The sequence below is a fragment of the Artibeus jamaicensis genome, unplaced genomic scaffold (genome assembly GCF_021234435.1).
Source record: "Artibeus jamaicensis isolate MK-2021 breed Jamaican fruit bat unplaced genomic scaffold, CSHL_Jam_final contig_519, whole genome shotgun sequence".
Taxonomy (NCBI): domain Eukaryota; kingdom Metazoa; phylum Chordata; class Mammalia; order Chiroptera; family Phyllostomidae; genus Artibeus; species Artibeus jamaicensis.
The window spans coordinates 53355583-53461150 of NW_026521871.1; the positions used below are offsets into that span (position 1 = coordinate 53355583).

The window sequence follows — 105568 nt, forward strand, 5'->3', positions numbered from 1 at the left end:
GGACACATGCCCCCTAGCTCCCTGGAATGTTGGAAGCATCTGCTCTTGCGAAGAGTTTATGTGGAGCATGACCTCCTGAGCACCATTCTGGCTTATTCCTGTGGCATCGCCCACACAGGTGATTACTTTCCAGTTTGTGCCAGAACTGACCAAAGAGGCCTACGTGACAAATGAGCTAGAGTCAAAAGTGACCAACAGCCACTGCGAGCAGGCCTCAGGACTGGCTGTCCAGGAATCTTATGGAGGGATGTCCAGCGTGCCAGGTGTCATTCCATCCAGGGTCAGGGAATGAAGGGAAGAGGTATTAGTAAAGCCACAGATGGCCGCCTCCTGTGGCCCCAACAAGGTGACAAATCCTGCTTGCTGTGTCCTGTTTCCTGAGCTGCTCCCAAAGACCTGGGCCCAAACAAGGCTTGGTAAGGGCCTGGGCAGTAAGGAAGGGCAAGAATCAGAACTCTCTGCCCAAGGCCTCAAATAGCTGGGAGGGTGGGCCACAACTGCCCCTTTGGCTACAATCAAGAGAAGCATAAGAACTGACCAACAGGACTGTGTCCACACCATTAGTGTTGGTCAGTGACGTGTGTATCACCTAGGGGAAGCCTTGGCATAGTAGGAATCTTAAAAGTTGTTTCAAGACCATTATGTATCAGTCAGCTAAAGGGAAGGAGGCCGGTACACCTGAAACGAATACAAAATAATATTGCCCTGACCAATGTGGCTGAGTGAGTTGGGCATCGTCCCACAGAATGAAGCGTTGCCGGTTTGATTCCCTGTCAGAGCACATGCCTGGGTTGCAGGTTCAGTCCCTGGTTGGGGTGCATATGAGAGGTAACCAGTCAGTGTTTGTCTCCCTCTCTTTCTCCCTCCCCCTCTAAAAATAAATGAATAAAATCTTTTAGAAAATAATATTGACTGTAAAATGTAATTGACAAATAAAAAGTGTTTTCAAAGAGAGAGGAAAGAGCTGTACAGGAGAGGGGGGAGAGACCTCAGGGAAAGCTCTGCTTCGTCTTTTCAACACGACTCCCGTCCACCTGCTCATTGCTGGCTCGAAGAACAGAATCATGGGGTCTTTGGACGGACGCCATATAGTTCAGACTTTCATCCGGTTCAGGTTCTGCATGCTCCTTGCCAGACGGTCTCCCAGTGTGGGGGTCTTGCTGCCAACTTCATGGTAGAACTACTCTCATTTTAAGGCTCCTCTTGTTTTGAGATAAAAATCTGCCTTTCAGCCATTTTTCCTAGACCCAGTCCTATCTGACTGATGATGAAGGAGGCTCTCCTGCCTTCACTGGCTCAGGAGTACACAGAGGATGCTCTGAAAACCTAGTCTGAGGGAGCTGTGAGAACCAGGGCTCCTGAGACCCCACTCACCCCCAGGTTGTCCATGCAGGAAAGGAAATACGCTGACCAGGGGGACAAAGGCTTGCTGGGAGAAGCCTGGCTGAGCTACGTTTCTACCTTCTTACTGAAGATTCCGTTTTGACCTCACCTGTACATAGGAAAGACATCCTCCCACACAGAGAATAAAATAAGTACTTGGACAAGCACTTAAAGTCTACAAAGTTATTTTATATAAGACAGTGAATTCAAACCAAAAGTGTTCTGTGAAGATACACAAGGGTGCCCTAGGAAGGATGTTCCTCCTGGCAGGCAGGCAGGCCACTGTCTTCTCTGAACTGGGCCCCAGCCTTGGGGCAGACTGGTTGGAACTCGGGGCAGGTGGTTCGGCAGCTCCACCAGAGCAGGCAGCAGTTGCTAGGGCTCTTGTCCTTCAAGGCACTGGCGATGAGTCCTTATTTTCTATGTGCCTGCTGGAGGCCCATCATGGTTTTCAAGTAATTGTGCTGGATACAGAAAGGGGGAGAAAACAGAAACCGATTAGGAGGTGCAGACTCAACAAGGGCTCAGGGGCCATGCCACTTAGCATCCACCCCCTCATTCTTCCTGCAAATATCGGTTTGGGGCCAAGGATTCCCTCCGACTAGACCCAGTTCTGTGAGATAAAATTCCATTTTTAATCCTAAAGAAAGTATGTAAAACTTCTTAAATGGTGTGTCAGGCATGTTTCAAAGGAGACATGCAAGTTTCAGGGGCCCACTTGCAAGTTTCTGACGAGAATTAAGTTCAAAAAGAAAAGTGGTGGGGGTCCATGTACTCTGAAGGGCCCTTCCTCTGTAAATCAACTAGATGTTCACGAGTCCTACCCTTTTAACGCACTGCTAGGCTCCCAGAAAGTGGGTGGGAAAGTGAGCTGAAACAGAAACAGTGGGCAGTGAGCAAGCAAATGCTAAAACCAATCTGGAACATGTAGATGAATCCTAGATTCCCCACAAGGTTGGGGAACTGAAGCTGAAGCTCCCACATTAACTGGAGTTCTCTCCTCTGCCCCACAATTTTTTATTGTAGCAAAATACACCTTCTTAACAATCTTGAAGTATACAGTTCAGTGGGACGGAATACATTTATAGTGTTGTGCAACCATTTCCACTGTCCATCCCTATAATTCTTTTCATCTTGTAAATATAAAACTGTCCCATTAAACGACGTGATGGTACAGTAGCCCCCCCTTATCTGCAGATGATACATTTTAAGACCCCAGTAGATGCCTAAAATTGAGGATTTTACACACACACACACACACACACACACACACACACACACACTCTTTACAGCTTTTCTTTGGGCGTATCCATATTGCTAACATCGCAACTGGTTCTTTGGGGCCATCATGAAGTAAAATAAGGATGACGTGCACACGAGCACTGCAATACCATGACAGTTGATGTGACAACTGGGATGGCTACTAAGTGACTAATGGGTGGGTAGCCTCTACAGTGTAGATAAAATGGACAAAGGGATGATTCACATGGGCCGCCTTAGCACTCATCAGCCACATCCAGGCCTGGCACGGTCCCCTGGACTCTGGGGCTGGCAGCAGATGCCCACTGACTCTAGGTGACTGGATCTGCCTGAGCTGGCGCATTCCTCCTCTTCCTCTCTAACGGGAGGAGTGTGGTCCTGGGTGTCCTGGGAATGAGGTCCCTGAGGCCCTCCTTCCTAGAGATGTGCACTTCCCCAGTTACCTTTTGCTCTGTCTTGACTTTGGCATTGTAGAAGGAGATGGAATCAGGGCCATCAGGCAGCATCATCTGCTGCAGCTGGCTGAACTTGTCCTGGTCATCTTCTCCCTAGGGGAGGCCCAACTCAGGATAGTCCCTTACACCTGGCCTTGTTGAGGATTCACCCTGACAAGGCCTGTGGTGGACATCAGGACAGTCCCTCACTGGGTTTGCAAATCCCCACCCATGGTAGCTCACAATCTGTCAGGCCTGTGTTTCCCAGTGTCATCACAGTCACCCTGTAACTGGCACCTGGACAGATGAGCCATCCAAAATGTTGACGACTATAAGCGGTGTTATCTGTGACCCCATCCTTGACAACTAGGTAGAGACCTGTAGCTTCTCACCTTCCTGGGCAGCCATGGGAGAGCATCCCATACACTGCCATGTTTGTGGGGAGAACAGAAGACAAGGGGCACTGCCCACTGACCCCTGTTCTCCCATCATCCCCACCCTGACCTTGTGGCACTCACCAGAGACACAATCCTGCTGGCAGGCACCATGCCTGGCCGGATGCTGCTACCCGTTTTCAGTGCCACCTGCATGTCCTCGGGGATGAAGAAGGACTCGTTGTACCAGATATCAAATTCTGCAAGGAGGAGGGGAGACAGCACTGTGAGGTGTGGGGGAATCCCTGAGGAAGCAGGTAAAGGCTCTGTGCTTGTCACAGGTTCACCCTCTGTCACTTCCTGCTCTAGGGTCTCACCCTTTCCCATCTCTGTCTACTGTCCAAAGTCCTGGAAACAAACATCTGAAGCTCCTGCCCAGTCCCTGCCCCTGCCCCTGCCCCTGCCCCTGCCAGAGAGAAGCTCTGAAGCTGCTTCTAGACCCCACAAGGTGGCCCTGCCCTGTGCATCCCAGCACCTCCGATGGTCAGCCAACCTTCCCAAACGGTGCACCTGTGAGCAGGCGGTGGCGACACTGGTCCACAAGGTGCTCGCAGTACTGGATCTCAGCCCTGAGGTCACGCAGGGCCTGATACTCAGAACGGTACTGCTTCTTGAGGTCTTTGAGCTTCAAGATCAGCAGGAACTCCTCCTCATCGATGATAATCAGCCCCTTGTTTTCATACTCACCTGTAGGAGGATGGGAATCAGGGAATGAAGTGCCCGCCTGCGGTGAGGGGAGGAAGGCAGTCCAGAAAGAGGAGCGTGCTGGCAACGCACAACACAGGAGACAAGAGGACAGGCAAGGGCGCTGCGTGGGGTGGGCAAAGCTGATGCAGGCCAGGCTACCAGGACAGGTCTCACCGGGAGAGGGAGCTCAGATCAGAGGGCCACGTTGGCATTTCTAGGACAAATAGGAGGGGTGGGCAGGGAGAGGATAGAGATGGCCCATGCTTCACACTTATTTTGACCTTAAACCCCATCAGTCAAATCTATTCAGTAGGCATTTCTATCATACAAATGTTTGCCTTTTTTGTAAATTATATACATGTACTACCATCACTGGCTAGTTCCACAAGGCACTTGGGCAAGGTTCCTTATTATTATTTTTTTAAGATTTTAATTTATTTTTAGAGCATAAAGGAGGGAGAAAGAGAGGGACAGAAACATCGATGTGTGGTTGCCTCTCATGTGCCCCACAATCCACACATGTGTCCTGACAGGGAATCAAACCAGCAAACCTTTGGTTCAAAGGCGCTCAATCCACTGAGTCACACCAGCCAGGACAGGTTCCTTATTATTAACAGTACATGCAAACCCACATTTCAAACTGTCTTTTTTTTTTAATTTATTGATTTGAGAGAGTGAGAGAAACATCAATTTTGTTGTCCCACTTACTTATGCATTCCTCGGTTGATTCTTACATGTGCCCTGACTAGAATCAAACCTGCAACCTTGGCGTGTGGGGATGATGCTGTAACCAACTGAGCTACCCAGCCAGGGCCAGACTGTCTTCTTCATGATTTGAATGTTCATCAGCTACCTTCTTGTTAGAGACAATTAGATGTCTGAATCATACTGAGTAGCTATCAGAGGCTCAAGGAGGACAGGAGTGGATTGCGCTATTCATCATATGCTCTACTCATGGCCTCTTTGTATGGACCTTTTTTAAGGTCACTTCATTGAGGATTGTTGGGTTAAGACAAAATAACATGGTCTGTGCAGCCATTCACCCAGCTGTCCACTGCCCATAGCACCTTGAAAGCTCAGCAAACGTGTCATGTCAGCCACCCTGGGGTGTGGGACTTCCACCCAGGACCCCTGGAAAGTGAGTCTGGTATGTGTGGCTAGGGTGTATGCGGCAGTCCCCAGATGTTGCAGGAAAATACTAGCACTTCGAATGAACTTTGGGAGGGAAAAGTAGGACATGTTAAGTGTCACTGACACTATTAATGGAGAGGTAAAGGTGCCCATTCAAGGTACCTGGAGTGGGGCAGTAGTCCAGATTCACCTCATCAGGTCCCTTGTCTTCAGTGCAGAGCGACTGTGTGCTGTAGGGTGCCCCTGATTGGGTCTCTTTGACAGACACAAATCCTTTATAGAGTAGTCTTTACAGGGCTCCGAGATGGGGGTGTCTCTGAACACTGTTACTACCCAGGGTTCTCTGGGTATCGTCAAGGAAAAAAAAAGATTTGAACTTCTCATTTTTTCATTTTTCTTTCACAAAAGACTAATTATTAATGTTCTAAATTCCCAACCTTTCTGGGCTGATAAGTAGCTGCCAATCAAGGTGCCCAGCAGGTAGTTTTTAAAATGAATTTATTTGATCTTTTAAGATAAAGGTATTTTATTTGATATTTTAACAACCAATGGGAGCCCTGGCTGGTGTGGCTCAGTGGATTGAGTACCAGCTGCGCCCTAAAAGGTCGCCAGTTCGATTTCTAGTTAGGGCATAAGCCTGCGTTGTTGGCTGGGTCCCCAGTTGGGGGTGTGCAAGAGGCAACAAATTGATGTTTCTCTTGCACAATGATGTGTCTCTCCCTCCTTTCCCCTCTCTCTAAAAATAAATTCAATTAAATTTAAGAAAAAAAGAAAAGAAAAAAACCATTGGGAAAATAACTACTTTGGAGGGGAAAGAAGCAAAAATGTTTTTCGATGCTGACAGATAAAATTTTAAGTATTTAAAAATATTTCTTCTTCAGCCCTGGCTGGTATGGCTCAACAGATTGAGCACCACGCTGCACACCAAAGTGTCACTGGTGCTATACCTGGTCAGGGCACAGGCCTGGGTTGCGGGCCAGGTCCCCAGTGGGGGGGTGCTTGAGAGTCGACCACACACTGATGGTGGGTACCTCTATTTCTCTCTCCCTCCCCCTCTCTAAAAATAAGTAAATAAAATATTTTTAAAATCAATAAAGTATTATTTCTTCTTCACCTCATCCTTTAAAAATATCCATTTTCAGCCCTGGCCAGGTGGTGGCTCAGTTGGTTAAAGCATTGTCCCAATAATAAGTAAAAAAAAAAAAAATTAAATATCCATTTTCAGGTATGATTGGGAATGAAAGTTATATCAGCATATCATTCATATACATTATTTGAAACAAGTAAATATGTAATAAGGGGTGGCATATTCAAAGAAAATGTGGGCAGAAGGGACAAAGAAATGTTTGCTGGCCCAGACATGCCCCTAGATGTTCTGGGTCAGGGCATGTCTGGTGCCACCATCACACCCACCTTCCCGTTTCCCAGACCCAAGAAGGTCTGTGCCGTCTGGAATAGTATGTCATGGTTGGTCAGTAGGGTATGAGCACAGTGGCACCAAGAACTTGGAAATAAAGTTGCTGAGAAGAAAATGAATAAAATGTAACCCCCTGTGAGTCAGATGATCCACCTGACCTGACAAATAAACCAAGTGACATCTGGAGATGTCCCAGGTCATCAGTGAGATCATTCATAAAGACCATCTGGAATGCCATTGTGATTTAGCAAGGGAAAGCCCAGTGCCCTGTGGTGTGCCCTGTCTGGAACAAGACAAGCAGAACAAGCCAGGGATGTGAGTAAGAGTGTGGCCTCTAAACCACCAGCCTCAGAGTTGGAATGGTCACTCATTAAAATGCAGGTTCTGGGCCCTGCTCCAGATCTACAGAGTCAGAACCAGTGGCTGAGGCCTGGGAATCTGCACTTGACCAGCCCTTCCAGGTGAGTCCTCTGCACACTCAAGCTTGAGGGTTCTTGGTCCACAGTACAGGTGTGGGCAGTGTCTGCCATTGGGACAAAAGCACCAGGTTGGGGTCACCAGGTGAGCGTCCTCCCCATGTGTGGGTCCCAGCTCTCTGAGCCTGATGGTTCCCACACCACCTGCCTTAGGAGGTGAGTCTTTGCCAGGCCAGCATGGGTGCTGGGGGTTTGGCATGAGGAATGGTCCTAGTGACAGTGAATCCCTTGGCCCTCTGGTATGTACATTCTCATTGCTCTCCTGGGTTCTCATGTCTTGACCAGCATTCCCACCCCAGCCAGATCACTATGAGCAGTGAAAAGACCACACCAGGACCCAGGGACCTTGTGGGGGTCACCAGCCAACCCTCTACCTGGGGAAGCCCTTATAAGACCAGAAGCCTATTTCTCCATAGGGAAGCAGCAGCACATGTAGAGGGAAGGCCTAGCACCTGGATCTGAGATAAAGTAATAATGGGGCACCCACAGGAAGAGGCGGGCTGAGAGGGAAGGACCCTGTGGCTCCCCAGGGCTGACTACAGCCAAGTGATGACCCAGGGATGAAGGCTGCACCCTAATTCCCCCAGATGGCCCCTCCCATCTCTGTCCTCCAGTGCCCAGGATGGTCGCATTCTAAGCAGGATGACTTTGATCCCACAGGCCCCAGCCACCTTCCCATCACATTTACCTTGCTTCTCCCGCAGTGACTTCTGGAAATCTAATGCTGCCTTGGTCACGTCAATCTCGTGCTTGATGGCATTGATGCGCTGCGTGGTCTCACTGGCCCTTTTCCTCCGCTCATTCAAGATGGATTTGTTTTCTTTGAAGATGCGGTTGATCTCACTCCCTCGCTCGTTCTTAAAATCCTCAAAGGCCACAGGCTTGGAGGGTGGGGTGCTAGGCCTGAAGATGGAGTGGGGTTGGGGGAGAAAGGGGACAGCTATCTTAGAGGCACCGGGCTCCTCACTGTTCTTCCCTGGGGCTTTGTGAGCAGGAGGCCAGCATTCCTGGGCACCACCTCCCCCTGACGGCAGCTGAACTGTAGGAATCATTCTCTCAACTCTGTGTTACTCAGCACACAAGGGCACATGAGCCCTGCAGAAAGTGAGGACAGCCAGGGAATCAGTGTGTAACACACAGAAAGCAAAACAACCACTCACTACCTACTGACAACCACACTTTGGTGTGTCTCCTTCAGGGATTTCTTTCGTAAGTTTTTAAATGTTTGGGATCATGTGGTACATAAAATGTTACATCTTTCTCCTCAGAAGCATTCTTTCATGCTATTACAATTTCTTTGAGAAGTCTAGTTCAGGAGATGTAAGGTGGAGTGCTGGGGCTGGGGAAGGGACTTATCTGCACTTACCGTGAAATGGATGGATGGAGGAAAGGAGAGAAAGATGGACACACAATGAAATAAGTATGGTAACATGTTAATTGCAAAATCAAGGGGCTGTTCACTGTATAGTTTTCAGTTTCTCTGAATGTTTAGCAATGTTCACAGGCTAGAGGAAAAAAATTCTTCATGCACATCCATGTACATTTCAAGAGAGGAGATAATGATTACTTAGAGACCTTTCCCTAATGTTGGCTATTAAGGTGTTTTTTAAAAATGGCTTGTTTGCTTTTTAAATTAATGATGCAATGAATTTTTTTTGCATGAATCTCTTTCCACATCTCTCTTAATTATTTCCTCAGGATAGATTCCTAAAAACATAATTACTCACTCACCAGAGTAACTGTAGCTGGAGGAAAAGGATCTAATATCCTGAAAAAATTTAAGTATATTACTTATTCAAAAATGTGTAAGTTCAATTATTAAAATAATGGCTATTCGGAGGGTCTAAATGACTCGGTTTATAATTGTGTATCCTTCCCTGATGGGTGTGGCTCAGCTGGTTGGGAGTCAATCTGCAAAGCAAAGGGTGGCCAGTTCGGTCCTCAGTCAGGGTGCATACAAGAGGCAACAAACAGATCGAAGCTTCTCTTATCGATATTTCTCTCCCTCTTTCTCCCTCCCTTCGCCCCGCTCTAAAATTAATTAATTAATTAATTAATGATTGTATATTCTAGATGACTCCTGATGTTGGACCATTTTGCATGCATATAGCCACCACGTTTCTTGTTTTTGAACCTTGTTCCCAGTCTTTGCCTATTTTATCTGCAGGTGCTCTTTACATGTTGTGGATCACACTCTGGTTCTGGATGATTTGGTGCAGGAGCTAGTGTTAGAAGCTCACCTGGGTGGGCGTGGCTCCTCCTTTGGGGACTCTGAGGGAAGGGTTTCGAAGTTGGAGGTCTCCCGGTCCCGAGAAAGCATGTCTTTCACATCTCCGTCTTTGGAGGATACGGTCAGCTGGGTCTTGGAGGTGGAAATATCCACATCCTTGCTACTCACAGGGCTGCCTGCACCTTCCTTTCTTGCTGAGGAGCTGGAAGGAGAAGGCAGGGAGACCCCAGGGCTCAGTCAAGCACAGGGAGGCATCACCCTCGCTGACAGAGTGGCCTTTCTCAGCCCTCACACACCAGAAACACTATCCTGCACAGCTCCTGTTCTAATCAAGTACCTAAGCCAAAGGACAAAGAGTATGCCCCTGAGCCACGCAGCTGAAGAGAAAGAGGAGAGCCTTTTTCTCCTTTTTATGAGAATAAGGAACTGTCCCTTCAGCAGTCTCAGCAGGGGACACCTGGGAAGAGTAGGACATCTCCAGGTTTGAAAGCACAGGAACCTGGGGGGTGGGCTGCAAGCTGATCACAGGAGCATCACTGCTGCTGAGGTCTTGGTCACACAGGAATCTTTGGGAAAGAGCTGCAGAGCCTCCATCTAGGGTGGGACTGACTATGTGTGGACCAATGGGAAAGCGGGATAAGTCTGCTCTGACAGTCCAGGACCTGCTCTCCAGGCCTACAACAGTGACCACGCCAGCCCCCAGGAAAGTGGCCATCTGCCCTCTCCAAGTGATGGCGCACGGGTCCTCCCTCCCAGAGAGGCGCATCTGAGCAGGCCTGAACTGACAGGAGGGTTCCCCCAGCTCTTTCTGCAGTTTCCTCCTCTTTTCATTTTCTTAAAACAGATATGCTTTGGTGGGGGTGTGGGCAAGCATTGATCCACCTATTATTGTACCGATTACCTGGCAGCTGAATAGAGAGTGCTAGGGTGTAACTGCCCTTCCTGGAGAGCAGGAAGCAGCCAGGGGCATCAGCAATCCCTGCTACCCAACTCTGCACCCAGTGTGGTCCACACTCTTTCATAGTGATAACAGCAGCAACAGACTCCCATTTACTTTCCAGGTACAGGGACTGCATTTACTCACTTACCCCCAGAACAACCCCAGTGACTTTGATGCTGTTATTATTCCCATTTTATGTTTTAAATTTTAACTTATTGATTTCAGAGAGAGAAAGAGGAAGGGAGGGACAGTGAGAGAGAAACATCAATTTGTTGTTCCATTTATTTATGCATTCAGTGGTTGATTCTTGTGCCCTAGTCAGGTGTGTGCCCTGACTAGGGATCGAACCCAAAATCTTGGGGTATCAGGACAATGCTCTGACCAACTGAGCTATTCCACCAGGCTTATTATTCCCATTTTAGAGGTGAGAAACCAAGGTATGGAGAGGCTCTCACGCCTTAAACAAGGTGACCCCATGGATGAAGAAAGTACAGAGCAAGGAGGTGAACACAGGCATCACCTCCAGAACCTGTGCTCTTGTCCACCACTACACAGCACAAGCATAAGCCATGCTTACGCTTAATAAGAGTGGTTCATTAAGTGAACCTTGACCCTCTTCTTACCTTACATACATGAAGAGTCTTGCCTGAAAGGTAAATTGGAGTTTTGGAGTGGTGTGAGTGCCAGTCAGCTAGGCCCCAGAAGGACCCTGATGGGAGATGAGGTTTCCACATGAGATGCTAGAGAATAAATGCTGGCCTAGCTCTCACTTCAACTCCACTACCAGCTGCAGTGTGACCTTGGAAGTGACTTCCCCTTTCCGAGCCTCAATTTCCTCATCAGTAAAATTAACTCCCAACTCATGGGGTTGCTGTGCAGATGAGAAGTGACCAGACTCAGCCTGCGCCCTGCAGATGTTACTAATATCTGCCACCAGGCAGTGACATGCACTGTGACCATACAGTTGCTAAGACATCAGGGGGGAAAGGATGATAGTTTGTCCTCCCTTTCACCAGCCAAGGAGGGCCAGGTACTAAACAAGCAGAGCAGCAGGAAGGTCACTTACCCGAGTTGCTCTTTCAGTGCCTTCTTGGACTTGGTTTTCTTCCCGGCTTTGGCAGAAAAAGGGGCAACCCCAACTCCGAAGCCTTGTCCATCAGCCTCACCAACTAGGTGACCATCAGCATCCATGAGCCCTGCCTGGATAGAGGCCAGCCACAGGGCCAAGGGTAAGATGAAAAGCATGGGCCCCTGGGGCACCCAAGTGTGTATGGGCCCAAGGCTTAGGTGGGCATGTTTAGCCCACACCAAGATGTGGTGGCTGCTACTGCTGTTAGCTTCAGGCTGTCCCCAACAAATCTGTCTCTGACCACCCCATCAAAAGTCCACTTTCCACATTAACTCCTCTCACTGATCTGGTGTTTCATTCCATACCCTGAGGATCCTAAGGGCTGTTCCCATCCAAATTCAGGAACTGGTCCTGTTTGTTACTAGCCTTGTCTCCAGTTTTGGAGATCATTTTGAATCATATGTGATTTACTCTTGCACAGGTCACCCCCACTCATCCTGGTGTTACCTTTATCTATTCCTAGACTGGCTTTAATGCAGGACACTTGCTGCCTCTGGAAGGGACTGGGGATAGGAAAATCTGACATGAATGCTGTCAGCAAAAGGCAACTGTGCTTACCTTCTGGACAGCAGAAATGGCTGCAAAGTCATTCTTGTCTATGAGTGTGTACTTCCGGCGCAGAGCAGACTCTATTTCCTGTTCTTGTTGGCTTGGGAGAGAGAGTGAAAGAAAACTTCATACTTGGGCTATCCTGAGCCATGTACTAGAGTTAGAAGTCATTTGGGTATGGCCCCTTGCAAAGGAACCAGGCCTTCACTACAAACCAGAATAGACAAAAGCAGCTCATTCTATACCCCTGAATCCCCACTGTACATAATACGCATTGTCAAACCCATAAATCTGCAGGGCCCACCATATGTGCCCGGCACAACTGCTCCAAGATGACTTGAACAGGACTGTAAGCCTGCATTGAGACCAGACTTCCCCACCTGGGTTCTGTCTCTAGCAGGCCCTTTGGAATCACGTGATCAGCTTCTGTGCTACTACCCAACATAAGCCATTCAGGCTACAGGGATATATGTACTCAAAGAAACCACAAAGACCTCCTGAGGTGAGGCTCAGGGAGCAGGGAGTAATCATGATGCCCTGCTCTCGTCACACTCAGCGCATCCTGTTAAATTGAGGACCTCAGGAAACATCCACTAGGTACTGCCTCCTCTCTGAGTAGCCCTTGAATGGAGGGCTGTCATCCAGGCTTCCCCCAGGGAAGGGAAGGGTGGGAGGATCTGAGCATGCAGGGGCAGAGCCTTTCGGGGACACCAGGGGCCTGGGCACAACCCAAGGACTCTGATCCGGCTCCTTACACATGACAGAGAGGCGGTGTGCTTGGAGAACACATTCAAACCACAGGAAATGAAAACGGCAGTCTGATGGAGGAGTTGGATGGGTCGGGAAGGTCCCTTACCTCAGAACGACCCGGAACTGGTTGAACACCTCCCGGATCTGTCTGAGGTTAATTATCTGCAAAGAAGAGAGCTAGGTGGACGTTAGATCTTAGCACCATGGGGCCAAGGCTCTGTCTGCATTAGTAGAGAAGCCAGGACCCCTGGGCTAAGCATTGACCATCTGTCTCAAGAACAGGACATCTGCAGTCTTTCAACGAAAGTGGCAGTACAAGCCTTCTCAAGAACAGAGGAACAACTGATTAGTAGTTTTCAACCTAAGTATTTACTAGGGCTACAAAAACCACCTTTTCTAAATGAAGATCACTGTAAAATAAAAATGATTCTAGTTCTTGAAAATACTAAGGCAAATTTTAATACTCCCCACCCAGCTCTCTCTGGCTTTCACAAGGTTCCATTACGAACCTTTCTATGTAGGTACAGACACATACACACTTGTGGCTGGAGGATGGCCATCAGTCTCCCTCTTGGCCCCATAACCCATAAGCATTACCCCTGACCCAGGGTCAGTCTGGGGTAGCTCTTGCAGGGCAGGCAAGAAGAGCCCATCCCTCAGTTGTCCCAGCTGCCCACAGTAACAGGATGGGGGGTCTGCCCATGCAGCTCCCTGATGAAGAGTTTGCTGGCCTGCACTGTAAAAACACAATGTATCTTTCCCCCTCAGGGCCCTTTCCCACGTAGCTGTCTCCCTCCTTGGCCCACTCCAACGTGGGTCTTAGGGGTCTTCCTTATAGACAGCCAGCGTAGCGTGATCATCATCCTTTAATGGCTTTATTCCACCTGCTACAGCCAGCACCGGAGGTGCTACAGCTCACCTCATCCCAGCTCGGTTACATTCCCCACTATATAAGCAAGGCTCCCAAAATACACAGGGTGGAGCCTTTTGCCAAAGTCACTCAGCAAGGAGACAGCTTAGGTGGTATTTGGTCCAGGGCAGCCTGGCGCCAGGGCCCACTTGTATCCCAGTGATGGACTGCCTCCTGTCTGTACAAGGCTGTTCAGGCTGCTAGCCACTCCGCGGGGTACCCTCAGCCTCATAACTGTACATGTGGAAGCTGAGACCTCAGTGGGCTGAAGGGATTCTGAGGCCAGGGGTCCACCACCACCCACTCTACACCCATTGCGTCCACTCAAGTGTAAGGTTCCATGGCCAGCACAGCACACGCTGGGGTGTGCCCAGGACAGGGACGCCCTGGCTGGTTGGACATGGGGGTCCCAAGGAGGAGCTCCTTACGTCAATCTCATCCAGCGTCCCCTCCAGGTACCTCCGCACCTGGGAGTTGATCTCGGCAATCTGGATTTCATCCAGGGCATCATAGTTCACCAGGGGGCGGTTGGCCTTGGAGTAGAATGAAATATATGTCCGTGAACAGGAAGCACCTCAGCCCAAATAGGGGCAGCAGGGGACATTCTGAGAACCATGGTGGGGAGGATGGGCACAGGCCCTAGCCACCGAGCCAGCTCCATTCCCTTCACCATCAGGTCCTGGTGGCAGGGCCTGACTCACAGGCCAGGTGCACCAGTCAGCAAGGGACAAAGGAATCAGTGAGGGAAGCAAAGGCTGGGCCTGCTTCCCTCAGGAAACAGGGGGGCCTGTTTCTCCAAGCCAAGGGGGTTCTGCTGGCAGATTCTAAGATGAGGACCATGGGAGAGAGGCAGCTGCATCTGCCTCGAGGCCCCTCTGGGCCATGAGCAGCAACCCAGGCAGGCTGCTGGAGAACTCCAACCCCAACCCCTGCACTCATGGCTCCTTGCTACTACCCCTCCACTGCCCCAACCTGCCCCACCTCCCCTGATCTTGACCCATCATGTTGTCTCTCCCTGTACCCTAACCTGACAGGCCTCTAGCCCCCTTCCGCTTTTCCTCCTGCCTACTGCCTGCGTTCCCTGACCATGACACCTCTGTCCACCAGGTAGCATTGGTCCCCTAGCCTCTACCCCAGTCTTTGTCCCTCCAGTCTCCCTGCCTATCTGGCCCCCAGTCCACCCAGTCCTTCTGCCCATCCAGCATCCCTGCCCTGACCCTCTCGCCCCCTCCCCACCTAGTACTTCTGCCCCCCTGACCTCAGTCCCTCTAACATTCTGGTCACCCCAGCCCCACCTCCAGCCCCTTACCAGGCTGTCATGGATGGCTAACTCCTGCTTGAGCAGTGCCAGTTCCTTCTCCAGGTTCTTGACCATTCGCTGCCAGGGAAGCATAGTTGGTGGGGGCAGGGAAGACAGTCAGAGGAGCCACCCTGCGTCTTCCACTTCAAGCCCACAGTTCCCTACCCTCTGCTCAGATACTCTAGCCCTTCCTGGTGGTCCATGGACTGTGATCTCAGCATCTGGATGACTCCCTCCCCACTGGTGACTTTTCACAACTAGGGTAAGTTTAGGGTCTGAAGGGCCTCAGCAGTCCCTGGCCTCTGCCTCTTACAGTGGAGGAGACTAAGAAAAGTGAGCACAGCCACCCCTAGGGCCACGTCAAAACCCAACTCCCAGGAGCTCCCGGGATATTCCCAGTGCATGCGGGCAGTGGCCCTCTTAGGGCAGCCCAGGCCTCCAGGATGCCTTCCGTGCATGCCCCTTTCACCCTCATCCTGCCCAATCACTGTGTAAAGGCATCCTCATTCCCACTGATAATTGTGTCACCTCCAATTTTTGTTGCTACAAACAGTGCTGTACGAACCTTTCTGTCCTCTTATCTCTGGGTCCATATAGGTGTCTGTATGATAACAGCAATGTCTATGGCTCTACATGACCTGCCCCCCATTACATCTTTTGGGCTGCCCTCCCCACTCCCACTACATTAGCACACGACTGCCTCTGCCCTGCCAGGCCTCTGTGCCTGGGACGCCCTCCTCCCAGGCATTTCATGGCTCATTTCTTCGCCTCCATCTAGGTTTTGTTCAAAAGCTTCTAAATTAGGCACACCTCAATTACCCTCACTGCCCCCAAACCCTACACCACTCTTTTTAAAACTCTTGCTCTAATTTTTTCAAGGCACATGTCTATCAGCAACATACCCTAGAGCACTGCTGTCTAATAGAACTTTCTGTAATGATGGAAATGTTCTGTATCTGTGCCACAAGCCACTTATGGCTGTTAAATACATGGAATGTGATGAGTGTGACTAATGAAGTAAATTCTAATATTTTTAAAATTTTAACTACTTTAAGTAGCCACATGTGTATACTGGCCACTGTATTGAACAAGTGAAGCCCTAAAATTTACCCAATTTGGTGTTTAAATGTTTGCAAACTGACAGGTTGCCAGCTTGATTCCCTGTCAAGGCGCATGCCCGGGTTGCAGGCCAGGTCGCCGGTTGGGGGTGTGCAAGAAACGGCCGCTCAATGTTTCTCTCCCTGTCTTTCTCCATCTCTTCCCCTCTCTCTAAAAACAAATAAAATCTTTTTTTTAAAGATTTTATTTATTTATCTTTAGAGGGGAAGGGAAGGAGAGAGGGGGAGAAACATTAATGTATGGTTGCCTTTCGTGCGTCCCCTGCTGGGAACTGGCCTGCAGGGAACCTGCCTGCAACCCTGGCATGTGCCCTGACTGGGAATCAAACCGCGATTGTCTGGTTCGCAGGCCCGCGCTCAATCCACTGAGCTACACCAGCCAGGGCCAAATAAAATCTTTTAAAAAATAAATTGTATGTATTTCAGGTGTGCAACATGTTTTGATAATACCATATTTTGCCATGTATAATGTGCACTTTTTTGTCCAAATTTTTGTGGGAAAAATAAGGATGAACATTATACATGGTTATAATGATTACATTCCATGGGTATTCTAATCCCATGTATAATGCACACAAAAACATGGGTGCGCATTATACACGGCAAACTACAGTGTATATATAGTGAAATTATCACTACAGCCAATCTAATTAGCATAACCATCTCCTTACCATTTCTGTGTGTGTGAAGAGTATCTGAGATCCACTTTCTTAGCAAGTTTCCAGTATATGACACAGCATTATTAACTATAATCACTATGCTGAACATAAGATCCTCAAAACTTATCAACTAAGAAATTGTACCCTGGGACCAACATCCCCCATCCCTCTACCTCAGCCAGCACTTCTGGGAACCACCACTCTACTTTCTCCTCTATGAATTTCACTTTTTTTAGGTCCTGCATGTAAGTTGGATCATGCAGTATTTTTCTTACTGTGTCTGGCTTACTTTACTTAGCATCATGTCCTCTGGGTTCATCCACGTTGTCGCAGACAACTTAGCAGGATCTAGAACTGACCTGTTTCTTATGTTTATTGTATCTGTTTCTCTCCCGGAGCCAGCAGACTGTCAGTTCTTCAAGGACAGAGATTCATGTTTTTATTTGTACGCTAATGTATCCCAAGTGCTTTACAAAGTGCCTGGCACATAGTAAGCGCTCCATAAACTCTAGGTGAATAGGTAAATGATACAGTTCCAGAAACAGAAGTCCTAAGTCATTTTACATTTGATATATACTGTCTGATTGCCTTTCATGGAAGAGATGAAAGGGACTTCATGCTGAGAACCTTCACTATAAAAAACAGGTCTTCCTTTAGTTGTCAAAAAATGTCCACTAGAGGGAGTCCCTGACAGCAGGACCCTGGGACCAAAGCTGTGACCAGTTCACAGCAAGGGGTGGCAAAACCCTGGAGTCCTGGTGGCTCGGTAGCAATTCAGGGCACAAAGCCTGGTAGTTGAGGCACAGGACCGGTGTCCATCCTGGCTCTGCCCCTCTGGGCAGCACCAAGACTGTCTCCTTCAGATGGGCTTCCTATGGGGTGAACAGGAGAGGCTTGTGGGCCATGCCCGACTCATCCCCATCCCCCCTCCAGGCTGAGGGGTCTCAGCTCTAGAAAATGCCTCATGCCATAGCTGAGCAAAGTGTGGCTGAACTGTCGGGGGTCTCCAGCTGGATGACTCTGTCCAGTGTGGCGCAGGGAGTGACGCTTAGCTCTCTGGGCCAATCAGGCGATGTGAGGAAATGGGCCATCTGCTCCCATGGGTCACCAGCCTCCATGTCACATCCTGAGAGCATGTAAGCCACTTCTCCTGATGCCTGGCATGTTCAGTGGCCTCCTCCTGCCTCTTTTACTAACCAGAGAGAAAGTGCTCAGAAACACAGGGCTAGAGCAGCAGACCCCACGGGACATGGTCTGGTAGCACCTCCTGGCTGACCAAGCCCCTTATAAAAATCAGGAGTATTTTCTGGATGGAATTAGTGCCTTGGAAACAACACAGTCTCATACAAGTTCCCTGATGGTCAGGTGCTTTCATCATAAACATAATGGAAAATTCAGAGTTCTGCTTAAGTGCAGCCCCAAGCTAGGAGCAGCTCTCAGCCTGCAGTTTCCCCGCTGCACCCCCACTGCACCCCCACTGCAGCCTGCAGGAGCATTTCCTCTTGGCAGAGTAGGGTACCCCGAGTCTCTCTCTGCTGTCTGCTCATGCCCAGGCTCACAGCCTTTGTACCACCTCACAGAGTCAGCCCGTGGAGCAGCAGGCTCATCGGAGGTCATCAGTCCATCCTCCCTAGTTCACAGATGAATACTCTGAAGCTCAGAAGCTGAGCAGCTCACACACAGAGCTGGTAACAGAAGTGAATCAAGAACCCGGTCCCCTGCCTTACGACCAGGCCCACCAGACACGGAAATTCTGCAGAAGCCAATCCATCCCCTTGAAAACAGGTGCCAGCACTGAAGATGGTCCTGGGAACAACCTGGGAGTACCAGCTGCTCCAGGCCAGGAAAGGCAGCGACCCAAATAATTTTTTATGTCTCTCTCAAGAACTCATGCATATAGAGGAAAATGCTCATCATACGGATTATAAGCACATTCACATCTGAGGACATGGAAATTTGGCTGTCCAGGACCAACAGTGCAGACTTCAGAGCAGAAATTACAGTAAAGAGCAGGCAAGCCCTCCCTGGCGGGCACAGCACCCACCCAGCCAGGCTCACCGGCTGTAATGCGAGTGTCCTGAGCTAAGAGAACACCAAGTGAGAAAACAAGAAAAATAAATAAGCAAATCAACTTCAAGCTACAGAAAAGGATAGAAAATAATACCATGAAAATTAGACCACCCCAAAATATGAATTTAACAACATGCTGCCAATTGGCTTTTTCTTCTTCTTCTTTTTTTTTAAGAAATAAAATATTTCAACCCTGGCTGGTGTAGCTCAGTAGATTGAGCCCGGGCCTGTGAAGCAAAGGATCGCGGTTCGATTCCCAGTCAGGGCACATGCCTTGCAGGCCAGTTCCCAGTGCGGGACACATGAGAGGCAACCACACATTGATGTTTCTCTCCCTCTCTCCTTCCCTTCCCCTCTCTCTGAAAATAAATAAATAAAATATTTTTTAAAAAGAAATAAAATATTTCAGCCCTGCCTGGTGTGGCTCAGTGGGTTGGCCATCGTTCAGCAAAGCAAAAGTTTACTAGTGTGATCCCCAGTCAGGGCACATGCCTGGGTTGTGGGTTCAGTCTTTGGTCAGGGCACATAGGAGAGGCAACCGACTGATATTTCTCTCTCACATTGATGTTTCTCTCCCTCCCTTCCCTTCTCTCTAAAAATAAGTAAATAAAATCCTTTTTACAAAAAGAAATAAAACATTGCAGATAAACATGAAGTTCCTGTGTACCCCAGTTCAAGTCCATTTCCCCGGACCTCCCAGAGGGAGCCTCCAGCCTCATTTCCATGTTTTCACCTCCATGTGCTTTTACCCCACACACATGTGTATACGGATGGTACCCTGTCCGACTTAAGCCTTTGACTTTATAACGGTGCAAAAGTGATATGTGTTCAGTAGAAACCAGCTAGGCTAAATGATATTTGGCAGGTTAAATGCATTTCAACTTACGATATTTTCAACTTAGGATGGGTTTATCAGGCACAACCCCATCACCAGCTGAGGAGCATGTGTATCCATAAATAATCATCAGTGTTGCTTTGCATGTTTTTATACTTGGTGCAGATGTGAGTTGCTACTGTTCAGGCCACTTCAGTCCCCACTTGAGATCCTCCATGCTCACAGCCCTCGCTCTAGCTCCCTCCCTCCACAACTCCTTGAACTGCTCTCCCATTAAAGGCTAGTAGTGGTCATGTCCCTAACTTTTCACCGTTACCGTAGGCTGTGTGAGCACTGTCTGCTGTAAATCCTTTACACACATACCTGGGAATGTCTGTAGATTATACAGGCAGAACTGACAGGCAGATCTATAGACATGTGGACAGTACTAGGTGACATTTACTGAGCATTTACAACTCGACAGCACTGTGCTAAGGTTTCCACCCATTATCTTATTCTTCCTAACATCTTTTGAGAGTGTGTTCCATTACTGCCCAAGTTCACAAAGGAAGAAATTGAGGCTTAGAAAGAGTATCTTGCTGATGAAGAGGCCAAGGCTCTTAACGACTGAGCCAGTGGTTCTCCAAGTGTGGCCTCAGAGCAGCCACAGCAGCAGCACTGGGGGACTTCTAGAAATGAGAACCCTCAGGCTCCATCCCAGACTGATGCAGGCAGGAACCATGGGGATGGGTCCAGGGACCTGTGGTTCAACAAGCCCACAGGGTGAGTGATCCTCACTCCTGCCCCAGTCAGAGAACCGGCTCCAGGCTGTGCTCCCTCCTCAACCATGAAACCATGTGTTAGTCCCGCAGAGCCACTGGGACTGCCATTTCCCTCCAGGACTTAGAGTCTGGGGAGTTTAACTGGTTTGTCAGAAGCTTAAGGCATGCAGAGGCTCCTATCTGTAGGAAATATGACGCTATGAGTTTTAAAGGAAAGTCAAATGATCAGTAAATGTGTTCTTACTTTACTAAAAATGGCCAGAAATGCTCTCCAAAGTGGTTGTAACCATTCTACTCTGACCAGAAACAGAGGCGTTCCTGTTTCAGAATGTCTCACCATCACTTTGCACTATCAGAAAACCTCTAATTTTGGCTAGTCTGGGGCTGAAATTCCACTGAGGTTTTAATTTATTTCCCCAATCAGTGCTAGTGCTGAACATGCCCTCTGGTCAGATCTGCTTGCTGGAAAGGATCCTCAGGCTGGGAGCAAAAAGCTTCTGTAGTGACACACCCAGAGGAGTGTGAGAGACGTCCACGCTGGTTTACCTCTGAGACAGCTTTAAGGAACTTCCATACAGAAGCCCATAGTACTCAGTGGCCCTGAAGTCCTACATGTAACCTGGATGGAGGCCCGGACCTAGCCCTTTCACCTTGGTGGCAGCTCCCAAGGAGGTGTCCAGGGACTCGGAAGACTCTGGCCTATTCCAGAATGGAAAGGGACTGACCTAGGGTTGCATCTTTGGTTGAGGCAGAAAGGGCTACCAGGCTCTTGTGACCCAGGCAGCAAACCCACACACCTTCTGCACAGTGAGAAGCTGGCCCATAAGTCCCCCTTAGTACCTCAGCATCATACTTTTCATTGATGACAGGCTCAGTGGTGACCAATTTCATCCTGCTTGCGAACCGCAGTGAGGACAGCTGAAAATAGATGCCAATTACTGATGAGTGGAGACATTTGCAAGACAGGTAAAAGGAGCCCACTAGCAATAACAAATCTCTGCTTAGAGACACATTCCAAATGGGACTGCAGTGTCCCCTGGGCCCATGAAATGATGTCAGGGAGGTCTTGCCTGAGTCCCTCTGCAGAGGCAGCAAGCCAGGGTTAATTATGGTGGGGGCCCACGAGGCAGCCACACAAGCAGGTGCTAGGGAAAGAGCCCTGACACAGCCCCACTGCACTGATGTTACCTGAGGGGAGGAAGGGTGCCTCCCTGGCAGTGGGAGCAGCCACAGGTAGCATAAGACCGGCCTGAGATCCCGACCTCATACCACACTGGGCTGACTCAGAGCCCTGAAATAGGGAAGCGGACTGGGTCGCAGGGCAGATGGGTTACTCAGAAGTGACCCAAAGGAAGGACAGAAAGGGCTCTTCCTTTGGCAGTCCAGCTGGGTCAGAGTTCTGTCACTGACCAACCATGCAACCTCAGACAGGCCTTGCAACTTCTCTGTAGAGTCGGGGAGACCTGCCTCGCAAGGTCACAGGAGACGTAGTGCGGAGGTGTGTGCTATGCTCTGGGCAGAACTGGCCCCCAGGGAGCCCGCAGGAAGACCCTGCGTCGACAAAGTTGGAGCTGCTTCAGTTTGGGGTGGAATCGGACTCCCGCTCCAAGCACAGCGGCGAGTGTGGCTACTTCTCCCTCACTGGGGTTCTTCCCCCTCACAGACATGGAGCATCAACACATAAGGCAGTATGACCCATGAGGAACTGTTTTAAAGTTTTAAAACTGTTGGAGAAGAGGATCACTAGCTTCCACACCCTCAGTATGTCTTTGTCCCAAACCCTGAGACCTCCCACTGCTCCTCGGGACTCTGTGGGCTCAGTTCTGGGTGCAGACCTTGAGCAGTGTGGGTACAAGCTTCTGGGTGTAGCAGGTACCAGGAGAGTTGCTCCCTGGGCAGCAACTATCTCTGGAGTAGGGATAAAGGGACAAAGGCCTTCCACTGTCTCCAAGGGCATATTTCTCAACCAGGCAGCCAGGAGGCCCAGTGTTCACATGGCTTCCCTTGGGGTACAGCCATGCTTTGCGATGCCATGATACAGCAGGTTCCTGAAACCTCCCTCTGGGGGTGCTGCCTGCACAGCAGAGGGAGCTCCCATCCCTGGCCTCCCTGGTCCCAGGACACTTAGCAGGAAAGCTTCCCCTAGAAGCTGGGAGGCCCTGCAGGAATGCACTGCTCTGCAGTGTCCCTGGAAATGACCTCAGTGGATTATCAGATGACTGAAGCTTGTCCTAAACATCCATGTTTGAAAAGCAAAATGTCTAAGGAGAGCTTTCCAAACCTTATTATGATGGGTGGCCCTTCAGAGGAAAAAGGGAACCCCAGGCTGTGTATGCAGCTGTGTGGGCTCACCTGTGTCACTGTCTCAGCCTGTATTAAGGCCTCTGGTTCTCTTACACTTGTCCCCTTCCCACGTCACTTGTGTCCAGTTGCTGAGTATATCTCCCTGAGTTACAACTCTATCCACAGCCCTTTCCTACTCTAACCCCATGACAGCCCAGCCACCTGCAGAGCAGCCAAGGCCTCCGCCAGGCTACCAGGGCCCCATCCAGCAGCACCTGCAGTTTCTTCCTCTCCTTCCTGAGCCCTACTCTGCAGTGGCCAGATGTCCCAGGCATGGGCCACACTTTCAGGCCCACCAACTCCTTGTCAGGAACATCACTACTTTCCCGACCACCAAGCCAGCTCAGTACCCATCTTCCTCACCCCAGCTTCAGGAAAAATGGCCCCTTCATGGCCCCCCGCGTCCCCCCCACACACTCACCTCCTCTGAAGGTCTCCTCCGTCTGGGCCTCACATTCCTTAGGGCCATGGTTGGAAACTCAGGCCCAAGGCCACATATGATGCATTTCTACCAAGTTACTCCCCCCAACCACTTTGCAGGAGACAGATGCTTATCTGCTCATACCAGCCTCATAACCATGGCCTGGAACTCTGGGTTACTTTCAAGATGTTTAAACACGTGTGACTATGAAAAACAAGGAGTCAGCTGTCCTTGATGGCAGCTCACAGGAGCAGCTCCCTCCGAGCTGGCTCTCAGCCTCCTCTCCTTGCCTAGGCCCCATGCCAAGCCTGCCTCCCCTTTGCCTCTTCCTTGACACTGCTTCTGCCCCTTGGTACTTGGTACTTGGATCCTGGCTGAACCTCCCTCAGCAGTTTTGGCTGATTCTCACTTCCTGAGTCCCTCCACTCTTGACAATGTGCGTGGCTAGTGTGTCAGCTGAGCCAGCGTGGAGCCAGCCCTACCCCGCCCGGGCACCCCCAAGGAAGGACTCCAACCTGGTGGCGTTGGCTGTCTTTACGTACCGTCTCTTCTAACTGGGCAGCTTCTCCGTAGATATTTGTCACAAGGACCATATTGCAATTTCCCCCTGCAGAAGGCAGGACACAGAAGGGCCGTGAACCATGTGGGTTTTCTGCCAAGAGATCCTTTTGAGGCTGGCAGGGTTCTGTTATGAATTGAATGTTTGTGTACCTCCAAAATTCGTATGTTAAAGTCCTAACTGCCAATGCGTTTGGAGGCGGGGCCTTTAGAAGGTGATTAGGTTTAGATGAGGCCTTGAGGATGGGCTGCCGAGATGGGATTAGTGCCCTTACGAGAGGACAGAGACCAGGGCTCTGTCTCTCTTTCCAGCCTCTTTCTCTTTTCTTTCTCTCTCTGCCACATGAAGATACAGCAAGAAAGCAGCCATTCACAAGTCAGGAAGAGAGTCCTAATGAGAAACCATCCCTGCCACACCTTGTTCCGGGACTTCTGGACTCCAGAATGGTGAGAAATAAATGTCTGTATTTCAGCCGCCCAGCCTGCGGTATTTTGTTGCAGCAGCCCAAGCTGACTAAGGCAGAGCCAGAGAGTTCACACCTGCATGTCTGAGGCTGGGAGGCGAGAGGAAGAGGCAGGAAAGGTGGAGAGGCTGCCAGATGAACCCGAAAGAGGAAGCAAGGGAACGGCAGAGGAGACACGGCATATGACCAGGAAGGGCAGGGCAAAGTTTTGCTGATGGCAGCACTTAGTTAATAATCAGACTCCAAGGACAGTGTCATCAGGCCCAACACAAAAACCTGGGGGCACAAGGATGACAAGACACAGCCCCCCACCCTCCGGCAGGGACACTGTAGAGGAAGGAAAGATGTTATGGGAGAGGCCTTCCACCTGGGTCTCCAAGGTGATGAAGGGTTCTGTCAGCTGGTTTAGGGATGAGAGGAAACCGGAAGGCATTCTCAGAAGGGGCAAAAGCTTAGGCAAAGGTGCTAAGGAGTGAACAGCAGGACAGGCTGCAGGTGAAAGAAGAGGGCACGGGCTGGATTCTGCCTTTCGGGTGTGCCTGAGGCCGCTGTGCGAAGGCCACAGGTTAAGTCCACGCCACCAGGAAGGAGCAAGTCCATTACCACCAGCAGCAGCAGATATGCCCAGGCCTGTCCCCCCTCCTTGTGCACCGATCACCCCCTCACCTAACGAGTCCTTCAGGGCATGGGTGAGCTTGCACTGCCGGAAGGGGATGTGGTCCCGCTTCTGGTCCCCAAGGGCAATGATGGCCTGCTCCAGGAATGACAGCGACTTGTTGATGTAGGTGGCTTCCTTCAGGACTCGGCCCTCAGACTGCAAACCAAAGGTCAGTTTGGCTTCAGACCAAGTGGAGAGGCTGCCCCCTAAGAACACTGCTGAGCAGAACCCAGGACTTCTTGCAGTGTCACGGGGTTGTATTCCACCTGGGGCTAATGATGCTTGCGGGAACCCTCGCAGGAACCCTCTCACACACACTCATGAATGCTCGTGTGACTATGAATACTACATGAATATTCATATAAATACTCACTTAAGATTCACACTAATATGAATATTTTATATTCATACTTGAGTAAATAATCCTGTGAGCATTTATGCGAATATAAACACATACGAATGCACAAGAGTACTCATGTGTTTTTGCACTTGGGTATTTTAACTTATCTTTCAAAGTTGCATATGTTAATAATGTTTGAAATTAGAATTTTAATCAGTCCAATCATAATACTGCTTCATACATAAAAGTCAAAAAGACTTTAATATACATTACCTTGTTAATTACCATAATTCTAAGTTTAAACAGGGGGTAACTTCTTATCCAAATAACAATCAGAGAGGTTAAAAGATTGATTATAACTTATAATAGGACTAAAATTAGAAATCATATCTTACTGCCCTTAGTCTAAGAAACTTTTTTTTGTCAATTACAGCTGATATCCAATATTATTTTATATTAGCTTCAGGTATATACTTCTTATAAATACTTAGACTAATACTCCTGGGAACACTCACACGCATATACAGAGAAATGCTGATCACCAACGTGGAGCATTTACTGAGCAGTTACTGAGTGCCAGGCACCTTGCTAAGAATTTAGGGGCCATGATCTCATTTACACTTTTGTACAAAAGTCCTGGCTGGTAGGAACTGCCTCTGCGAATTCTGTCTGTCTGGCTCCTCAGGGTCAAGCCCACATACTCTACTGTGCCTAGCTCAGGACAGTGCTCACAAAGAGGGACAGCCCCAGTGAGGGACAGGCCCACATGCATTGGCCACGATGCCAAAAACAGGGCCATGGCTTGTTGAGAAGGAACCCCTTGCTCCAACCCCGCCGCCCCACCCGCCTCACCACACACACACACACACACACACACACACACACACACACACACACTTACCCCAGACTTCCCCAGCCTCTCCGAGCCTGCTAGATCCACCAAGTTAATTTTGGAAGTGATGTACTTTTCATCGGATAAGGTCCGTGAATGGGCCTATGAAACATCCAAACAGAGATTACACTGAAGCTTCACAGGAAGAAGCTTCTGGCTGAGCAGGCTCCTCGGAACGGACCGCCATGCCCAGGCCATACAAAGAACTGGCACTGACCTCCACGTAGATGGTGAAAATGCAGTGTGACCTGGACGAGTTTTTATTCATCGTGTGGGAGGCTATAATCCTGTTGGTTTCTCCCTGAAGAGGAGGAAAAATGTGGACAACATTTTGAAAGTTTTAAATAACAAGGTAGTTGGGTCATTTTAACTGTACTGACAGCTATACAAGTGATCTCATTATCCTTTTGGTCAGCCGGACCTTCCAGGAAAATCTCATTTGTAAACTAATACAAAAGGAGACATATTGAATAGAATAGAATAGAATAGAATAGAATAGCAGACCTATACTCACACCCACTGCCAGGGATGTGTGAATTTGCATAGCTTTCTGAAGAGCAAAATGGCAAGAAAAATTAAGTGGCTTCAAAATGTTCCTACATATTGAATCGTAATCAACCTACATATCCAACCAGTAGGGAATGACCTATTTGAACGGTGGAGGGCCATGCAGGCAGGAAAATTTTGGCAAACGGTTTTTAATAACTGTGAGGCAGAATGCAAAATCATACAGCAAACTGACTTGGACACCACATTAAAAGGATCACATGCCACGGCCAAGTGGGATTTACCCCTAAGACGCAAGAAAAGTTTAACGTCAGCAAGTTGACAGAGGTGACGCACCACGTCACCAGAACAAAGGACAACACCCGATGACGGTGCAGTGTGAGGACGGCAAAAGCACTCACAGAGGAACGAATAAACAGATGCTGCCTCCGAGATGTTCATAAAAGCCACTTGGCCGGGGTTTATAGGTCATTTTTCTTTTTTATACACATCTGTGCTTCTGTTTTATTTTTTTACAGTGAACATACGCTACTTTTAAAATTTGGAGGGAAAATCAATCATTTGTATCTTTAAAGGGACAGCAGGCCCTTGCCTCTAATTCACAGGATTGGGCCCCATGACCAGAATACATTTATTTTTTTAAATTTATTTATCTTTAGAAGGGAAGGGGAGGAGAGAGGGAGAGAAATATCAATGTGTGGTTACCTTTCATGCATCCCCTGCTGAGAACTGACCTGCAACCCAGGCATGTGCCCTGACTGGGAATCGAACCACGATCTTTTGGTTCGTGGGCCTGTGCTCAATCCACTGAGCTACACCAGCCAGGGCAGAATACATTTAAAAGGAGGAGTGGGGGAAATGGCTGTTCTTAGAGGAATAAAGGGACCCTCAGAAAGGCTATGGATAAGCCCGAAGCAGTGACGCCAGGGCCCCCTGGAGCCAGTGGAGCACCCGAAGAGGAGGGGAAGTCTTGGGCCCCGCGCCGTGCAGCTGGCCTGGGTGGCCCCTGGGGCTACATCTCTACAGGCTTCTCTCTGTAAACCGGCCTTACAGACACAGTGACATTCACAGGGAGTGGGAGGCGTCACTCACCTGCCTCGTTTGGCCCCCTCTTTCTGAAATGTCTTCCTCCCAGTCCTTCTGGTACCTACTGAACAACCCCTGAAAGCCTGAGAAGCACCCTTTCCTCCATGAAGAGTCCTTTGCCGACCACCCCCACCCTGCCCCATCCATCTGGGAGCCTGTCACCCCGGGGGGCACAGATCCCACTGTGTGTCCTGGTTGCCACAGGTTCTCCCTCTCCCTTCTCCACCCCATAGTGAGCTTCTTTTTTTGTATTTGTTTTCAATTTTATTTATTTTTAGAGAGGGGAAGGGAGGGAGAAACAAAGGGAGAGAAATATCAATGTGTGGTTGCCTCTCACGTGTCCCCTACTGGGGACCTAGCCTGCAACCAAGGCATGTGCCCTGACTAAGAATCCAACTAGCAACTCTTTGCTTCACAGGCCAACACTCAGTCTACTGAACCACACCAGCTACGGATCATAGTCAGCTTCTTTAGGCCTCAAAATTGTCCTTCTACCATCAGAGCTCAGCAAAGATTCAGCCCTAGAAGGCATCAAGGTTTGAGGAATTATTGCTGCTAACAAAACGCCTGGTTCAGTTCTAAATACAAGTGCTAAAGAAACCAAAAACCATGCCACTGAACAACATCCACTGAGCACTGACCACGCACAGGGCCCTGCGGTGGATGCTCAGAATGCCTGGCCTCGATCAGCGCGGCCGCCACGGAAACCAGTACGGAGCTTCCTCCAAAAGTGAAAGCTAAACCATCATGTGGCCCAGCAATTCCACCTCCGGGTACTTGTAACATAATAAAGCCATGACACGTAAGGCACAGCAATGGTGACTACAGTTAAAAATGCCATACTGCATATTTGAAAGTTGCTAAGAGAGCAGATTTTAAAAGTTCTCATCACGAGAAAAGAAGTTGGAACTATGTGTGGGGACAGATGTTAACTAGACTTATTGTGGTTGTCATTTTACAGTATGTACAAACATCAAATTGTTATGCTGTACACCTAAACCATATGCCAGTTATACCTCAATGTAAAAAAAAAGAAAAAGAAACAATGCCTGATCCCATCCCAGTCTCATAACAACCTTTTGGAAGAGGTACTGTCCGTGTCTCCACTTTTATAGAAGAGCAAGTTGGAGTTTGACGAGATTAATGACTTGCTCAAGAGGAAGTCTTCATAGTTAGAAAGAAATCCTGTTCCAAGTCCCATACCTTCTGTACTGTATCTCAGCCACAATACAGTGGACTAAGTATTCAGAAATCCTGCTAGAGCAAAACACCTACAGATAGAATATTTAAATTTTCCTTTTTTTTTTTAAGAGAGAGAGAGGGAAAGGGAGGGAGAAAGAGGAGAGAACCATCGATATGAGAGAGAAACATTGCCTCTCATACATGCCTCAACCACGGACCAAACCTGCAACCTAATAAGCACATGCCCCAACTGGGAACGGAACCAGCGACTGTTCGCTTTGTGGGATGATGCCCAGCCAACTCTGAATGCACGGCTGAGACTGCAAAAAAGCAGGGGAAGCACCCAGTGGCCAGCCACAAAGCGGGAGGTGGGATCCACAAACTGTAGGCAAGAACCAAAGCTCTTACCGCCCTGAGGACACCTGCAGACTGCCGTGTGCAGGTCCGTGCTGGATTTCTGGGTGTTCCTCTGAGCAATGAAATTACAATATAAAGATAACGGAGAAAGAGAATACCTCCTTTTCCTAGCAGAGTGATTTGCTCTTCCCATTCTAAGGGTGGTAGACCTGGAGCAACTCTGTCCTCCCCTGACTCCCTCCACTCCCCACCCCATCCCCAAGCCATCTGTTCCCTTTCAAAGGGTGATAAAAATCTTTCTTTCTCCTCCAGAGCCAAAAGCTTACATTCCAGGGTAGAGACCTTTCCCAGGAGAGGATCTGCTTACAAACAAAAGCAATGCCTCTCTCATTCTCCCTACCTGCCCACCCCACCCCACCCCCAAATCTCTCTCTACATGCACAGAGGGGAAGAGGACTTAAGTACCAGCTCCTGTATAAGCTCTGAGATTCGTAACTCTGGAATTCCTTCCCAGTAAGGCAGACACCCTCCCCATCTCGCCCCCTCTGTAAACACACGTGACAGGTACCCTCACTGTGTTGCTCTGTGACAGACTGGGGTGGAGGAAGCTGTGCTACATTAGTGAAGCCACTATTACCCCTGTAAGGCTCTGAGTACCACAGCCCTGATTTCTGATGCACAGGCCTGGTGTTTCTGTGTGTGTGTGTGTGTGTGTGTGTGTGTACACACACTTGTGGAAGAGACCCTTCCCAGTTTGGGTCTTAGCACCTTGTAATCCAAGCAAGCTGGTGAAGTCAGAAAAAGCTTTGGGTCTACCCAAGGAGGTGTCTGTTAACCTTGGTCCCTGAGTCTATGCCCTTTGGCAAAAGGGATAGAGAGGGAATCTGCTGCAGAAAGTGGAGAGCAAGGAAACTATTTCAGCACGGGAACTGTCTATGAATAGAAGGGGGAAATAATGCCTCCAAGCATTCACACTCACAGCCTCCGCTGAAAATGAGATTGGGCTCAAGTATGCACTGCTTATAGGTTCTGACAGCCTTAAAACAACCATTCAATTTAAAAAGGCTGTGGATGGAAAGAGAAAAGTAGAACAAAAAATAAAGAATAAGCAAACAGCAAACAAACAGGCCCTCGATTGGCAATGATCCTTAGGCTCCTGAAAGAAAAAAAAACTTCTCTGAAGTAAAATATTCTCAGCCCAAGCCACAAAGAAGACACACCAATAAAGCTCCGAGGAGGTGGAGCTCACAGTCAAATCACAAAGACACAGGGGAACGAGGCACCGTCAGCAAGAGTCAGTGGGACGACTATCTACAGAACCGCAAAACTGCCCCTCAAGATGGTAAAACACTGGAATTGCTAAATAAAGAATATAAAACAAGTATGCTTAAAAGCATTAAATAAAAGAGAATGAAAAACATGAGGAATGAATAAAATTCTAAACTAAGATTAAAAGAGGGCAAAATAGAACTTTTGGAAATAAAAAATATAATACTTGAAATGAAAGAGACGGCCCTGGCTGGTGTGGCTCAGTGGACTGAATGCTGGCCTGTGAACCAAAGTGATTGCTGGTTCAGTTCCCAGTCAGGGCACATGCCTTGGTTGCAGGCCAGGTCCCCAGTGGGGGGCGTGCAAGAGGCAACCACACATTGATGTTTCTCTCCCTCTCTTTCCTCCTCCCTTCCCCTCTCTCTAAAAATAAATAAATAAAATCTTTTAAAAAAAGAAATTAAAAGAGATGATTAGATACTAATCTGCAGAAGAGAAAATTAGGAAAGTAGAAAATCTAAAGATATTATTGTTCCAGTTTCTGGTCTCACATGTAAGAAGCTTAGGAGTTACCACTTCATCTTAACAAGTAAAAAGCTGAGCACACTGAACAAGCCACGGCCTTTCCTACACCTGTAAGAGAAGTGAGGTCACAGGAAATCACTGCTCTCAAAACTGGAGAGACAGACAGGAAGATACGCTTTCACTTTTGGTGGGGGGATTTCTAGGAGTAGAATCACTAGGTCCTATAGATAAAATTAATGTTTAACTTTTTAAAAATTTATTTATTTTAATTGTTGTTCAAGTACAGTTTTATGTCTTTTACTCCCATCCCATCCCCCCCCATATTTAACTTTTTAGTAAACAGCCAAAGTGGCTGCACCATTTTACACTTCACCAGCAATGTACGAAAGTTCCAACCAATATAACTTTAAAAAAAAAAAAAACATACACTGTGGAATCTTTAAATTAATTTTTAAAAGCTTTTATATACTAAGAACACTAATCCTTACTTTCTCTCCCACAAAGGCCCATGATTTAATGTTAAGTAGGTGGGGAGGGCAATTTCAACTATGTAAAGAAAAACTGCACAGGAAAAAAGACTAGAAGGAAATAAGCCAAAATATACATTATCACCATATGCAGAAAGCAAATAAATGAATTTTTATTCCTTTAAAAAATATTTTATTTATTTATTTTTAGAGAGAGGGGAAGGGAAGGAAAAACAGTGGGAGAGAAACATCAATGTGTGGTTGCCTCTCATGTGTCCCCTACTGGGGACCTGGCCTGCAACCCAGACATGTGCCCTGACTGGGAATCGAACCGGCAACTCTTTGCTTCACAGGCCCGTGCTCAATCCACTGAGCTACACCAGCCAGGGCTCTTTTTTTTCAATACTAGCTAAAATTGCTAAATGAGTATATTTTCATTCTGATTATCAAAGTAAAAAAACTAAGAAGAAGGGAGGAAAAAATGAAAGAAAGGAAGGGAGGATGGAAAATGGGGAGGAAAGATAGGAGGAAAGAAAAAACCCTTAGACTTGATCATCTCACCTCGAAAAGGAGGCTGAACGCATCCTCTTCCTGACCTGTGAGGTGGACCGACAGGCCTTTAATGAAGACCCCTTGAGGGTTTTCCACGATGGTCACGGGCGTGACTGAGGGTCCGACATAGGGCAGCGTGGACAGGAGATCAAACAGGCTCTCGTTGTAGATTTCCAGGTAAGAAACACGCACAGTGACGGCGTGCGTGGGGCGTTCCTCGATCATCCTGAACACCTAGATGAGAGATTGGGGGCAGCGGTCACCAAGCGCAGAAATGCCATGACCAGCTAGTGTTAGGGGAGTTCCGACCTCAGGAGGGGACATGAGAAGTACCATCCTTGTCCTAAAAGGATTTACAGTCTAGCTGATGTGACAGTTGTCTGCAACAATCACTAAAATACTTAGTCCGTTGGGTGACATTTATCAGCATTTTGTTTTTGTGAGGCCTGACTTACAGACTGGTTCGCGTTTGTGCAACTCCAAGAAGTAGAGGCATGAGGAATAGGAAAAAACTCTGGAGTGATGCCCTCTTGTTTTATGGGGTCTCCCCAGATATAAGCCTCTTTCACATCCATCATTTTTAAGGCTTTACTTATTCATTGTTTTTAGAAAGAGGGGAAGGGAGAAAGAGAGGGAGAGAAATTATCAATGTGAGATACATTGACTGGTTGCCTCTTGCTAGGCCCCAACTGGGGACCTGGCCTGCAACCCAGGCATGTGCCCTGACCAGTGCCCTTTCCGCTCACAGGCCGGCACTCAGGCCACTGATCCACACCAGTCAGGGCTCACATGTGCGACTTCATTCCATCCTCTTAATTCCCTGTGACCAAAGCAGGGAGGACAATGCTCCATAATATGATTTGTCTCTGGTCACTGAGTTAGTAAGGGAAGAAGAAAAGCCAGAACTCAGCTTTCTCAACTCCTAATTCTCTCCCTAGTACTTATCGGCGGGTCCTTTGACTTTGAACTGGTCCTTTCCCCTCTGTGGACCTTAATTTTCTTATCTGTCCAATGGGGAGTTGGGCTTCTTGATCCTTGAAGGCTGGTTTCCCCCAACAGCCTCCCTCTGTGCCACCCAGCATGGCAGACACCAGCCGGTGGTGGCTGCTGAGCCCTCAGGATGTGGCTACTGCAAATGAGGTGAATTTTTACATTTTACTTAATTTCAGTGAACTGACTTTGAAACTTAAAAACTGATACTAACTAAAGTCAGTTATTGGTAAACCTTTAAATATGTTTGGGACAACTTGGGTTTGTAAATCTGCTTTTTCAATTGTAAATTTTATGAAATCTAAATACAGATCAAGTATTTATGATGGATATTTAGTATCTAAAATTGAAATGCGCTGTGAGTGTAAAATACATGCCAGATTTCAAAGACTTCAGTATGAGGAAAAGGATGTAAAATAATCTCAGTAACTTTCATACTGATTACACATAGAAATGATATTTTGGATATTCTTTTTTTTTATTATTATTTATTGTTCAAGTACAGTTTTCTGTCTTTTACCCCCATCCCAGCCCATATTTTGGATATTCTGAGTTAAACAAAATATATTATTAAAATTAATTTCACCCGTTTTACTTTTTTAAAACGTGACTACAGGAAAACTCAAAACTGCATACGTGGCTTACACTACATTTCTGTTGGGCAGCACTGGGCTAGACTGCTGACATCTACGATCCTGAGGGGCTGAAGCTCTGACAGTGGATTATTAAGGACATTCCTTCAAAATTCAGAGTATGGATGGTTAATATGCTAGAGAGACATCTACACTTCTTACAGGACAGGGATTAAAAAACTCAAGATGCTTTTGGGGCAAAGTCCTTTGCCTCCTATCTCCAGGGGGTCCTCATAGAACCCAGGCTAGCAAACCTCCAAGAAAGACCCTTCCATCCTGTCTTTAGTCACACTTCCTGGACTCCCACCCCCATCCCCGGGGCAGACTCAGTCCAGAGAGCCCATGTCCTGCTATGTTGCTTCTCTTGGCTCTTTCCGGGGCTGTGATGGTGGATGCCAGAGCTGGCAAGTGAGGAAGCTCTGTGAGGTCCGTATCCCTCGCTAAAACCAGGAAGGAACGGGATTCAGACCTCCAAATCCTCAGTTATAGGGTCACAGACCTTTGGAGAAGCAAGAAGCCAGCCAGCATGCCCCGCCCCCTCTTTCGAGAATGAGGAAACAGGTCCGATGTGGGTGTGGGCCAGAGCCTGAAATCTGAACTCCTAGTTTCCTGAGGCTTCTGACACGCTGACCCCCACCGTGTGCATCCTGTCGACCTTGAAAGCTGCAACTGCTCTGCAGCTTGACCCTGCTGTCTCCAGTGGCTGGCGTGTGGTCAGCCACATCCTACATAGAGGGGACTTGTATGGCATCCCACCCACGGCCCACTCTCTACCTGCTGCAGGGCGCGAGGAAGGATCCCCCGGTGCTGGTAATTCTCGGTTGCCCCCGTCATGGTGTATGTCTTGCCAGCTCCTGTCTGCCCATAACACATGATGGTGCCTGAAACATTTCAAAACATGTCTTGCTGACATCCAGGAAAAGAGGTCCGCGGATAGTTTTCCCATCCCCTGGCACGCCCAGTGCCAGCCAGGACCCTGGTGTGAAGGTGACCATCAGGGGCAGCCAAAGATAACAGGAATTCCTGCCACAGAGGGTGGGCGGGCTGGGAAGCAGGGACATAAACAGTCAAAACACACACAGCTGCTCTGAATCCACAGTCCATACACTGCTCTACTGTTCCCTCTATCAATAAAGAGCAGATCTGACCCTAGGAGAGCAGGGAATCACAGGGAACACAGGACTTGGGAATTTTCCTAGAAAGGTGAAGAAGGAGACAAGAGCATTGAACTCCAGCCTTTCTTTAAAAAGGTCATAAATGGTCGGGGCCCAGGGCTAGGCCTTCCTGTGGGGCTGGCCAGGCAGGAGGCAAGAAGGGCTTTTGAAATCCCCCTGAAGAGACAGGAGTGGGAAGGCATTTCCTGTGCATGGTGAGAATTCTGTGTTGACTGCGAGTCCCCACAGGACCAGACAGGCCCGCTAGCAGGTCCCATGCTACTTCCAGAAACAGACCACCATGACCAGGTCCTGATCTGGTGCCGCTGCCCTCTCTGGGAAGACTCTCACTGGCACCTCTCATGTCTGTTAGGGCTACCATCACCACCAGACTCCAGGACACAAAACACGCAGTCACCCTGGGCTTCGGTTCCCATCCGCTCTTCCTCCCGGCGTGAGCTGCCTGAGCCGACCCCACCCCAAAGGCTGCTCCTGGTCATTGACACAGCAGACCTGCCAGGCAATGCTGTGCCATGGAAATCAGTGTTTGCTCCTGCCATGTGGATACTCTAGTTCCTGGGATTGGTAGGGGCCTTAATTCAGAGTTTGAGCCGGAAATCAGGAGTATCCATTAACCCAACAAAAAAATGCAGAAAGGAGTGAGTCACTTCAGCTGGGACTCAGAACCCATTTGAGGTCCCTTAGCATCCAGGGCCCAAGGCTTTTAACCTCCCTGGGCTCTTAGTTCCTCCATCTCTACTCCTCAGGCCCACAGCCCCTCAGGGTCAGTGGGGACCACACCTGTTATCACAGGGAGCAATCACAACATTTGAACGTCTGTCTACTCTCAAGAGACTTTTAAAGAGACCTAAAAGTAGCAAACATTCTAGTCAGCAGCCACCAGAAGGGAAAAGTCAACAAACTATGATATATTCTAAGGATTTTGAAATCTTCAAAAACGTAATAGAGGGAAAGGAGCGGGGCAGAAAGTAGAAGAGGGTAAAGGGGGTGAAGAGAAAAGGATTTTAAAACAGTCTTACAGCCCTGACTGGTGTAGCTCAGTGGACTGAGCGTGGGCCTTCGAGCCAAAGGATCACAGTTCGATTCCCAGTCAGGGCACCAAGTTGCAGGCCAGTTCCCAGCAGGGGACGCACCAGAGGCAACCACACATTGGTATTTCTCTCCCTCTCTCCTTCCCTTACCCTCTAAACATAAATAAAGTCTTTTAAAAAATCTTACACTGAACAAGTTTGTAAAAATTTCCTAATAAAGCTTTTAATTTATTAAGAAATTAAACTCTATTCATGTTTCTAGTGGTGTTATTTACATATAATCCTACACTAGAGTAGGAACAGTAGATCGTGCTGATAGGATGAATGGAAATTACTCCGAGCTGGTAGCCTGGAGAAAAATGTTTAAACTCCATCAAATTTCATCATAAGGGCATTATCTTCAACACAAACATTTAAGACATTTGAAACAGGGTAACAGTAGAATCCCCAGGACTACTAGAGAGCCAGGGTCATTCTCATGAAGGCAGAGTCCAGGACACTGGGTCAAGCCATGCCCACAATGTCACCAAGCAAATTATCAAGAATGTGGAGACAGACAAACAAGCAAACAGAAGTTAGTAAGTGAGGTTATATTTTATTTTATTCACCGTATAATACTTGTCATCTCTTCCTCCACGAGGGGTACCACAGGTTCTTAAGAAAAATAGTTGATTAACTAAATTACCGTTATAGCCATTGAGGGCCTGAGAGACCACATCCTTCGCAACTGTCTCATAAACCAAGTCCTGGGAGGCGTCATGGAGAACTCCATCCAGCTTAAACGACCAGTCTGTCTGCTGGTTATTGACAACTCCTCTCCTAGTGTCTTTTTTAAAGTGAATATCAATGGTCTAGGAAAAGAGAGGGAGATAAGTTACTATTTGTTAGGCAACGCGTACAAAAACCACCGTGGGCTGAGGCCCGGTCTGGAGGAAACAGAGGAGGTTAGCTGTAGGAAGAACAGGTCTGGGTTGGTAACCTGCATGACTTCTCTGGGACAGGAGAAGGAAGCCCCTGCAGGGAGGCCACACAACCCTTAAGCTGGGAGGGTCAGGAGACGGGGGCTCTTCGGTTTTGGTACCCCTTCCCCCAAGTTCACAGGACGATGTCTTGGTTCCCCCACCTGTGACTGGGGTCAAGGACACTTGCCATGTTTTCATTAAACCAGACTTAGATACATTCAGTAAGCACAGGGAGGCCTCGGATCAGGCCAGAGAGAACAGTGGGCTTGGTGAGGGAGTCTGGGCTTGCATTCCGTCACTCTCCCTGGTCCCTGGCAGCGAGGCCTCCCTCGGTGTCGTGCTGAGCACCTGCTCCCACCAACACGCCATGGCCCGTGAGAGTAATGGTGGAATAACAGTGACAAAACAGGCTCTGGTCTGGTCAGAGGGAGTTACTCACCAGTACTAGAGTAAACCAGGGCTGGCTACCCACTTGTAATCAGCTGATTTCTAGATGAAAAGATTTCTAAAAACTTTTAGATTTTTAGATCCCTCCATAGCAAGCTGCTGTGGCAGCGGCTGAGGTAAGAACACCCTGGGTTAGGTCAGTGGTAGATTCCTATCTTTGCAGTGGGGCCTCCCAATGCAGACAGACTCCCATCAGAATCTTATACTGGCTGCCCTCATCCAGGAGCCAAGACGTGGCCACACACAGAAGAACTGAGAACTACAGAGGCTGGGTCCGTTCGCACATGCAGCTGCCCCATGCTTCTGCGTTCACTGAAACTACATCCAGCGGGGTGCACCTCACAGGGCTACACGGGAACTTTTTTCTGTCTGCCAGGACTTTTGAAGCATGGGCCGTTTGCCCTCAAATTCTTCCCCTAAGGAATGTCTCGACGTTGCCCGCAGTAGATCCACCAATGTTTGCTGAATGAAAACATCCAACACGCTCACGCTGTCTTGAGCCTGTCACAGTCTTTGGAAAGGTTCTCCAGACAGTGGTGAGGACATGAGGACAGATAAGAACAAATCTTTCCAGTTCTCTCGATACGAGTTCCTTCCGCTGCTTTGGTAAGTTTAACAGTAATCACCCTAAGATATTCTTATGGCGCCCTTTCCAGGAGATGATATAATAGAAGACCTGATCAAAAATGTCAGTTTTTCTGTGTCAGACACAAGAATGAACTTACTCATCAAAAGACAATTAAAAACAGGGATTTCATGAGTTTCCTCATCAACAGCACTGCAGGGGAATGTTTTGGACTTGATGGACTCTAGAGTCCACCTGGACTTTTACCAACGCTGTCTTGGTCCTTAAAAGATTGTCTGGGCCCTAGCTGGTGTGGCTCAGTGGATTGAGCACTGGTCTGTGAACTGACAGGTCGTGGATTCAAGTCCCAGTCAGGGCACATGCCTGGGTTGCAGGCTATCTCTGGCTGGGGGCATCTGGGAGGCAACTGATGGATGTTTCACTCTCTTTTTCCCCTCCCTTTCCCTCTCTCTGAATTAATTAATTAATTAATTAATTTATTTATTTATTTATTAGAGAGGGGAAGGAAAGGAGAAAGAAAGGGAGAGAAATGTCAGTGTGTGGTTCCCTCTCACACGCCCCACTCCAGGCATGTGCCCTAGACCAGGAATCGAACCAGCGAGCCTTTGGTTTGCAGGCTGGTGCTCAATCCACTGAGCCATACCAGCCAGGGCAAATAAATAAAATCTTTTTTTAAAAAAAAGGTTTTTTGGAGACAGTGACACTCTAGCAAGACGGGAAAGAGAGAGGCCCGGGTGGGTAAAGGCAAACACACAGCACTTACTTTGTTGTCATCTCCATATCTGATCATTTCATGAGCAAAGTCATCAGTGGGTTTGACGCGGACAAACGCATGTACCTTTTTTTTGGTACTCATTCTAACTAAAAAGAAGAAAATCGGAAAATGTTCAGTAGTCATCATCAAACAACAACGAGAGGGGAGGCATCATTCATTAAGCAGATGAGAAAGGAGCGAAGTACAGTCGTGGCTTCCTGTCCTACTGGGAGCCAGTCTTCCTTTGTACCACTCAGCATGCTGGTGCTCCGCCCACGGGACACTGCTCAGCACGAGCTTGCACTTCCTAGGTTACAGGTTGTCTCACCGTCTTCCACCAGTGAGCCCCTCGTCCAAGAGACTGAAATACAGGGCAAAGAGCACTCCCTTTTGTGGCCTAATCTTAGCTAGGGTTTCTAGAAATGTTCTGTATCCGAGTACACAAATGCTTTACCTCACTCATTACATTTTCCTTGAAAATACAATACTTATGTTGATGATCCTTAAAACTCATTCTTTTCTGCCCTGGCTGGTGTGGCTCTGTGGATTGAGTGTGGGCTGCAAATCAAAAAGTCATTGGTTCAATTCCTAGTCAGGGCACGTGCCTGGGCTGTGGGACAGGTCCCCAGTGGGGGGCCACATGAAAGGCAACCACACACTGATGTTTCCCTCCCCCACTTTCTCCCTCCTTTCCCCTCTCTCTCAAAAGAAATGAATATAAAATCTCTAAAAAACCCCACCTAATTCTTTTCTTCATTAACATATCTTACTTCCCATGCAGCACCTCTTCCTCTACCTCCATCAGATAAACTTTGGTGAGAAAATGGATTTCCTGCAAGTATATTCAATCTAGCCCATCACCAAATATTCTTTCTTCTCTGGTTGTCTGTTGAGAGAAAAGTCACCAACAGTCCCCTCCCTCCTCTTCCTCTCCTAAAACCTAACTATGTTCTCATCGCTTTATTTCAGGCAAAAACATATATATGTGTATTTTTTCATTTATACAATCACAAATAATTACCATGCAGAATAAAATGCTAAAGTAAACATTTGATGTAGCTTCACGGGAAAAGGATGAATGAATGCTTATAGACATAAGAGTCAGGGAGGCGATTTAGGTAAATGACCTTCCATTATGCAGAGCTGTCTTATAATGGAAAAGACTTTTTCAAGGTGAGGGCCATAAACACCACAAACAGTAAAACAAACTCAGGAGATAGTACAAAAGGGGAATGTTAACCTTTAACAATCGATCGCAAAGACCTTGTCCAAAGCATTACCATTCAAAAAAGCTGAACTGTCCCACCCCCCAGCAGTAACTGATGAGAAATCTCACGAAGTCTCACTGTCAGACTACACTGGGCCCTCTCCTGGCGGCGTGTGTGAAAAGTATTCAATGCGGACTAGACAGTAAGTTTTGGTTCTAGCCTGGACAGAGTGGAGAAACAAGACGGTTATTAAGTAGAATAATTGCATGATTTTAATTGCTGTGAGGGGAACTTGAAACAATCAGCTTTTTAGGTGCCTCTTATACACGGATGACAAAGGATTAACTATTGAGAGCTCTATGGAAAGCTAAGTAAAAACCTGTCTGAAGGGGACTAAATTGTAATGGAAAAAATATAATAAAAATTATATTTTTGAAAAACTGATCTGTAATTATCAATTGTATTAAATCTAGTTAAGGCCCTGGCTGGTGTAGCTCAGTGGATTGAGCGCGGGCCTGCGAACCAGACAATCGCGGTTCAATTCCCAGTCAGGTCACATGCCTGGGTTGCAGACCAGGTCCCTGCAGGCCAGTTCCCAGCAGGGGACGCACGAAGGGCAACCATACATTGATGTTTCTCTCCCTCTCTCCTTCCCTTCCCCTCTAAAGATAAATAAAATATTTTTAAAAAAATCTAGTTAAGTCATACTAGAAAAGATAAAGGTCTAGGAAAATATACAAAATAATGTCATTGTTCAAAACTATTGGGAAAACTAACAGAATGCAATTTTAAATTATTCCAAGATTTTTAAAAAGATTTTATTTATTTTTAGACAGAGGGGAAGGGAGAGAGAAAGAGGGTTTTCTCTCCCTAGAGAAACATCAATGTGTGGTTGCCTCTCCTATTCCACCAACTGGGGACCTGGCCTACAACCCAGGCATGTGCCCTGACTGGAACCAAACCAACAACCCTTTGGTTCACAGGCCAGCACTCAATCCACTGAGCCACACCAGCCAGGGCTATTCCAAGACTTTAAAATATGTTCTAAAATTTCTAGTTTTATGTTTACATTCTTCTAAGACCAAACTAATGATTTTTCTTTCCTTCCTTTTTAAAAATTAATTGAGCCCTGGATGGTGGGGGGCAGGTGCCCAGGCCTCCCTCCTGGCAGCCCCCACCTACTGACAGCACAAGGACAGCACAGGTCAGCCCCAAGCATCACCCTCCCCTCAGAGCCTGCCCCTCCACCGCCCTGCAACTTGCAAACATGCACATGCACATGCAGTCAACCTATCCACGCTTCCCAAGGCCCTCCCCATGCTCACACCCTGGCTCCCGGTATTCCAGGAGCAAGCCTTGTTTATTAACTACACCCGTCCTGTGTGTCTGCTACTCAGAAGCCCCTCAACACCCAAATATTTGGGTACCCCATGCCATTTTGCACTTACTGAAATAATTCTTGTTATTTTTCTTACGCCGCATCATTTGAGTGGGTTTCAGCTCCCAAATTAAGTTACAAGCTGCCTGAGGGATAGGACTGTGCCTTTTATCTCTTTTGAATCCCCCCTTACTGTCCAGAACAGTGCCCAGCACAGAGCAGGAGCTCATGAAATGGTGGTTGGTGGTGATGGTCATGGCTGGAAGTCAGAGAGTGGCTGAATCTCCATATGTGGGTCCATCTTCGGTCACTACTGAGAGAGTCCCAAGGGGCATATAATGTCACTCACCTTCCACATCAACCCATAAGCCCACAACCCTTCTAGGAGGACACTTGGTTTCCAAGCACCACTTTCAAGAAGCTGTGTTCAGCCCCCTCACCATGCCCTCCTTTTAAGTAGGGACCTTGGGACCTTGTGGGGAATGCCACTCTCACAGGCATTACCCTTAGATATTTCTGGTGTAAATAAGTAAACCTCTGAGTGGCCACCAGAAAAACTCCCTGCTGTGGAGGCTCACCCTTTTCTCGTTTGTACTAGGGGTGGAAATGAACAGAATTGCCACCAAGCACCTGAAGACTTGGTAAAAGAGAGAGGGAGCATCTGCTGGGACAGTAGGCACCTCGTGGGTCCCCATCTCCCAGCACTCCTGTTCAGACCAGAGTCTCTCATGGGAAAACTCTCATAACCACCAGAACCGCAGCAGCCTCTGAATAGCTCCAAAGCAGGGGCCAAACGCACCCAGCCGTGGACTAAACTAAAGACCCGGATCCAGGCAGAACTGGCCTTTCTCCTTTTTTTCATCCAACATGCCAGACCCCTCTGTCGAGTCTGGGAGGCACTGGGCGGTAGGACCATTCCTGTCCTCCTTTGGAGCAGTTCCCTCAGAAGTAAAGTAAAGGGCTCAGACTGTCGATCCTAAAGGTCCCTGCAGTTTGAAAACCGTTAAGTGCACGAAAGCCCAGAAAACCTCTGGTCCTCTGCCTCACTCCCTCTGAACCTCCGGCACGGCATAGGACCCTCGTGCGGCCAGGGAACGTTTGGTCCGCAGACCCCAAGCTTTCAGCAAGGCAGAAAGGGCCCCTGCGAGAGCTGCTTCCTGCACCGCCGGGTTTTCAAATCCGGCAGCCGAGCTGGTGGACTTCAGGTGGAGCGGTGTTTAGATCCCAGCCGCTGTCCGCTGCCCGGGAGTACACCCCCCCTCGGAACCCTCTTTATCCCACCGGGACAGCGCGTGGCCCCTACTCACCGTGATGGAGGTAGCAGCCTTGCTGCAGCGCCACCGCTGCACCTGCTGCGAGCGAAAACCCGTGGAGCGCTACTGACCGACTGTGTACACCGCCGCCATGGCAACGGGCCGCTTCCGGAGGTTCCGGAAGTAGCGGAGTGGTGGCGGAAATAAAGTCTGCGGTCTTCTGTTGATATATCAACAGAAGCAGGTCAGGGCAGAATCGAGAAAACGGGAGATGGGACCATTGATTCTAGGAAGAATGCGGCAGCTGCCGACGCGAGACGAGGGTCTAGATAAGGGCACCGAGGATGCTCAGGAACCAGGAAGCGGGGCCGCAGGGCTTCCGGCGCGGAGCAATCTCTAACTACGGCGGCCGCGCAGGCCCGTCTAATCCCAGGGCTGTGCTGGGGCTGTCGTCGGCGCGTGTCCGCGCCCCGCCCTGATTAGTATAAGCCTACCGGCCAGGCCTGCGCAGTCGCGGCGGCCGGGGAAGATGGTGGAGGACGGCGCGGAGGAGCTGGAAGATTTGGTGCACTTCTCCGTGTCCGAGTTGCCTAGTCGCGGCTACGGCGTCATGGAGGAGATCCGGAGGCAGGGCAAGCTGTGCGATGTGACGCTCAAGGTACCGTTGGCTGAGCGGCTTGTAGCTGAGGGAAAAGGGACCGTGTGGGGAGGGAAGAGGGGCGGGGCCGATAGGGGAAGCGAGGTTTAGTAGGCAGACGGGTGGGGAAAGGAGGTTTGAGGGAGGCAGTAGGGGAGAGAGGGAGAGGAGGCTTGGGACTGCGTGGGTTGATGGACTGACACAGCCTCGCAGCCCTTAGAAGGAAAGGCTGAGAGGCGCGCCTCTGAGGCCCTCGGAATGGGAGATATTGGGGTGCCCGCCTCCCTTTTCTGTCACAGACAAGAGAAAATTGACTTGATGCCCCCGCCGGAGAGGAAGGGGTGGTAGCCATCTATCTCTACATTGTAATAGGCACCACCGAAACACCTTCTCTTGTCACTGTAGACATTCTTTGTGCTCTCGAAGTTAGCTGTGTTGTAGGAACACAGGCTTTTCTTTAGCAGTCATTGCTTGCCCTGATTGTTAAATTAACACTTTGTCTCCCAAGAGCTTTTAAAATCGGATCCGGAAATCTTTCGGTGTGGGCAGCTACTGTGCCCCTCCCTGGGATACCTCCTAGCACCACCTCCCAGGTCACCGAAAGTGGACGGATGGGCTGCGTGGAGCGGGATGTCGTAACCACTTGTTCCATGCCGGTATTCTGGGCGCCAGAGCTAGCCTTCCCCCTGCGCTTTGCCTTTATTCCTCCTGGAAAGGCTGCTGGGCCAGCCTTCCTCCTGCGCTTTGCCTTTATTCCTCCTGGAAAGGCTGCTGGGCCAGCTGCTGAGTCGTGTGGAGCCCCCCGGGTGGGGAGATGCTGCTGGAAGCCTGTTCCCTGCTGGGCTTTGGTTGCAAAACCCTCAGCGCCTGGAGGACCCCGTTTAAAAACGAAGTAATACTATACAGAGCTTTTTTTCCTCGTATTTTCTCCAAGGGTAAGGAAACTTCCAGGCGTTTGAGTCAAACGTCGGGAGACAGTAGAGTAGAATGGCTAAGTGTGACTTTGGAGATTTAAGGATTTGGATTAAAAACCTAGTTGTAACCTTGGGCATGTTAATTTCTCTAAGCATCCGTTTTCCAAATGCAAAAATAGAGATTATTCCTAATTCTCAGTATTGGTGTGAGGAAAATGAGAACATTTGTGGCATTTTTTGATAATGCCTGGCATTAGGGGTTTTTGTTGTGTGTGTGTTTTTTTAGCTTAGTCTTTACTGGCATAAGTTTTTCATCACTCTAAATGTTAGAGAACAGAGAGTTCATTCACTGGCTCTACGAGAGCCAAACACTAAACACCGAGAATTACAGTGGAAACATATTGGCTATTTTATTGATGAATGGCACCATCCAGGAGACCGGGAAGCTAAGGCTCAAAAGCCTGGACTCATTCATGGCATGTAGGTTACAGTTTATACAGGGCAAACTCACAAGGCACCGTGGGTTAGGGGTTTGTGTCGTGATGGGAGCTGATTGGCCAGAGGTGACATCAGGGTGATGAAACCTTTCTTCGGGGTCTTTTCCCATGTCTCTCTGTCTGGTTTCATGGGGAAGTAGCCAGGGGGTCCTTCCACCTTGGGGCTCAGGAACTAAACCGTGACTTAGCTCATGGTGTTTTCTTTAGCCTGCCAGAGGTCTGGCCTGTGGCGATTGGTTAGGCGGGGCTACTGTCTTCTTGTTTTGGGGGGAGAGAGAGAGACAACGATTCCTAGAGCTAGGATTTAGAATTGAATTATTTAATTAAAGTCATAAGGGCCCTTGGTTTCATAAACCCCTCCTGAAGGAGATTATATTCCATTAGAGGGGTGAGGTGGCCTGAGAAGGGGAAGGATCTTTAGAGGGAACCAAGGGGTTTGGGGAAAATGAGCTGGACTAAAGGAGGCAGAAGGAAATAGAAATGAAAGATTTTTGATGGCGAGATTTTTGAGGGATTTGTAAGCAGAGGAATAACCTGGTTGTGGCAGTCACACTTGGGGTGAGTTAGAGACTAGTGAAAGTGGTAATAGGGGATTTTTGGGGGGAGATGTTAAAATTTAGCCTGAAAGAATGAGCCAGGGAGAGCCTGTAAGATACAGAGAAGCAAAAAGCATGATAGAGTTCAAGCAGTGCATTTTGCCTCTGTGTCTAATGCAAGTACAGAATATAGCAACCCGTTTGTGTAGAAATGCTTTTATTGATTTTTTCATTCAAATGCTTTTTGTTCATTCAGAGAGACAACAGTTACTTCCAAATAAGGGAATTATCAGAGGTAGTTCCCACCAAGAGTGTCAGTTTAAGTTGTTGCATTAGTTTCAAGGATCTGGGACATACAGACCAGTACAGAGGCACAGGTAAGAGCTGGTCTGGACCGTAGGGAAGCATCTGCTTCACTGGTTTTCTAGCTCTTCCTGAGACGGCAGAGCTCAGTGGCAATGTGATGGTGGGGGCCACGGGGCAGCCAAGCAGACCAGGCTCTACCTTGCTTCCTCCCCCCCTGTTCACTAGAGTGGCCCCGTGAAATCTGTTTTGGTCTGTCTCTTTCAGGATAGCATCTTTTCTGCAACTTCTGGTGATTCCAGACTGTCTTTCAAGTAAGCCAGTTGGAAGCTTTTGGGGGTGGGATGGGTTTGCTGACAGGTGGGCCACCCCATAAAGTGGTTCTCAAACTTTAGTAGGCATTAGAATCTCCCGTTGGCCATCTTCACTAGTTGTTGGGCCTCATTTCTGAATTTCTTATTCAGTAGGTGTGACGTGGGCTTGAGAATTTGTATTTCTGACAGATTCTTCAGTGATGGTACTCCTGGTCTGAGGCCACATTCTGAGAGCATTCTGAGAGCAGGGGTGATGGGCCTGTCCTTTTCAGTAAAATGTATGTAGAATCCATGGTGCTTCTTCAGGCTTCTGACGAGGTGGAATCAGCCTGGCTGTTATTCTAGGAATCTTATGGTGGGAGAGAACTAGGAGCTCTCGCTTCTGCGTGTGGGCTTGCATTTATTCCCCCTGACTGGTGCCACTCCTTGTCCTCAGTGGTGTCCTGATCACCCGAGTCCGGAGGCTCTAATTCATCCTGTTCAGAGAATAAACTCCAGTTTTCTGCTGGGACAGTGATGGAGCAGGTACTTGCCTGGAATGGGGACCAGTCCTGCCTGTTTGCAGCCTTCCTTAGCGCTCACCCCTGTGCATCTTCAGCAGTTGAGTTTGGGATGGGGTCTGCAGTGGCTGGCCATCTGCAGCACTCCGCGTTCTCCATCTAGGTCAGTTGCTCCTCATTTTGTCTGCTTTGCATCTTCCAAAATTTGGTGACATTTCTAGTCTCTCTCTCTTTCAGCTTCTTTTTCTTTGGGAGCCTTGCTATTCCTCGATTGTCAGTCTGAGAGGCCGTGCGCATAGCACAGACTCAAGCCTGACTGGGTTTGAATCCTGCTGTGCTACTCATTAGCTGTAAGAACTTGGGCAAGTTCCTCCGATGCTGATGATTTAGTTCCTTCATCTGTAAAGTGGGGATCATTTCCTACCTGACTAAAGTGTTCAGGTTTCCATTAGTTAAAACAATTGTATGGTAAATAAATGCTCAGTAAGTGTAGAGATTTAAGAATAATTTATGGGGTTTTTAGAAGAGTGGAGATAAATGCATGTGTTCAGCCTGCCGTTTTGAATGTGTTTTAACTTCTTATGAGTTCTGGATGATTTTATCTAAATTGAATTGTATTGCCTTAAGAGAGTTTGCAAACCATGCCTGTGTGTCAGTGGCCTGCCTTTTACAGATGAGGATCCCAGCACAGAAAGAGAAGGGACTTGTCCAGCATCACAGAGTGAAAGCAGGCAGAGCTAGGGCTGGAGACTAGACTCCTGGTCTCCATACTCTGGGTCGGGGGCTCCTGCCTGTTCTCCCATCGCATCGCCCATTGCTGACAGTGACTGAACTGATGTCAGCGGCTGCCATGTGAATCAGTCTACCTCAGGTAATTTGTAATCAGTCTTAAAAATATATTTTTTACTAAGAGTTTATTTATTTATTTTTTTTAGAGAGAAGGGAAGGGACGGGGGCAGGGGAGGGGGGAGTGGCGGGCTACCTGGTCCACAACCCAGGCATGTAACCTTGCCTGGGACTCGAACCAGCAAACCTTTGGTTCACAGTCCAACTCTCAGCCCACTAAGCCACACCAGACAGGGCTGTAATCAATCTTAACATGTCATTTTTGTTGTCCTGCTGAGCATTAAGGAGAGTGTGAAAGTCTGCATTAGCAGGCATGCCGCATCCTCAAAATTCACTACCAACTTTTGAACCTTGCTTAGCTTTCTTTTTGGAAATATTTGAAATTTAAATTCCTTGGATGTAGTTAGATAATTAAGTAGAGGCATAATAAAAAAAAGAATAATATATTAGATTTTTTTAAAAATCACATTCTGTATCTACGGTGCCTTGAACCTCTTTGAAAATGAAAGCAATGAACCCAGGAAAATATACATACTTACGTGTGTGTAAAATTTTATGTTCAGTCTCGAGAACAGTTCCCCTGAGGCCCATCGTTGGATCTTGAGTTATGAATCTAACTGAGTTGGATTCTAGCAGAAAAAGCCCGTGGTCCTTTTCCCTGGCAAAGCGTTTTGTCTTAAAGATTAGGAGAACAGTAGTGCATAGCTTCCTGGCAACCTATAGCATAGGCTTGGGCCGGGCACCCACAGAGGCTCTCCTCTCCCCCTCCCAGCAGTCGGGTTCATCTCCCTTCCTCTGGGCCACTGGGAGCCCAGGGCTCAGGCCACATCTCTCTGGTGCATCTGGGACGAGCAAGAGGGACAGGCTCCCCAGAGTCAGTGAGTGTTCTCCGCAACTTCTTATTCATGAGGTCTGGATTCATTCTTTCTATTCTTCCTTCACCTCACTTGTGTCTTTCATTTTCTTTATTTGTGAGAGCAAACTGGGGTCACCAAACCTGCATACTCTGTGCTAACCCATAAGCTTAAGAGAGAGGAGCCGCCTACACACACACACACACACACACACACACTCTCACACACACACACTCTCACTCTCTCTCTCTCTCTCTTTTGCAATCACTAATAAGTAGCTCCTCGAAGATCAGCTGCTGTTAGGCTTCCCAGCATTTTCCCAAGGCAGGCCCTGCTGAGGTTTTGATCCCAGATTTGAGAATTTAACCCCCAGAAGGAAATGTCTTTTTCATGGGTGAAAGGCACAGTGTTAGAGTACTGCCTGTGGCTGTGGCCAGGTAGCAGCTCAGGTGGCCAGAGCAGCATCCTGACATTCTGGGATTGCAGTTCGTTCTCTGATTGGGGCACATACAGGAGGCAACCCAGGGGTGCGTGGATGAGTGGAGTGAAGGTCTCTCTCTCAAATCAATTTAAAAGATATCTTAGAATACTGCCTTTTGACCCACCAAATCCAGGTACACAAGTTTCACTGAAACTGGCTTCAGGAGTCACACATTTGTTCCCGGAATCTTGTCTAGTTTGTCACACTGATTTTGTGATGAAAGAGTAGGTGGAGAAGGATCTCACAAAGTGAAGTAGGACATGTTGATGCATGCCATTTTTATGTCATGTGTCATGCAGTGAGCTACCCAGGTATAATTACAGAGAGGCTAGAATACAAACATTAAAAGGAGCCATGGAGGTCCTGTGCCAAAGCCATTCATTTTACTGAGGAAAAAACCCTGAGGCATGGTGATATTAAGGGGTTGCCCAAGGCAAAAAGCTCTGTTATCTGAGTGCCAGCGCAGCTGTTTGTTGGTGGAAGTGATGCTTTTTCCACCTCTGTGGGATTACTCACCTGCCCTGCTGATGGCGTGAAGCAGAGCAGGGAACCAGCACCATCTGCAGTGTCCTCCTTGAGCACGGAGGGCAGCGAGATGCATGTCCAGGTGCAACACCGCTCTCATCTCAGGAGAGAAGAGATGCAGGCTTTTTCTGCTAGTCATCCAGACATAGGAATTCTTGATTCATTTGATTTTGGAATGACACTGTGAGAAAACTTGTGCTTCTGAATATTGTTCATTCCCTGGATTTTCTGCTGACTTTTTTCAGATCATGGTGTTCATTTTCAGCCTTACCTCTCAATGAGCAGTTAGAACTAAGAGGAAGAACATGCTTTTTGAGAGGACATGTGCACTTGTGATGAGAATTCATATCAAGAAATCAGTTTTGCCCTCTTTCTTCTTCAAGTTATGTTATGGATAACACTGTTGAATTTGGACATTGATTAGATGGATGAGAGAGTTTGATGCTGCCTGACATGTGGGTGGGGAGAAAGAGCTGGAGGAATCTTGGAAAATCAGTTACTGAAAAAGCAGCCTTCATGGAGCTCGCCCTGAGACTTCTGGGGTTTGGCTGGCTGGCTGGGTAACTTAAGACGCCTGTGTCTGGAGATGCTTCTTATTGCATGCAGGCAGTTCCTGTATTATTTTGTATGAAACTCTAATGTTTGCCCCTTGGCCTCTCCTGGTTCATCTTGTAGACTGGTTGATGGAAAATGAGACCATGTCGTTTTTCTAAAGGTGTGTTCTGAGCCCCCCCTAAAATACAGGCATGGCATCTACTTTCCCACTTTTTTTGATTTGTTAGTGTTGCCACCCCTTTGTGTGGTTCCAGCCAGCTTCCCAGTTAGTTTGATAAGGCCTTTTCTACCCAAGCAGCTGATCACATCACCACTTGTTTCCAGTTGGGGAGAATGAACCAATATGTGTGACTCAGGAGTTGGCAAGCATTTTCCGTAAAGAGCCAGATAGTAAATATTTTAGGATTTGTTGGTCATACAGTTTCAGTTGCAGTTACTCAGCTCTGGTGTTATAGCACCAAAGCAGCTGTACATAATACATAAGCAAATGGGTATGGCCGTGTTCCCGTAAAACTTTACGTATAAATCAGGCATGGGCCAGATCCATTGGTTGTAGTTACCTGACCCCTGTTATGCGGCCTTCATAAAGTTTAAGGCCTTTGGAGTAGGTAACACTTGCATTATTGTCCCAGCTATATTTCTTCAGTATCTAAAAACTGGAAACGTCTCTTGTTAAAACAAGAATACAAATGAACCAGAAGTGAAGAATTTTTTGTTTTTCCAGCTTCCTGCAGCTGATCATAGGACTGTCCTGATTGATTAACTGATGGAGGAAAAGTTACTGTTAAAAATATTCTGATTTTTAAAGTCTTGTAGCTCTGCTGGAGCTTGAGGCAGACTATTCCCAAAGCATTAAGTAAAGACACCATGCTCCCTTCCTCAGTTAAAGCTGAGGAGGCTTGGCTGTTTGCAGAATGGCAGGCCGTGGGAGGCCGTGATGGCTCCTGTATTCCGGTGGATCTGACCAGCTGTGTTCGGGGCCGTGAAGCTAAGGGCCAGAGTTTAGGCTTTTGGGAGGCAAAGTAGACCGGTTCAAATATGGCCCAATCCATGAGTGGTGTGGCTCAGTGGGTTAGGCTTTGTCCTGTGATTGAAAAGTCACCAGTTAAATTCCTGGTCGGGGCACATGCCTGGGTTTCAGGCTGGGTTCCCAGGTGGGGTATGTGAAAGGCAGCTTGCACATCAATGATTATCTCCCTCTCTTCCTCCTTTGCCTTCTCTCTAAAAATAAATAAATAAAAGCTTTAAAAAACAAAAACAGTCCTGGCTGGTGTGGCTCAGTGGATGGAGCGACATCATGTGAACCAAAGGGTCACCAGTTGGATTCCCAGTCAGGGCACATGCCTGGGTTTCAGGCCAGGTCCCTGGCTAGGGGTGTGGAGAGGCAGTTGGTCAATGGATCTCTCACACATCGATGTTTCTCTCCCTCTCTTCCTCCCTTCTCCTCTCTAAAAATAAAATAAATTTTAAAAAACCAAATAAGGCCCAATATGTCTGTGCAGGGAGCTGCATATCTGATCAGAATACAAAAATGCTGTCAAAGAGTAAGCCCCAGGAACAGATACTTGACCACCAGTGCTCATAGCAGCATCATTCACAATAGCCAGAAGGTGGAAGCAACCAAGCATGCGTTGATGGCTGAAAGGATAAACAAAATATGGCACATTGTGTTCCATACGCACAATGGGATATTATTCAGCTTTTAAAAGGAAGGAAATTCTGACACACGCTACAACATGGGAGAACCTAAAAGACATTATGCTAAGTGAAATAAGCCAGTTACAAATGACAACTATTTTATGACTCCACTTGAGAGAAGTAACTGGAGTAGTCAGATATTTGGAAAGAAAGTATCCTGGTCATTGCTCAGGGGTTGGGGGGTTGGGGAGGGAAAAATGAGTGTTCAACGGGGCCAGAGTTTCAACTGGGGAAGATGAAAAAGTCCTGGAAGTGGGTGGTGGCACTGGTGCTCACAGTGTGAGTGTGCTTAGGGCCACTGAACCATACCCTTAAGTGTGGTTAAAACGGCGACTTTTATGTTACGCATCTTTTACTGCAGTTAAAGAGAGAGAGAGAGCTAATACACTCAAGAATGAGTTGTGGCCAGTTGGCAAGTGAGGTCGCTTGTAGTGCTTTCTGACTGTGGGACACTGAAAACGATCTGTTTCTGTATCCAAATCCTCCGATCAGAAACATGTGGCACCAGTGAGGAATCCGCCCCATTCTTCAGTTTTTGTAGAGTGCCGCCTCAGCTGTGACGAGCAGGTTTTCCTAGCTCAGCCCAGTGGCTGCACTTCAGATGGTCACGTCAAAGGAATTGACTTACAGGAGATGCCTATTTAAGTGATGCACACAAGTCGTAAGCTTATTTTTCCTGTGTTAGTTTGTAAAATCTAAGCATCATATAACCTTCACGGAACTATCCTGAGGATCAGCAAATAACACTGTGCTCACATCTTCCAAGTAAAGGCTTGTTGGCATAGTCTACAAATTACAAATGGCTTTCAGATCTGCATTTCTACCCTTATCTTGCTCCTAAATACTAGACCTACAGTTCCATTTGTTGCATTGATCCTCACACTCATTGCGTCTGAAATGAAACTCCTTTCCCTTTTGTTCCCTTTGTGTGTGGATGGCGCACCATCCTTCTAGGTATGTAAGACTGAAATTCTGGACTTGGCCTTGGCTCGTCCTCTCTCCTTTATGTGTATTTTGTGGCATTTATCACAACAGTAATTACATAATCATGTACAGGTGTAGCTCCATGAGAGCAGGGGCTGTGACTGAATTTTTACTGAGGTGTTTGCATAATAGGTGCTCAGTAAACCCCGGTCCTAATTTAGACACTCTTCACCTTTCACCTACGGCACCATTTGGTTTGGTTTTGATTTGTTTTTTAAACTTCAGTAACATGCTGCAAGATTTCCTGCCCTTCGGGGAATGAGTGAGCCTCGTTCAGCCGAGGGATTGTTTTCCTTCCATCTCAGCTCTGATTGTGTCGTCCTGCTCTGAGTGGCTTCCCATTTCACTCTCACTCCGTGTGCTCAGCAGCTATGTCAGTGCCAGACACTGTTCTAAGTGTGGGGACACAGCAGTGAGCAGAGGAAGCAAGGCCTCTCTGAGTAGCGTGAGCTTGCATTCTAGTGGGGGCGGTGGGCAGACAATAAAAGTAAATTGATATAAAGTGCCCAGGGGTGGTAAGTGCCATGAAGAACAATAAGGGGCCTGAGAATGCCTTTTTGTTGGAAGGACCAGAGCCCGCTTCTGTGAGTAAATCAAAGTGAGGCGAGGGAGTGGTCTACACACCGAAGGAAGAGCATTCTGGAGCCCTGAGGCAGGAGTGCATTTGGCATTTCGGGAAACGGCAAGCTGCTGGTGTACTCAGAGTAGAGTGTCCTAGGAGAAAAGTGAAAGGACCTCTGGGGTTGGAGAGGGAGCCCCCCAGCGCAGCATGGTTCCTGGCATGGTATGGTATGACCTGGTAAATACTTGCTGAAAGAGTGAACGCATGAATGAAGGCAGACGGTAATCATTCCTTTATTTATTTACGATATAGGTCAAGACAGGGTGTTAGGGGAGTGCATTTTCCAGAGTTCATGAAGACAGCACAGGATTTCACCTGCACCTTCCCCTGCTGCTCCCTTTTGGGGGAGATGATGCTAACAGGCAGAGCAAGAGAGACTGATTTTGGCTTGTTCTTGAAGGAACTTCTGTTCTGCATCACAGGGAAAAATAGAGGCTGGGAACTTGTCAGGGGTGGGGGGTGCGGAAGTAGAGCAGAGCTCCTGAGCTCTCAGTGGTTCTGAAAGGTGCTCCCACCCATGATGGGTGAAGCTTGTCTGTCTTCTGTCCCCATGTCCATACCGTAGGCTGTCACTCTGAGCCAGCAAGATGTCTGTGGAGAGCCAGGGGGGAGTGGGGGTGCGGGAGCAGCAGGTGGTGCCTGGTTTTCACTAGGATTAAGGGGAAGACTGCTGATTTAACTGAATCTCTGATTATTCTAAGCTGCTCACAGAAACTCGTCACTGCCGTAAGAGTCAGAAGCTTAAGGATGTCCTGCTGGTGCTGACCGCCACTCCGTTGACTCTCTAGGTCTGCCAGCTATGTTCCCTGTCTGCCTCTCTCCCCCGGTTGCCCACAGTCTCCCCCTGCTGGCTGTCCCTTTTTGACCTGTGCTCTCCGATTTCAGGGCCTTTGCTCTAGTATTCCTTTGGCTTCATCTGCCCGCAGAATCCTCCCCATTGCCTCTAGACTCCCTGCATATTTCCTTTTCTCAAGGGGCAAAAATGGCCAAACACTCCTTCCTCTGTTCTCCAGGGACACTTTGCTTTTATATACGTCCAGCACTGTCTGTGGTCACCAGCTTTTACTCCCGTCTCCCTGCCAACATGTGTGGTTCTGTTAGGCAGAGACCTGTGCCAGCTTTTTTCTTTAGCCCTGCCCTGTCGCTGTGGGGTTCTGTTGGGTGAACCCCCTTCTCTCTGAAGGCCATCTTCTCATGTCCCTTCAGTGCAGTCACTCCCCCTTTTCTGTTGTACCTTCGCCCCTCATCACTTATTTTCATTGTACAAACAGCGTCAGGTTCGCCGGAGAGCCTGTGAGGAATGCAGACTCTCAGCGCCCACCTCGGGCCTGCGGCACTGCATCTGGCAATGCTGCCCCCGTGGGCGGGGGGTTTGAGAAGCATTGCAGCAGCACTGTACCCCCACTCCCCCTACCGTACTGGACAGAGTGTAGAGGTGCTCCATTGTTTTTCCCCCTCTGTGTTGAGTTTCTGAAGCATGTGAAATACCTGCCGAGCAAAGTTCTTGTTAACGTGCCCAGTGCCGAGAAGTTTGCTAATTACCCTACAGGCCCCTGGCATTACATTTGAGCTGCTCCTTCAGTCAGCATGTTACTGAAGTGCATTGACCTGTGCCTGGTGCTTTGCCAGGTGCACAAGGGGTGGCATGACTGGGGGAGTCAGCCCCGTCTCTGGCATTTACAGATCGGTGGGGAGAGATACCCGTCAGTTCGCTATGAGACAAGGCAGAGTGTGATCAGTTCTGTACCTGCACAGGTGCACAGGTATCCCCTGGGGCCCCAGGAACACCAATGGCATGGAAGTTATTTCCAGCGCAGGGGAAATATCTGGGGTGGTTTCACCCTCATGGGGGTGAATAGGATTTTGACAGACAGACGCTGGGGAAGAGGTAATCCAGGCCGGAAGAGCCTGTCCTGGGGTCTGGGCACGAAAGTTCACGTACCGGATGTTTCTTGAGCGAGCAGGGCTGGAGGAGCAAGGGGGAAGGTGTACTGGGGAGGTGGGGTGGATGCAGACTGGGCTTCAGTTCCCGCGGAGAAGAGTCTGGGCTGGTAAGAAGCATCTGCAGATGACATGCTCTCGGTGCAATTCAGTATTTGGTGGTGTCTGTGGGCTCTGCCCTCCTGTCTCCCTGCCCTCTCCCATTCTACCTGCTGGACAAGGGTGGGAGGCAGGGGAGGGTTTGGAAGAGGGGGGACAGGCCTGAGTATTTTAGCTGGCTCTTTATGTGGGACCACAGCCCCAGGTCTTTTTTTTTTAAGTGCTAGGTGGTAAGTCACTTCCTCCCTCACCCCCTTTTGGAGTCACTTTACCCAGTGGGGCCCCCTAAAGCAGAAAGACCCAAGATGCATCACTAAAGGGTTTCAGTCAGTGTGCTGTAAAATGCCATCAAAGCCCCAGACTGAACCCTGTGTGCTTTACTATACTTGCTGTCTGTCTTCCAACCCCACAAGTTTGTGAGGACTGGCAGTTTCTGCTTGTGGTGGGACAAGCGTCCATCCAGCATTCAAGATACAGGGCAAACCCCTTCCTCCATTTCTTTACCTTCTACTTTGTTAGACACATACCTGAATTAGGCAGCTGTAGGTCGGCTTACTTCTAGGGGTAGGAGTGCCCTGCTGTGTTAGCCTGGAAGTCAAGCCCTCCACTAACGGCCCTAAGCCTTACCATGTTTTTCTTGAGCTTTTTATTTCAGCTATTTTGGATAAGGTTAGGGAGTAACCCTCTTTATACTTTATTTATTTACTTTTTTTAAAGAGAAATGAGAGGAGGGAGAAAAAGAGGGAGAGAAACATCAATGTGCGAAAGATATACATTGATTGGTTCCCTCTTGCACACCCTGGCCTGCAACCCAGAGGCATGTTCCCTGACTGGGAATCGAACACGCAACCCTTCAGTGCGCAGACCGGCACTCAGTCCACTGAGCCACACCAGCCAGGGCTGAGTTATTTATATATATTGGAGATCAAACCCTTGTCCAAGGTGTCATTGACAAATATGTTTTCCCGTATGGTTGGTTCCTTTTCCATTTTGTTGATGTTTCTTTAACTGTGCAGAAGCTTTTTAGTTTGATGTAGTCCCATTTGTCTATGCTTTTTTAATTTTTAAAATATTTTACTTATTTGTTCTTAGAGGAACAGGGAAGAGAGAAAGAGAGGGAGAGAAGCATTGATGTAGGAGAGAAACCTCGATCGATTGCCTCTTGTGTGCCCCCAGCCAGGAACCCTACTCACAACCCAGGCATGTAACCTGACCAGGAATCGAACCTGCAACCCTTTGGTGTGCAGAATGACGTCCAACTCACTGAGCCACACCAGTCAGGGCTGTTTATAGTGTTTTGAGAGTGTTCATGATGAATCACTGTTGATTGTTGTCACATGCTATTTCTACATCAATTGAAAAGATTGTGTAGCTTCTCTTTTCTTTATTTAGATGTTAATATGGTAGATTATATTGATTGATTTTTTTAAATATTGAGTCTGCCTTGGATCCCTGGAATAAACTATACTTGGTCAAGATATATAGCTCTTTTTATATGTTGCTGAATTTTATTTGCTGATACTTTGTTAAGGATTTCTGCACCTATATTCATGAGGTGTATTGGTCTGCAGTTTCCTTTGTGCTGTCTTTGTCTAGTTTTGCTGTTAGGCTAATACTAGCTTCATAAAGTGAACTGGTTATCTCTTCCTCTTCTGTTTTCTGCAAGAGATTGTTTAGAATTGGTATTAATATTATCAGGGTATCGTTATGGTGGCAGAAAAGGAAGGCGCAGCATTTCTACTGTCCACACTCACAGAGGAGGAACTACAAGGCCCTTGTTCCTATTTTTCTGACCTCAATTATGGGGATTCAGATGATGGGCATGGTTATGTCTATCCAAAATAGTAACTTTCCCAAGAAAGTAAACTCTTTGGAATTCAACATGTGAGTCGTCCGTTCAGAGGATACCTGTTGACCATCTCTGTGTATCTCAGCATTCCCAGTCGATAAAACGCTGTTCTTGCCATTGCCTTTGACACCGGTAATGGTACTGACACCAAAGTGTTGATCAATGCCGTCCTGTAACACCTGACTGGTGAGCAGAATGGGGGCCTCGAGGCACCACAAGGGCCCAATCAGAGCCGAAAGAAGCCACCCTTAGTTTTAACCCATTGATTAAGGCCAAGAAGGAGGATTCCCCTTTTCCAGATTCCCCCAGGGGTTTGTCTGAATGGCAGTGCTCAGACCTCTGGCCAAAATGGCGGTCCTGCCTCAGCGAGACCAGTCACTTACCAGCTCATGGAGTCAAACTGGAGAAAAGACAGGGTTGGTGGTGGGCCTGGGCACCTGAAACCCTGCCACAACTCTCCCTCCGCGCTCCGCAACCTCCTCCCCCTGCAGACCTGTCTATCAAGTGTGGAGGGGGTGGCGCATCTGAGAGCTCCCTGCTGCCCTGGAGGGGCGACCCTTTTTCTCCTTCTCCCAAAACATCCCAAGGAAGGGTGTGACTGGGAGTGCGTAGGTCACAGGTAGGGTCATGTGGTTGCGGTGAAGTTAGAAGTTCCTGGAAGAAGGTCAGGAGCACTGGACAGAACTGACATGAGACAGAGTCTGTAGCTAGTCACATGTTTTTGGAAGGTTTTTAGTGGCATGTGTTGAAGCCACAAGTGTTTTCTGTTACCTTCAAGTACCGTATTTTGCCACGTATAATGTGTACTTTATTTGCCCAAATTTTTGAGGCAAAAATAAGGATGCGTATTATACATAGGTATTAATAATTCCATATCTATATAAATGTTTTTAATATTTTTATTTATGCTTATGTGTTAAAAATGTAACTCGAGAAAGCAGTGACAATATCTGATACAAAATAATACCCTGGAATATGATGGTCAGTTCTGTTTCTAAATATATGTGAATAAATAAATAATTGAATTAAAAAATTAAAACAAAATCTTTTTTTTCCCTATAAGTTTGGGCCAAAAATGTGGGTGCACATTATACACAGCAAAATACAGGTAACCTAAAATAGCTTATTAAAATGGCATCATTATAATATTATAGATAACTAATAGTTATTATAACATTAATATATAGTTAGTATCTCTATATTATATAACTATATATGATTACTAATTAGTGAATAATAATAGATTATTGTTGTACTAGCCCTCAACTGTTATGTGTATTTGAAGATTTACTGTACCTATTTATATATGTAAGAAAAATTTGAAGGAAACAAGTAGAAAATCAAAATGCCTCCTGCTCAGTTTCCAATATTCTTTTCTAAATTTATTTATTTTCTTTTCTAAATTTAACCAAGAGAGCCTACAGTTCATTTTGACTGTAATCTTTAGTGAAACTGCCACTTTTTTCTATGAGGTTAATTTGTTTGACAGGAAATTGTTGCTTTTCTGGGCTGCTACTGAGGACAGAGTTGGTATGTCTAGTTCAATGAACATCTGCTGAGCTATTTAAAGGGTATTGGAGGGTAGCATCCAAGACCTTGTTATCCTCCAGGAGTTGGAAGTCCCCTGGAGTAGGTGACAACAGGAAGTCACAGTCCCTGAGACTGAGGTCTCACATCTCCAACACAGAATAGCCTCACCCACTGACGTCTGAGTAAGATTCCTGTTGGGGGTGGAGCGCTGGGCTGATCTGGCCTTGTGCTTGGAGGTTGCTGAACAAGGTGTGGAGGATCGGTGGATACCTGGGGTAGGAAGGTGGACGCTTCAACACATGTCCGTGCAGCCCACCTCCTACATTTCGGATGGACAAGGCTGCGTTATTTGTTGAGGCTGATCAAAGCATTTAAACTCCATGGAGGGTGGAGAAAGAGAATAATTGTGTAACTATGATTAAGAAACTGAAATTTTTTTAAAAAGGCACATGGATGGTGGCAGGCCCATGCAGGCCATTAAAGGCTCCGCCATGAACGCCTGTATTGTAGGCTCAGCTCATTTTCTCTTTTAAAGGAGCAAGCATTTTGTAAAAACACTGTTTATCTCAGCCTTGAATTCCACAAGGGCTGGCCGTTCAGACTAGTTCAGAGGGAGTCTGTGAATACCAGCAGAAAATCAGGTGTGACATGGGCTCGGATGCGGTGGGGTGGGGGTCTTAAATAAGTGGTCAGCATCTTCTCCTTTCTAGAAAATGTGTTCATGCTGCTCTTCATAATTCTTGTCCCCTGTGACTCTAGAGCAGATATCAGTGAATTTTTCTATCAAGGGGCAGGTAGAAAATATTTTTGTCTTTGTGGGTTCTTGGTCATTGTTCCCTACCCAACTTTGCCATTGTAAGTTCTAAGTTTGAGCACATTTTATTTAACAAGCAATTGTAAAGCACTTAATATGTGTGGTGCACTGTTTCACATGCTTTACACATGTTAGCTAATTGCATCCTCAGAATAACCACATGAGGGAGGTACTATTTTACCTAATTTTGCAAAGGTATAAATTGAAGCACACAGAGGGTAAGTAACTAGCCCAGGGTCACAGCTAGTGACTGGCAGAAGCTGGGTCTGAGCCCAGGTAATTTAGTTCCACAGTACCTGTTCTTACCACCCATGAAACACTCTTAAAAAATTATAGTTATTGGCTTTCTAGCCTAAAGGAATTTTAGAGATTAACTCATCCCTAATACATCTCCATTATAGGCTCATTTTTACACACCAACTTCATAGCCTTTATGATTCAAAGTTGTGCTCAGTAAAATTATGGATTACTGCTTATTATGCACTTTCAGCATCTCTTGTAACTGCCTAAAAGCTTAGTCTTAAACCCCGCTGATCCCTAGGGTAATCCTTCTGCACAGGCTGGGCACTTAACTGTTCACTCACTGTTTTATTTATGTTCATTGTGAGCTTGGAGGTAGGAGCAATAGTATCAAAATGTTTTCCATCAAAAAGAAATCTATTCTGGGCATCTCTTGCTTTCTTTGGGAACGCCTGTCTCATATGACTGACTCCCAGCTCAGATTTGCCCTGCTGCTTTTCCTGCTTGAATAAGCAGCTGGTTAAATCTTGAGCCCCACCTGCCTGTGAGAGGGAACCGAACCTGTGGTGTCATGCTGCACTGTCCCTGCTGGTCCCAAGATACCGCCAGGGCAGGGCTAGGAATGGAAAGTTTCCCAGTCTTTCCAAGGAAGAATGGGTGTGTGTGTGTGTGTGTGTGTGTGTGTGTAAACAAGCCACGAAGAGGTGCTCGGGATGTCTGGTTCCTTTTGCTTAGTCGTAGTCCAACTGCCCTCACCAGAGAGCCTCGGTGCGGGGATTTGTGGGCCAAAGGGACTCCGCACAGCTGTTGCAAGGGGTCCTCAGATCCATGTGTGCACCAGTCTGTAGGCCAGATAAGTGATATCTTTTACTTTTACATCTACATACTTTTCGAATGTATGTAGACATTATAACAATCAAAAGGAAAGCTCTGCTGAATTTGTGTTAGGCTGCCATTATTAACACAACTACTACCTATTGAGAAACCACATCCAGGTCAAGCCCCCTATTTACAGGTGAGAAAACTGAGGCTCGGGGTGAAGGGGAAGAGATTGACCTGGGTTGTACAAGAGGGAACAGCTGGCCTGGAAGCTGGCTCAGTTTGTATGTGCCATGTAGCTTGTGCTGTGTCTCCCTTGGGGTGGGCACAGAGGAAGAGACTGGCGTGTATTTTGACCTTTAATGCTATGCTGTGCTTTCTAAATGGTCTAATAGAGTGATTTACGACAGTGACATTTACCAGTATTTATAACACCTCTCTTGAGAATCTCCATTTGTTTGTTTGTTTGTTTATTATAGTCCTTTCCCTGCCCCCATAAGTAAAACCCTATATTCCAACCTGGGAACCTGAAGTGCGGTAAAATTGGGCAACTTGCTTGTATCTATATTACAACTGGCCCTAAAACTCAGAGTTTTCATCTCTGGACCAGGGTTCTGTTAATCAGACTGAACTTGTGAGGGTGTCAGTTATTTATATCATAGTCTTTTCTGGTTGCCACTTGCAGCTGGGTGCTTTTAAAAAGGTTTGTTAAATTTCTGCCAAATGCCCGATGCTATGCTCGGTCTGTCCACGTGTACTCTATATCACCTAATTTAATGAGGCCAAGGAGGCCATTCTGCAGCTCCTCTCAGAACAAGCTAAATACCGCAGTCTGTTCCAAATCCCATCCACACAGTCATTTTTATTCTTCTAATCCCATTATGAGAGCGCCTCTGCCAGGTCTATGAATGTGCCCTTGAGTATTGCCGCGTTGGTGGCCAGGCTGGGACAGATCAGCACAGATCCATCCCTCCAAACGAGATCCACGAGTGGCAGCAGCATCACCTTGAGCTGCACAGGACAACACTTTTCTTCCCACTGAAACTTTGGTGCTTTGGTCAAATGAGGTTCCTTTCAGCCGTTCTTGTACACCTTTGTGTTTGATCTTCAAAGCTCCTGAGAAGTCAGATGAATGGAAGTGATCTAGCTTCGTAAGTTGGGGATGGCCTGTCTGAGGAACATAGTGAGTGTCAGCCTTCTAACTCAGTGGCCGTGCCCCCTGCCTGCCTGGTGGCGCGCGTGCACCAGCGCTGCTCCTGCCCCCTTCTCCACCTGCAGGCACCTGTCGCCTGCTTCTCGTTTCCTCTCTTCCTTTCTGTTCTTGCCTTCTCTGTCTCCTTTGCAGATGCATCCTCTACTAGGTGATCTTTAAATGTTGGGCTTCCTCGAAGCTGTGTTACACCTTCTTTGTCCTCTGAACTGCCCCGTAGTGACTCTTCCTTGTCTCTACACTGAGGACTCGCAGAAGTGCCCGCTGAGCCTTGACTCGCCTCCATGTTCCAGACTTACTCGTGCACTTCTCACACAGAGTCTCTGTTTGGCTGTCTCCCGGGTACTCCGTGTCACCTCGTCCAAAACTTGAGTTGATCTTCCGTTTGCAACCTGGCCCTTCTCTGTCATTCCTGATCTAAGTGACTGGCACTTGCTGTTCCTGCTCTACCTGCACAGAGCGGCCCGATCAACTTGAAGACCCTTCTTTGGTGCTGTTCTCTGGTTTCCTGACGCTCTTAGAGTAAAACGTAGACTTCCTCACTGCCCCTTCTGCTCTTCCAGCTTTTTCGCATTACTTTCCTGTTCGTATCTGTATTTGAATTATAGGGCCACTTTGATTTTTGACAGTTGTCAAAGGACAACTATGTTCACGATTTGTAGTAGTACAGGACAGCCCTGGCCGGCATAGCTCAGTGGATTGAGTGCGGGCTACAATCCAAAAGGGTTGCCGGTTTGATTCCCAATCGGGGCACATGCCTGGGTTGTGGGGCAGGTCCCAAGTGGGGCCACATGAAAGGAAACCCCACATTGATATTTCTGTCTCTCTCTCTTTCCTTCCCTTCCCCTCTCTATACATAAATAAATAAATAAATAACTGTAAATAAATATGCGGGATAGTAAAGTTGCAACACGTCAATTTAAGGTACCCTTGATTTTTAGGATCGGATCTTTCTCCCCTTCAGTTAACTGTCTTAGATATTTTTCCCAGACAAAGCTGTTTTACTTTTTACCCCCAATTTTACTTTTATTCTCTTGTGTATTTGTGTTTAATTCTCTATAATTTTATCATGTCTGTAAGGTTTTTATCTTTAATTTGAAGAATTTCTGTTGCCTGAGAACTTGAACGGGGAGGAGAGGTGTAATTTACTGAGTCCCTCTCAAACTCCAGCAGCAAACAACTTAAGCATAATTCTCCCCCCCCCATAATAGTTATTTAACTTTAAAAATATATACACTCTGTCCAGAAAGTATCCAGCCATGCACTATGAAAAGTAGAGGAATTTATTGAAAAAGATACAAGACACATTGTCCATAGGACAGCTGCCCCATCGTGTTTTTCTGCATTTCATTGACGGTCTGAAATCTCTTCCCTTTCGAAGGTAATTTTATTTATTTCTATTTTTTAAAAAGATTTTATTTATCTTTAGAGGGGAAAGGAAGGAGAGAGGGAGAGAAACATCAGTGTGTGGCTGCCTCCTGTGCATCCCCTGCTGGGAACTGGCCTGCAACCCAGGCATGTGCCCTGACTGGGAATCGAACCTCAATCCTTTGATTTGCAGGCCCGTGCTCAATCCACTGAGCTGTACCAGCCAGGGCTCAAAGGTGATTTTAGATTGGGGAAAAGCCAGAAGTCCCAGGGTGCCGAATCTGGGCTGGGGGAGGGAGTTGCTGAGTCACATGATTTGATGTTTCACCAAAAAATTTTGCACGAGATGTGATGTACGAGCAGTGTCATGAGCAGGTGCAGTGTCATGATGAAGCTGGCAATCACCAGTTGCCCGTAGCTGTGGCTTTCTGAATCATCCAAATAGTTTCCGTGGAGGGATGTTCCAGCTTAGTGCAAAATTTGATGCAGATTCATTGCTTTACTCGCTCACTCATTTTGAATACGACAGCCTCACAGTACACAGGCCGAATCCACAGAGCGTACCGCCCCCTCTACTAGTTCAGTGAAGTTGTTACTGTTCACGCATGCACATTCTAGTCCACTCTCCCTGGCCGCCAGGTTACACAGATGTTGTGCAAACTGTTCTCGTTACATTAACAATGGCTGGACTCTTTCTGGACAGGCCTCATGTGTATATACATATTTATATAGAGAGAGTGACAGACATCGATTTGTTGTTGCACTTATACATTCATTGGCTGCTTCTTGTATGTGCCTTGACCAGGGACAGAACCTGCTACTTGGGTGTATCTGGATGACACTAACCAACTGAGCTACCCAGCCAGGGTTGCTATTTAACTTTTGGGCAAGTTACCTAACTTGTAAATCTTGGTTTACTCGTCTATAAAATAGAAGTCACAGTAGCTATTTAATGCAGAGGACTAAAATGAGAAAATATGTATAATGGGTACTTAGCAAAAGGAACTCAAGAAATCATCTCATTTTTTAAGTGACATTTTAAAAACTGAGACTACAAATGAGAGTATCTGGGTTTTTTTTTTAAGCTTTTCACGAAAGTATAGGATCCCAGGATTGTACAATGGAAGGTCCCTTTAAAAGTCCCTTAAAACAGTTCACGACTCCTCTAAGCACTCTTATTTTTTAAAATAAAATCTGTGCCCTGGTTGCTGTGGCTCGGTGAATTGAGCATCAGCCTGCAAATAGAAAGGTCACTGGTGTGATACCTGGTCAGGGCACGTGCCTGGGTTGCAAGCCGGGTCACCAGTTGGGGGCAGGCAAGAGGCAGTCAGCCGGTCAGTGTATCTCTGGCACATTGATGTTTCTCTTCCTCTCTTTCTCAACCTCCCTCACCTCTCTCTAAAAATAAATAAAATCTTTTTTAAAAATCAGCTTCCCTATAACTTCTAGACCTGCCCTCATCCACGTGATAGGCCTTCTAGGATTTGAGACAGCTGTTGTGTGCCCCCTGAATTATCTTTTCCAAATTAATTACCCTGAGCTCCTCATAAGATGGATCACTTTCCCTTCCTTACCTTGGTCTCTCCCTCTTCTAGATAAAGACAGATTTGTCGTTGCCCTTAACCGAATACAGGATCCTGATGTAATCTGGCTGGCATATCCCCAGTTAGGTCTGTCTTCTTTATAGCTGAGCTTTTTTTGGAAACCAGGTCACCCAGTTTGTGCTCATACAGCTTGTTCTTTTGTATTTCTTTCCTATTTTCTGGATGAAAAATAAATGCACAGCTGTTGAACACAGCAAATTGAACACATTTTAACATCCATTTCTTCCTGTAATTCCATTAAAGTGATAGTAAGGGGGAGAAAAGACGCCAGCAAATGAGCCATCAATTGACTGTCAAAAGCCACGTGTGATGATGCAGCGGGCAGAGGAACTGAAAGCGTCTGCCGGGGTAGAAACTGAGAAGAAAGAGAATTTGTAATGCGGAACCCTGGAATAGCTCCAGAATTGAAGACCAAATACTGAAAACAGGAAGATTAGTTGAAAGTCTGTGTGAAAAGCAATATGCCTACAGTCCGTCCCCCACTCTCTCTGGAGGCAAGAGTTTTAGTCTCAGTTGTTGAACCAAAGGCACACAAAACACAGAAGAAGGGGTGTAATATGGAGCACAACTGAGAATAAACCTCTAAGACAACAGTTCTACATTGTGAATGGTGGGACCATTTCCCACTCTTACTTCACTTCCAGAATATCTCCATGCAGTCACTCCCTTGCAAGAAACTGGAAGATCCTTTTGATAAAATTAGCCCCAGAAAGAACATTCTAAAGATACCAACTACTTCCAGGGATCTTCAGTAAAAATGGCAGATTCTTGCCTGGTCACCCTAACGTGAAGTCCACAAGTTGACAAGCCTAACCCCACACAAAGAGCTTTCAGACCCTAAATGTATAAGCAGATAGCCAAACACCACAAGACATTCAAAGAAAGCCTCTAATATAAAAGACAGAGACCAAAGGGGGGGGATGGGTGGGGATAAGAACTGAGGAAAAAGTAAAAGCGCAGAGGAGGAGAAAAAATTTTTTCAGATTTTATTTATCTATTTTTAGAGAGGGGACGGGAAGGAGAAAGAGTAGGAGAGAAACATTTGATGCCAGAGGAACCTAGGGGAACTGAGCCCGTAACCCAGGCATGTGCCCCAACCGGAATGCCCAACCAAGCCACACCTGCAGAGCTGAGCAAGAGGGAACCTTTAGAAAATAAGAAAGACCTCTTAGAAATTAAAAATGTGACAGCCACTATAAAAAGCTACAGCACAGCCCTGGCTGGTATAGCTCAATGGATTGAGCGCAGGCCTGCGAACCAAACAACTATGGTTCGATTCCCAGTCAGGGTACATGCCTGGATTGCAGGCCAGTTCCCAGCAGGGGACGCACGAGAGGCAACCAAACATTGATATTTCTCCCCTTCTCACCTTCCCTTCCCCTCTAAAGATAAATAAATAAAATCTTTTTTTAAAAAGCTACAATACAGAAATATTGGAAAGTAAATTGGAAGATCATTCACAGACCCAATGAAAAAGAAAAATAGGGAAGAACTGATTAAAAAAACAAAAAAAATTAGAGAATCAGTCCAAGAGGTCTAGCACCTGACTAATGAAAATTTAGGAACAGAAAAAAACAGACAATAGAGAGGAAGAAATTCTTGGAGAAATGGTATGAAAAGACATTTCCAGAACTAAAATAACGTTTATAGACTGATGTAGTACAGTAAATAGAAGGGAACCAGTACCAAGATACAGCCATTGTGAGATTTCAGAGCTTCGAGAATAAAGAGCAAAAGCTTCTAGAAAGCTTCTAAAAGCTTCTAGAAAGAGCAGCCACATATTTAGTGTTCAAAGGGGCATTATATTTCTCAAGTGCAACAAGAAGACAATGGAACCATACCCTCAAAATAAAAAATATTTATTCCCAACCTAGAATGTTATAGACAGCTAAACCGTCACCCAAGTTTAAGGATAATAGACATTTTTAGACATACTGTGCATAGGTCCTGTGGTATTGTGATATAATAAGAAATACATATATTTGGTCTTGGTCTCTTGTTACTGGCCCAGAGCTCCTAAAACTCTGGTAGTCTCCTGAGTGGCAGGGATAAATCAGGGCGTCTTTTGTTATGTTTGGTCTTTGTTCTGTGATGGAGGTGAGGGGAACAGTCACCCAGATCTGAGTTTACGCTAATGAGCTGTGGGCATATACACAGCTTCAGGATGGGTGGGGGCTGGTTGCCAAAGAAACCAACCATGAGATTAGAGGTTGAAACTTGCAGCCCAACCCCTCTCCCTCTTGGGGACGAGAGGGAGGCAGGAGATTGAGCTAATCACTAGTGACCAGTGACTTAATCAGTCGTGCCTAAGTAATGGAACCTGCATAAACCTTCTAAACAGTGGGGTTCAGAGGGCTTCCAGGTTGATGAACACGCAAGGAAGTAGCGCACCCCAGTTCCACGGGGGCAGAAGCTCCTGTGCTCAGGAGCTTCTAGACCTTGCCCTATATACCTCCTCATCTGGTCGTTCTTTTGTATCCTTTACTGTAAACCAGTACAACAAGTAAACTGTTTTCCCTGAGTTCTGTGAGCCATTCTAGCAGACAATTAAACCTGAGGAGTGGGTTGCGGGCAACCCCACCACCAACTTTATGGCTGATCAGGCAGAAGTATGAGTGGCCCAGACTTGAGTTGGCATCCGAAGCAAGGGCATTCTTGTGGGACTGAGCCCTTACCCTGCGGGGTCTACAGTAACACCAGGCAGTCAGCGTCAGGTTTGAATTAAATTGTAGGATGCCAGTTGGTGTTTGAGAGTTTGAGAATTAGTTTGTGAGGGGGAAAAAAACCCGACACATTTGGTTCCAGAAAACCAATGGTGTGAGTAAAAACAGTTTATAGTACACTCTTTCTTAGGATGCTCTACCTAAGAAAGAAGACCCACCGGGATAACTGAGGAAGAGGACAAACGGGACCCAGGAAACGGGTTCCAGTATAGGTGAGGTGAGGGAATCCCCAGAAGGACAGGGTACCTGGTGAAACATAATAAAGGGAGTTACGGGAAGCTGCCCCTTCTTGGGGGTCCTGACGGGCAGCAAGATGGCGTCTGCCGGCAGGTGGTTCAGGCAGTCGAGCCGCCTGCTCCAGAAATGAGGCTCCCTAGCAGAGGAGGTCGTCCGAAACCCCGTGTGTCAGAAGTTCTGAGACAGCAGGACTGCCACCTCACTCTTCTTCAGTTTCACAGCATGTGAAGGGAAGTAGATCGCCAGCTGCACCAGACACTGCAGAAATAATAACACGTGACCTCAGAAATATGGAAGGAAACCTGGGTCTCAAGAAGAAACCGCATTTAGCCAACGTGGCGGTCCGCAGTGATCACTGGCACTGGCTGCTGTCTGTCATGGGACAAAAGAACAGTCTTTACACTAAAGGACTTCCAGAGCGACAAATGAGAGAGTGTACACGAAGCAACTTTAATAAACTTTCTTTCTTTTTTTTAAATTTTTTTATTGATTATGCTGTTACAGTTGTTCTATTCCCCCCTTCATTCCCCTCCACCCTATCCCCCCATCCCCACCATTACCCCCCCCTTTAGTTTATGACCATGTGTCTCAAGTCCTTTAGATTCTATATTTCCCATGCTATTCTTGCCCCCCCTTCTATTTTCTATCTACTGTCTATGCTACTTATTTTCTGTACCTTCTCCCCCCTTCTCCTCCTCCCACTCCCCTGTTGCTAACCCTTCTTGAGATCTTGATTCCTATGTTTCCACTCCTGATCTAGCTGTCCTTTTAGTTTGCTTTCGTTTTAGGTGTGGTTGTTAATAACTGTGAGTTTGTTGTCCTTTCACTGTTCATGTTTCTTTAACTTCTTTTTCTTAGATAAGTCCCTTTAACATTTCATATAATAAGGGCTTGGTGATGATGAACTCCTTGAATTTGATCTTATCTGAGAAGCACCTTATCTGTCCTTCCATTCTAAATGAAAGTTTTGCTGGATAGAGCAATCTTGGTTGTAGGTCTTTGGATTTCATGACTTGGAATACCTCTTTCCAGCCCCTTCTTGCCTGTAAGGTCTCTTTTGAGAAATCTGCTGACAGTCTGATGGGTACTCCTTTGTAGGTGACTGTCTCCTTAGCTCTTGCTGCTTCTAGGATTCTCTCCTTCATTTTAATTTTGGCTAATGTAATGATGATGTGCCTTGGTGTGTTCCTTCTTGGGTCCAACTTCTTTGGGACTCTCTGAGCTTCCTGGATTTCCTGGAAGTCTATTGCCTTTGCCAGATTGGGGAAATTCTCCTTTATTATTTGTTCAAATAAGTTTTCCACTGGTGGCTGTGCCTTTCCCCCTTCTGGTACCCCTATAATTCGGTGTTGGAGTGTTTAAAGATGTCCTGGAGGTTCCTAAGACTCTCCTCATTTCTTTGAATTCTTGCTTCTTGACTCTTTTCTGTTTGGCCATTATTTGCTTTCTTCTGGTCCACTCCATTGATTTGAGTCCCAGTTTCCTTTTCATTGCTATTGGTGTCCTGTGCAATTCCATTCATTTCAATTAGTTTCGCCTTCATATGTATATCTAATTTGTGGCTATAATCAACCAGTTCTGTGAGGATCCTGATGACCAGTGTTTTAAACTGTGCGTCTGAGAGTTTTGCTATTTCTTCTTTGCTTAGATCTATGGGCTCTGGGGCTTTGAGATCTTCTTGGGACATTTTTGGTCTGTTCTGGCCCTTTAAGTGTGAGAAGCGGTGACTTGGACTCCCAGGTCGCAGGGTTGTGACGCTACATGTGGGGGCGTGGTTAGAGCAGGGAAATGGCGACCCCCTCTGCTGTTTCTCACAGCCAGGTGAGGAGCAGCGCCTTAGGTGGTTCACCTGGGCCGGTCCACTCAGAGTCGCTGGGTTATGACGCTGTATGTGGAGGTGGAGTCAGAGCAGGGAAATGGCGGTGCCCTCCACTGCCGGTTGCCGCGGGGACCTGCCCGGCCTGGTCCAACCGCCCACTCCCTCGCCTGTCCACCCGCGCACAAATGCGCGACCACAGTCAACACGCAACATTGCTCCCCCGCTGTCTCCCCCGCGGTCGCTCGCCTGGTCGCTCACTCGGTCGCTCACTAGGTCCAGCCCTGCGCCTGGATTCCGTGCGTCTGGATTCTGCGCCTGAGTCCGTCTGACCGAGTCCTCCTGTGCAACCCTGCTTCACCAGTTGCTGGTTTCGCCCCTTACCGGTCAGGCTGAAGAATTTGTTGTTAACGGACTTCCGAAAAGTTCAATTTTCTGTGTTCTGGCTGTGTTTTCTGTTGCTAATATTTAGTTGTCTCTAAACTTGGTTGTGTGAGGAAGCACGGCACATCCACCTATGCCTCCATCTTCTTAATAAACTTTCTATAAACAGAAAAACTATATAAAAAATTTAGATGGACACTTGTATCTCATACTTTATGTATCTTGGTCAGCTTCTCCACAAGCTTACCTAATTGTGGAGAATAAGTATAAAATGTGTACTTTATATTTACTCAAGTACACATTTTAAAATGTTAAAAAAAATAGAGTTGTACACTTTTTTATTACCTCCAGGGAAAATAAATATTACACAAGGAATGAAATGTCACCATAGCATACATCATGGCTTGGCTACAAATAATATTTACATAAACCTAAGAATATAACTCTTAATACTAATTTAACCAAAATTTGACATAATTATATTGAATGATAAAGCGGAATAGAAAAAAATTCTGACCTTCCATTATAAGAATTAAATAGGTAATATAATGATTATTTTATCTTTTGCTTCATAACAAATTACCCCGAAACTTAGTGACTTAAAAGAACAAGTATGTATTCTTACCTCGATGTCTATGGGTCAGGAATTTGGAAGCAGTTTAGAGGTCGCAGCTGGTTGGTCCAGCGTGCGGACCACGGGCCGAGGTCATCTGAAGGCCCGATGGGGCTGAACTCCCCCGCCTCACCCAGGTAGCTGCAGGAAGAGGCCTCGGTTCCCCTCCTCATGGGCTTCGCCTCAGGAAGGTGCTGTTACCTGACTTTCCCGGGAGCAGGTGGTCCAGGAGAGACGGTCAGAGGGATGTACAGTGCCTTTTAAGCTCTGGCTTTAAATGTGACATACCGTCATCAATTCTCTGTTCCATCAGTCACACAGACCAACCCTGGGACTTGGTGGGAGGGGACTGCACAAGGGTGTGAACGCCAGGAGGCGGGTGGATCACTGGGGGCTGTTTGGAGACCAACTATCACAAGTAATAACTAAAAGTGAAAACTCAAGAAGAGAGACTATAGGCATATCGCTTAGAAAGGTAGAATACCAGAAGAGGTTGTTCCTGGGAGCAGGAGACGGAACCAGAAACCACTGGTTTTCATTATCATAAGCCCATAGAACAACTTTAAGAAATATGTGTATGTGTTGCTGTGATTCTGTTTATTATGAAGAACCCCCAAGCACACAGTCATTTGATGTCCCCGACACCAGTGGTCAAGGAGCACGGGGACTGGGGTTATTTGAGGTGCTCATGTAATCTGAATCTGGGGCGGATCCGTCGGTGTTGGGAAGACTGGGTGTGTGATCCTGAGATGAGTCTCAGGCAGTGAGACAGTGACATTCGGTGAAAGGGGGGAAAAGACAGTTTTGCTTTTTCTGAAGAACAGATCGTTCTTAAGTGAAAATGCTTATGCAGCTTGGAGCTATAAATGGCAAAGCTTATGAAGGGAATATCCTTTTGACAGATAATTGGAAAGGACTTTGTAGACCTCCCTAGGCTAATGATGCATCAGTGAGGCTTTGGCACAAATCGGAGAGTTTGCCTCCATCCCTGAGGGAGCTGTGGGCCCGCGCCCCGTGGGCTGCGCGGTGCACAGCCAGGCGTCGGCACAGCCCCCAGCCAGCGGCTGCCACTGTCATTTTCCTAAGAGGAACTCTGGGTTCCTTGGGGTCTGCCTCAGCCTGGTTGGTACCCAGGGACACCCCCCCAATTCTGTGCCCACTATGCCAGCCCTGTCCTTGATCTCCACGTATGTCCCCTATTCAAGTTTGGTCTCGTTTCTCCTCATCTTCAGTCACCATGTAGGTACTCTTCTTAAGGAACCTGTTGTTCGGGGCCTCAGGGTTCTTGGCCAGTTTGTCTGTTTCATCTGCTTTGTAGTAAAACTGGGATCAGGGTTCAGTGTGAGAGAAATTGGGTCCCGGAGCTGGTGAGGGGTTGGGAGGGGTGCAGGGAAGACTGCCATGCAAGTAAAAACTGCCACTTACAACATTCAGACTTACATTTTTTAACCACTCTGAAATGTGTTATTTACCTTCTATTGTAACTGAGTACGCCGAATCAAAAATACTCAAGGGACTTCATGATAAACCTCAGCTGTCACGTAGTGGGATGTCTTTGAGCCATTCCAGTGGGGGGTGGGTTACACTGGGGAAGGGGCAGGGTGTATTTGCATTTCTCAGTTTCTCTCTTTGTATTTTACTTTGTCCGCAGATTGGCGACCACAAATTCAGCGCTCACCGGATCGTCTTAGCCGCCTCCATCCCATACTTCCACGCAATGTTTACAAATGACATGATGGAGTGCAAGCAGGATGAGATTGTAATGCAGGGAATGGACCCCAGGTACCAGACTCCTCCCTTCGGTTTACTGGCGCTTCCAGGCCCACTCTCTGCCCTGCGTCTGGTGCCCCTCGGGGCCTGCAGCGGGACACAGTGTCTGTGGCACAGCTCCACGCACGTACTGATTGGTAAACAAGCCAGAACCTCAGCTGGTGGCCCGAGTCAGGGTTGATGTGCGGAGAATTTTGATATGTTGTTTTACTCTGTTAGCGTGTATATTTAGTCAGAACTGAAGTTCAAGATGCGATTTTTGGCTGAGACAGGTACAAAGCGATGGTATATAAATCTCTGTAGTTTTACGTGCTAGCTGTTTTAGCTGGCAAAATCTTTTTATTTTTTTTCCTTTTAATCCTCATCCAGGTATATGTGTATTGATTTTAGAGAGAGAGAAACATGGATCGGTTGTCCCATGTGGCCCCCGAGCAGGGATCAAACCCACAACCTACATATGGGCCCTGGCTGGGAATCAAACCCACAACCTTTGGTGCACGGGAAGGTGCTTCAACCAACTGAGCCACTTGGCCAAGGAAAAAATCATCTTTCAAATAAGCGTCTTCTCATCAGTCTAGAGTAGTGTCATCCATTAGAATGCTGCGCAGTGATGAAAGTGTTCTCCAGAGTGGCGGCCACTAGTCTACATGTCGCCGTGAACGCTTGAGATGTGACTGGTGGGATGGAGGAACTGAATTCTAAATTGTATTTAAGTTCAGTTCATTTAAATGTAATTTTAAATAGCTAACAGGTGACACAGGTCTGGAAGGGAGCAAAAAACATGCTTATTTGATGAATAAGAATACGGAAGCCCAAGGGGTCAGGCTCAGAGATTATCCCGTCTAAACATCTTTCATCCAAGACAGGCCTTCACAACAAGGAATAGTGTTGGCCTAAACGTCCATAGTGCCAGTGTCGAAGGTTCCTTCCTAGAGTAATTTTCGGGGTAGGAGGCAGTGCTCTCACCCCTGAAATCTCATCATTTAGGCGCTTATTTGAAGTTGTTCTTATATCTAGAGTCACGTAGTCCTGGACACTTTTTGTGAAAATACTGTCCTGATTTTTATCTAAAGACTTTTTAGAAACATATTCCATAGTATGCCTTTTGGGGTCTTGAGAGGAAAAAGGCATGTTTATGTCAGTCACTTAAAAGATTTTTCTGCAGCCCTGGATGGTGTGGCTCAGTGGACTGAGCTCCAGACAAAGGGTCGCTGGTTCGATTCCCAGTCAGGGCACATGCCTGGGTTGTGGGCCAGGTCCCCAGTAGTGAGCAAATGAGAGGCAGCCACACATTGATGTTTCTCTCCCTCTCTTCTTCCCTTCCTCTCTATCTAAAAATAAGTTAAATCATTTAAAAAAAGATTTTGCTGCAAATCTATGAATTAGTCTCTTTGTTTATAATCTAGTCCGTGTTCGGAGTTCCCTGCACACCTACTATGGGCCTAACATTTTTCTGGGGTCTGGGAATGCAACAGCAAACGTGACACAGGGTGACACGGGGCAGTGACAGTCTCGTCAGTGGAGAGACAGTAAACAAACCAGTGACTCTAAAACACTAGCCAGTAACCTCATTTGTTGCCTAATCTCACGGTGGGGAAAACTCCTGGGAAAGGAGCCGGGAAGGTGACTGACCCGGTGCATGGAGAGGATGCACAGAACCCGCTGCAAGGCCAAAGTCACGGGCCAGGAAGTTGTAAGGACAGACACAGAAGGGTCTCAGGGGCAGGGTGCACTGTTTTCTCCGAGGCCTGTGTCTGAAGGAGCCGTGCTGGTCCCCGTGCACACTGCAGATGCCTCCTTCAACGGAGGTTGACCAGGCCCCTGTGGTGGGTGTTGAGGTTGGCCCTGGGGCACAGGACAGAACGCACCTCTGTTAGCAATGGGGATCTGGCAATAAACAGTTACAATGAGTTGTCAGGGCAGTGAGAGTGATGTCCGAAAAGGAAAGCGGAGTAAAGGCTAGCGAATGATGGTGGCGGTCTATGCCATTTCAGGGTGATCAGGGAAGGCCTCTGTGATGAGGTGACTTTTGACCTTAATTGGAGTGAGGGAGTGAGCCATCTGGGGGAAGAGCCCTCCAAACAGAGGGAGCAGCCAGTGCAAAGGCCCTGAGGTGAGAGCGTGTTCAGCATGTTGGACCAGAGTGAGGGCGGACAGAGTGGAAGGTGGTCAGGTCAGAGGGTGGAGAGGAGCCCAGCCACACACGGCCCTGCAGGCGGAATTTAGACCTTATTTTCAGTGCATTAAAAGGGAGAAAACATGTTGGGAAGCTCATTCTGGAAATGTATTCCAAAGAAATTGTAATCTAAAACCATTGTTTTTAGTGGCAATAAGACGGTGATAGCTATTATGCCTAGCAATAAAGAAAATAAATATTTCAGCATATTCATACGTGGCAGCCACTAAAACCAGTAAACATGAAGGCAGTGTAGCAACGTGGTAAAGGGCCTCATAGGTATTGTATAAATAGTTACACAATTTATGCCTGGAGGCAAATAGGGACTGAAAATGAACCTAGAAAAATGGCCGCCATTGACCTGCTCAGTAGTGGCAATGTGGGTAATTGCTTTTTCTTTTTAGAATTTTCTCTTGTGAAATCATTTGGGCAATAAAGACAAGAAGTAGAGCGAGTCTGGCCATGGTGAAGTCACTGTTCCACTCAGACGGGTTCTGAAAGGGCTGGGGTTTGAAACAGGTTGTTTAGAGCAGGGCCCATCCATTCCCAGGAGGAATGTCAGCTCACTCAGGGCCCCAGTCTCTGGGGCCAACACCCGTCTCTAAAGAGCATCTTTCCTCTTTCATCTAGCGCCCTGGAGGCTCTGATCAACTTTGCCTACAACGGCCACCTTGCCATTGACCAGCAAAATGTCCAGTCATTGCTGATGGGGGCGAGCTTCCTGCAGCTGCAAAGCATCAAAGATGCCTGCTGCACGTTCCTCCGAGAACGGTGAGGTGCTCTGGGGGGCCTGGCCTGTGATGGGGAGCATGACCACTTCATTTCCGGGATCCCTGCCACTTAGCCAAGTCCTGAGAGCGTGGAGAGTTTTACAAAGGGCGGAGCTGGGAAGGGACTCCGCAGAAATGATCTTTCTTGAAATCAGTGTCAGGTGGTGCTCAGGTGACCCTTTGAGGAACATGACTTACAAAGCCCTGCCTGCACTTGCCCTTGGCCTGCCCATACCTCTTCTTCCAGTCCTCTGTCCAGTCTGATCAGCTACTAATGCAGCTGTCTGTTCTCACCCCGCTGATGTTTTCGGTGCTCCCTGAATGTTCCACAGACATCTCTTCTTTGTTTAGATCCTTCACCCTCCTTGAAATTCTTGATCTTTGTTTTCCTTTCAACTCTTTACGAGCCCACCCAAGTTTTACCTCCTGGAATACTCTGTCCCCCTGAGCTCCCTGGGAGCAGTCACTGCGTGCTCTTTTAGGGTCAGGACCATGGGTTTATCCTACCTACATCCAACCCTTGACAATGAACTTTTGATGACTGAGCAGATAAGAAGGATCTTCCTCCCCTTCAAGACGCAAGCAGAGCTCTTCGTCTTCAGGGAAAACCTGCCTTTTAACCAGTAGAGCCTCGGACACGAGAATTAGTGCTGCACTATGCACAGGCAGGGAGAAACCAGAGCAGTGAGCGCGCCAGTGTCTGTGCTCTCCCAGGCCTGGTCCCCACCCGAGTACTCTGACCGCCAGGTCCCTGGCCTGAAGACCGGTGTTCCTCTTGCCTCAGATCTGCCCTTCTGAACCTCGTCCCCTCTTAGAGCTGACCTCTCCCTCTCTCACTGCACCAGCCCAGTTCACTTACCAGCTCTGTGAGCCCTGCCTGCTGTCCGTGTCCTGCCTTTATGTTGCTCAAGGACATCACTGGGCACCTCTGTGTGTGCAGCCAGTCTTAGTAGCCACAGTGATGATGCCTGCCTAGCATTGGTGGGAGGCGGGGAGGTGTTCTGCTGGGTGCATGGTGAGTGGTTTCATCATGAGGTAGGTTGTCTCGTTCCAGATTCTGCAGATAGAGATTCGGTAGTCCCAGAACCTGGCCTGCCCCTGCCCTGGGATGCCACCTGATGCAGGCTGGAGGGCTGCACCTGGGAGTGTGGGGTGGACAGTGCCTTGCCTACTCATTTGTAAGCTTCTTATGGACACAGACTGGGCTGTTCCACTCTGTGTTCCTAAGAGTTTGAAGAATGATGGAGTAGGCATTCCGGAAAGCATTAGGTTGGTGCTGGCGACTCTCACAAAGGACAATAGCTCCACCTAGCGGCATTGGAGGTCATCACCGTCAACACTGGATCCAGGCTCTGTTACAAAGTCGGGTCATCTAAAAGGTGCTTAGAGAAGGATTTTTAGTGCAGTTTTCTCATGCCCTGATGCTACAGCCTTTTTAGCTCTGGGCCTCACTTTTCCATCTGAAAACGAGAGCAATTACTACTTTACAGTGTTGTTCCAGAGATTCTGGAGAATGTGTGTGTCCTAGACTCACTGATGGAGATAATAAGTGATAGCTGCCTAGGTGTTAAACCACCCGGAGAGCCTCTATCTGTGTAAAAACAGAAATCAGTGTAAGGGTCCCAGTGTTAGAGAAGCCATTTCTCCTCCAGGAGTAAGCTCTTGTTCCACAACTCCGGCATCTTCCTGGTGACCAGCGGTGGATACTCAGCCAAGAGTGTCAGCAGCCCAGGGACAGCAAACTGGTTCTCAGTACGTGTCCTTTTCTTTCCTCCCGAGAGCTTCCCGGAGAGCGCATCCCACCCAGCCGCACAGAGCACCAGCCCGCGAGGCAGACCCTCTGAGGATCATCTGTCCTGATTTAAATAATACCTTTGCAAGTGAAGTCCCAAAGACACACCTCGTGTGACACTGGGAGTTTCTCCAAGGTTGAGGACAAAATTTGTGGGAGTTTTTTGTTGTTGTTCTGTGGCTTCTCCCAGAGCCAACCTGAGAATGATTTGAAGATCAGTGTTTTTCTTCCTCTGAAGTTTTCATTTCTTTCTTTCTTGTGCAAAAGGCTTCACCCTAAAAACTGCCTGGGAGTGCGCCAGTTCGCGGAGACGATGATGTGCGCCGTGCTGTACGACGCAGCCAACAGCTTCGTCCACCAGCACTTCGTGGAGGTGTCCGTGTCGGAGGAGTTCCTGGCCCTGCCGCCAGAGGACGTGCTGGAGCTGGTGTCCCGGGACGAGCTGAACGTCAGGTCCGAGGAGCAGGTGCGTGGAGCCCGGTGGCCGTCCGCCGGCCACTCGGCTGCGGCTCTCTCCAATGTTTGTTTTCCTTTTCTTTTCATTATTTTTTTAACAAAATGAAGAGCATGATGTGCATGTAGTTGGTATTTATTATTATGGGTTTGTTATATCATGGGCATTTTTCATGATTTTACAATCCAAATATTATTCCATTGATTTTATCAACCCTGCTTCCTTGATTCTTGGGTATTTGGGTTATTTCCAGTATCTACCATTAAAAATTATGTTGCGTTGAGCTAGAAATCAGTATAGGTAACTTTGGAAAGAGTCTTTTTCTAAAGGAGAGCAGAGCCTTGGGGCCGTTGCCAGTGGGGAATATGAAGTCAAGAGGGGTTGGTTTGTTAAGATGAGAGAAACTATAGTGCAGTTTGGCTGCCGTTGGGAATTTTCCAGAAGGCAGGGAAGAATTGTTAACGTGGGAGAAAAGGGAGAGGCCTTGATGTCCTGGGGGGGTGAGAAGGGACCCATCCCAGGCACCAGGACAAAGATTTGATAGGCATGCTCCACGCAGGGGGCGGGGAGGGAGCAGGGGGGGAGGGGAGATTCTGGTAGAGTCTATTCACATTCTCGTCTGATTCGTTTCAGCTGAGAGTGAGAATGAAGGAGCGTTAGAAATTGAGGAGAGATGGCTAGGTATGAACTGGGCCTCTGGGGGAGGGCGAGAACGCGGAGGGCGCTAGGGAAATGGAGGGCGCTTGGGAGGAAGCAGGGCCTGATGGCAGGAGCAGCCGCAGATGTAAGACCAGCGGGTCTGCCCTGCTGCACGTTTTGTCAGCCACCCGCAGGGGGCAGGTGCAGAGTGGGGGTGAGTGAAGACACAGGACTCACCAGAATAGGGGTTTGTGTACCGGTGAGTGTGAGGGGACGAGTGCGTGTCGTGGGAACTGAGGGCACTGCGTTATCCCCCAGGCAGCCCATGGGTAAGAGAGAGGTGAGCGCATAGGCTGGGGTCGGGGGGAGGCCCGAGAGGGAGGCTGGAGGAGGGGCAGCCGTGTCAAAGGCTAATGGGCACCCATTACTGAGCTGTAAGGATTGGAGGTGGTGGCAGGTACTAGCGCACTCAAAATTACGGAAGAGGTGGACCTGCTGGCAAAGCCAGGAGTGAGAGCGCGCAGGTCCTCCAAGGACAGAGAGGACATGTTCTTGGGGTGGTCAGGAAAAAAGTGAGTGAGAGTGGAGCCAGAGAGGCCCGAAGGGCGACCCTTTCTCCTCAACAAAGACGGGGTGCAGGTCATGTGAAGACGGTGGTGAATACTTTGAGCGGAGGGCGGCAAGGGCTGGGCAGTGAAGGGCGTTGAATGCAGGGGTGGAAGTACGGACACGGCCCTGCAGGCACTGGGAGTGCCACCGCCGCAAGGCCTCTGCCCAGTCCGTCCACCGGAAGTCTGACCAAAGCCGTGGCAGAGCAGCTTGGGTGTTTGGAATCAATCATCCGGCCTGACCTCAGCGGGAGGAGCCCCAGGCCCCCGGAGGCAGGCCGTTGGCATGTTAGTCTTAACTCAGCTCATTTCTTTAATATCTAAAGAGCCCTCAGCCCTGAATAAGAGTGAGCAGTAGAAGAGCAGACCGTGAGCTCGCTCATCCTAAGAGCAGGGAATGTGACCTGGGCAGCTCGTGTATTGGAGTGATACATGTGTGAGGGCTGGAGGGTTTGGGGGAGAGATGTTCCTGTGACTAGAGCCATTGGGGAGGGCTCCTTGGAGGACATGGATCTTGACCCAGATCATAAAGGAAGGGGAGCGGGTTTAGATGAAGAGGAAATGAGGGGACATTCTAGGTGAAGCGGACAGTGTAAGCAGAGGAATTAGCCAGGCTGGTGGAGGGTCTTAGAGGGAATTTAGGAGCAGGGCACAGGAGCAGCAGGAAGGAAGGCAAACAGGGTTTTGGTTGCAAAGCAGAAAGGAATAAGGAACCATTAACAGGTTTCCATAATGAACTGTTAGTCACCTAGGTCTGTGTTTCGAGTTTGGACCAAACGGGAAGCTGGGGAAGTAGAAAAGCGTGGATTCAGGAGACAAGAGAGAAGGACGAAATGATCCAGGGACAGCCTCAGGAGAGGGAGTGGAAGGGCTTTAGGTTGAGGGGCTTGGGGATGTGGCCTCCGACTGGGAGGAGTTGCTTCCAGAGCTCCCGCTCTCTGCCGTGGCAGGTCTTTGAAGCCGTGCTGGCCTGGGTCAGGTACGACCGGGAGCAGAGGGGGCCCTGCCTGCCTGAGCTGCTGTCCAATATCCGCCTGCCCCTCTGCCGGCCCCAATTCCTGTCAGACCGAGTGCAGCAGGATGACCTGGTGCGTTGCTGCCACAAATGCAGGTGAGCGGGGGTGGGCCTGCACAGGGTGCTGCCGCGGGTCTGCAGAGGAAGATTTGGAGTGGTCCATCTTCACTCGCAACACACCAACTGGTCTGCTTCTGTCTGGAGCCTGCAGGAGCCTGGGTCTCAGACTTTGGGCAGGGAAATGCGCAGTATGGGAGTATGGAGGCAGAACGGGCTTTCTCCCTAAATTGTCTGAGGGTTTTTAAGCATCTCCATCCACTAAGTTGTTCATGAATATGCTGATGTCTACTGGCTGCCCTGACCCTACCCACACCAGCCGCTGACTTAGTGGCGACTTCCTGGGGCTCCTCTTCCTCTTCCATGAATGTTAGTCAGTGCCCAGCGCTCAGGCGGGTGTGAGCCACAGCAGTGGTGGGCAGGCAGCAGGGGCTGTGCACCAGCATGTGAAACTCTCATCCCAAGTCACTCGGTGACGACATGGCCAGTGGGGCTGCCCAGGCAGCTCCAAAGATGGTAGCCCTACAGAGGGATCATTATAAAGGTAGAGCAGCAGAGAAAAATGTTTATCCTCCTTCAAACCAGCCATTACTTGTCATATGCATGGCTGGTTCTGGAGGCAGTCAGTGGCTTGGTGCAAGCAGAATGAAGGTATGTGTCGGGTCAGGTGAGGTGTGACCGGAGATAGCTGGGACCCATGGCACACAGCCTCGAGGGTCCTGTTGAGGGGTTTGAACTTCCTTCTGTAGACACTACGTAGCCATCAAAGGCTCTTAGAAACATGGCTTGGACTGTGGTGTAGAAGGTGGAATGGTGGGCTGGGGCTGAGGCAGGAAAATCCAACAGCAGCAGTTGGCTCCTGGTGAGAGATGGTTCATTGTGGGGTGTGAGCCGTAGTGTGGACAGGAGGAGGGGCGAAAGGATACAGGCTCCTCCCCAAAGCCCACTGTTTTAGCCTCCACCCTGTTTTTCTCCTGCCGGCTATGTGCCTGTTAGAAGGTAGTCATTCTGATCACACTTGCCAAGGCGAGCTCAGCTCGTCTTGCTCCCCTAGTTTTGAGTGTGTCTCAAAAGCTGTGTGTGCTTTCTCCTGGATTCAGCTGCGTTCTTTGAGACCAAACCTTCTAGAAGGCTTCTCTTCCCAGGTTCCCCCTGCATTTGGAGGTGGGGGGGCTGGGCTTGGAACTGTAAATGTGGACCACATTGGGAGGATGCCTCCTGTCCTAGCATCTTGCCCCTTATTTCAGGGACCTGGTAGACGAAGCAAAGGACTATCATCTCATGCCAGAGCGCCGGCCCCACCTGCCAGCTTTCCGGACGCGGCCTCGCTGCTGCACGTCCATCGCTGGGCTTATCTACGCTGTGGGAGGCCTCAACTCTGCAGGTATCTCGCAACTCCGCCTTTGCGGGGCACTGTCTTGGACTCTGTGGGTGAGGAAGCACCAGACACCTAGCCTGGCCCTTTGTCTCCTCCCCTTGCGTGTCACCTCCCCGTCTCAAATTTATTTAATTGTCCTGCTGTTAGAGCATGTTGATATTAATACCATCGAATCAATATGGGAGCAAAAGAGCCCTTTAGAAATCCTCGTGGTCTAGCCCCCTTCCGTTACAGAAATTGGGGCCCAGAGAACTTCCACCCTGTTCACATGAATTGGTTTTGACCTGAGCCAGTGTGCTTTTTGGTTTTTTTTTTTAGTTTATTTACTTACTTTTTGAGAGAGGGGAAGGGAGGAAGAAAGAGGAGAGAAACATGGCTGTGTGAGAGAAACATTGATCAGTTGCTTCTGACATGTCCCCAGCCTGGGACCTGGCATGCAACCCAGGCTGGTGCCCTGACTGGGAATCGAACCCGTGACCTTTCGGTTCATAGGCCGTTGCTCAGTCCACTGAGCCGCAGCAGCCAGGGCCAGCACTCTTTCCCTGACATCACATTGACTATGGGATGGGCTCCGCCCTGGATAGAATATAGTCAGAGACCCAGTTCTGTTACCAGGCAGATCCCGTTTGATCCCAAGGATCCCTGGGAGTCAGACTGCAGCAGTGCCACCCTAAGGATCATTCCCCAGAGCTTCCGCATCCGCCCCTGCCAGCAATGCTCTTTCCCTCCCAGCTCCTGTGATAAACACACATGTTGCAGTCTGTGTGCTGTCGGCAGCTCTTGTATCACACGGTCAAGTTTTCGGGGATGCTCCACTGGACCCCTGCCACCCTCCTTGCCAGGCACCATTGCAGGGCAGCAGAGACTTAGCAGAGAGGGCAATGCAGACACCTCAGTCCCGGCAGTACCGTGGCCCTGGGAGTCGTCACCTCCAGTGTGGAGGCCAGGCCTTTCCCCAGTGTCAGTTCAGCTGTTTGTGGGAGGGGGGCAATAGGCCGCGGGTTCAACCCCCAGTCCGGGTGCGGGCAGGTGCGATGCCCAGTCTTGCTGCACAGGGGAGGCGGCCAGTCGATGCTACTGTCTCACTCACATCAGTGTTTTCCTTCTCCCTTCCTCCCTCCAACAAAGCAGTGAAAAGTAATGCCCTCAGGTGACGGGGGGGGGGAATTATGTCTGCGGTTATTATGGCTGCAGTTTCTCAGTGGGCCCTTCCGGCTTCAGGTCCTGTGGGAAGAGCTGATAGAAAGTTAAACTTTCCATATAACCAGACCCAGCGGCTGTGATCTAAACGAGTGGTCTCATTTGTTTAAATTTGAGTAGCAAATTTTTATGCAGGTGACTCCCTGAATGTGGTGGAAGTGTTCGACCCGGTCGCCAATCGCTGGGAGAAGTGCCGGCCCATGACAACGGCCCGCAGCCGCGTCGGCGTGGCTGTAGTGAACGGGCTTCTCTACGCCATCGGGGGCTACGATGGCCAGCTACGGCTGAGCACCGTGGAGGTCTACAACCCAGAGACGGACACCTGGACCAGAGTGGGGAGCATGAACAGCAAGAGGAGGTATTCTGGAAGCCACTCGTGTGGTCCGGGGAGCACACACTGGGCGTCTGGCATGCCATCCCGACCAGCAGGGGCGCATAATAGAATAAAGCACAAGCTCTGGCCTGCGAACTCCCTGCAGCCAGGCCAGCCACCTGCAGTCCTCCAGCTGGGAGCGAGCCCCCACCCGCTTACAGTGATTTCCTGCCTTGTCCCGTGAGGAACTCGGGGAGACGAGTCATGGGTGTGTGGAAGTTGTATTGCTATTGGACTCCTGGGTGAGGCTGAAAACGTGCACGTGAAAGGTTCAATGAGGGAGAGAAGCTAGACTGGACCATCGGGGAGGTTGCAGAGAAGGGGGATGGACGTTGAAACTCAAGCATAAGCAGTGGTAAGAGGAAATCCGAGGTGTTTTTCTTTATACTTTGTTTTGCCCCGATCCCTGCCAGACATGTGCTCTCACTGCCTGGGAGCGTAGAACCCTGGCAGTGTTCGTCACTGCAGGACCGAGCCACATTCCCCCGCACCAGCACGTGGGCGCGCCAGCGAGGTGGCCGAGGTCACGGGCCTCTCACCACACCCTGGCTGCCTCACACATCCCTCCATCACAACTTGCCTGTTCACGTGTCCTCAGTCAGGATTTCAGGGCATCCAAATAGTGTCCCACTTAACCTTTTTCATGCCGAAGCGACAGGTGGCGTCTTTCCTGCCGGCAGACATGTGTGGAGCATTTACGCGGTTGGGCAGAGGGAGGCTGGAAGTGGACGGGCACTTCACTCCTCCGCCCTCGGCGAGGCCACACCGGATCAGTGGTTTTAACTGGAACCCCGACGTCTGTCTTCTAGGACTGGCAGAGGAGAGGAGGGCAGTCCGAGTTCCCTCCCCATCAACCAGCACAGCTCCGCACTGACCAATTTTCACATGCTGAGCTTCCTCGACCTGTACCCACCCATAGGGGGAAGTGGCATGAATTTTTTTTCGAAAGGGGCAGTTTGAAAACCACTGGACCAGTTGCTCTTTAAGGGCTTTGCTGAGCGTCTGCCTCCCAGACCGCTTTGTCTGGCCGTGCTGCTGGGTCTCCACGTGTAAGGTCATGTGACCACACAAAAAGGTGGAGTGGCTGCGTGTGTGGTGAGGAAGAAGAGGGGGTGTGGAAGGCCTAGGCCATGTGAAAGTGTCACGGCCGTGACACTGGTGTTCCACCTTCACCGGTGTTAGCACATGGCCTCTGGCCAGGAGGAAGCTGCCTTTGTACCAGTGAGAGCAGGTCCACAAAGGGTCGAGCTGGTTGGTTTGGGAGAAAGGACGGTGTGTGCAGGACCTGCTCGTCCCGAAGCAGCGAGCTGATGCGCCCACGTGGCTGTCCCCCCATCGCCACCTCGGCGCCGCCCCGCTGCACTCCTTTGGGTTCTCTGCAGCTTTCCGAGGCCTCAGCCGACTGCAGTCAGTTCTTCCTTGTCGATCTGCGCTGGGCCATGTCCCAGCTTTAATGTCGCGGGTTCGGAGAGTTCCCTGGGAAGAAAGCCCTCCCGGTGTCCATTTCCCCCGCTGCGGTCAACGCCCTGTTATTAGCAGGGTGGGCCCAGCTGCACTTCACCCCCTTTAAATTACAGGCTGCCTCAAACGTTCCCGGTCACTTCCCTCCTGACATCCCACACAGCTCTGTCCTGCCAGGCGCTGACGAGCTGCTTTCTGCCACCATTCCTTCCCCTTCTCCCGTCTTCCAGGCGGCTTCTCGGGAGATTTCTCCCTTGGACGACTCCGGTCCACGTCAGCCAGCATTTCCCCTGTCTCTTCACACCTCACCACTTAATTGGTAGTTAATCTCACCTAGTTTTGTGACACCTCATGATTTTTTCCCGTGTTTTATTGAACTTCTGTGTTACTTGTGTCCACTTCTAAAATGATAGTCACAGGTCTAGTGACTCGGTGGTCTTCCCACTGTCCTTGCCTAGGCAAGTCCTTCCTCTTCAGGGCGTCTGTCACCATGTCCCTCAACGGGACCTTGTGTGGACCAGGTTGACTCACTGTGTACATTTGAGAGGTGGCAGTAAGGCTGGTACAGTGCATTTTTCTGTTTGTCAGACACCCAGATCGATTTACAGTCTTCTCCAGCATTAGGTTTGAAAGCTGAATTGGGCAGCTTGGCATTCGTGTTTAATTTCTCCTGAGGCTTTGCTCAGAGCAGATTACAGGTCACGCCAGACCCCTGGGTCTTCGGTATGGGGAGAGCTTGGTGTGGTGAACAGCATGGGGGTGGGGCCCGTCTCTGGGCAGCGGGGGAGAGGAGCCCCGCCTCCCCGAGCCGCCCGTCACACGCTGGTGATGGTGGCAAATTGCAGGCGTAGGGTGTCCGACACGTGCAGCGTGTGCGCGGCAGGAAGAGCCATCCTGTCACCACTGCGCACACTGGGCCACGCAGGGCCGAGTGTGTAGCAACAAGACACTGGGTCTCTGTAGCAGACTGAAGGGGAAAGCCGGGTAACACGACAGTGTGTGTTGAGGGCCTGTCCATGCAAAGCGCCACACAGCACTCCCGGGATCGCACTGAGGAAGTGGGGGTCGGCAGAGGGTCGCTCTTGCTGAGGGATCAGGGTGGCTCTTTGAGGAGAGGGGAATTTGACCAGGGCCTGACGGGAAAGTTAGGCCGTGAGCTCAGCAAAGTAGAACAGGGGCACGTGAGCCGAATAAGGACTGAGAAGACCAGGGAGCAGGGAGACCCCAATTGGGGTAGTTGGGAGACAAGAGGAATCCAGGGCCGCTCCTTCGGCCTCAGTTTTACACCTTTACGTAGCCACATACCTGGGATTTAGGTCTGTTGTAGAAAGAGGCAGTTGGTGGGCAGGTGTCCTGTCACCTTCAACCAGGGTGAAGGTGGCCCGTCTGGGGTGACAGCTCCGTCTGTTTCAGTGCCATGGGGACGGTCGTGCTGGACGGGCAGATCTACGTCTGTGGGGGCTACGACGGCAACTCTTCTCTCAACTCTGTGGAGACCTACTCACCTGAGACGGACAAGTAAGGACTCCGTCTCCCCAGGGCACCTGGGGCTCGCTGAGCAGAAAGGATGGAAAGTTAGAACTGCAGCTTTTAAACGAGGCTTCCCCGTTGAGGACAGAGCATATCTTAACCTTCTTAGCCCCAATAGAATCTTGTATGTAATAGGCATTCATTTAATAACCTTCGGTTAAGGGAATGAATGGTTAAGTACATTTTAGAAACAAATAGTCTGTGTAGACACCGGAAACATCTATTTAACATGCTGTACCTCTGAGCTAAATCAGCCCCGTGTAATGGAAATACAGACAAAAGAGGGTAAGGAATAGATGAACAGCACTTTCTAAAGTGGGTGGGGTCCGACTTGAAAAATATTTTTGAAGTTCCATGGTCAAATAAGTTGGAAGCATTGATGTCCGTGCCACCAGAGTCCTTGTCTTCCCGTAAGGCATGACCGAAAACCCTGCGGCAGAGGCCTGGTTAACCTCCTCCCATGTGACAACTAGCATCAGCTTATGGGGTTACTTGTAGACCGTTCTTGGGGAACACTGGCAAAGTTAGCCCAAATTTCCAGTTTCAGTATTTGAATTTTCACATTTTACGTAACAAAATATGAGCATATTAGTAGAATGGGTTTATCAGAGTGCTTTTAAGCCAATATTCCATTCATTGAACCAATTTATGACCTATCAGTCAGCAAGCTGAGTGTCTAAGATCGTTAAGTAGCAATCAGTCTGCTGAGCCACAGGTGCGTCACAACTGTCCTACCCCGGGGGCCTGTGTCTGGTACTCTTGGGCACAGTCTGATGAAGGCCTTCATCTTCCCCACGGGGAGAGGGGAGGCAAGGTTAGACCCATCGTGGGTAGCAGGTGGTGCTCATTCAGGCAGGGAGACAGCAAGAAGAGAGCCTTGGAGATAAGACAGTGCCAGTGTGACCACGGAGCAGGCGAGGGTGGCGTGTGGCCAGGGGGCGAAGCTGGCAAGTCGACCAGGATGGCGCGGTGAAGGACCAAGCAGTAAAGAACCGTGTTAGGGAACTTGGACCGCGCCTTAGCGGGAACAGTGAGGAGCCACTGGGGGGACACGCTGCTTGGGATCCAGGTGAGAATTGTCCAGATGCCCGGCTGCATGCGAGGGGGCTGCCGCAGTGGTCCAGACGAGAGGCCAGAGCCAGGGGGTGGGTACAAGCACTGAGCAGGAAGCAGACCAGCGGGGAACTGGTGACCACAAGAATGTTGAGGTTGGCGGAGAAGTCCTAAAATTGCTGAGTTTACAAGTATGGCAACTAGGTAGCTGGTGGTCCAGTTACCAGGACTGGGGAGTACAGGGGAGGAGCAGATCTGTAGACGGCGTTGTTCAGGGCATGCGGCCCAAGAGCCTCAGGGAGGGGCGAAGAGCAGCTGCAGGCCTGAAAGCTGGGTGAGAGGCAGCAGCTTGAGGAGGCCGCGTGCAGGGGCTGGGAGCAGTGGGGGGGGGGGGGGCTGCCCGGGGCCGGGGGAAGAGCAGCACAGTGCTCCCGGACCTTTCTGAGCTGTCTCGGGGACAGGGACACTGGATCTCATGGCTCCCTTCCTACTTTGGCTCTTTCCTGAAGGTGGACGGTGGTGACCCCAATGAGCTCAAATCGCAGTGCTGCTGGGGTCACAGTCTTTGAGGGCAGGATATACGTGTCGGGCGGCCACGACGGTCTGCAGATCTTCAACAGCGTGAGTCGGGGCTGCTCCTGGGCTGAGGGCTCCTCCTCCTCCTCCCGGCTCCGTCTCCGAGAGCCGGTCGGAACGGCAGCTCTCTGGGCAGAGCTTCTGCCTGCCCTTTGCTGGGCAGGGCATCAACTGCAGGTCAGAAATTCTGAGAATGGGAACCAGTGTGCACTGGGGAGGTGGAGTGTGGTCGCTCCGCCCCGGCCCACGTAGTTCTCCATCGCATGCTGCGTGAGACCTAAGAGTTCTGCCCAAAGTAGCGTCAGTTATACACAGAGTGTGACTTCGCAGACAGGTGTAGCCTTCTGCGTGATTGTTTGGAATAAAACCTTCACAGCCGTTTACTGGTGGTTGTTCCCCAAGAGGCTGTCAGTGCTGTGGTGGAATGAACGCACCTGGACAGGTGTCGGGAGGCCCGCCTCCGCCTGGCTCTGTCCCTGCGCAGCAGAGCAGCCTTGGGCAAGTCCTTCATTCCGTTTCTTGGATGCAACCAGGAGGGGTCAGAGTAGGCGCTCTCTTACCTGTCCCAAGAGCATAAGCCCAAGAGCAACTGAGGAGACAGTGTCAAAGCCACAGCCCATGCCGGCAGAGCTCCTTGTCCCTGGGCCTCCCGCTGGATTCTGACACCCTGTGGGCCGCCGTGCCCCATGTGGCCACCCGTGGGCTGAGCCTTGGCTCTGACCGTCCTGGGCTGTGCCTCTTTCCCTGCTGCAGGTGGAGCACTACAACCACCACACGGCCAGCTGGCACCCCGCAGCCGGCATGCTCAACAAGCGCTGCCGGCACGGAGCCGCCTCTCTGGGGAGCAAGATGTTTGTCTGCGGGGGCTACGACGGTTCTGGCTTCCTCAGCATCGCCGAGATGTACAGCTCTGCGGCGGACCAGTGGTGCCTGATCGTCCCCATGCACACGCGCCGCAGTCGCGTCTCCCTGGTGGCCAGCTCTGGGCGCCTGTACGCCGTGGGGGGCTACGATGGACAGTCGAACCTCAGCTCGGTGGAGATGTACGACCCAGAGACGGACCGCTGGACATTTATGGCCCCCATGGCGTGCCACGAGGGAGGGGTCGGTGTGGGCTGCATTCCTCTCCTCACCATCTAAGGCGGAGGCTGGCATGTGGTGGGGCAGGGATCTGGTACAGACACAGGCACTTCCTCCCGGGGGTGGTCCTTCTCGGGGGAGGCGCGGGCCAGAAGACCAGGCGACGTGTGAGCTCGCCAGAGGTACAGTTTTTCCAGGTGCTTAAGTCCTCCCTCACTGTGCTGCCCTGCGACCTTCAGGTCTAGGTCATCACAGTGTACAGCACGGGACAGAAGCCCGCCTGGGCCCCACAGCTGGTGACGCGTGACTGCTTTGATGGTCCACACGTACACAGGCTCCATCCAAGCCCGGGTCCCGCCTGCGGGCGGTCAGCCTTCCATCCGACACTCCTCCTCCCCTGCTGTCCTCCAGCCTTGTGGCCAGTTTGTGACGGGACGGCTGCAGCAGCCAAGCCTGTTGGAAGTCGGGTGTGGCTGGGAGAGGACGACACACCGAGTGTCCTCACTGCCTGCGGTGACACGGCTTCAGCAAGGCACCAGGTCGCGTACAAGCACCTCCTTTGGTCCTAAGCACAGGCTTCTGTCCTCGGTGGCGGGTGAGCGGGGAGAAGAGACAGGAGCGTTTCCTGCGTCCGGCATTGGGATTTCAGTGAGGTCTTCATCTTGTTCGGGAGAAACAGAAGAAAAAGAGATACTTGAAAGGAACTGAAGGAAATTTAAAGAAACACTTGAAAGAAAAATACCTTTTTTTTAAGTGAACAATTTTTGCAAGAAGAAAACATTAAAAAAAAAAAAGACACTAAAGGGGAAATATGGGTTTTAAATAGAAAACCACCCAGCATGAAAAGGGCGGTGACCACTCCCCACATTCGGATCCCAGGGTCCTGAGGCCTGGCACAGCACTTGGGGTTCCCTCTGAGCCCCAGTGTGTCTGGAGTCGGTGCACTCGACTGGTCCTGTAGCCAGGTGCTCACGGGCTTGTCACACCCAGCATCAGAGGACGTTTTTAATTGTAGGCTTAGTGACAGCTGGATTACTGCCGCTGTTGGGGGGGGCTCCCAGTTGGTTGCTGGGAGCTTCGGGTGTTCCGTGGGGACCTCCCACTGCCACCAAGGCTTCATGCAGACTCCCCCACCCCTGCTTTCATGTCTTTCTTCCTCAACCAGCAGGGAACAGCTGGTCTGGCCAGACCCTCACTTGCTCGTCTGTCACTCCTGGACAGCTGTTCCCATTGTGACGCTTCTGGGCACGTCACCTTCGCACCTCTGGAGCCCAGCCAAGGACTTGGTCCTCCCACCAGCCACAGGTGGGCGTGGCCCAGTAACCTCGTCTACCTGCCAGTCCACCGCTCCTCTGTCCACTTGCCAATTCCAGGGGCCGGGCCTCCCTCCAACCCTGGCAGGCTGGTCAGCAAGCTGGACCTTTACACTCGAGCAGGGTCAGCTTTACAATAAAGTGAAGGCCCAAGGAATCTCTTGCTGCTGCAAAGAACAGATTTTGTGTTTCTTCTTCTGATCCTAGCAAATAACCTCTGGAGACACCCTGAACTCCTTCCTCCTCCCTGAGTGGGACCTCCATGTAGCACAGCAGGGCCAGAGCAGGAGACACCGAGTGTTACCGATGCCCTGGGCAGCGGGGCCGTCCTCCGACCGCTGCTGCCAAACCTGGTGTGCTCCAGTGCTTCCAGGGAGCTGAGAGGGTGCAGTTGTTTCAGTGCAAGACGAGGTCACAGGGTCCCCATCTCCCCCGGTGGTTTGTGCATTGCTGCCTGCCAGAGTAGGCTGGAGGCCTGTTCAGAAAGGCCCAATGTGGGGCCTGAGATGTCTTCCACCCTAGGACTGTGAGGGCTACAGGGTGTGCCATCGCCATGGACCAGAGGGAAGTACCTCTGTTACCTGCCACGTGGGCACTGGGCCTCTGTTACAAGCACTTGAAAATGATGTCTTTTTTTGTTTTTAATGACTCAACACTCAGAGTTTGGCCTGAGCTCCTGGAGGAGCTCTGACATTCCTCCCTCCCTCCCTCTCAGTCGCCTGCACAGAGCCTCTGCATTTCCCCGCAGAGGGCGGTGTGCCAGCGCTCGTCTCACTGTAGTCCCCCGTCTTCTGTGACTCTGAAGCCGCACAGACTGGGCCCGGATTGGGAAGGTGTCAGTGGGCTGGTGAGTCAGCCTCACCCGGTCTCTGGGGTGCAGGCCCAGATTCTGCCGGGGGGGCAGTGGGTCATTGTCCTGTGACCTGCTGCTCCTGTAGCGGCCTTCCAAAGCCCACTCCCACCCTGTGGTGTGGAAGTCACAGTGCTGCACCCAAGGGCGTTTCCAAAGGAGACGAAGCCAGCACCTGGGCCTGGACTCTGAGCACAAGTGCACAAACAGCACTTGCACACTCACCACCGTCGGTGCTCAGGCTGCTGGCCGTTTGAGGACGGCTGGTGTGGCCCTTTGGTGTTGGAGCCCTTCCTGTAGCACCGTGAGAAGGAGACACATCGCCCGTGGGTGCTGTGGGAGGGTATAGGACAAGGAGGCGGGACAGTACTGCGCTCAGTGGGCTTTGGTCCAGCCCAGCTCTGAGAGAGCACTGTGACCTCCTCTGTCCTCGGGCTTGTCCCCTAGGTAATGCATGGGTTCATCTGAGCTCAAGCCAAGATAGAGCAGAGGACCGGCCTTTCAACTTGGCCACAGACATGTGAGTGGGTGGAGATTCCGCACCTTCCCTGTCTGTTTCTCAGAAAATCTTTCTTCCTTTAATTTATAGAACGCATGTCTTTTAAGAAACCAAAGAGAAATAAAGAGAACACTTCTAATATCTTCTTGCTCTTTCCTGATTTATTTTCTAAGTACCTGTTAGAAGTAAATAATATTTTCATTGTAACTTGGTGAAGGAAATACAGTGGACAAAGTAAGGATATGCCTGTGAAAACAAGGGGAAAGCCAGGTACAGCAGAAGCAGTCCTTGGCCGGGCACGTGTGATTCATAAGGACGGGCTCTGGCGAGAAGCGCGCAGAAGACCTCAGCGCAGTGCACGTTCGCCCCCATCCAGGCCGCCACAGCCCCCCGTGCCACGTGGCTGCCGCCTGCTGCAGGCAGAACCTGGCCCAGCTCCTCTCACTCCAGACCAGAGGCACTTAACTTCAGTGCACGGAAGTCACAGGGGAAATCTTTTTTTTTTTTAATTTAATTTTTATTGAATTTATTGGAGCAACATTAGTTAATGAAATTAGGTTTCAGGGGTACAGATCTGTAACACATCATCCGTACATTGTGTGTCCACCACTCAAAGTCAAGCCTCTGTCCGTCACCCTGGATCCTCGCTCTACCCTCCCCTGCCTCACTGGAGAATTCTTAAACCACAGACTCATTTGGAGATGCCTCCCCAGCGCCGATTCCCTGGGGCTGGGGTGCAGCTTGGGGACTCTGGTGTGGTCAAGTTTCCACTTGAGAACCAGGCTGCATCCAGATCTGCCTTCCTGAGGTCGCTTCCTGGTTACTGGGTTGTGGGTATTCCAAAACGCTTCATTCACAGTTGTCCAAATGTTAGCTTATGGTCAGGTTCATCTGTTTGAGTAACAATTACACTTGGATGGCAACTTTTTTTTTATCAGTTTTGGGAAGGGCGTGACAGTCCTACATTGTCCCCACCCGCACATGTTTGACACATAAACACTGTTGGTTGTCACCTGCTCTTCTCAGGAGTCCCCACAGAGGAAGCAGTGTGGCACACATTAGTATAAAGAAATAGCCTCAGGAGGACTAACTGACCTGGTTCGACTATCTGGTAGTACTGTCAAGAACCGAGACCAGATCTCCACACTGTCACGTTCACCTGAGCAGAGCAGTGTCTTTGACCTTGGAAGCAGCTGGTCATCCAGCCTCCACACCTAGTGTGTGGAGGTCCGTGGCCCTGTGTTATGATGGACTCGGGAGAAGCAGCCCGGGCAGCGAGGGGAAGAGACAGAACCACGTGCAGGTCACAGAAGCAGGCACTTCCAGGGCAGCTGGGGTATCTTTGGGCTCGATTGTGGGAGAAAGGACAGGTGCCTACAAAGTAGTAACAGCTCTTTTTTTTTTTTAATTTTCCAGAGAAAACAGCTGTTTCCTTCCTAACTGGTCTCTCATTTGCCCTTGCTCTCTTGTCTGGGCATGCTCACCTCTCCTTGTCTCAGAATTCATCTCTGTCACTCTTGTATGGCCCCCTGCACCTCCTTCTAACTTCCAAATAGAGGAGGCCTCGGAGCGGCCCTGAGCTCTGGCTGCACCCCACGCCCTTCCCTAGCGGACACCCCCTCTGCCGTGAGCAAGGAGGGCCTCTGGGCGGGGTCTTCTCTCTGCACCCTCACAGACGTGCACGTCCACCCGGTACGTCCCAATACGACCAGGTCCAGCGTGGAACCCCGAACGGTGTCACCCCCTAGCTTTGCCCACCCTCACAGTGCACATCTTCTGTCTTCCCAGTTGCTCACGCAGGAACCCGGTGGAAAGTTATGGAGGAGGGAAGGGATGAGAGCCCTTCACCCTCAACTTCATCGGGCCAGCCATGACCTACTCGTGTTAATTCTACTTCCAGTCCAGTTCTGTCCTCTGCTTCCGTGCCAGCTCACACCCTCAGCACATCCTTCATGCCTGGACCACCACCGTGGCCTCGTGAGGGTCTCCTGCGTCCGCCTGTGTGCGCCCTGCAACCCGCGGTCTGCGGGTCAGCCGACGCGAGGGTGTAAGGCTGTACATCAGACCGTGTTGCTTCCCTGCTCAGGTCCCTCCAGAGGCTCCCCAGGGCCTCAGGCCCTATTCTGTTCGGGGGCACTTCAGACACAGCTCCCCTAGGAGATAAGTAAGATGTGTGGTGCCCGGTGATGGAGGGTCTGGGGAATGTAGCCCCTCCCTCCCAAACAGAGCTCTCCTTGGTTCTTTTTTTTTAAAGGTTTTATTTATTTATTTTTAGGCAGAGGGGAAGGGGAGAGAGGGAGGGAGAAAGAGAGGGAGAGAAACATCAGTGTATGGTTGCCTCTCACATGTCCCCCAACTGGGGACCTAGCCTGCAACCCAGGCATATGCCCTGACTGGGAATCGAACCTGCAGTCTTCTGGTTTGCAGGCCAGCACTCAATCCATCGGTCCACACCAGCCAGGGCACACTTAATCACTTATTTCAGAAATATTTGATTGTCACAGTGACTGGGCAGGGAGCAGGGTACTCAGGGTCTTGTACAAAAGGGACACCCCTCCCAGGAGCACCTCACCGATAAACTCATTCCACTGCCACCTGCAGCTGGCTCTGCAGGGCACAGCTGTGAGAGTGCACGGTGCCGTCTGGCCACGTGGTTTGAGGGTTGTGGATGCTCTGATGAGGAATGAACACTTTTGCCTAGGGGAGAGCAGGGAGGCTTCCTGGAGGAGGTGACTTTGGACCTGTGCCTTGAAGGATGAGTAGGATTTACAGACACAGGATAGGTCAGAAGCCCAGGTGGAGGGAAGCAGGTGTGCAGAAGCAGAAGAATGTGGATGGGCTCAGACTCTGCAGGAAAAGGGGTGCTGCTGGGAACAGGGGAAGTGAACAGGGAGGAAGAGGAGGTGGTGGTGTGGATGCGGGGCCTCTCCACCTTCTCCAGCCCTAGAAATTCCTCAGGATACCGGCGATGATGTCATACTTGGCTTTCTCATACATGTCCCTAACCACAGCTGGCACCTTGGAGCTGTCGAAATCTGGAGTGGCTGCCCCAGGGGACTCAGCAGACCGCTTCTCCCGGACGACCTGCAGAAGTCATACTGGGCAGTCACTCCCACCACCCTCACCGATCGGCCACACCCCTACCGATCGGCCACACCCCTTTCCGGCCACACCCCTTTCCGGCCCTGCCTGAGTCCCCCCTCTCTCCAGGCCGGGATGAAGAGACTGAGGCCCAGGCAGGGACGATGGGGCTGGGGCTGGAGGTGGTCCTCCGTCGGGCCCACCCCCTTGGAGCCCAGAGGCTCCGGCAGGCCTGGACTTGGACTCACTTCCACTCCCTGGCCAGGAGGCTTCCACCTCTGGCTTCGGTTTTCCCAAACATGGGATGGGGAGGAGGATCAGTTTCCAAGGAGTCTTGCGCCTCAGAGCAGAGCCAGTGTCCTGCCTGAGAAGGCAGAGGGCCCCTCCCACCGCCCCCCCCAGCCCCCACTGCCAGTCTTTCCCTGCCTCCCCTCCTGCCAAACGACCCACCGTCCCTCAAAATCCCTCCCGACAACTTGTATTGAGGAGGCTCGATTGGCCCCATTCCTCAGAGGAGGAAACGGAGGCCCCACATGCCCAGGCCAATGGCTCACCTCTGGCTGGGGCCTTTGGACCCGAGGGCAGTCAACCGCCAGGACGCGGAAACGCCTAAGCCTGAAGAAGGTGCCGTTGCAGTTCCTCTCCTCCTGCAGGGCAGAGAGCCAGGAGCTGCAAGAGGTCCAGCTGACCCCTCCTACCCCCCACCCCGGGCATCCCCTGCCCTCCCAAAACAGCTGCGAGCTGAGGGTGGCCCCCGGGCCAGGGAAAGAACTGGAGGCCAGGCGCACAGTTCTTGTCAGTTACTCAGTGGGAATAGACATCCTTAAATTCGCCTGCCCCGGGGAGCCCTGTTTGTTTAAAACGGGTGCACACATTAAAAGACACAGAAGAGAGCTGACACACCCACGGATGGTGACTGATGGTGACCGTCCCTGGGCAGTGGGGCGGTGGGAAATGTTTCCCTTGTTTCATTTTGCTTCTCCAGAATTTGTTCATTTGCTGCCATAACATGTTATTTTTCTAATTTTATAAAAGCGGTTATCTAACATGCATGGTAGTCCTGCTTTTGTTCTGTCTTTATTTAGTAATATTTAGCATGTGTGGCTTATAATAAGGATTGAGAGTAATTTATAGTAAGAGAAAGCAATCAGGGGAAAACTGACTTTGAAAAAGGCTGCAATGGTGAAACCTATCTGGGCCAGGTGAGGTGCATGCGGGCCAGCACGCAGCCCCCTCAAAGCGGAGGGCAGAGGACCCCTGCCTCCAGCTGCGAGACTCACCCCGCCGTCCTTGAAGGGGCATTCCTGCGGCTGCCGCTGCCGCGGCCGCTGTCCGGAGAGGCACTCCGTCTCTTTAACCCTGAAGCTGAGCAGCGTTGTGGTGGTGGAGTTCTACAGAAGCAAGAGAAACTGATCATCTCCCTTTTACAGACGAGGGGGCAAAGGCAAGAGAGGTCACAGTTACAGGCTGGAAGGGGCTGAGCCGAGGCCTACGCTCTCCACCAAAACCAGGGGCCTCCTCAAGTGGCCTCAGCAGACACTCAAGGGCTGCGGAGCTTTTGGAAACTAGCCGAAGGGTACCACTTCATCCCTGTCCACCTGGGGGAGTCACTGCTGGTCTTTGCCCCTCCATGTCCTCTTCATGAAGCAAGCACAAGAATGCCAGCCTTGCTTGCTGCCACACAGGTGACTCGGCCAGAAGGGGCACTGGAAGCCCCTGGGGAGGCTCAGGTGAGACCAGCACCATTCATGCCTGGCCTTCAAAACGGTCCTGCATGTTCCTTCAACCAGGGCCTGAGTGCAGGCCAGATTCCCAGACTCCCCACACTTCGCACCTGGGAGAAGCCCCGAATCTCCCTGCTGTGCCTGAGATTACAATCTTTCCTTACCTTCCTGTGGGAGAAACATTATAACAATAATAATAGCTGGAGTTAATCAAGCGCTTTGGGCTGCATGGGACATTCTCTCCTGCCTGCTACCCTCGCAGGCTACTGCAGGCAGGTGCCCCCAGCTTCCCCCGCCTGGGGCCATGGACACTCACCTTGCCAGCTGGTGGGATGACTTCCAGCAAGCGGAAGAGGGGCTTTCCTGGGCGTCCATAGTTGAAGACCCGCAAAGCCTGGGCGACGATCTCCTCGTAGCTTTGGCGTCTGGCCACACAGGCCATTACTGCCACACCTGCCATCAGCAGGAGTGCTCGCCAGGCCCCTGCCATTGTCCCTCCTCTGATCCACTGCCACTTGCTGTCCCTTTTAGGTGCTACTTGGACTGCCTTGCCCAAGGGCTTCTGGCGACATACAGGGCTGGTACCTTCCTGAAAGGGGCCTCTCCTCTCCTCCCCTTTCCTTTGCCAGACACACACTGTTGGCCAATGTTCTGAAATACTATTGGCTAAAAAGCAAGCAGGTTTGGGCAACAGGTCAGGGCCCAGGAGCAAGGGGAGAGTCCCGAGCTCCTGGAGGCCCGTGTGGTGTCGGGCAAGTCCCTTCCCTCTGGGCCTCAGTGTCCCCACCTGTACCACGAGGAGGTTGCCTCCAGCTCTGACAGTACCAGATACTGTGCCATCTCTGGCTGGTTTGATCCCAAAACTTCCATAATATGAAAGGTAACAGTTCCTCAGCTGAGTGCTCTGAGTGGGGGTGGGGGTGGGGCCTGTGTTTGGGTGGGCATCCACAGTGTTACATACATTGGAGAGGAGAAGGGAAGGAGAGAGGGAGAGAAACATCAATGTGTGGTTGCTTCTCATGTGCCCCCTACTGGTGACCTGACCCACAATCCAGGCATGTGTCCTGACTGGGAATTGAACCGGCAACCCTTTGGTTTACAGTCTGGCACTCAACCCACTGAGCCACACCAGCCAGGGCTGTTTTGTTTTAGAAAGGTAGGCCTTACAAGGTATGAGTTCAAAAGGTCAAGTTCTACTATGGCTGCACAAAAATCTTCCAACAACTCCTGCTTGATAATTGACCCAACGCAGCTTCAGGGTACAACTGGGAGCCCTGCCTCAGTGGAATGATTCCATAGACCCAGGTTCATATCCCACCTCTGCCACGACCCCACTAGTTCTCAGTCCATCTCTCTGGGGCGGGATTCAGTGTCCTCACCTGTAAAGCAGGGATAACAACTCTGACCTGGTGACGGAGGGAGCATTAAAGCTGCTGTGGGTGGAGGGCCTGGGGCAGCACGCGGGGCAGAGGAAGCCCCAGGTGTGGTGGCTTTGAGGGCAGTGAGGCTCAGGGTGCAGCTGAGACCGTTAGCAAGCGCAGAGCTCGTACCTCTCCTGGCTCTGAGCAGGGGACGGCCACCAACCCAATTTTGCAGACGAGGACAGTCAGGCACTGGGAAGTTAAGAACTGGGCCTGGCACAGAGCTGGTTCAGTAGAGAGGCTGGGAGGGGCCGGGCTACCAGATGAGGGTAGTGGCACCCCCACACAGCTCTGCCATCAGTGGGGGGCCGCAGGTCTCATCCTGGTCCTGCGAGGGCAGGACTCCTGGTGTCCAGGAGGGGGTTTCTCCAAGACACACCTTGAATGTGACCTGTGGCCCGCGGGAGGGGGAGGCTCTAGAGGACAGCCACAGGACACAGGGAGCAGGAAGCGGACACTGGGGAAAAACCTCCACCTGCAAGAGGCAAGAGCTCCCCTTCAGGTGAGCAGACCCAGCCGCCACGCTGCGCTCAGCCAGCAGCACAGGCAGCCGAGACCTGCGGCTCCCTCGGAATGTCCCCACACCTCCCGCGCCTCTTTGAGAAGATGTGTTAGGCAAAACGCTTTCACAAGCGCCGGAGGATTATGAAGAAAGAAGCCTGGCGGGCCCTCGATCAAGCCTCTGCCCTTCTCGGCCCTCAGCGTACCTCTTGCTCTAGCGGAGTGGTCGGGAGGCAGGCAGATAAACTGGGACCCTTAGCCCTTGCCCAAGTGGGATGGCGAAAGTGGTTGTGTCCCCATTGGTCCCATGGGGACACACACCTAATGTTCCAGAACCAGTAACATGACACAAGTTGCCCCACAGACACGTTGGCTGAGAAGGACCTGGCATCTGAGGGTCACAGGTGACCCCAGCCCTGCCCCAGCAGGTTTGGTGCCCCTGGGTTGGGGGCCACCCGTGTCAAGGCTCTCATTGCAAGAGGCCAGGATGTCTTGCCCAAGAGTTAAGCCTGGTCCCGAACAACAACAGCTTAATTTCACATCTACTGGGCTTTTGTGCAGCCAGTGGCCCCCCAGGCTGTGGCTCTGGCGGCCTTTGCTGGCCAAGTGACATCCGAGAGCTGGGAGGGACTCTGTTTCACCGTCGGCCCCCAAGGCCCCTCACCTTCGTGCATGTGTGCAAACCTGTGGTGCTGCAGCCTTTTCCAGGGAGAAGAACACCAGTGCTCCTGGGTTCTTGGAGGGCCCGGGATGCTCTGGAGGGGGAGGGGGGAGCGCTGTATCACTGAGCAGCTCTCCCTTGCTGCTCCCACGGGAGCCTCTTTCTGGGCCAAAGGTTGGGGGGGGCCTCAGAATCCCCTCTCCAAGCTCCAGGAGCCTGGTGGTGGCTGGGAGGGAAGAGACCCAATGGGGACTTTTCAGCTCTGGCGACCAGTTTGCCGGGTGAGACCAGACGAGTTCCCTCCCCTCCCTCTCTCCTCCCATCCTTGCTTTCCCTTTCCTCCCTGCCTTCCTCTGCCCATGTGGCGTTTTGAGCAGCCCCCTTCCATCTCCACACCTCAGTCTCCCCACCTGTATTGCGATGATTCTGGTTGTCGTCCAAGGGAGGGGGCGGCAGAGGAGGCTCCCAGGTTCCTGTTTGGGCGGCCGTGAACACTGCTGCTGGACACACCGCCTGGCACTGTGGGCAGTCTGTCCAGAGTCTGCGGACACCCAACAGTGGGGCACAGGGGCACGAGGAGTCAACTCGTCTGGACAAGGCCAAACCGTTTCCAGAGTGGTGGCACCGCTCACAGCTCTGTCCACCGCGAATGAGCGCTCCTGTTGCCCTGCACGCTCACCACCAGCGGTCTTGGCCAACTCACTCGTCTGATGAGAATAAAGCAGACTTTCGTCAGGTTCATCATCACCAAGCCCTCATTATATGAAATGCTAAAGGGACTTACCTAAGAAAAAGAAGATAAAAAAGATGAACAGTGAAAGGACAGCAAACTCACAGTTATGAACAACCACACCTAAAACAAAAGCAAACTAAGAGGACAGCTAGATCAGGAGCAGAACCATAGAAATGAAGATCACGTGGAGGGTTAGCAACAGGGGAGTGGGAGGAGGAGAAAGGGGGAGAAGGTACAGAGAATAAGTAGCATAGACGGTAGGTAGAAAATAGATGGGGGGAGGGCAAGAATAGCATGGGAAATATAGAATCTAAAGAACTTGAGACACATCATAAACTAAAGGGGGAATGGTGGGGGAGGGGTGTGCAGGGTGGAGGGAAATGAAGGGGGGAAATAGAACAACTGTAATGGCATAATTAATAAAATATTTTTTTTTTATTTGGTTACTTTTCAAGTACATTTTTTTTTCCTCTTCCCCCCCCAATAAAATATTTTTTTAAAAGACTTTCGCGTGGTCTGGGTTTGCATTTCCCCTGCTCCCTGGTGAGGCTGGGTGTCTTTCCCTATGTTTTTGGCCGTTCCTGTAGGAGACGTGTGTCCATTTTTTCTTTCTTTCTTCTTTCTTTCTCTCTCTCTCTTTTTCTTTCTTTCTTTTTTGTCTTGAGAACTCATCAGAGTTCTTTACATATTCTAGATGGTAATCCTTTGTTGGTTATGTCTCACAAATATTTTCTCCCAAATTGATCTTGTCTTTCCACTTTGTTTGTAATACCCTGTTTTTCTTTCAACTTTTTATTTTGATATTTCAGACTTACTTAGAAATGTTGCAAAAGAATTTCTTCATTCCCTTTACCAAAATTCCCCAAATGTTCACATTGCACCAGATCTGTGTCCTCCTCTCCCTGTGTGTACACACACACACACACACACACACACACACACAGAGCATTCTCTCTGCCTCAGCTGCCCTGCCTCCTCGCTGTTCCCAGGCTGCCAGGCTGCACTGTTCTCTCTCTTGAACACTGTTCCCCTCACTATGACCCTGGTTTGCTCCTCCACTTCTTTCAATCTCTGCTGAAAGGCGTCTTCTTAGTAAAGCCTTCCGTGATTGCCTGAGGTCAAAGACACAAAATTGCAAATGTCCCCTTCCTCATATTCCCACCCTCAAAAAAAAAGATGTTATTTATTTATTTAAAGGGAGGCAGAAAGAGTGGAAGAGAGGGAGAAAGAGTGGGAGAGAAACATCAGTGTGTGATTGCCTCTCATGTGGACCCCACTGGGGACCTGGCCCGAAACCCAGACATGTGCCCTGACTGGGAATTGAACACGTGACCCTTTGGTTCACAGCTGGCACCCAGTCCACTGACCGGCCAGGCCCCACCCTCCTTTTCCTTGTTACCATGGATAGCGGTTATGCCATCTACTTTACTGTATATTCTTTTTTTAAAAGATTTTATTTTTAGACAGAGGGAAAGGGAGGAAGAAGGGGAGGGAATCATCAATGTGTGGTTGCCTCTCACACACCCCCTACTGGGGACCTGGCCCAGTACCCAGGCATGTGCCCTGACTGGGAACCGAACCAGTGACCCTTTGGTTCACAGGCCAGTGCTCAATCCACTGAGCCACACCAGGCAGGGCTACCGTATATTCTTTATTGGGCTAAGTCTATCTCCCCTCACTAACTGTGGCCTCATGAGGGCAGGGATCTTTGCCTGTTTTATGCAATAGCTCCTAGAACAGTGCATAGCGCACAGCTGAGTAAATATTTGTTGAATAAATGAACCTGGAGGGAAAAAACCCAGTTTCAATCCGGCCTCTTCCATTCACTTGCGGGGATACCTGAGTGGTCCACTCCCTAGTCCAGTGCTCAGTTTCCATGTCGGTAAAATGGGGGAGGGTGTCTGTGTGTATCTGAGGCCCTCCCAGCTCACCAGGTGTGACCGGGGAGGTTGTCTTAAGAAAGAGAACTGGATGGGTGAATGGGTGTGTGCTGCCCCCTTGTGATGGTGTCTGTACTCACCCAGTCTTAGGCTTCCCCAAAGCCTCAACTCTGCCCATCTCTGAGTAAATATGAGCACCAGGACCGCACCCTTTACCCTGGACTCCTTTCTGCTGTCTCACCTCTGCTGGCCCATCCCAACCCCATTGCCTAGTGTTCAAAGTCAAGGCCCTCCTCATAGGGCCTCTTGGTCTTCGATGCCTCTCTCACCAATTGCCCTTCATGTCACTGTGACCCTGGGTTATGGGCTGAATTGTGTACCTCCACCACCCACCATCCCGCCATCTCTCCTATTGGGTGGGACAAAAAGTCTGTTACATTTTTTCCCATAAAATAAAAGATACATTTTTCATTTTCACCAATAACTTTATTGATTTGGATATTTTGAGTATATTGGCTACCTCCCGCTATTCGCTTTTAGTGGGTAGAGGCCAGGGGTGCTGCTGAACATTTTTCAATGCCTAAGACAGCCCCCAGCAAAGAATTGTTTGGCCAAAATGTCAATAGTACCAAGAAACTTTGCAAACCACTTTGACACGTTTGATCAGTCACAGCACAGCAACCACACATTGATGATTCCCTCCCCCTCTTCCTCCCTTTCCATGTCTAAAAATAAAATCTTAAATCTTCTCCACACTGCACAAATCGTTTTTGTGTTTCAGTTGTGTTTTTACCTTTCTTGAAATAATAAGGTGTAATATGCTAAAAGTGTTGCATATTTTCTTCCAACTTCAATATTAAAATGGCTGCTCAGAAATTCAGCAATTTTGATGTTTTATTATTATTTTTAAAATATTGTTTATTTTTAGAGAGAGGGGAAAGGAGGGAGAAAGAGAGGGAGAGAAACATCAGTGTGTGGTTGCCTCTCCTGTGCCCCCAACTGGGGACCTGGCCTGCAACCCAGGCATGTGCCCTGACTGGGAATCAAACCCGAGACCTTTTGGTTCACAGGCCTGCGCTCAATCCACTGAGCCACACCAGCCAGAGCTGATGTTCTATTTTTAATGCATGCTGAAATGACAGCTGTCACAATCCATTCTAACAAAATTGTTTCTAATGAAATTAAAGACAACTAAACACTACTAGAGCCACCATATGACATAAACATAACGAACTTTCTGGCCAACCCAATAAATTCCTATGTAGAAGCCCTAACTATCAGTACCTTAGAAGGTGACTGTATTTGCAGATAGACTCTTTTTTTTTTTTTAATTTCAGAGAAAGAAAGAAACATTGATTTCTTGTTCCACTCATCCATGCATTCATTGGTTGCTTCTTGCATGTGCCCTGACTGGGGATCAAACATGCAACCGTGGCTTATCAGGATGATGCTCTAACCAACTGACCTACCTGGCCAGGGAGAGAGAGACCCCAAAGAGGTAATTAAGTGAGCAGGAAGTCACAAGGGTGGGTCCTAATCCAGTGTGACTGGTGTCCTTAGAAGAAAAGACTGGGACACAGACCTGCACAGAAGGAAAAGCCATGTGGAGACACAGGGGAAAGACATACCCAGAGTCAGGCCCCAAGAGAGTTTGGTGACCCCTTGACCTGACTGGTGGCCTCCAGAGTGGTAAGAAAAGTCATTTGTTGTTTAAGCCACTCTGCTGTGATACTGCGATACTGTTACAGCAGCTCTGGCAAATTAACATAGCATGGCACTGGGAGTGGATATGTTTGTTGTAATAGTTCAACCCCAGGAGCACCACGGTGGGGCTGAGGTGGTGGTCCCGTCTGTAAAAGCCAGAGAGGCTAGGGGAAGGACAGTTGCTCTAAGAAGCCCAGGAGGTAGGGACCCAACTGTGGGGCTCCTTTGAGTCCTGAAGACTGGCCGGAACCCCACTTCACATCTGCAGTTTCCCCCCACCCGGAACGCTTGCCTCGCCAGTCTCACAGGGTGCTCCCTGTCTTGCAAAGCCCAACTAGGACTTCCTAGCCCTCCTCTCTCCCTTCTGTCCTGACTGTCCCAGCCCATACTGACTTGCAACTGTTTGCTCCTCATCTCTTGCAGTCTCCTGTTCGGGGCCTGGGCTCTCTGTGTCCTGTGCCCAAACTGCCTCCCGTGGCTTCCTGCTTCCCTGGTCCCATGTCCCAAATCTTGCCTTTCCTTGCTCAGCAATGCTGTGCTACAGTCTCCCACCGGTAGCCTGCTCTGGTCCCAGCCGCTGTGCCTAAGTCTAGCAACTGCCTACAGCTGGCCACTGTCTCACCATCAGAGAACCCCAGGATGGGCTGCTTTATGCTTCTGCGGTGTATTCACCACCAGTTGTTGGGGCAACTTCTCTTCATCATGGTTGGGACTTTTTAGGGCATGGGTGTATAGTCAATTCCTCCACCACTGATCAGGTAATTCCAAAATGGTCCTCCAGAAGAAAAGCTCTTTTAAGATGCTGGTAAATGCAAATGTTCTGCTTTCCTTAAATATACATATATACAAAACCTGCCCAGAAAGTATCCAGCTATATACTATGAAAAATAGAGGCATTTACTGAAGAAGATACAAGAGGCATTGTACATAGGACAATGATGCCTCCGTCCCCTTCGAAGTAGGCACCTTGGGACCTCACACACTTCTCCCAGCATCATTAGCAACTGCTGCACGGTGTTCCTTCCGCTCTGGTAGCGGAAGCCATGGAACAAATCTTGCTTCAACACATTTCATGCCGAGATCCTCCATCAAAATCTCGGACACAGGAGTTTTTGGAATCTCCAGATCAGCTTCTAACTCTTGCACTGTCAGTGGCTGATCTTTGTTGACTGCTGCCTGGCCATGTTCAACATTCACAGGTGTTCTGCTTGTTGTAGGCCTTCCACAACATGGATCCCTTTCAAGAGGTCCTCGACCATCTTCGAAGCATTTGTGCCGCACTTTTATTTGCACTGAATTCACTGCGTCGTCCCCCAAAGCCTTCTGGATTGTCATAGTTTCTGTGGAGGAATGTTCAAGCTTAATGCAAAATTTAATGCAGATTCATTGCCCTTGTTGCTCAGTCATTTTGAATGTGATGGTCACACAGCGCACATGCTCACTCAGTGGCACCTATCACCCCCACTGAGTAGTACAGTGAAGTCATCATTATTCACACATGCACACTCCAGTCCACTCTCCTTGGCTGCCAGGTTACATCAATGTTGCACAAACTGTTCTCATTATATTAACAATGACTGGACTTTTTCCCAGACAGATCTTGTTTTATACTCATACACACACACTCCTGCAAGGTCTCGCAGTTTCTTTTTTTTTTTTAATTTTTTTATTTAATTTTTTTATTGATTATGCTGTTACAGTTGTTCTATTCCCCCTTTATTCCCCTCCACCCTACCCCCCATCCCCACCATTACCCCCCTTTAGTTTATGACCATGTGTCTCAAGTCCTTTAGATTCTATATTTCCCATGCTATTCTTGCCCCCCCATCTATTTTCTATCTACTGTCTATGCTACTTATTTTCTGTACCTTCTCCCCCCTTCTCTTCCTCCCATTCCCCTGTTGCTAACCCTCCTTGAGATCTTCATTTCTATGTTTCCACTCCTGATCTAGCTGTCCTTTTAGTTTGCTTTTGTTTTAGGTGTGGTTGTTAATAACTGTGAGTTTGTTGTCCTTTCACTGTTCATGTTTCTTTAACTTCTTTTTCTTAGATAAGTCCCTTTAACATTTCATATAATAAGGGCTTGGTGATGATGAACTCCTTGAATTTGATCTTATCTGAGAAGCACCTTATCTGTCCTTCCATTCTAAATGAAAGTTTTGCTGGACAGAGCAATCTTGGTTGTAGGTCTTTAGATTTCATGACTTGGAATACCTCTTTCCAGCCCCTTCTTGCCTGTAAGGTCTCTTTTGAGAAATCCGCTGACAGTCTGATGGGGACTCCTTTGTAGGTGACTGTCCCCTTAGCTCTTGCTGCTTCTAGGATTCTCTCCTTCATTTTAATCTTGGCTAATGTAATTACGATGTGCCTTGGTGTGTTCCTTCTTGGGTCCAACTTCTTTGGTACTCTCTGAGCTTCCTGGATTTCCTAGAAGTTTATTTCCTTTGCCAGATTGGGGAAATTCTCCTTTATTATTTGTTCAAATAAGTTTTCCACTGGTGGCTGTGCCTTTCCCCCTTCTGGTACCCCTATAATTTGGATGTTGGAGCGTTTAAAGATGTCCTGGAGGTTCCTAAGACTCTCCTCATTTCTTTGAATTCTTGCTTCTTGACTCTTTTCTGTTTGGCCATTATTTGCTTTCTTCTGGTCCACTCCATTGATTTGAGTCCCAGTTTCCTTTTCATTGCTATTGGTGTCCTGTGCAATTCCATTCATTTCAATTAGTTTTGCCTTCATATATTTGTCTAATTTGTCGGTATAATCAACCAGTTCTGTGAGGATCCTGATCACCAATGTTTTAAACTGTGCGTCTGTGAGTTTTGCTATTTCTTCATCGCTTAGATTTATTGGCTCTGGGGCTCTGAGATTCTCCTGCACCATTCTTGGTCTGTTCGGGCCCTTTAAATGTGAGAAGCGTGCCTTGGATTCCCAGGTCGCTGGGTTGTGACGCTACATGTGGGGGCGTGGCCCGAGCGGGGAAATGGCGACCCCCTCTGCCGCTTCTCACAGCTGGGTGCCGAGGAGGAGGAGTAGTGCCTTAGGTGGTTCACCTGGGCCGGGCCGCTCAGAGTCGCTGGGTTATGACGCTGTATGTGGAGGTGGGGTCAGAGCAGGGAAATGGCGGTGCCCTCCACTGCCGCTTGCCGTGGGGACCTGCCGGCCCGGTCCAACCGCCCACTCCCTCGCCTGTCCACCGTCGCACAAATGCGCGACCTCAGTCAACACGCAGCCCCGGGCCCGGCTTCT

At 49.3% G+C, this 105568-nt stretch overlaps 3 protein-coding genes and 1 pseudogene across 9 annotated transcripts; 2 read left to right on the forward strand and 2 right to left on the reverse strand.

The window, feature by feature from the left end:
* Positions 1-931: 931 nt before the first annotated feature.
* On the reverse strand, positions 932-42655 carry KIF9 (kinesin family member 9). 7 transcript variants are annotated; one of them, XM_053669068.1, is made up of 22 exons: positions 42565-42655; positions 41328-41570; positions 38681-38778; positions 36608-36773; positions 34491-34597; positions 32104-32328; positions 26367-26450; positions 26159-26251; positions 24926-25073; positions 23780-23844; positions 21314-21391; positions 15040-15108; positions 14198-14263; positions 12927-12997; positions 12080-12170; positions 11459-11592; positions 9463-9654; positions 7911-8125; positions 4022-4198; positions 3596-3711; positions 3087-3191; positions 933-1847 (listed from the first exon to the last, which is right to left on the reverse strand). In XM_053669068.1, the coding sequence occupies exons 2-22, from the start codon at positions 41512-41514 to the stop codon at positions 1797-1799; spliced, it is 2538 nt and encodes an 845-aa protein (XP_053525043.1). In that variant the 5' UTR covers positions 41515-41570; positions 42565-42655; the 3' UTR covers positions 933-1796. The 7 variants fall into 7 exon arrangements, with proteins under 7 accessions (XP_053525046.1, XP_053525043.1, XP_036986176.2 ...); XM_037130281.2 differs by having other exon boundaries at positions 12927-12982; positions 14159-14263; XM_053669066.1 differs by having other exon boundaries at positions 14159-14263.
* Positions 42656-43039: 384 nt separating this feature from the next.
* Positions 43040-88129, forward strand: KLHL18 (kelch like family member 18). Its single transcript, XM_053669073.1, has 10 exons — positions 43040-43168; positions 71675-71805; positions 74600-74740; positions 76799-76997; positions 79183-79343; positions 80552-80688; positions 82018-82240; positions 85130-85234; positions 86809-86920; positions 87629-88129. The coding sequence occupies exons 1-10, from the start codon at positions 43040-43042 to the stop codon at positions 88013-88015; spliced, it is 1725 nt and encodes a 574-aa protein (XP_053525048.1). The 3' UTR covers positions 88016-88129.
* Positions 66342-67562, forward strand: LOC119037142 (alpha-ketoglutarate dehydrogenase component 4-like; annotated as a pseudogene).
* A 4748-nt stretch (positions 88130-92877) lies between the features above and the next one.
* Positions 92878-95994, reverse strand: LOC119037132 (15 kDa protein B-like). The gene is made up of 4 exons (XM_037129167.2): positions 95739-95994; positions 94979-95089; positions 94253-94345; positions 92878-93701 (listed from the first exon to the last, which is right to left on the reverse strand). Exons 1-4 carry the CDS (start codon positions 95910-95912, stop codon positions 93561-93563), a joined length of 519 nt encoding a protein of 172 aa, XP_036985062.2. The 5' UTR covers positions 95913-95994; the 3' UTR covers positions 92878-93560.
* Between the last annotated feature and the right edge of the window lie 9574 nt (positions 95995-105568).

Coding starts and splice junctions, on each gene's coding strand:
- LOC119037132 (XM_037129167.2), bottom strand. CDS start 95,912: ATGGCAGGGGCCTGGCGAGCACTCCTGCTGATGGCAGGTGTGGCAGTA. Junction 95,090..95,738: donor TCATCCCACCAGCTGGCAAG/GTGAGTGTCCAT, acceptor TTGCTTCTGTAG/AACTCCACCACCACAACGCT. Junction 93,702..94,252: donor TCCAAAGGCCCCAGCCAGAG/GTGAGCCATTGG, acceptor TGACTTCTGCAG/GTCGTCCGGGAGAAGCGGTC.
- KIF9 (XM_053669066.1), bottom strand. CDS start 41,514: ATGACCATCACCACCAACCACCATTTCATGAGCTCCTGCTCTGTGCTG. Junction 26,451..32,103: donor CGTTCAGCCTCCTTTTCGAG/GTGAGATGATCA, acceptor CCTCCTCTTCAG/GGAGAAACCAACAGGATTAT. Junction 8,126..9,462: donor GAGGAGCCACGCCCACCCAG/GTGAGCTTCTAA, acceptor CTCCATCTTCAG/GCCTAGCACCCCACCCTCCA.
- KLHL18 (XM_053669073.1), top strand. CDS start 43,040: ATGGTGGAGGACGGCGCGGAGGAGCTGGAAGATTTGGTGCACTTCTCC. Junction 43,169..71,674: donor TGTGCGATGTGACGCTCAAG/GTACCGTTGGCT, acceptor CTTTGTCCGCAG/ATTGGCGACCACAAATTCAG. Junction 80,689..82,017: donor GGGAGGCCTCAACTCTGCAG/GTATCTCGCAAC, acceptor ATTTTTATGCAG/GTGACTCCCTGAATGTGGTG.